Source organism: Melopsittacus undulatus, chromosome Z (genome assembly GCF_012275295.1).
Source record: "Melopsittacus undulatus isolate bMelUnd1 chromosome Z, bMelUnd1.mat.Z, whole genome shotgun sequence".
NCBI lineage: Eukaryota > Metazoa > Chordata > Aves > Psittaciformes > Psittaculidae > Melopsittacus > Melopsittacus undulatus.
Window position 1 is genome coordinate 17,893,125 of NC_047557.1, and position 144,179 is coordinate 18,037,303.

At 39.8% G+C, this 144,179-nt stretch overlaps 3 protein-coding genes across 5 annotated transcripts; 1 reads left to right on the forward strand and 2 right to left on the reverse strand.

Annotated features, from left to right (window-relative positions):
- The first annotated feature begins 369 nt into the window (after positions 1-369).
- On the forward strand, positions 370-71,700 carry ITGA2 (integrin subunit alpha 2). 2 transcript variants are annotated; one of them, XM_031051654.2, is made up of 30 exons: positions 370-477; positions 21,119-21,242; positions 29,426-29,535; positions 30,649-30,740; positions 34,383-34,497; positions 34,882-35,009; positions 36,172-36,320; positions 37,320-37,470; positions 37,873-38,038; positions 39,994-40,067; positions 41,441-41,579; positions 43,408-43,553; positions 44,252-44,395; positions 46,829-47,032; positions 47,816-47,952; positions 50,452-50,591; positions 51,572-51,720; positions 52,757-52,867; positions 53,424-53,506; positions 54,323-54,464; positions 56,164-56,256; positions 56,797-56,873; positions 56,973-57,056; positions 59,888-59,990; positions 60,822-60,932; positions 61,442-61,546; positions 61,846-61,959; positions 64,214-64,303; positions 67,780-67,896; positions 68,651-71,700. In XM_031051654.2, exons 1-30 carry the CDS (start codon positions 432-434, stop codon positions 68,738-68,740), a joined length of 3,534 nt encoding a protein of 1,177 aa, XP_030907514.1. In that variant the 5' UTR covers positions 370-431; the 3' UTR covers positions 68,741-71,700. The 2 variants fall into 2 exon arrangements, with proteins under 2 accessions (XP_030907514.1, XP_033929180.1); XM_034073289.1 differs by lacking the exon at positions 370-477 and having other exon boundaries at positions 21,043-21,242.
- MOCS2 (molybdenum cofactor synthesis 2) lies at positions 64,089-82,125 on the reverse strand. 2 transcript variants are annotated; one of them, XM_031051655.2, is made up of 5 exons: positions 81,987-82,125; positions 80,982-81,117; positions 79,962-80,115; positions 78,424-78,547; positions 64,089-65,320 (listed from the first exon to the last, which is right to left on the reverse strand). In XM_031051655.2, the coding sequence occupies exons 2-5, from the start codon at positions 81,100-81,102 to the stop codon at positions 65,237-65,239; spliced, it is 483 nt and encodes a 160-aa protein (XP_030907515.2). In that variant the 5' UTR covers positions 81,103-81,117; positions 81,987-82,125; the 3' UTR covers positions 64,089-65,236. The 2 variants fall into 2 exon arrangements, with proteins under 2 accessions (XP_030907515.2, XP_030907516.1); XM_031051656.1 differs by lacking the exon at positions 64,089-65,320 and adding an exon at positions 77,013-77,238.
- LOC101879772 (molybdopterin synthase sulfur carrier subunit) lies at positions 82,013-85,469 on the reverse strand. The gene is made up of 4 exons (XM_031051658.1): positions 85,377-85,469; positions 84,851-84,972; positions 82,237-82,383; positions 82,013-82,125 (listed from the first exon to the last, which is right to left on the reverse strand). Exons 1-3 carry the CDS (start codon positions 85,386-85,388, stop codon positions 82,257-82,259), a joined length of 261 nt encoding a protein of 86 aa, XP_030907518.1. The 5' UTR covers positions 85,389-85,469; the 3' UTR covers positions 82,013-82,125; positions 82,237-82,256.
- Positions 85,470-144,179: the final 58,710 nt, after the last annotated feature.

A 144,179-nucleotide genomic window follows, 5' to 3' on the forward strand; every position in this document is an offset into this window, starting at 1 on the left:
CAGAAGCATCCCCACCCCTCCAAAGCACTGCCTCAGGACACCCTGGCCCGGCTCCCTGGCCCCGGAGCCCTCCTTCCACCGCGGCGCAGAGCAGTGAGCGGGCAATCCTGCTCTGTGCAGCCCCAGCGGGAGGACCGCATGTGTCTCCTCTAGGGACTGAGACTGAGGAGAGCCGAGGGGCACAACCCGCAGCGGAACCCGCAGGGTAGCGCCGGGACCCCCCTCCCAGCGCCCGGGGGGGGGAAGGAGGGGTGCTGCCTCCGGCCGTAGGGGGCGTGGAGGGGAGGAGGAGGAAGAGGAGGAGGAGGAGGAGGAGGAGGAGGGGTATTTCGGGGCGGCGGGAGCAGGTGGCGCTCAGTGCCTCGCTGGGAAACGGCCGCTCGGAAACGCCAACAGCGTGACTTTAGCTCCGCTCCGCACCGCAGCGCGCCATGGGCTCCGCGGGTGCGGCGCTTCCGCAGATACTCCTTGCTCTGGGTAGGTCGGTCTCCTCGCCCCGGGAAGGTCGGTGCCCCCGCGAGCGCGGGGCGACAGCCGCGCGAGGAGAGAAGCGGGGGTCGTGTGGGACTGGCTCCGGCGGCGGCCGCCGCCTCTCACCGCGGTATCGGGGATGGAGGAAAGCCGGGTGGTGGGTGCCCGGCTGCCACCGTCTCTGGGGTTTCTGGGCCAGAGGCGTGTGTGGCTGTGGCTGAGTGTGGAGTGCAATGCATTGGCGGCGTTTTTAAAGCAGGTTAAACCCCGAAACTCCTGGAGGGGCGCGGAGTTCGCCTTCCCGTGAGATGGAGCATGTGTGTGCTGAGGTGGAGGGAATGGGTGCAGTCCGATGTGTGAATTTTCGGCTATATGGTGGTTATACCTTTTTAGAGAGGAAGATGATGTTCTCATCGTGAATGATGTTCCTAGTTTGCAGGAGTCCTCTAGTTCTGTTCCCACCCCATTGGGCAAATGTCACTCCTTGGAAGAGGACAGGGAAACTTCAATCATCTGCTCCGTCTCTTGGCTGACTAAATTACCATTACATATATTTTCCTGGGAATTATAAGCCATCATATTCACTTGCCATGAGCAAATTCCCAAGTACTTTCAGAGTTTTAATATTACTGTATACTCTCACAAACCCTTAATTACCAAGTCACTGAAGAAGCAGTATGAAAATGAGTTTCACTCATGATGAGCTGTTCTAACTTGTTCTTTCCGTAAGTATAGCGAGCGCTGCAGTGGAATGTGCAGCTGCAGGGTATGAAATCAAATACAAAAATATTAACCTGTGATGAGATATACAGTATACAAACACGCTAGTAATTTGGTTTAGAAGAAAAATTCTATCCAGTATCAATTCCAGTATCAATGGGAAAACATCCACTCAGCATTTGCTTTCTCAGTCTTTTATTCTCCTGGTTACAGTCACACTAAGACCATTAACGTGCCTTGTAATTCACGGGACTTTAGGATTTGCAAAGGTCTGTAGAGTGGTGCTGAAAGCAGAAGATAAGGACTGATAGCGAGAGGAGGATTTCCCTGGCAGTGAGACTGACAGATGTGGGATAGGTCTGCTTTGTTCAGGCATTAGGCATGATTTGTCTTCATTTTCACAGTTGAAAGCTGTCATGAATTTGATTTCAGATGTGTTGTGACATTTGATGTTAGTGGATGTAATTGCTTAGTTAATACCGGCCTTTTTGATCTCGAAGTAGCAGTAGGGAAAAGAAGGCTTCAGGACAGAGGAGTTTTCCCTGAATGACTAAGAGTCCTCCTGTGGTGGTGCTGTTATAGCTCTCCCATAATAATTTTCAGATTGATTGAATTCTAATGGATTGTTTTACTTTCAAAGACAATGTTCTTGAATTTAATTGGGCTAACTTGGCTGAATTAGTCAGGACTTCAAGAAACTATTCCAAGTTTATTTTAACCTTGATTTTATGTCAGTATATTTACTTTTGAATTATCACCTGTATTAAGTGGACTACATGGGGTATTCTTCTATTGTGTCTCCAAATTCAACTAAATGTAATGCAATGGTTAGTAAAGGTCTGGGTTACTCATTGTTGTTCTGTACTTTTGTATTTGGGAAGTCATTAAAACTTTGTAGATGCTACAAGAAGAAAGGAATAGAAATGTAATACAACTACCATTTTGATAATATGACTTTGCTACCAGCCTTGTTACTTGTTGACCAAAAAGTATATAGCATACAGAAGTAGTTTATATTAAGAGGAATAACAATAAGAGAAGGACTTAACAGGACAATCTATCCAACTAAGCCTGATGCTTCTTTTGTAATATGCTGTTTATAGCTGCTTATAAGTTTGCCATATGTAGTTCTTTAATTACATTTTAAGCATGCATTTTTTTTTCCTTAGACTGTTGTTAAAAATCAGAGCCAAAATAGCCCAGCTCTTTCTGAGAGTGAGGCCAGTGGAAAATACAGTAGCTTTCCTGGGCTCAATTCTAGTTAACATTTTCTTTGGAAAGCCCTCATGCTTCAGAAGAGATACTTGAAATTTGGCAGGAAGGTGCTATTTGCATTGTCTTGAATATCTACCAAAATTTGGCCAAGTAACAAATCTTTGGAAAACTGAATTTCTCTGGAAAGGAGCATGTTTTTATCAGCTTGATTCTAACATACATTCTGGCCATCCTTGGTGCGGAGCTTGGCCAGACTGTTGATGTTGTAGTGGGATGGAGCTGTTCCTGTGTAAGGCCTATGTCTACACCTGCAAGCATAAAAACTCTCTCTCTTGTGTTCTCATGTTATTTGGTGTTTTTACAGCAATCTCCAATGTTGTTTGAGACACTCTGCTTTCCAGTTTGCTTCTGGATCCTGGTCTTCTGATTGTCTGTTCTGTTTAGCTGATTCCTGGTCTCTGCATCAATCTGCTTGGTCTTCCATTTATGGGAATAATTCACTTCAGGTCAGCTCTCAAGTGGCAGTGTTGGAGGATCATGCCTAATGAAGGAAATTAAATTCAAGCCCTTCAAGCCACCACACACCTTCCTCCCATGACCCAGGAAATTAATAACTCTATGTTCTTAAAATCCCCACTCTGTGAAGTGTACATCCCTCATACTATTTAACTCTGAGGCAAAAAATCACAGCTAAATAAGGGTTGTGTATTTTAGGTCACAGGTACACCACCTGAGGACCATGAGTCCTCAAGCCTACCTGTGGGATGCTGGCACCCTGGAGGAGAAATCAACTCTATCTGAAATTGGGAGAGGAATTTCTCTGAAACTTTGGCTAGAATCTGGAATTTCCAAGTGTAACCCTTTTTCTGTTTGGTATGTATCTGACCCTTGCTGATGAAAAGCATCATGTTGTCTTCAGGACCATCTTTGCAATGGGCTGTAGAACTGCACAGAAGGTTAGGAGAGGACCCTACTAACAGTCTTTTTCTTAAGATCATTTTTGTTAAAACTGAGATGGAAGTTGCGATAAAAGAACAGAGTTTAATGTGCAAACAGTAGGAAGTGCCCGACATAAGTTAACAACCATTTGTTAGGATTTGTCCCTTCTGCACACCAGTGCATCATGCTATTGCTGCCTGTGGACAGGATAAGGTGGCATGATCAAAGAGTTTGAGACTCCTGCCTTGCTTAGTTTTGAAATTAGAAGGTGCTCTTTGAACAAGAAAGGTGTGATGAAGAGAGAGGAATATTTTGCCCCCCTTGCAAAATTGGATTCTTTCTCTCCATTTTTGTCACAAAAGCTGAGTACGATTTCAGGCGAGTCATTTAAATCAGATCTTTGACACGTGGTTGGACCTATTGTGCTCTTCTCTTTCTCTGTGCTCAGCCAGGGGTTCTCAAAACTGAAGCTGCGTTTTCACGATCTGGCTAAGCTGACCTGAATGTGGGGCTGACGCTGCAAGGACATTTAGTCCATTCCTGATAGCATGTTCCCACCAGCTTCCTGTGCTACCACTGTGGCTTGATCTGGGGAAGAGGTCAGGGACCCATTTGCCTGAATAATTTTTTCCCTTTTTTTGGGCCAGGTCAGTTTTGGAGATGAGCTAAACAGATCTTGAGCAATTTGTTTGTTAGCGCTGATAGGGGAGACAGTCAGAACTCATGGCCATAGGAGGGAGGGGACGCTGGAAAAGTCATTTTCACCGGATTGAGCTGATTGTGGAAGTGCATCTTATTATTCAAAGCTGTTGTGTATTCACAGCTGTGAATGAAGTAAATGGAAATTGCATTTTGAATGTGCTAAGTATTCTGTAAAAATAAGGTTTTAGCTGTGTGACTAGATAGCCAAAAGTGGTAAATACTTTTGACCTTTTTTTTAATGGAGTTAAAGATGATCTCTCGTTTCACTTAAATGCTGAGTTTCTCTAACATTTGCAAATACTTACGTGTTCATGGTCAAGATATGTAGAAGTTAATCCACAAGGAAGCTGCTAATTCAGTAGGTTGAAATAGCATATGTAAAAAAAGTACAAGGCCATGTACTGAGCACCAAGCACTAAACTTATCACTGAATAGCAAGTGAAAATTGCACATTTGGTGCAATAAATTAAACCAGAAGTCCAGGTGAACGCAGTGTATGATTTAACACAAATGCACACACATCAATTTAAAGTTGCATGACCCATCTTAATTTCTTCTTTTCCCCTTATTTGTGATCATGTTATGTTACCTGCTAGTTAATTATTGTGTTTGTGAGTAGTGTTAATATTAAAAAATAATTATAAAATCTGGAAATTGTTTGAAGGCAGGACTCTAAAACATGAACTTTTCTTAAACTAAAATTTTCTGTAGTTTTTCTTACACTAAGGGAGTTTGTCAGCTAGTGAGGGTGATATTATATGTTATTTTTGGAGATTTGCCTTACACAGCATTGCACTTTGAAGTAAAGCTTCATTCATACTGTATTACAGGGCTAGTATTTTACAAGTGATGTTTATTTTAGAAAGCATGCAGGGTATTACCATCACACTCCTAAAGACATTAACAGTTAATATCTTTTTATGCATAATTTAGGCAAAGTCAGTGTTAGACCTTACCAACAAGTTTTAACTCTGTGCTGTCTGGCTCTGGAACAGTTTTTGAATTGTTCTTTGTTTTTTTGATTCAGTGACAAAGAATTTTCATTTAAGAAGACGACACAGAAGTAAAAGGACTAATACTACTTGGTTTTATTGTGTTTCTTACCCACAATATATGTTATTCATTGTGGTCTTTCTTCACTATTGTTAATTTTGAATGAGTGAAAGTGGGGTTTTCATATGCTTCATGTAGTGTATTTTTATGAGGTCTTATAACTGAGATTGCCAATGGCTTAATATCAAAACAGCTAAATGTGAAAAAAATACTCTCTCTTAGGGTTAAGGCAGGTAAAAGGGAGTTTCTGCATCTTTATACAAGTAAAGCAAGTCATTTTCCCCAGCAGGAATCTTGGGCAGTCTCTATCCAGTGTTGTTATTTTCATTTGAAGGTTCCCTTTGTTAGGCTCTATGCAGGCCAGTTCCCATTTCCATGGTGACCATGCTGAAATGCAGACGGGACACAGGCTGGATTCTCATTGGCATAGCCGTGCACTTGCATACCAACACATGTTATCTGCTTGGCTAAGGACATTTCCATTAGCAGTTTTAATGTTTAGGACTTCTTTTTCACATAGTGATCTCTGGCCCTTTGATACTGTGCTGTGTTAGGATTTCAGGTCCTGCACAACAGCGAGGGAAAGCAAGCTGATCAGTTTAGTTTTGTGTAAATAAATTGGCTGTACTGTGCCCATTGAAATTAGACAATGACACCAGAGAACTGGCTCAGCCTTGGTTTCCATTTCTGTAGAAAAAGATAATGGAGAAGGATTTTTATTTATAAACTATTTGGTGAAAGACTGACACGTATCTGTGCTAAACAGTTATATGAACATACGCATTTCTCTAGGCACTGATAAAAGGATAATAAAAATAAATTAATGTGAATTACACAGGATAAATGATACCTTCTGCCTATATTAGCTGAGTGTAAGTGTATATCCCTATACAGCAATATGTGATAACGTTCTTCCTGCTCATGCTGCACTCATTTTCTGGAGGTGAAAAATACTAAAGACATCTAGTGGAGTCAGCATAAGCTGTGTGGGCCTTTCTACTGCTTCCAAATCAGTCTGGGAGTTCTGAATTACCAAATAACTCAATATTCTGAGTGCTAGTAATTGTTACTTTGAATTAGGTCCTGAACAGTATTATAGGACCTTCAGAGCACTAAGTTACCTTATTTTTTTCCTGAAGAGGCAGGGTTTTTTTGTGTGTGTGTGTTTTTTTTTTATTTAATATGACTCACACAGTATTCACGAGTTAGAAGAGAAATTATACAGGCAAAGAAGTAAGATCAACCCAGGCTCTTTGAATGCAGGACAAGCAAAGACATCTTGTGTATAACCAAATGACATCTGCATGGTTGAATGTCACACATGATGAATGTCACGGATTCTTTTGTCCCTTTCACATTACTGGTAGACAGGATGAAGGTCTTGGAAGTTATGCACAGTCCTGGTGGAACTCTCTTGCCTTATTCCTGATCTATTTTGCCCTTTGTGTCCTGCTTCCAAGTTCATCATTCTTTCTTTATTTCATCCAGGGTAGTTTTTATTAATCATGCAGATTTCCTTGGCTAATACTGTTGGTTATTTCTGAAGAACAGACAAAAAAGAAATCTTGAGGAAAATTACTGTTAACAGACACATTGGAAAGGAACATATTGCACAGTGGAAATGCCACAGGAAATAATGGTTTTTGAGGGTAGTGGTGGGGAAAGATTACATTATGTTTTTACCTTGTATCTATTTACCAGTCTAATTGTCTGCTTCTCTAGAGAACCATTCAAATATAAATATATAAGCAAATAACTATTAAAAATAAGATTAAAAATATAAGTAAATATAAAAGAAAAATAATAAATAAATAAAACTGTAATATAAAACAAGGAAGCTGGCAGCAGTTGGTGCTGTGTTAAGGCTGCAACACAAAGCTGTATGCAGTAATAAGACTGCAGATGCCCAGGCTGCCTTACCCATTGGATTATCCAGAAAATAACTACCTCAGCTGATGGCAAGATCAGGTTTTTATCTGAATGAGGAATAGCTGACTCATATTTGGCTCACATGAACTTACTACAGCGATGGCTGCCATTACTAGAAGTAGTGAACTTTTGGGGAGAAGAGTTTGTGTCATGCTTTATGCTGCAAGGAGTAAGGCAGCTGCCCACAGCTAGGACAGCTGGATTAGCTAACAGCCTGTCTACCTTTTTCACATACAAAGCAGTCTCTTCTCCTAACTTCTCAGTTCTTGTGATTGTTGAGTTTATGTCTCCCTTCAAGTGCAAAAGAACGCCAAGTAAGAAAAGAAATCTACTTCACTGCATAATTTGCTAAAACAACATATTGGGAAATTCCTGGATTTTAAGCCTAAATTTACTTTTGGCTGGCTCTGTTCTGAGAGTTAGATGAACATCTATGTAGGTGTCCAAATCAGGGCAACCTGTGTCAAGAGTTACTGGCCTCGTTTCTTAATAGCAACTTACTACAATAAGAAAAATAAACTACAGAAGAACCCTCTTTATATGCACCTCTCTGGACAGAAGCAAATGGGATATCTTGTCCCATGGCAACTAGTATGACCTAGATGGTTATGATTGCAATGGAGGGTGTGTGACTCAAAAGTTTCTGTGCTTTTATCCTTATTTGCATTTCCTATTTGAGGAGAACAGTAATTGCTAACTGAAGAAATACACAACATTTTCTTAAATAGTTTTTCATTGATTCTATTGTCTTAGCTGTAAAATATAAGACAATAAGAGTGATGAAGATCTAATAATGAACATGAGAGCAATTTAATCCAGTATGCCTACTGTGTAGCATAAAATTCAGTTATCTTTATACGCAGTACTTCAAATGCACATAGAACTGATTGGATTGATAGATGTTAAACTCAGATTTAGCTGCAATTTCTCAAATGAATATTTTCTAAGTGGAAGAATAGTTTAAGCATCTTGACACGATGTCCACAAAATAGAGTTCCCATTTAAATATGCCTGAAATACATATAGGTCAAATTTAGAACAGTATAAATTACTGAAAATAAAGTAACTCTTTTATTAAGATAGGCAAAACAATAAACAGAGAAAAGGACAAAGAGCACTGCTTGTATAGTAATCCTTTAGTAGCTCTGCTAATAATAGCTGTTCATTTGACTGTAGCAAAATATCCTTTCATTTCACTGTCACTACTCGCTCTTTTTTTTTTCTTTTCCAAACTGCCCAAGGCCAGTTCATCATATTGAAGCACAACAAACTTTATGAGTCTGTGGAGTTGTCTTTCTGAGAAGCTGACAGGTACAACAGGCTTTGCTTCTCTGAAGACAAAAAGCAACTGTTCTGCTTTTGTGGAAGCAAGCATTATCTCCAGAAAGCTCTTCTTAAATGTACCTGGGTCCTTTTCTCTGACCCCAAAATGTACAATGACTGCATTTTACACAAAAAGATAACTTCTTTCCATACCCTGACTAGAGGTAGCCGGTCACTCACCTGACCACAGGCATGCAGTGTCTAGTGAGCAGGCTGAGAACTGTGAGGGTTCTGCAGCCCCACTGCACCTGAAATCTCATTCCCCTGCCCCACAGTGCAGTTAGGTGCCTTGGATACAGCAGAGACATTCAGGTGCTTTTAAAGTGCATGAAAAACATTCGCTTGCAAAGCAGGAAGGCTCATGCAGTTAAACAGTTGGTCAGGGGGGGTGTTTGAACTCGATCCTATTCATGCACCTGCTTGGGGTGCCTCCTTCCCCTGAGGTCAAGGGTGGGGAAGAATTCTAGGGTAGCTGCCTTAGAAGTGATGGTAATAGTGACCTGGGAAACATGGGCTTAGTTCTTCTTCCTTAAGGCTCATGGCAGTGGACCCTCACCTCCCAGACTTTCCCAGAAACGTCTTTGCTACCAGGCAATAAAGTAGTCAAGAGAAGCACTCTCTAACATTGAAACCAGGTCTCGGCTCGTCCTGGGATGCACATTTATGTTTCCAGACAGACAAGCAAAACCAAATCTTGCCTGTGGCCTAATGTCTGAGGCACTTAGCTGGGAGGATAGGGGTTCTGAGTTGGCCCTTTTGGACTGCTAATGCAGTTTGCATTTGTTAAGTAGGCAGTGCATAGAAAGCAGTTATTTAGCTATTCAGTTAAATCACTTAGAGGAGAAATTATTTAATTGGGAAGCATTCATTACCTCTGGCCAGAGGAGGCAATGCTTCTATCAGGGTGAGTCTACAGCAGGGTAGCATACCTTGCTCTTAGAGAGGGGTGCTTCTACAACTGTATCATATTCTTAATTTTTATGCAGCTTTTCGCTATGCAGCCTATGTGTCAGATAACTTTAAATTCATTCTGGGTTAGGCATCTGCTGAAGCCTGGTTTCTTGGATTTTTTATTGAGCCTAAATAGTGCCTACATGCTACCTGGTGCCAAAATTGACAATTTCAATGTGTATTAAAAAAGAATTTCAGACCATCTGCCTACCATTCAGGCTGCCAGGCCAAGAGCTTCCATTACAGTCAGGGGGGAGGAATAGTCGTTGTTAAGTCTGCTATAGGAAAACAAAAGTTCTGATAATTATAGCTCTTCCAACTATTGTACTATATATCCTGTGGAGGTTTTCTTGTTGCAGGAAGCTGATGTAGCAAACTTTTTACAGCTGAGACTGTTCTTGTTTCTGGGGTTGTCTGGCTAGCCCTTGAGGAGCTCTGAGGGAGCAACAGGGTCCTAAACACCGCGTCCTAAATGGTGTGATGGTAGTGTCAATCTCGAGCTGCTACAGTCTTCATGCTGCAAGCTATGATACTGGAGCAGCAGAGGGGGCAATGGTGATGGCAGGTCCCTCTGCTTTTTTCTAGTTTAGCCTTTCCAGGTCGCATTTAACAGTGATATAATATAATACAATATGCTAATATGGTATCATACACTGAAATTTTCAAAAAGCCTAGAATGTGATATGGGTAGAGAAATACAGACACCTTTGGCTGCCTTCCTGTCTTCTTGAGACCAGTGTGAAGTATGCATTTTTGTCTGTGTACAAACATGGTTTCATAGAAGTTGAGATGAGCAAATGTGGCAAATAAAGTATAGAGATAGCAGTCACATTGGTTTCTGTGTGATGACATGCATTTCCCCCTACAGTTGTAACATGGTGCATGATTCCCTGTGACTATATTTGGAAATAATGGTGGTTTAAAAGAAGGGTCAACAACTGATAATATGGACACAAGGGAAGAGAATTTGCTGGAGTGAAATGCCAGTCGAAAAGTCAGCTTTTATCATGGGGAAGCATGCAGTTTTTTTAATCATCATTACATGTGAAGTCAGTGACATAACTGTGTATATAACATATGTGTGTACAGATTGTTAGCCTCATGTACTTCTGATCTCTTTGTGGTACGGTTGAGAACAAATTGTGGTACTCTAAGGACAAAGTTGAAATAATTCTGTTTTTTGTACCAAGATAAAAGAAAAGAAACACTGCAGGTCATGTTAAAAAGATGCTATTTATGTGAGTTTTCTGTAAAAGAAAGTTTTTTCCCACTGAAATTAATGATGGAAAATTGCCAGGACAATAAATTTGAGTAGGCTTGAATACTTGCTGTCTATATTAAAAACATACAGGAAGTTGTCAGTCCTGCAGGAACTGCTCTTAAGCATTTCTTTGGAGTCAGTCCTTGTATGTACAGTAGATTTTTGAGATTTCTTAACTCCAGATGAAGAGCAGTTTATTTGTCTGCCCTAAGGAGAGCAATGTGTGGGCTACAAATAGGGAGTTATCAGGAAAAAGACAAGTCTTTTGGAGTAACTAATGCAGTCATGGGTAAATTTAATTAGATCTCTTAACTGCAGCAGTGCCAGAACAGTAAAATAGACAGCACCTACTCATGTTATCCCAGTCTCTCCAACTTTTCATTCACAATTTCTGTGTCATATCATGTTTGGGTTGCTTTTATAGCAGGTTATTGGTTACACTTCAGTGCAGCTTCCTGGATCATAAACAGTTGTAATTGAAAGGCAGTGACTCAGGCTTTCACATGCTTGGAGGCTTTCAGCCTGGAAGCTGACCTACTTCCAGGAAGAAGAAGTTGGCCAACTAAGCCAAGAAAACTTGATGGAGGGCGGGGAGTGGAGGAAGAGGGGCAGAAGGGAGTGTTATTACTAAATGAGGCATTTTTTTCTTCTGGGTATGTGGACTGGGTTTAGTTTTGGGTTCTTTTTTGGTTTGGGGTTAGTGGCATATAATTTATTTCTACACTGAACATTATAATCTCTGTTAATTATTAAATAGCTTGAGATACTATTGCTGATGTGAAGAAAGTGTTGGTCTTAAGATAAAAGAAAGTAAAACAAATAGGTGAAGCAGTAAAATGGAGATTTGCCTTTTAATTTTTCTTCAAACATAATGAAATATCAACTAAGTAATTGAAGTGAGGATTGTAAGAAACTCAGAGTTTTAGTATGAAAAGTCCAGAGTCTTGCCAGTTGCATTCTCTGCTCCTTTTGATTCCTGTCAAGGTTCCTGTTGTCTTTATTTAGAAGGTTGTTCTCAGTAAGAAAGCTGTTTGATTTAAAATAAAAACAGATTAACTGTGATTGTAAAACTGCTATTTCAGTACATGAGCTGAAGATACCAACTAGCCATTGTGTGTGTATAATGAAGAAAAAAAATACCAAAAATAGGGAAGTAAATATACAGGAGAAAACCAATGAGAAAATGTTTTTTACTTGTATTAGCTGTATTGGGTAAAGGGTAATATACCTTTCAGTTAAGTGGGTTGGATTCCATATACCCCTGAGCAAGTATACTAAAGATGTATCAAAAAGGTCTTTCATATTTATGCTTATTTACAGAAAAGCCCCAAACAATGCAACCAACATAGAATTGCTTTACATGAAAAGAAGTTGATTTTATGTTGTTATCTGTGCATGCAAACAGTGCATGTACCATTACAGTAAAGCAATATCAGGCTCAAGACTTACATGTTGTAGGGGGGAGGGTGGCTTCCTTTTTTGGGTGGATTTGCTTCTTCCTTGAGCAAGGTCATTGCAGTGAAAGTTGCTCAGTGGCTTCTGAAAAAAAGCCACAATGAAGAATATCTGTACTGCAATTCAACGGAATCAAGCAACTGCATGCTGTTTGTTTTGTCTTCTAGGTATTTACAGGCTTGTTAGTAAAACCTTCAAAACACAATGGATTTATTAAAACAATCCATAATTTGAAAAGCTTATTCTGGAATAACAGTTGACAAATCACAGTTGGATTATTGGTGTGATAACATAGGTTCTGAATAATGAGAGTAACTTTACTCTTACACCAAAATGTTGTTGCTGTTAAAAAAAAAAGGAGAAAAATAACAGTAAATAAATTTAACATGAAGCAAATACTATTTGACTGCCTCTTTCATAATTTAATTACTTTCCCTTCCTGCCTTCATTCCACCTTCTGCCTAATATTTCAAGGACAGGAGGTGATTGTAGTGCAAATAGTATCTGTAAGTGCCTGTATTCCTCTACTGACTTTAGAAACTGTGAGCTGGTTTTTGCAAATTTTTGCAGAGGGATGAAAAAAATAAACAGTTGGGTACTGGAGAGAGGACAAAAGGTTTTTTTTGCAAGTTCCCAGACAACTTTGGAGATTCAGTGTGACCTTGTGTGGCGCAAACCACCAGAAAATCCGCCTCATAGGGAGCCCTTAGATATACTTCAGGTATGATAAAAGCTTGAGCCAGTGTACACAGTTTGTTGTGAGATGAAGCCACTGGAAAGCAAGAGTTATGACTTCTCTCAGCCCTCCTACCCCTGTCTTTTCTGTGTCTCCAGCAGGGTCTGATAGGCTTCAGGGCCGTGCTGATACATGTTATTTGGAGGAAGAAATCTTTGAGATCAAAGGGAAATTTTTAATTGTGGAACTTGTAGTGGCTCTCTAGGAGCATACTAACATAACGTGTAAAGTAATGATACCCTCTTCTGGAAAGAAGAGCTACTTTAAAAGCACTAGACTGAGCAATTAAGGCAATGTAGGCTGTACACATTTCACTGGCTGCTGGTCTATGAAACTGCTTCAGGAAGCAGATAATAATCCAGTCAGATTTTCTTGACACACTCTTCATACCCCCGCCTCTTCCAAACCATTCATGGACTAGAAAATCCTGTGCAAGGATGTGTATAAAACTATCTTGGTTTTACCCTAGTGCCAGGGAGTCATTAAGAACAGCCAACATGGTTTTACCAGGAAGTCATGTTTGACCAACCTTACAGCCTTCTATGAGGAAGTGACTAGGTGGAGGGATGATGGTAGAGCGGTCCATGTGGTTTTTCTTGATTTTAGTAAGGCGTTTGATACTGTCTCCCACAGCATTCTCATAGATAAGTTAAGGAAGTGTGGGCTTGATGATCAGGTAGTGAGGTGGATCAAGAACTGGTTGAAAGGCAGAGAGTTGCGGTCAATGGCACAGAATCTACCTGGACGTCTGTGACTAGTGGAGTCCCTCAGGGGTCGGTGCTGGGACCAGTGCTGTTTAATATTTTCATCAACGACCTGGATGAGGGAACTGAGTGTACCCTCAGCAAGTTCACTGATGACACTAAACTGGGAGGAGTGGCTGACACACCACAAGGCTGTGTTGCCATTCAGTGAGACCTGGACAGGCTGGAGAGTTGGGCAGGGAGAAACTTGATGAAATTCAACAAGGGCAAGTGTAGAGTCTTGCATCTGGGGAAGAACAACCCCATGTACCAGTACAGGTTGGGGGTTGACCTGCTGGAAAGGAGTGAAGGGGAAAGGGACCTGGGGGTCCTGGTGGACAGGAGGGTGACCATGAGCCATCAATGTGCCCTTGTGGCCAAGAAGGCAAATGGCATCCTAGGGTGCATTAGAAAGGGTGTGGTTAGTAGGGCAAGAGAGGTTCTCCTCCCCCTCTACTTGAGGGGCCTTGATGAGGCCGCATCTGGAATATTGCATCCAGTTCTGGGCCCCTCAGTTCAAGAAGGACAGGGAATTGCTTGAAAGAGTCCAGCACAGAGCCACAGAGATGATGAAGGGAGTGGAACACCTCCCTCATTAGGAGAGGCTGAGGGAGCTGGGTCTCTTTAGCTTGGAGGAGACTGAGGGGTGACCTCATCAGTGTTTACAAATATTTAAAGGGTGGGTGTCAGAATGATGGAGCTAGGCTTTTTTCAGTGATATCCAGTGATAGGACAAGGGGCAATGGGTGTATACTGGAGCACAGGAGGTTCCACATTAACATCAGGAAGAACTTTACTGTGAGAGTGACAGAGCACTGGAACAGGTTGCCCAGGGAGGTTGTGGAGTCTCCTACGTTGGAGATATTGAAGGCCCGCCTGGACAAGTTCCTGTGTGATGTACTCTAGGTTACCCTGCTCTTGCAGGGGGGTTGGACTAGATGATCTTTCGAGGTCCCTTCCAACCCTTGGGATTCTGTGATTCTGTAGTGACTACATGCTTTCCCCTGCCACCCTCAAGTCCCCTAGCATGCTGATGACTGGGTTTGTCAGGATCTACTGCCCTGTTAGAGATGGCACAAGGAGCAGTGGCTGTACCTGTGGCTGTGATACTGAGCTGAGGGGAGCTGACAACAGAGTCTCTTTCTTTTCCCTCTGCTGGCATCATTAGTGGTGTGAATGTTCACTCATGAAGACAAATGGTTGTTTTGCTGCATTATATAACAATTTTTTTCTGTACTATTGCTAATACTTGCTGAAGGAAGCAAACATCATACCTTTAGGGAAAAAAAGGTGATGACGTTTCCTTCATTGTAAAGTTTACTACTGTCAAAGTTAATACTAGATAAATTTAAAACTAACGTGTAATGTGAGGTGGATCCTTAGAGACTCAGTGGTCAAATTCCATCATGTCTTCTTTTTTCTTTATACTGTGATTGCCAGACCTGTTTGATGCCAGCTATAAACAGCAGCAGTGAATGCCTCTATTTGACCAGGTGTTTTCATGAGAGATGAGATCTGTCATAACTGGATCTGTATGATTACGGAATTCTGTCATATATTGCCATCTGAAATTGGAGCATCACCTTTGCAACTAGTATAAAGTGATTGAAAAGTTGATTTTACTATTGATACTGCAAATAAAATGATGTATTCATTATGAATGACACTTATACAAAATGCAAACTAATAAAATTCTATTAAACTTTTAGAAACTCATTTTGCAAACCAAGTAATTAAACATGCAAAATATGATTTCATTTTTTCTTATCCCATTAAATTAATTGGTATGACAAAAAACTTCTTTGAATAAGAGGTTACAATCAGATAGTTATTATAGTCGTGACATTAAATGATTGATTACCCAACAGACATTTTCTGCTTGCTCACTTTAAGCTGTGAACTTTGCTTACAAAATCAAACCAATTAGGAACTGTGTGTACCTAATACGAACTATTACTTCAATAAACTTGCTTCAGCTTGTACTTCAACGGCAGTGAACAGAAGGCATTAGAGCCGTCGTTAAACATGTCATTTATAGTTACAGAAGAATTCCCACATGTTCAGGCTTAAAGGTGCACAGTCAGAGCATGTATTGTTTTTTATCCTACTAGGAACAATAAAATGGTGGTGCAGAAGTATATAAGCAGCTATACTCGTACATTGTAGCTCTGCAGGTATACACTGCAATAATGCAGTTGCTGAAACACAGGAATTCCCAGAAAAAAAATACAATGCAAAGAGATAATGGAGTTTGTTGGAAAGGTTACAGATCCTTTTATCTATCCAATTCACGATTTTTTCCTAACTTTTCATGTCTGAAGGTTGTTGGGAGCTGTTCTGCTTGATGAAGTTGTCCTCTTTAATCCAAAGCACCCAAGCCCCCTACCCAGTCAGTGGAGAGAAGCTCCTGCTTTTGAAGTCCTCAGAGGGGCCTTCAAAAGTTTAGGCTTGTTTCTGGCTTCTCCTTTCTTCCACTCAGTCTGTTTATGTGACTGTAAATAAAGTGCCATTTACAGACAAAGGTTAGGAAGTGGATTTTTAATTGCCTGACTAATCTTATCATGTTAGGTCACGTGGCAGTCTGTCACCAAAAGCTATTAAAATCCAGATAGTGAATTAGTTTTCCTTATTTCAAGATTCTAAATTATCAAAGTTCATTGCCTGAAGGCAGTAACAGATACTGAATATTCCAGCCTAGAATATACAGTACTTTGAATCTAGATGTTTCAATGATTGGCACTCTTTTAAGGCATAAGAGACCCTCTTATTCTGGCTCAGGCTTAAAATAGGTTTCAAGGAAACTTAGCATTTTCTCTTTTTTTGGCTACAAATGCTTGAATTTCTTGTTCTGAATACTGTATTTAGATAAATGTACAAAATGGATAAAAGATTTCCTTATAGTGTAAGCTCTGTATAAGACAGAGGAAAATGGCAGGAAAATGCCTAGTGTGTTATAGCAAGTATATACGAGCTAGGCCCAAACTAAGTAAGATCTTTGTGAAGTAGATCTAAATATTTAAGACTTGCTAATGATTATAAAAATGTGGAATATGAAACAACTGTGATTGAAATATGCTGAAAGTACGGTTTATCTTATAATGTTCTTGGTGCGTCGGTGTATTTTCCAGCTTGTATACTTTGATTTTGCAAGGCAGTCATGAGCAAGAGACAAAGCTTATCCATAAGAATATTGTCAATGACCTCATGTCTTCAGACGTGTGTTTTCCTGGTTGCTCTTTAGCTCTTTCTTTTTTGCTGTCTTTGAGTAGCTGGCTGGCCAGCAAGTGAGGGTGATAGAGGAAGTTTTGAGAAGGGACCTGCCCAGCAGACACCTTTTCCATTATTCTAGGTGGAAATTCTTGCCCTCAAAGAGCAGCGCTCTGACATTGCGGTAGTGTAAACTGCTTAAAAGAATACAGTCAAGCCCCAGCGTAAATTAGAAAGATGGGTGGAATGGTTCAGTGATTAGATAGGGTGAGAAGCTGGGGAGAAAAAAAGAACATTGCTTCCCTAAGCCATAATGCAGTCCTGAGGAGCTGCAAGGAGCTGAAAAATCCCCAGTCTGGGCCAGGCATTATCTTCGCTCCTTGGAATCAGCCCCCATCTTGGAGAAAGCAGGACCAGAAGAGTGTCCCTGGAAGGGTTGCTGCAGTGCCTGCAGGAGGACAAGTGGGGAAGGGCGACAGGCAACCCGTAGGCCAGCATGTGTTATGTTGGCCCTGTCTGACCTGTGACAGCACCCTAAGGAATTGGAACCAGCAAGGGAGGTTTCCTTCAGGCTGTTGGTTGTGATATCTGTCTATAATTTTATCCAGTTCTGGAAATTTCTGCCCTGGCTGTAATGTTTAAAAACCCCTCACCTCTGACACAGTTCTAAAGATCTTCCATGCATTTGCACTGAGGTTGCCCCATGCCTTTAGACAGAAGACACTTAGCAAAGTTACCACTTGGCTAGCAGTGTGATTTGCTACTGACTGTGAGAGTCAAGAGATTCAAGAGTTTTTCCCTAAGTGCCATTGGATTTGAGGTCAGCCTAGAAATGTTTATCATTCTTGGATACTTCAGGCTTTTCATTCAAAAGCCATCATTTATTTCCATGTCCACCATATAACTTGGAGAGTTACTCTTTTTCTTTATTTGCATGTGGGATGCCATTGCAGTATATTCACCTGTAGACTCTGAGAATGGGGCATTGGTAAATTGTGCTTGATTTCTAACTGAAGATAATATAATTTGGAAAAATCAGACCCAGAAATAAACCTAGGATATCACACAAGCAAAATGGTTTGATAAAATGCAAGTGTATTAGATCACAAAACTCTTCCCTCCCCCCAAAATCCAGACACAAGCTATGAATCTATGTGGTTGTGTTTAATGTCCAAAGTATTGCAAAACACAGGATGATATGTCTGCACACATTCTCTTCCCCAGTCTTAAATAACATGACTCAGGAAATGTATTTATCTCTAAGGATGTTTCTCAAGGAACCATACTTTTAGCAAAGGGTGATTTCTTGCTTTCCAGAGGCTAGCTGCAGATAATGGTTGTTTGAAATAGCTAATATGATTTCCTGTTATGTGTTTGTGGTAAAAAAGTAGTAACTGAGTGAGTAATATTTAGTCTTCTGCTAGTAATGTTTGTGTTTTCTATTCTATGGGAAAAGGTACGGAATTCATGGAAATTTTTTTACATGTTGTGAACTTTCCCTCAAAATTGCAGTGATGATTTTAATATTCAGATTATTGTGAGATGTGATGTTATTATTGTTATTGCTATTACAGCTAAACTACCTAATTGGTTGATTTATGCTGATATAATCCCATTTAACTTCTCTTCCAAAGCTGATGTTGGGACCTGGAAGAGAGTTATGCCAACAGCGTCTTCTGTGCCCAGCAAAACTATAGAAACACTTCAAATTTAAGCTTACATTTTAGAGATGCTGAAGATCCTAGCATCATAGAATAGTTTGGTTTGGAAAGGACCTTAAGATCATCTAGTTCCAATCCCCCTGCCATGGGTAGAGACATCTCACACTAAACCATGCCACCCAAGACTCCATCTAACCTGGCCTTGAGCACTGCCAGAGATGCAGCACTTACCACTTCTTTGGGCAACCCATTCCAGTGCCTCACCACATGTACAGTAAAGAATTTCTTCCTTATATCTAACCTGAACTTCCCCAGTTTAAGTTTTAACCTGTTACCCCTTGTCCTATCACTACAGTCCCTAATGAAGAGTCCCTCCCCACATCCTTGTAGGCCCCCTTCAGATACTGGAAGTCTGCTATGAGGTCTTCACACAGGTTGGCACACGTCTCTTTAAAGGTTCTACATTATAGGAATTATCATAAAGGCTGCTACTTTACTACAGAATGACTTGGACTAAATAACTATGGTGAGGCATATTTTGTGTGTAAACTCATTGTGACTGAGCACACAGGAAGGGAGGGGAAATATGGGGGATGTTGTCTAACCAGTGAGCAACAGTGTGAGCCTGCCTCATCTGTGAACCTTGGACAGTAACTGCACAATGCAACCATGGGTCATGTTTTCTTCCACTGCTGACATTTTTGAGGGGGTTTCCGGAGCCCTGAGATGTTCCTCAGCTGGGCTGTGGCTTGTTCCTGGGATACCACTGCTGTCTCAATCCTGGCACCTCCAGGCTGGGGGAGGACTTACCTACTCCTGGCTTTTAGGGACTGACTTTTTTCCTGCAGTTTCTGTAGTGGACATTCTCCTCAATGTTCACCTACAGCTGTTGATCAGAAAGAAATCAGGTCCTGCAAACTCATGATATTTAGGAGCTAGCCCGCACTTTCAGTATCCCCCCCCCCAGAATGACGTGAAGTGGCATACCCTTATTCCCAGGAACGCAAGTGCCCAAGTAGAAAACAATTAATGCCATGACAACAGCAAAGCGGAGTTTTAGTGTTGAGTATTGTGATTTATTACTGCAGTTATATCTTGCATGTTTGTATTTCTAAGTTTTCCTGTTTAGACAACTGTTCAGACTGTTTGGACTGAAAACAAAGGCTTCTGGAGTGATAATAAAATGACTCAAAAGTGCAGGTTATCTGATACAGTAGAAAATCTGGTTTTTGTTCCAGTCTCTCAAACATTAAGTTGAATATAGACACTAGAATATAAAAATAATTAGCAGTTACATTTTCATTTTTCATTAGCAGTACATTTTCATTTTAATGAAAACTAGCTGGATGTCCAGGCCCAAATAGTTGCCGTGAATGGAGTTAAATCCAGTTGGCAGCCAGCCACAAGTGGTCTTCCCCAGGGCTCAGTACTGGGACCAGTTCTGTTTAGTGTCTTTATCAGTGACCTGGATGAGAGGATCAAGTGCACCCACAGCAAGTTTGCAGATGACACCAAGCTGGGTGGGAGTGTTGATCAGCTGGAGAATAGGAAAGCTCTGCAGAGGGATCTGGACAGGCTGGATTGATACACTGTGGCCAGTGGAATGAGGTTCAAGTGCTGGGTCCTGCATATGGGCAGCACAAAGCCCATGCAACGCTACAGGACTGGGGCAGAGTGGCTGGAAAGCTGCTCATGGGAAAGGACCTGAGGGTGCTGATTGATGGAGCTGAGCATGATCCAGGTTGTGCCCAGGCTGACAAGAGGCCAAGAGCATCCTGGCCTGTGTGGCCATCAGGGCCAGGGCAGTGATCATCCCCCTTTACTGGCACTGGTGAGGCTGCACCTCGAATCCTGTGTTCAGTTCTGAGCCCCTCACTGCAAGAAAGACATTGAGGTGCTGGAGCCGGTCCAGAGAAGAAGCAAGGAGCTGGTGAAGGGTCTGGAGCACAAGTGTGATGGGGAATGGCTGTGGGACCTGGGGGTGTTTAGTCTGGAGAGGAAAAGGCTCAGGGGGGACCTTATCACTCTCTATAACTACCTGAAAAGAAGATGAGGTGAGGTGGGTGTTGGATTCTTCTCCCAGGTAGCATGTGATAGGACAACATAAAGCAGCTTAAAGTTGTTCCAGGGGAGGTTTAGATTGGTTATTGGGAAAAATTTCTTCACTGAAAATGTCAAGCGTTGGAACAGGCTTCCCAGGGAAGTGGTTAAGTCACCATCCCTGGAGGTATTTAAAAGTCATATAGATATGGCACTTGCGGATGTGATTTAGTGGTTGACTTGTTAGTGCTAGGTTAATGTTGGACTCAGTGGTCTTAAAGGTCTTTTTTGAATTTGGGACTCTTTGTACCTCTACTGTACCTCAGCAGGCTGATGATGTGTTTGCTGTGCCATAAGTGTAACTTATGCCTTAAGATGAAAGAGGATAACAGGCCTCTGAATCATATTTCTTGCCTCCCTTCACCTAAAACATTCCCATTTGTAATGCTGCAACTTTTGTTAAGGCAAACAACGAATGAGTCATTGAACTCTACCCACAATATTATAATATGTGTAAAGAGTGCTAGACAAGCATTATGCATGGGCAGATGGGTACTGTATGAGAAAGGGCTGTGTTTTTTCTTGCATGTGTCAAAGGCTACGTTTTATTTTCTTGCACTGGGGGAGCTGGCACAGATGAAGAGCCTTTTTCACTGGGATCAAAATTCTTCTTTAATTGCTTCTGTGATAATCATAATGTTTCTGTTAACAGGCATTCTTCATAACTGCTGTGAAGCCTACAATGTTGGGATACTAGAAGCAAAAATATTTTCTGGTCCATCAAGAGAACAGTTTGGATACACAGTTCAACAGATCATAAATGAACAAGGCAAATGGTAAGATTGAACAGCGTGTTGTATGTCCAGTTAAAGGTTAAGGAAAAAACTGTTGCAACTTACTTTTATTATTCTGCATTTCATTTAAATGTGTTCTGGTTAACTCATTTTTGTATTAGAATAAATACTTACATTATTAAAACAAAGGTTAAAATATTTTAAAGACAGGTGCATTTGAAGGTTCTGGCTTTTTCCCTTTACACTGTGCAATCTGAAATCTTCTGTTAATCTCTTACTTTCAGGTCCAATACACCAGTTTCCTCAGACTCATGATTTCTGTGAAATCTTAACTCATTTCATTCCTTCCTGTTTTGTTACACATTACATATACATGGTATATTTTTCCATTTTAACATTGTTGAGGTAAAACAAATTATTAGGGCTGAGACATTCTAATTAATGTTAATATTAATATTAAAATAAGTGAGCATATATCATTTTGTGTCTGATACAGCATTAAATGTTCACTTCTCAATGGATGGCATGTTTGCTTGTATGTAATAAAAAAAAATCTTAGTAAAGGCCTTGTTTTCTGCTGCATCTCTTCAACCATAAAATTTGACATGAAATCCACTGTTGTCACAACATTGGGCTTGATGAGCAATTAGTAAAATATGTTTAATAATAATGTTGATTTCAAAAAGAACTTAAAAATACTAACCCAGAGTAAGCCCATTTAGTGGAAGACACATTATTTTGTCTTCTGCAGTCTCAGCAACCACAAAGCTTAATGTATCTTTCATGGCAAGGACTGCATTACTATAAATAGTTCTGTTGTACTTAACTACTTTGAGTGGTTATTTGTGTATGCATGGTATTAAGTCTATAGCAGAAAGTTGCACAAGTCATGTATATTATCATAAGCCAAGACAATATTTTGATGCATCATTGTCTGTGGTTTGAAACAGTGTCAGAACCAAAATAGCCACAAAATGGCATTTTTGCTCAAGTGGTGATGGGAGGATAGTAAGTAGCTGAACTTTTTTCAGTAAGAAGAAAGTAAGATGTCAAAATCTGAAATTCATGGAAATGCATTTGAAAATGTATTTTACAGTTAAAGTTTGCAAGAGAACATACAAAAATATCGAGCTGAGATATTTATGCATAGCCGTGCAAAGAGATGCTGTGCAGTTGTGATTGATTGCATATGCAAAGATGTAAAACTACCTAGATGTCACTGCATCTCCGACATTGGTGTTTAACACCAGTGACCAGGAGCAAAAGTAAGAGGAGAGCAGAGCTGTGCCCTCTGAACTGAGAACTCATTGAGTAGGCTCTCAGCCTACCCCCACTCCTTGACTGATGTAGCAGCTTCTCACTGTGTTTCTGCCTGCTTTAGTGGTGTGTTTAGTCACCCATAGATCAGAGCTCTCTTTCTTTGAAACTTCTTTGTAAAGCTATTGAAGGAGCTCAGGAATGTCTGCTGAAGTGAATTGAATGCTTTGGCTCATAGATGGAGAAATTACGTCCTGTGTTTTAGCCTTCTTGTATGTTTATCTACAAGCTTACAACAGGAGAAATAGGTTCCAGGATTGGTCTGAAACCTAGTTCTGTTTTGTATTTCCCTGTTTAATTTTTACTTCTCATAAAACCCCTCCACTACCACTTTCTCGGATCATGTGTGATAGAGTTCTTTCAATTAACTTTGCCTATTATACAGAATCATAGAATCATTTAGGTTGGAAAAGACCTTGAAGATCATTGAATCCAACCAATCTCTTCCCAAGCATGAAAATATTATGAATCTGGCAAACTTCTCTGTAGACAGGCACTTCATTATTTGTTCATTCACTGCACAGTGTCTGATCATAGCTCCAAAAATCAGGGGAAGTCCAGCAGCTCTTGTTTGAGTAACCGTGACTTGTTAGAGACTCTTCAGTGAAGAAAAGGTCTTTTCGGTCTCCCTCTCAAGAAATCACTGAACAACCTTAAAAAAAAGTCAGTCATGGTTTACTATCTTGTTCTCGTCATTTCTAAGCTATTTTCCTCTTTTTCTTTTTTTTTTTCCCCTTGGACAACAGAGCTTTTTCTTGTGTGCAGTATTTAAATTTAAAAAGCCCAACACCACTCAAGCTGTTCAGTGGAGCTGCTTTCTTCTAGAAGTGGTGCAGAGGCTGCAGTCTTTGTGCAAAGACCTTGTTGACATTGCTGAATTAGGAGTAAGATAAACAGTCTGAGCTTTGCATAAGAACGGCATGCTGCTTTCTGTTAGAGGGAAGTGTTTATCACTGGATACTTTCACCGAGACCATCGTTGTGCACCAAGAATGTGAGGCGCTTGAAAATGTCTTTCAGGCACAGTGGGGCTACATCAAATGTTGCTGGAGTAGCATCTTCCTCCAAGGGAGAGGTTATCCAGAATCTGAGATCTGCCAGAAATTTCATCACTTCCTAGACTTTGCTTCTGTTAACAGAATTACATGCTGCTATATCAAATACAGCTTTAAAAATCCTCCTATACTCTCTCAAAGATTACAAAGGAGAGATACAGAAAAAACCAACATTACAAAGGAGAGATACAGAAAAAACCAACAGATGCTAGTTACGTTATTCAGCTGTATTTCTGGGAGGTACATCTCCTGAGGCAATAAGAGCTATGGAAAATTATAGAGGAAAATCTTTGCAGAAGCTGGGATTCAGACAGTGGTATGTTACCACTTTTGCTTGAAGATGAGTTCAGAGAGAGATGGAAGACAGTCAAACCAGCAGCATAGGGCTATAAAGGGGACTTGTACATGTTGGAAAGCCACGACTAACCAGCAAGGGAGCCCTTTTTGTTTAGAGTCAGATGATCCAGGATAATTGGACACTGAACTGCTGTGCACTGATGAGCATTGATGGCATGTGAGGCTCATAAATAAGGGCAAGCTTGCAAGTCAAGTACAGCTCAAGCTTTTCACGGTGTCTGCTGGGATTTTCTAAACAGAAGCTCTTTAATGAACTCAAGGAAAATTGTGAACACCAAAGAAACATGTCAGTAAGAAAAGTTTAGGCAGCCCATCACACAAGTAATTACAGAAACATCATTCAGTTTACACTCTCTTTCTCCCTGTCATGCAGTCATCTGTATTTGAGCCTTAAATTGAGATGGAGTTCTGTCATTTTATAAACACAGTATTTTAGAAATGCGGATTGTACCCTGTCAAGTTTGTCTTGAACATGCATGCCCAGAACAGAAGCTGATACTACATTCTGCAAAGACAGCAGTACTTACTTCATGCTGATACTTAATTTTATAGCTGTCCCAGGTGAGGAAGACTGGATAACAGTATATAACTAAATGCATTGTTCTACACAAATGTGTCTTCAGTCTGTGGGTACATCTCACAACAGTGCTAAAATCTCAGACTGCTGCTGAGGAACTGGTTGGTATCAGGTTGCAGTCACCCTGCTCAGTTGTGTCTGTGTGCTTAGGATTTGGATTTTTTAAATTTTGTTTTGGAATTTTTCATGGGATTTTTCTGAAGGATCTTGTTTCATTCCATATCATGTCAGTAATGAAACTTTATGCTGCCCTTACTGATGTATCACATAATCACTCCACCACTAAAGAGTTTTAAAAGTCACGACATACTTCCCACTAGTCCTCACAGCCCAGCAGCCTTTTTCCTGAGGTGGTGTGCTGCCTCTTCAGACAAATGAGTTATTTTTGCTGAAAAGACACATTGTGTAGGAACTATTGTTGAAATCAATACATTTTAAAGCCTTATAATTTTAATGAAGAGGGTAAATTCTGCCAACTTTTTTTTTTTTCCTTTAAGAAAAGCTGCTATTGTTACAGTTCTGTCTTTTCAGTCCCAGGACCACTGCCGAGTTCTTCATCCAGTTTTTGCTTAGTCTGATTGCATGCCTTACAGTTTGCCTTTTCACTGCTCAGAGCAGCTCTGACTTCTGTCTTCAAGACCTTTCAAGTTTGTCAATTAAATTCTCTTGCCATAGCTCACTGTAGTTTTTGAAGCTTTGAGTATTTTGTTCAAAAGATTGGAAGTTTTAGATGGTGAGAAGTGGTTTAGGGTGTGCAGAGAATCATCTATAAGAGTGAAGAGTTTTCTGGTTTTCATATTTATTCATCACTTCCTGTAATTGTAGGGGAAAGGGCCAGATGATTTAAGAGGTCCTTTCTACTTCTGTTTTCCTATTTCCTATTAGCCATCTTTGTGTTTGGAAAACACATGAAAGAGCAAATGCATGAAAAGGAAAGAAAAAAAAAAGGAAACAAGAAAATATAAAACTTGCTCTGACAACAGCTGGGAATTCAGCCCTTCGCCATGAATTCTGATTTTGTTTTCTGCTACATCACACTTTGCCAGTTACTAGCTTTGTCATGGTGTAATTTCCCAGAAATAATTCCTGTTGCACTTTGATCTGCCACTCCTGCAGCCTGTGTGGTATGGCATTGCTGCTGAACTTTATTTGACTTCATGTAGTCCCATTGCATTGTGTACAGTGTTGGAGACTTATTAAGGAGCTGAATAGTAAAAACAGTGGCAGTGTTACACACTAATCACTATAGTATTGTTTTAAGGCAGTCTACATGGACACAGAAGAAAGTTTTATAAAAATAAAACTGAAAATGCTGAAAAGGCTGAAAATGACCCTTAATTAATACACCATACATTATACAGTTTATTTGGAAACAAGCATTTTCAAGTATTTTAGTGTTCATTTCTTACATTCTTTCCTGATCCCTTCTGTTTCATTCTGCTTTATGTGCATCCTGTTTAATCACAGTAAAAAATACTTTGTAGTTAGCAGGATGCTAGCCAGATACTCTTCTGCTTTCTTCACTTCTGATGTTTCAGAAAGATACTCATGCATTTTCCCTAAGCAGTATTGTGTAACTCTCTACTGTAATAGTTAATGTTAATTTTCAAAGGCAAGTAGAACTTGCTGATTTTTAATATAGATTAAGGATAGTATTAAGATAAACTAAGGCTCAGGATATGAAAGAAATAATAATTAAGTTATTTCCTAGGACCTTTAAGTTTGACAGTTAATTAATACCAAATATATAGGACTAGGCTTTGCAAAAATTGGTTAGTAACTTTTTCTCAGGAGCGTATTGATGGCAGGATAGGCTAATTAACTCAAATAAGGGAAAGGAGTTAATTGTTCATTTCTGAAAATCACAGTGCCAGTAATAATTCTAAGTGTTAAATTCTGTGTGCAGGGTGGCATTTTTTGTCTTACAGTATAGTTCTAGCATTGAGATTTCTTCATGCTACAAATCTACAAAGAAAGCTAATACAGCAAAAGGGAATACAGTATAATAAGTTGTGGTAAATTATGAGGAGTGCAAGCTAAATGAAAGACAAAATTTAAGTTTGCTTTGGACACAGTTGGCATAGATTTAGGTTTGGCTTTTAGATTAGAAGAGCTTGCCTTGTTTGGCTTACATTTTTCTGTCTGTACCACACAACAGCTAAAAGGGTAGTTCTAACAAAAGTAAAATTGTTGTGAATATTGAGTCCTAGAAGTGGATTTGGTATAAAGAGTGATAATTCCTTGTTTTAAATAGATGTTTAAGTTAGAATTAATGTTGAGGTTGAGGGAAACATGAGTTTCAGAGGTTCCATTACTGCTTAGCAGCTTAAGGCCGACAGAGTGAGTATACTTATGCATACTAAAAAGGGAGAGAATTGCTTTTTCTGAACTCTGTGGATGGCGTTTGTCTCCAGACGGAGTGGTGCATGGATATTTCCAAGATCTGTTAATGTCATTCTTTGAACAGTATCTGTCCTCAGGCAAGGACTCTGAAACACATTTGCCTTCCGGGAACTTAGAAAAAACATGCAAGTACTTGTAAATATACAGTGCAATGTTCAGCTTGACAGTTAATGAGGAAAAACTGTTCCAGTGTCAGATATTACACATGCAAGTGCTGCCATCCTTTTTGAAACTCTTGTGTTTCCATGAAAACTGTTAGCTCTTTCTCTCTCCAATCAGCCCAGTTAGTGTTTTGTAACAGTAATTACCTCTATAGTCCCTAACAAGGGGGAAGACTATATAGCATGTTTTCCTCCTGACAATCACTACTGACCAGATCCAGTCCTCTGTGTCACTGTAGGTGTTTGCTGGTTGCATCATCTCTTGGTACATGATTGATGGAATAGTTTCTCATGAATCCTGGTTAGTCCTCAGCTATGATGGTTCTAGTTTCCACTGTGCAGAAAAGACTGTATGCGTCAGAAAGTAGAAAGAATATAAGAAGCTACCTCACAGCTAGTGTAACATGCAATGGTTTTATGTAGAGAGTTATTTATATGAATATGAATGGCATGTTTAGAGATGCTAGAAGTATGCAAAATCCTGTTCCTGCTGCCTGTGTAATCACTGTTTTTAAACAAAGTAATTTAGAAGGCAGTAGGTATTTTTAAAATATTCTGATACACATGAAATTTCATCTGAATTTATTCCGAGCAAGGCTTTAAATGAAGAGGTGGACTTTGCACTCCTAGGGTAGCAGTTGGACATTGTAATCTTAAAGGTCTTTTCCAATCCAGCTGTTTCTATGAAGTAAACTAAAATAGGCAACTAGCAGTATTTTCTTAGGGAAAGCTAAGGATGCAAGCTCTTTCTTGTGCTTCTGAAACGATGTGTTTTTATCAAAGCTGTTTTATCCAAACTAATTACAAAGTTGCAGCAATAAAATCAGAGGACTTCTGAAAAGTTTGTATGATGTATAAGAATTGTTTTGAAATATAACAATGTGTTCTTTTAATAGTGCAAGGTTATTGCATTGAAATTATAGAATCACAGAATGGTTTAGGTTGGAATGGAGCTTAAGTTCATCCAGTTCCGACCCCCTGCCATGGGCAGGATCACCTTCCACTAGATCAGGTTGCTCAAAGTGCTGTCCAACCTGGCCTTGGACACTGCTAGGGATGGGGCAGCCACAGCTTCTCTGGGCAGCCTGGGCCAGGGACTCACCACCCTTACAGGAAAAAAATTCATCCTGATACCTAATCTAAATCTACCCTCTCCCAGTTTATAGCCATTCCTCCTTGTCCTGTTACCACCTGTACCTGTAAAAAGTCCCTCTCCAGCTTTTTTGGCTTGTTATCTTGCAGCTACTTACAAAATTCCAGAGAACAACAGTTTTGCTTTTAGCAACCTGTTGACCTGTCAGAAAAGATGTTTTCTTGTGATACTCCATATTCTGTGCTGGAATCCCATTGCTTGTCCTCTTACTGTCCCATAAATGAATTAAGTATAACCATAGACTAATCTGTATGAAAGGAAAGCCATATTGCTGCTGGAGCAAAAACCCAATCTCTGCTTTCTAATGAACTGTTTCACTTTTTTTTCCATATATCTTGAGATCATCTTGTTATAATAATGTTTTTCCTTACCCTTATTTCACTGGACATTAAAATGTATAATGAATTGTCTTTGCCAGCCCTTTGTTGGCCCTATACTATCTGTTGGTTTTACTCTCTCATAGACTTATGCTGAAAAATAGGTTTTCAGGCAGTATTCCCAGCTTTGTGAATGCTTTCAGTAAAATTGAAGTGGTCTTGAGGAACAGATATTGGAGGGAAAACCTCATAGCAGACACAGAAGGGAGTCTGAGAAAACAAATCACTTTGTATCGTGGGCACAGATTACCATAAGTCTTAATTGTCTTGTTCAGGATTAAACACTTCATGCAACAGACTGTTACCACCTGCAGTGTTTTCTTTCTGACTCAGTGTGGTCAAGGTGTGGTAGTGCTCAAGCTCAGACATAAGCGTTTGATTGTTGCTGCGCAGATCCTGCAGGAAATGCTTCTTGTCAGCTAAAATAATAACTCAAAAAGAATAAGTTAACCATTAACTGATGAGACAATAGTTTTTTTTTTGTGTCTCAATTGCCAGTGTATGTTTCAAAATTTGTACGCATCTGTGTGTGTTAGTATCTCTGCTGTATTTCTTCTGACACTGTGACAAACTGTCACAGAAAAAACAGTACATGCATTCGAGGCAGCCTGACCCCCAGAGGCTCCTCCACCAAAGTTGTCCCTGCTGAATCCACTGTATTTACATCAAGTAAAGCTTCTGAGCAGCTCTGGAGAATATTCTCGAGTGCTTTAGGTGCTACATCTGGTAAAAGCCTTTTTATCTGTAGCCTAAAGTGTACTATGCAGTAGTGCTACTGGACTTTTCCAGTGTTATTAAAGACCTAATGAAGTTCCTGTTACTTTAGGTTGTTGGTTGGTTCACCCTGGAGTGGCTATCCCTCTAACAGAACTGGGGATATCTATGCATGTCCTGTTGGTACATCCAAAACCACATGTAGAAAACTGAATTTACAAGGTAAGTTGTAACAGATAATGCCTTGCTACAGTTGTTCAGTGTTTCCTTGGTTTTATACCAGGCCTATATATGTTGTTAAAACTTTTCTTAACTATCTCTCTGTTTGTACATATGTGTGAATGCTTCAAGGACTCACTTCCAGCTGCAGGTGAGACCTGTGTGTATGCAAGCCAAAATTGATACAGGCTGCTGGAGTCAGGCTGGGCTATGCATGTCCTGACCTCTGGTCTCAGCAACAGGTACTACAGCAACTGGGGTCTTTAACCTCGAGCTATGGGCTGGGAGCAGCATGTGTCCCAAAACCAGCTGATGGCATGACCAGGGCTGTGTGTCATGGAGCGCCCCATGCTGGCAGCTGGAGCAGAACCAACAGCAGAATCCACAGGTCGCAGCCCAAGGGACTAGTGGGGGCCTAGGACAGAGACTGCATCTTCCCCAAACCTAGCATCTGTGTGCATGTGCACTAGCAAACTGCTCAGCTGAACCAGCCAATTGAGGGGAGCCTCAGGTCCAGGTATCATACAGATGTGAGGTCCATGCTGGGATGCCCAGGTAGACTTGCCAATGTGGAGTGCAAGAGGGATGAGTGTGTGAGTGCACAGGAAGCCTTTTCTGCAGACTGAGTATAAAATGGGATTCACTTTTGGATACAGTGAAAATATAGGGCAGCAGCATGTGCTGAGATGCCTGTTTTATGTTTATTTGTGGTGCGGATCATTTCTGTTGTCCACCACTCCTTCCACGTTTTTGTCTAAAGCCTGATACTGGATCAGAGGAGTCTGGTGTCCTGAGGAATGTAACAGTAGCTGCTCAGCTGCAGCAGCTCAGCTAGTAAAAAATACACAAAAATACCATTTCTTCCTCCCTGTTCTTAACTCCCTCAAGTGCAGGTCCTGTAAATGGACATATTGAATTCATGTCTATAGCTAACGGTTAGTAAATTCTTGATGAAGATTACCTTTTGTTCCTTTTGTCTCAGAATCATAGGCAGCCATTTGGAAAAGGAATCTTAGATCCTGAGAAATCAAGATTCTGAAAATGAAATCTAACTTACTAAATTGCTTCTATATCTTATTTACTATTCTGTCATTACTTAATCTTTTTTTCTTTCAGCTCTAATAAATATTCCAAATGTGACTGGGATAAAGGAAGTCATGAACCTTGGGTTAACTCTGATACAGAACTCAAAAACAGGAGGATTTTTGGTATGTATCAAGGACATATTCAATACACACAGAAATTCCTGAGGACAATGAAGAGACTAGAATTCTCCACATTTTTTATAAGTCCAAGCTGAATACATTTTATTATGCAGCATAGATCAGTACATATTTTGCATATCTTAAAATATTCCATCTACTGTCATTACCTGTTCAAAAGTCAGGAAAATTATGGAATCTTCCCATCATTTATATAAATATCCTGTGGAAGGACACATAATTAAAGACTCTGTAATGAATCAGACAACATAGACAAGAATATTTCCACCATGGGCATCTCTAAGACAATCTTGTATAGTTCTGGTTACACTTTCAAAAGACAGCATGGAGTCTGCCTCCCTCCATATGCACTTGCACAGAGGCTGTTACTGTGAGATGTTAGCATTTCTTGTTCCATGGATCTGCAATATGTTTTATTTGGTTGGTAAGCTGGAGGATATACACAGAATATGTGTATGTTTTGCAAACCACTCTCCTTGGGGCCTGTAAAACAGATTGCATAACTGAAAGAAGGTTGACGCTTCTTAATAGGCTTTTCTACAATCCTAACCATAAGCATGAAAACTGTTGTAGTATAAGTGTATTCCAGTTTGATGCATCATTGTAGGCATGTGCAGTAATTAAGTGAAACAACAAACTGCAGGCAGAAGAGCTTTGAGATTCACTTTAAGCTTCACATTTTTGTGTCGCATCTTCCTAATAACCGCAAAAAAATATTCAAATGTTTATTATATTCATTACCACGTAGCTCAGTTCACTGAAGTACTTAAGTCTAATTCCAACCTTTCCAGCAGCATTCTTGGAGTTAGTAAAGTTAATCAGGACTTCAAAATACAGCAAGTTTTCTTCTTGATGGTTATTTTGAGAAGACACAGAATAAAAAGGTCTTATTCTGTCTCTTGGATAATACCTTTGGTTGCTGTTAATGCAACCATCCCATGCATACCCACATTTAACCATTACCAGTAGTTGCAGTGATTTTAAATCGCATGTCATGCAGGAAACTTGTATTTTCTAATAATACTTGAACTTCTCTCTGTTAAAAAGAATTTCCTGATCCATACATTATTGATTAACCCTCCTTAAATTTCATAAAGTAACAAAAAATTATGTTGAATGGTAAGTCATGAACAGTTAGCCATGTCTTTGGCAACAGGAGCTGTTTTTGACATAAGGAAAACTGGGTACTAGACAGGTGCTTATTTGTGACTCAGCCTCAACAAATATCAAAAGATCCAGGACTTGTCTAATTCTTGCCACAGCTAAGAGGAGACCATCTGATTGTCGCTGCAGGCTGCTGTCAGCCACAACTTCTCTCTGAGATGCAGTCTCTGGCAGCTGGCCTCTATGATGGACTCTGGTTTAGCTCAGGGCTTCTTTTCCCCAGCTTACTCTGCTCCTTTCTCCTGTGGCTTCTTCTCAGCCTCCATCTCAGCTTGCACACATCTGTGCTGCATCCCTGCACTGCTTGGCTGGAGCATGACCCAGCCTGGCATGTCTGTGCTATAGCTCGTGAGTCCTGCTGGTTCAGCTAATTTGATGCCATATGATTGCTTCCCACAGGTATCCTAAGTGGCAGCAATTTCCACATGCTCATTACATTTTTCTGAGGCATGCTTAGTCCTGTTGGAAAGGTGCTTAAGAATTTCACTGATGGTTAACAACTTCTTTCCAGATTTCTGATCTGTGTTTCTGTCAGTTTGGTTTTGGGGAAGTACTTTGTGTTTAGTTGAAAAGAACAGCTCCTATCTCCTACATGTAAAATCTCCTTTCTGTATTTAACACCCCACAACTGCTTTTGTTTGTCCTTTGATTTGCTAAATAAACACATATTTTTGCTGTATTCCACATGAGTGTTTCTAGGGCACTATATAGTGTATTTTTAGTTTCCCTGTCTCAACTGCAGGCACTTCTTTCCATGTATCTTTAGCCCATATTTGATTTGTATGCTGGCTGCAAGCCTATGTCACCCTGCAGTCAGACAGTGCCTGATCAGCCTACTGTTCACTTTTCCACTCAATGAGCAACTAGTTTATGTCCACATTTCTTAACATTAGTCCTTCAGGACAAGTCTATGCCCCTTTCTACTATTCCAGTTTTCAGCTTCCTCGGTTCTTCATATGTGATCTCCCAGTTTATCCCTGCATTAATGTTGCGTCTTAAGCTTCTAACTGTTACAACACTAGAACATTTGAACATGTCATTATTTTTTTAAGAACAGCAAAGTTTATTAGAACATTTTAGAACATTTCTATTTTTTTCTTCGAGATTAACATCACAATTTTGAATTACCATTAATTAATACAGAAGGAAAGTAGAAAATAGGCAAATGGGATTAATCTAAAAAGAACTTTAAATTAAAAAACAATTTTAAAGACTAGTAGCACTCTTCCAGCTTCACAGTTACCAATATAGATGTTTTATGTTACCAATGTTACCATTATAGACATTTTATACCCCTCACCTCCCCAAATACCCATCTTTTCCAGTAAAACTAATCATGCCCCATGTAGCAGCTAAAAAGAGCACTTATCTCAAGATCAGATTATGTAGATGTATTTCCTTTCTCTTGTATAGAAAATCTGCCATCTTGTCAAATATGCTAAGGTAGTTTGAGGTGGCCCACCACTGGTAAACCAATGTGTGATTTTCGGTTTACTTCTGCCTTTAACTGTCTTTTTGCAATATTCTTGAGGAAAGGGTCATAGTGCTATTCACTCGCTCTTCCTAAATAGAGATGGTGCATTTTATGTTCCTAACATGTTTTTTATTCAAAAAGAAAATCCCTCCTGGTCCCCCAAATATCCTCATTTAAAAATACTGTCTCAGTGTCCATCTTTTTATCTAGGTACTTTTGCATCTATCCTTCTAATATCAGAGGTGTGGCTGTCATGCAACCAGCTGGTTGATTGAGCTGAAAACGTTTCTATTACAGAGATTATTTTCAGCAAAGAAGCAAGATTATTTTCCCTGAAAGGCAGTGAAGTATGAGGCTGAGGGCTAAATAGGACAGTGCATGGTGCGAGTCGTCACCCTCCCCTGAGAAGATGAAAACGTTTAGGTTATAACTATTTTCACAAAGTGAATTTCCTTTGGGAACAAGGCTTCTCAAACTAATATATGTGTGTGTGTTTACTGATCACTAAACCCTTCACTCTGCTCGCACTGTCGGAGGTAATCTGATTTACCGCAAGGAAAACTCTTGCATCTCCGCGGTGTCCTGCATGCTCGTGGCTCTGGTGCCACCTCCTGGTTAGTCGGAGAACTTCTCTGCAAATGTGCAAATACCAGCCCAAGGTTTAAACTAATAGTTTGTAGTGCTGGTGGCTTAAAGCAGCGCAGATTGCTTGCAGACCAAGTCACACTCTCTAGTTGTTATAGTCGTGCATAGTCTGGAGGGGTCATCTTGCGGAAGGAGGCACTAAGATTATCATGAATAGAAAATCCATTCAGTGAGAAAGCCTGTGAGAGGGGTTACACTGCGATTGCAAGGGATTTTGCTTGATTACCCAAGAGGGCTCCTCTGATTCTATATGCCTGTAGCTCTGCTTGTTGTGCTTTCGTGTATGGATAAAGTAAGACAAATATTTGTCATTTTTATAGTTTCTTTTTGTTGTTACTTTTAAGACTTGTGGTCCTTTGTGGGCACAGCAGTGTGGAAGCCAGTACTATGCAACAGGAATCTGTTCTGAAATCAATCCAAGTTTCCAGCTCCTACGAAGCTTTACTCCTGCTATTCAAAGTAAGACATCATGTGCAAAACAGATTCTATTAAGAAATTATATCAAATGAAATCAAGATTTGTTCTGTCAGGGACTACTAATTTGTAATTTTTATTTTTTTTTAAATTTTTTTTAATATATGTGCAAATAACAAAGTCCTGTGATTCACACGTAAGGAGTTACAAACCATAACCCAATGCCAGTATAAATATGGACTCATTCCTCTGAATTAAGAGGCACAGCACCAGTGTAGGCTTAAAATCTGCATATGCTTCTGTTGAATCCTCATTCTGGCAAAAGCTTCTTGATCTGAAGTGTTGAGACCTAAAAGTATACCTCTGAATTTAGCCAAAGAGTTGTATTGAGACTGAAAGAGTCTTTAATGTCCACTTTTTATTTTTTAGAGTGTTCCTTCCTTATAGACATCGTGGTGGTTTGTGATGAGTCAAACAGCATTTATCCCTGGGATGCAGTACGGGCATTTTTGAAAAAGTTTGTACAAGGCTTAGACATAGGCCTTAACAAAACCCAGGTAAGTCACAGACCTCTCAGAGAGAGACCAAAAAACAAAAAGACAATGGGTTTTGCTAGCAAATGTAAAGAAAACCAAGTGCACTACAGTAACACCTAAAACCACAGGTTATGCTGTTGTCCTGTACCTTTCAGTATTGTTTTTTATTTCACACCTAACCTGTTTCAAAAGGGATTAGTAACTTGATTCAAACATAAACCAACTTAAATAAAAGTCTAGGTTATAGCTAGGGGAGTCAGATCTCTTTCATGCCTTATGTGTAAAAGTAATTAAAATACAGCCTGTGGGCATGTGGTAAAAGTAGAATAGATTATTTACAGGTTTTTCATATGGGTCTTACTTTCAACTGCTGAATCTTTAAAATAGTTTTTCCTGCTTGGTTACTCTCTGATCTTTGTGTTCTTTTTTCCTTTTAGTTTGATAATGGTTAGGAAAATTTTACTGCTTGCTTTTTTTGCGGGGGGGGGGAGGGGGGGTTGTGGGGTTTTTTTTAAAAACATTTTCTGTCTTTGCAGTTGTCCATTTTCCATAAACAGTTCTGGGAACAAAGACTGGGGCACTGGAAATCTCTCTCCCAAAGGCTGCCTTCTTCCTTGGGCTAGTTTGGAAGTGAGGTGCTTAAAAGCTAGGCTTCTTGCTCACTGCTAGGCTTTCTGAACCTCACCTTTAGCATCATATCTTTTTTTTCCTTTCATATTAAATGTACTTAGCTTATGTCTTTAGCTTCACATCTATTAAAATAAATAGGGTTTGCAGTGCTGTTAAGTAACTAACCTTTAGGATTTTCTTAGAAGAGATCAGATAGGGGTTCTCTCAGCTTGTAGAATTTTTTGCTATTTTCTCATTTTTCCCAGAGCTCTTCATACTGTCACTATCCATCAGCTCTTCCAGAAGTAACCAAGCAAACATTTAATGCCTACTATTTCAGATTGTTTGCATTAACATAATGTAGTCCATAATAAATGACATAAGGTGCAAGAGCATTATAGCTTTCTTTGCTTTCCAAATCTGTTAATATTAATTGGATTTATATGTGTTGGAAGAAAATGATAACCTCATCCCATGTGCTCTGCAGAACTTTTACTCCAACATGATAAATAAGTGTCATGATTATATGTAAATGTAATGCGTGATGATCTAACATAATTTCTTTATTGCATAGGTGGGTTTAATTCAGTATGCTAATAATCCCCGTGTAGTGTTCAACTTGAGTACATATGAAACAAAGGATCAGGTTGTTAAAGCAATGGCAAGAACGTATCAGAAGGGAGGAGACCTCACTAATACTTTCAAAGCCATTGACTATGCAAGGTAAAATACACTGATGATTACTGTGCAACTGTTGTAACTTCTGTTACAAGAAAATGAGCACATCCTGAATTTCATTCCCACTGGGAGTGCATATGCTTGGAGCCTCTGAGGAGGTTCTCAGCACCAGGCAGAATCATTCAGGTACATTTAGAATGCCCTATGCAGAACAGTAGAAAGATAAGTAAACTAAATTTGCTCAAAACTATGGGGTTAAACCCTACACTAAAGTAATTCCGGTACTCAACAGAATTGTTTGAGCTGCCACAGATGTCTAAATATGACAGTTCATTGAAAACTGTGGACAAGCTTTTAGGAAAGATACAAAACCATTGAAAGAAATAAAAAGTGTATCCAGGGATTCAGTGGGACCAGTAACACTGGTGTTCTGTTGTCAGTTTGTCATTGCAGCACCAGCAGCATGCAGAATGTGCTGTGACAGAATACATATACAAACCAGGTCTGTTTCTCAGTAGGAAGATGCTATTTTGCAGGACAGAACTCTAGGCCAAAATACGTAATGAAACAAATGGCCCTGAAAAATTTGTTTAGGAACGTACTCAGTCTTCAGTGGAGTTAATATTTGCAGTAGTATTGAGGAACCTTTTATTAATACTCTTCTTATATTTGAACTTGGTGGACCCAATTCCTGGCTACTCTGGTGTTATAAAATATTATAGCTCTGACAAAAAAAAAAACCACCCTTTTTTTACATAGAAGCACTTGTACGGAAAAAATATCGTTTTCCCTGGCATGTACATTTCTATCAGAAATAATGCCCAGTCCCAGCTGGATTTTTTTCTACTTCCTTGATTACATTACTGATGACTCTTTAGGCTGTGCTTTGAGAAGAAGCTGTCAGGACCATAACTGAAAATTCTTGTTGCAGATTGTTAATTTACAAATTAAAAAGTCAGTGATGGACATTATTCATTACAGTATATATACTGAATTCTATCCATTATAAATTGACATGTGATAAATCTAATTATTTTATAACAGACAGCATGCCTTCTCACCTGAATCAGGAGGACGTCCAACAGCCACAAAAGTAATGGTTGTTGTGACCGATGGTGAATCACATGATGGCTCCAACTTGAAAACAGTGATAGGTAAATGCAATGAAGACAACATAACCAGATTTGGCATTGCTGTAAGTAATACTATAATTATATATATTATTGCAGTTTTTGAAATATAATTTTGTTGTATATGTATGAAAGTACACATGTATATAGAAGCTGTATATAATGCATGCATTATTGCAGTGGTGAGACTGAAACTAAGGTAGCATCAATCTCCATGAACTAGCAAAATATTGGTTGTCTTCAACTGATGAAAAAGTAAAAAAAAAGTAAAATAAAATTACTTGAGCAACTTTATTGGTTTTCTCCTTTGCCTTGGTTTATGTATTTTTCCTGTCTGAATGGTCCCCTGTGTAGGAATACAGTTTGATATCAATTCAGTAATATGAATGGAGATAATCAAATTGAATTGAAGGGAATTAACACCATGATTTCCTTTACTCTTCTTTCTGTTTCTTTTTTTACCCTAGGTTTTGGGATACTTAATCAGGCATGAGCTTGATACTAAAAACTTAATTAAAGAAATCAAAGGAATTGCTAGTTATCCAACAGACAAGTATTTCTTTAATGTGTCATCTGAGGCTGCACTACTGGAAGAAGCAGGAACACTTGGAGAGCGCATTTTTAGTATAGAAGGTAAATACTTCTCAATGTCTCTGAAAAATTAGATCAGATAAGCTAAATATTTTATTTAGCTTCACCCTAGTGTACTACTGTGAAAGCAAGGGACAGCTGGAACTGCAGGCTGATCTCTGCTCCCCAGGAGGGCTCTGGTTTGCGCAGGTGTTTCCCCAGCTATGCCACCGCTAAGTCTGAGCTTCAAGTTAGTTTCTGCAGTTTGTGGTAAATACTCCTCAGTTGCTGAAAACTTCAGTCAAGTCATGGGATCCAATGGGGGCTTGTCTGTATGGGTCCAAATGTATTCAGAGCTATTACCGCTGGAGGAGTAAAGGTAACTTTATGCCTGTAAGATTGACCTGTATGACTTAAAGCAAGTGTAAATCAGAAATACAAATCAGAAGACTAGGTGTACTGTTTGGAGGAAGGTGCTGTAAAAGCGACTCCGAAACACTTTGTCACCCCTAAACTCAACTTTTTTAATGTCAAATTTAGACCTTCCTTGAGAGACTTGTGACCTGCTCTCAGTCTTCCCTAAGGAGCTTTTCCTGGCTGTGACCTTCCTGTGCTCAGGATAAAATTCTCCCTTCCTTCACCTCTGTCCTTTACGAGGCTTATGATGCAAATCAAGTCAAAGGGATTAACCATGCCAAATGTAAGGTCCTACACCTGGGTTGGAGCAATTCCAGGCACAGCTACAGGTTGGGCAAAAAGGAAATTCAGGGCAGCCCTGCGGAGAAGGACTTGGGGGTGTTGGTCAAAGAGAAAATGAACATGAGCCAGCTTCAGTGTGAGCTTACAGCCTAGAAAGCCAACCGTATCCTGGGCTGCATCAAAAGGAGCGTGACCAGCAGGTCGAAGGAGGTGATCCTCCCCCTCTGCTCTGCTCTCATGAGACCTCACTTGGAGTATTGTGTGCAGTTCTGGTGTCCTCAACATAAAAAGGACATGGAATTGTTGGAACAAGTCCAGAGGAGGGCCATGAGGATGATCAGGGGACTGGAGGCCCTCCCCTATGAAGTCAGGCTGAGAAAGTTGGGGCTGTTCAGCCTGGAGGAGAGAAGGCTGCATGGAGGCCTCATAGCAGCCTTCCAGTATCTGAAGGGAGGCCTATAAGGATGCTGGTGAGGGACTATTCATTAGGGACTGTAGTGATAGGACAAGGGGTAATGGGTTGAAACTTAAACAGCAGAGATTTAGACTGGATATAAGGAAGACATTCTTTACTGTTAGGGTGGTGAGGTACTGGAATGGGTTGCCCAGAGAGGTTGTGAATGCTCCATCTCTGGCAGTGTTCAAGACCAGGTTGGATGAAGGCTTGGGTGATATGGTTTAGTGTGAGGTGTCCCTGTCCATGGCAGGGGGGTTGGAACTATATGATCTTGAGGTCCTTTCCAACCCTAACTATTCTATGATTTTATGATTGGTTGAGCTCTTCCTCTTGAGTTTTGCTGAGTATCCCCCATTAAATTCCCTTTACTTGAAGCTCATCTATCTGGTTTAGGAAATATTCCCAGATGTCACAGTATTTTTCAAGACAATTACAACAGGTTTTTATAATTTCTATATGACAATAATAGTTCATACTGTGTTTGAAAGTCATGAATATGTCAGTTATAAAAGCTGCTAATTTCAGTGTGTTATTAGTGCTTCCTAGGAAACAGAGAGGTTATCTACAGTGACAAGATTGTGCAAGCAGATTCAAGGCATCTTTATCATGGTCTTCTGCCTTTTTTGGAAGGGACTCATAGTATTGTGGTTCTATCTTACCAATTTGCCATTAAATCCTCCAAATATTCTAGTTTATCGGCTCACTTTTCTGTTGCTTATAAGCATTGGAAATATTTTATCAAAATTGGTGGATTTGGAAAAAAATAATGTACAGCACTGTGTAGCTATACTCAGAGGCAGCAAGATTGGTTCTCCTGTCTGGTTCTATAGGCTTAATGATACATGAATATCTGTTTTACCAGGTACAGATCAAGGTGATACATTCCAAATGGAAATGTCACAGGTGGGCTTCAGTGCGTATTACTCACAAAACCAGGTATGTGATTTTAATTATTTAATGATAAAATGTGATGTAATTATCTACACATGAATGTTTAGAAGTGCAACAAAATAAGACACTAAAAACCACACTGACCAGTTTTTTCACAAGCAGAGGAATGTCAAATCATCGTTTGTTGTTTTTTTTCTTCTACTTGAATACCACAAAAATTACTTCTAGTAGCTTGTATATCTCTAAAATAAAAATATGTTAACATGTCAACTTGAGTAAGTTTCTTTTATGTAATGATTTTGGGAGGTGTTAATACAATGATTTCAGTGATTTCTGAGTTCATGTAGCATGAAAAATTCAATTTCCCCAATTTAATATTTTGCAGTTGAGTAACTCATAGAAATTGAAACCATATTTTAAAGACAGTATATTTCTAGGCAGTCACCAAGATATAGATAAATCAAATCTGAAAAGAATTTGCCTAATATTTATAAAGTTAATAATAGTTTTAAAAGAATATTTTACTTAGAATAGTAAAGCAGATATATTTTTCATGCTAATAAATTTTAATATTATCTTGACCAAATAGGTCCTCTTTGTAAAATTCTAGTGTTGTTCAAGAAACTTTCAAGTGAAAATACATAGCGTTTTTTTCTTTCTTGTATCTTTGTATTTGCACCAATTGAAGTTTTAATTTATCAAGCGTGTGATGCTAGGAAATGGCAAAAATTAAGAGATTTGGGAGTTTCTTCAGAAAAATTACATCTCCTGTTTTCATTGCAGTTTGCTATAGCGACCTCTCGGTTCACTGAAGAATTTTAATAATGTGAATAATCTAAACTATATTTCTTTTCCATGTACAAGTCTAAGTGTTTCTGTATGAAGTATTCTGAATAAGAAGCCATAGTAATTTGGATTTTATCTTTAAGCATTCTCTCAAGAACATCTCCTTGCTTAAGGAATTAAATTTGGTATCTTTTTCCATCAGCTGTTGTGTCCTGTCATTGGCACCTTTGTTGGCAAAAAGAGGGGGTTTGCTTTTTCTTACAGTTTTGTTTTTGTGATCCTCAGTCTCCTGATGATCATGAGTGCATAAAAGCAAGATCAGCATCAAGGTGGACATGTTTAGTAAATTATTAGTGATTAAATAAACCCATTTCATCTTGAGTTGCAGTGCCATGGGAGCTAAAGCAGTTACCTACCTTCTTGCAGTAGAGGGATGATAATCACTCTTAGCAGGGCAGTAAAGTCATGCATGTAAGTTGTAACAATAAGCAGCTCCAGTAACCTGCTTACATTAGATGGTAAATCACTGCCTTAGACACAGCGATGTAGGAAATTATGCATAATAACTTCAGCTTTGCTAAAACTTTTTCTAAACTAGGTAGTTCTAAAATGTTGATTTTTATTTTTTAAAGGATGTTCTGCTGCTAGGTGCCGTTGGGGCCTATGACTGGAGTGGAACAATAGTACAGGAGTCTTCAGAGATAGTCACCACCTTTCCAAGCCATGTGTTTGAGAAGATCCTACAGGACAGAAATCATAGTTCTTACCTGGGTAAGGAGCTGAAATACAAATCTGGACATGTATCAAACCTTCATTAAGATTCTTAGAAGATTCTGCTCCAGCCAGATTCCTGTTAATAACTGATTTCAGAATTGACTGAACTGAATTGACTTGCTGTTGTTTCATCTGTTCTTACGCTTTCCTTGGCCTTATCCAGTTCATAGTTTCAGGAGTACTGCTGCAGATTAACAGAGGTCTCATTTATAAGGCCCATATATTTTCTGACATGTGTTTTTGTGACTCAGTAAAGCCAGTCAGTTTGTCTTCTCAGATCATTGAAATATTTTCTGCAAGCCTACAATGTGCCTGCTCTGGCGATTCATCCCTGAATAATGGTGCTACATTAAGCACATATGACTAACTTATCCTTCAAGTTATTTAATGGGATGCTATTCTTGCAAATAACATGGTGTTTTCCTTACAGCTTAGCATTACTTGCATCCAGCATAATGAATAAATCTAAATGTAACCTAATGAGCAGTTGCTCTTCTGCCTGTCTGATCTCTTCAGAATTTCTATTCCTCCCTTTTCTGGAATATTTTTTAAAAGATGAGGTAATTTTCTTTCATCACTTCTCCACAAGGAATTTTTAGAATACTGGCCTTAATCTTTTTGGAGCAAACAATGCTGTTGTCTTTTCTGTCTCTTCATTTTCCTTCCACCTTGTTCTATCCCACATCAAGAGCTCTCCATAACCAGGTCTCTCTCACAAGCTCGGGGAAGCCCATTCTAAATCATAGAATCATAGGACGATTTGAGTTGGGAGGGATCTTAAGAGATCATCCAGTTCCAACCCCTCTGCCATGGGCAGGGACACCTTCCATTAAGGGAGATAGCTAGATTAGCCCCTGTTCTGCACTGTACCTCTCACTTGAAATGGCTATGTGTTGTCTTACTTAGGAACATGTGGCCCTATCTTTCAGAATGAAATCTTGGCCTGTTATTACTTATTGAACTTCAAATCTCCAGTGGTATTATCTCCCTAAAAAAACAGTGTATGGACACACACCTGAGTTAGACTGGTATATGTAATGATGAAAACATAATCCTTTCAGACTGTGCTTCTCACATTGTCTGGTAGCTTACTAAAGACATGCGCATTCTGTCCAGTTACTGGGATTTTGTTATTCAGTTTAGCTATAGTCTTTATAAAGGATGACTTTGTTTTCTTCTGTTAAAATAAATTTACTGTAATTAAACCACAGAAATGTGAAATATGTACTAATGATAGGTTTATAGTGCTAATACATGTTTAAAATATTTTCAGATATTAGAAGTTTCCTGAAAGCAAATAATGTTAGAATAATGGGAACAAGGATTAAAATGTTCAAAGAACTTCAATCAAACTAAGCCCTTCAGCTGACAAGTACTAATATAGCCCGTTCTATTCAGCCAAAGCACTGGGCTGTGGTTTGGTGAGCTGTGGGAAAATGTGCTGCAAGCTTTGCAGAAGCTAGGTGTTCCTCTCTACTTTGAAGGCTGGCCCAAATGTTCATCTCATGTTTCTCCTTTTTAATTCATTCTTTGCACTCTTTTTCCTACCTCCCTCACAAGCATGACATTTTTGTGGTCTATGTAGGCTAAACTATTGACCATGCTATTCTGCAAACCTGTTTCAACTTGATCTGTGTGTCATTGTTCTCTCCAGAAGACTATTGCAAATTTTATGCATATGTGACAGCTTCACTTCTCTGGAAGCATCAGTTTCTTTCACTTAACATACCAGATTGACTCATCCTCTGCACCTTTATGGATAACCAACTGACAACTTGTAGTTAATGGTCTCCCACACATGTTAAATGTTGGCTTCTTTCCCTAGGTTATTCTGTTGCTGTTCTCTCAACTCAGAGCTCCGCCTATTTTGTTGCTGGTGCGCCAAGATCCAACTACACTGGCAGAATAGTGATTTATGATGTTGACAGTGATGGTAATATCACAATTGTGCAGTCCCAGAGAGGCGAGCAGGCAAGTGTATTTTGGTCATGAATGCAGATTTTGGCAAGCATCTGTTTTTATAGACACAGCAGTAAACGGCAGTTTGTTTTGAAAATTCCTTTCTTGCAATGCATTTAGAATCCACTTGAACTTTTGTCTGCCTCTAGACTATTTCAATGAAGTTAACTGTAACTCTTAAACAGTATTTTAGGAAGTCATCCAGTTAGTGGTAAAAGATAATGTACAAAGCTACTTAATGTCTTATTTGTCAACACTTCTGATTGGGAGAGGCTCAGTGAGCTCCACTTGGCCCAAGAAGTTGTGAAATAGATGACATCGAAAGAGAGATTTAGAAACTCATTCTCTTTTTCTCCGTCTGGAAAATAGCAGTGATTTTATATTATTTTAGTTTTGTATGTTTGTAAGACAACCAGAAATCAGGTAATTTCCTGTGCACAGTTTAATATAAAAAAAAAAACATGCTTCCCATAGCTTGTTCTCTCTTTGCATCCTTATTGCCGAGTAGTAAAGCCATAGCAGCCACTCCTGGGCAGAAACAGTGGACACATTGTAAGAATGTGGTTCTTCAAACACTGAAGTATGTTATATAGTAATTTCATTCCAATGGGCAGTTTCACTCTTTAGTATTGGACTATTTCTGAGTGTAAATTTTCTGAGTCAGGTGTTAAAGCATTATGCTTTTCAAAATCTCTTACTACTGATTTCAGATTGGCTCATACTTTGGCAGTGTAGTGTGTTCAGTGGACGTTAACAGGGATTCTGTGACAGATGTGCTGCTTGTGGGTGCACCAATGTTTATGAATGACCTGAAGAAAGAGGAAGGGAGAGTATACATGTTTTCCATCACAAAGGTAAGAATGGCACTGTAGCAAAGCTGGCATAAGCATCTTGCCTCTCCATCAACTATAAGTGCTGATATTTTCATTTGCAGCTGGAGGGTTTTACTGCTTTTCCCTAGACTACGGTTTTATCAAGGAAAAAGCAGTCCAAATTGCCACAGTACTTAGTGACAATATCTATTCCGTTAAATCAGAGCATGAGCGGAAGAGTGATCTACACCGCAGTTACATGTTGCAGAAGACTGGCTCAAGCTGGCATTGCTTCAGACTAGGTTCTTTCAAAGCGGACTGGCCACCTGCATGCTAAAAAGCCTCTTCAGGGCCTAAGTCGCTATTTAGTGTATGTTTTTCAAAGCATTAGAAATATTGTGAGTGGTATTTTTGTAATGAGAAAGGAGCATGTGATTTTCCCAGGTTGTGGCACAAAGGTAGGGGTAATTGTGCCAAGCCTGCCTGGTTATGGTTAGAGGACTGTGGAGGGAGTCCTTCCAGTGTGATCTTGCCTATTCTGCTTTCAGGAGCAGCTGCAGACTTTACCCAGAACTGTTTGTGCGTGTAATCTGGGAACAAACCAGCTGGCACATGCCAAAATGGAGGCAATAAGCAAGTTAGTAGCTAAGCACTACTAGTGACAGGGGGCTGCTGTTCTAGGTGGCTTCCTGGTCCTGATTTTAGGTGCTGTGGCAGGCACTGTACACAAATATGAGGTTGACCATTTCTCTGAAAAACTTAGCTCAAGCTTTTTTGCTAATTAATCGTTTTCCGTTTGACTTTGGCAACTCTGTTTAACACCTAACAGTATTCCCCAAACTGTTCTAATAAATGCTCTTTTGCCAGCTTCTGTATTGTTTGTAGACTTTCACACTGGATGGTTGCTATTACTCATGTTGTCTCCTTTGTTCAGTGTTATTTGTCTGATGCTGACTGACTGTATTTTTCATTCAGACCTGTAGTAAGTGTTTTCAGAATATCTGTACTAACAGTCCTCAAGCCTCTGGTACTTTTGAACAGTCTTTCAAGCAATCACTGGACATCTGGATATCAAAGTAAATTAATACCTGTCATCCATGAGCAAAAACAGAACACAGTCTTTTTAACTAGGTAGATCATAATCAAATTGCCGCGGCCAGGTGGAGGGGAGAAAACACCGACACGATGTAGGTTCACGAAATACTCCGTTTATTGATTACAAGGCTGCTCTTAATATACTGTCCCACACGCAATCACGCACTACTTGATTGGCTACTTCACTCTGCCCGCGAGAGGTACACGCTCCACTTTGCCTCTCCTGATTGGTTTCACACCTTCGCTTCAGCTTAGCGTTACATCATGCTTCTGGCATCTTGTTATTGCTCTCCTGTTTTGCTGACCTTGATGCTTCCTCTTCCAGCCTGGGGTCAGAGGCTCACTTTCTCACAGCTTGCTGCAAGCCTGTTAAAGCGCCCATGCTCGACCCCCAACATCAAATAAATAGAGAAGGATAATCCTTTTCAGCAGCATCTCACAGAGCCACAGGAAACTGTGTACGCTAAAACAACTTAGGGTAGATGGAGGTGCTGGAAGTGGCACTGCTGGCAGTTGATGTTGGTCTTTGACCGTGGAATTAGACACAAAATAGGGAAGAAAGATGAAAGGATTTTTTTTCCATGTTTTGAAACTGAATAAATGCGAAGACTATCCTTACAAGTTTTAGTCTTTGTCAAGCATAAGATTTAAGATTATTTAAAAGTATAATGAAAAAAATATTTTTTATTATTTTTAGGAAACCTGGTTTTGTGTGCAACTTGTCTGTGTTGCACAAATAATAGTTTTTTGGTCATTTTTCGTAAATAACTTGGCCTGTATTTCTAAGATTTTAAGCACAGTATGATAACTGAGGTTAAAGATGAGAACGATACTTGCCAGAGGGCTGAATTTAAGCTAGTGTAAATGTGATTATTTAACTATAAAGATCTCCAATCTTTCTTTCTTCATTTGTACTGCAGAGGTCAGGAGTTTAGCATTTGGACACATGTTTTTTGCATTAGTTTAGTTAGGAAATTCCATTTCTGTTTCAAAGAATTATGTCCAGTTACATAATTTCTATTCCCTCTGCATAAAAATTGGTAATCCAAAACTGGAAACTGTATTTTTCAATGTATTGTGAAACTTTCAGAACAGTCAGATGAGGACAGTGAGAGCATTTAGGCTTCATGCATATGGTTATATTTGCTGTTACTGCTTTGCATAGCATGCTTTGATTTTGCTGTGTAATGCTTGCCAAGATTCTGGGACATAATGCAAACTGAATGGACAGTACAATGGGGAAGGAATTCAGGGTTGAGCAGTCCAGGGGGAATGTACTGGAAAACAGAAACAAGAAACAATGCACATAGATACTACTTCTTTGTCTAATCTGGTGCAATGATAGTGATTTCGCTGTTTCTTCTTTTTCCTTTTTTAAAGGGAGTTTTGGATCAACAAGCACTCTTGGAAGGTCCACAGGGGTCAGAAAATGCTCGCTTTGGATCAGCAATCACAACACTTGCAGATATTGATTTGGATGGCTTTAACGATATTGTAATAGGCGCACCACTGGAAAACCAAAACTCTGGAGCAATTTACATTTACAATGGATTTCAAAAGACTATACGTACCAGATATTCTCAGGTAAATAACTTTGTTGCATAATGCTGTACTCAGTGCCTTTAGATCTGCTAGAGGCAAACAGAAGGATTTTCTGTTAGTTGGCTATTGTTTCATCCTCTTAAAAGACTAGTGTTATTTTCCCGATTCATTTCAAGTTTCGTGCCTCAGCCCATTCTGGTTGATGTTGTGGTACTTATAACTGAAATATAGAGGAAAAGGACATGCAAGATGCTCCACCTAAGCTTCTTACCATTTTTGGTGCCTGTGTATGAAGTAACCTAATTTCTGATGCAGTTTTGGACATCCATTATTCAGGTTTTTAGAGCTGATTTACAGCAATGAAGATTAAATAAATCCCAGCTCTGTAAATTATAAATATGTAGTATTAAGTGAAAATACTTTCAAGAGTCTTTGCATATCCTATATGCTAATATAATGGCAATTTTAATGTCACTTTTCCATGCAGACTTTCTAGTTGCAGAAAGCATTTGTTAGAAGTATTGTTAAGCTTCCTATTCCTTGAGTTGCTCAATGTAAAATGAAAAAGTTTCCAGTAAATACTAGCTGGCATACAGCAGTCAGTTAGTTGATTTACTCCCAAGACAGAAAAATCCAGTCCATTGTCTGCTCCAACAGGGGAGGAAAAAGTGATTAAAAGCATTGGAGAAAACAGCCACAAATGCACTTAGTTTAAACAATACATTGTATATGCAGGGAGTATGAGTGAAAATCTGTTGCTTAGGCTACTATCTACAGACTTAAGCATGCTTGTGGCAAACTCAGTAACCAAACTTTCTTCCTCAGAAAATTTTAGGATCGGATTCTGCTTTTGGACAACGGCTCCAATTCTTCGGAAGATCAGTAGATGGCCATAGAGACTTAGATGACAATGACATTACTGACTTATCAGTTGGTGCTGATGGAAAAGTGATTCTGCTATGGTTGGTAAACTTTTTTAGAAAGGAAGTGCTTAATGATTCAGATGCAAGTTGAGTATTTAGTTAATGAAACAGCAAAACAAACAAAAAGCTCTTTTATTCCATGTGTTCAGAGCTAACACACTTATTTCCTCACCAGTGCTGTCATAGCTAGCTGAAAACCACCATTAGACTAAACCTCTTTTAAGCATGTATCATCAAACCATTGAAAGCCAAGGCAGCATGTGGAGGCAGAGCTAGGGCATTCAGGGAAAGGCAGATGGCAGAAGCTGCCAGGAGTGTCCTGGGCCCAGATGAGGAGGGCCAGGAGACACCCCTACCTGCTGCTGCTGCTGTGCAGACACATGGTCAGTCCACAGGGAAGGAGCAGCAACAGGGAATGGAGCTTGCTTGAGAGTTATTTGTGGATCCATTTTGTAGGTAAGGAACTGGCTGTGTGGTCACACTCAGAGTTGTGGTCAATGTCTCAATGTCCAGCTGGAGACAAGAAATGAGTAGTGTCTCTCAGGGGTCAGTGCTGGGACTAATCCTGTTCAACATCTTTGTCAGTGACATGGACACTGGGATTGATGTGCCCTCGGCAAGTCTGTCAACAGCATTAAGTTGTGTGGTGTGGTTGACACACTGCAAGGGATGCCATCCAGAGGGACCTTGACAGGCTCAAGATATGGGCCACTGCCAACCTCATGAAGTTCAGTAAGGCCAAGTGCAAGGTCCTGCACAAATACAGGCTGGGCAGAGAATGGATTGAGAGCAGCCCTGAGAGAAGGACTTGGTGGTTTTTGATGAAAAGCTGAACATGAGCCGGCAGTTTACGCTCAGAGCCCAGAAAGCCAACCATATGCTGGGCTGTATCAAAAGGAATATGCGCAGCAGGTTGAAGGAGGTGATCTTGCCTCTAATCTGCTCTCATGAAATCCCAGCTGCAGCCCTGCATCCAGCTGTGGAGCCTCCAACACAAGGGGAACCTTGTGGACCAAGAACAACCCAGACCTGTTGGAGTGAGTCCAGAGGAGGGCCACAAAAGATGACCAGAGAAGGCTGTAGTACCTCTCCTAGTAAGACCAGCTGAGGGAGTTGGAGAAGGCTTCAGAGACCTTATAACAGACTTCCAGTACATAAAGGGCCTACAAGAAATCTGGAGACAGAGGTTTTTACAAGGACATGTGGTACCAGGGAAGGTAGATTTAGATTAAGTATTAGGAAGAAATTCTTCCTGTGAGGGTGGTGGGGTACTGGCAGAGGTTGTCCAGAGAAGCTGTGGCTGCCCCATCCCTGGCATTGTTCAAGGCCAGGTTGGATGGGGCTTGGAGCAACCTGGTCTAGTGGAAAGTGTCCCTGTCCATGGCAGGGGGTTGAAATCCTTTAAGTCTTTAAGGTCCATTCCAACCCAAACCATTCTGTAATTCCTTGTAACAGCAGGTTGTACTTCAGTAGCCATAGCAGTTTTGAGAGCTGAGCCTGAGACAGGTGTTACCACTTTCCAAACAACCTGCATGACCTTTACTGGCTGGCAGGCTGGTATGGGGGAGAGGCTTACCCTGTAGAGAAAGGACAGAAAGCAGTGAAAGAGTTGGCACTTATTTCTGTTGAGAAGCCTATCTTTTCTGGCATGTGGCCTTTGCCAGAGCAATCTGAGTACTTTCAGAAAATAAAGAAAGGCTTCACAGAACCTAAATCTTCTGCCTCCCTAAGTACTATGTGTTTTCCACTGCTTGCTTGAGAAGCTAAATTAAAATACAGCTTGTTTTCCTATCTGTCACCTGTCTTTTCACTTGAGACTCCCCATTGTAAGAAGAAAAACATCACTGCATTGCTACGCATTTCATAATGAAAGAAGATTATTAAAAATAAATAGTCAGTTTGGACCTTCGGTCCACAATAAAGTGCTGCTGGTGGGCATTTCATTAAATAAAATGGTGCTCCTTGAAGTACCAGAAGTTTTTTTTAGATTTGATTAATGAAGATGCTCATTTTTCTTTCACACTAGCATTTGGTCTGATTAATGCATTTCACTTTTGATTTAAGTGTTTGGTTTTTACATGCAGGGCTCATTTGAAACTGTTTTTCAAAATCTTGATTAATTACATGAAATTTGTTTTTCTGAAAAATTAGATTTTTAATTAAACTAAAGAATTACCTTATTACCCTTCTTCACCCTCCCAGAAGAGGTCAGTAACTTCCCTAAAGGAGAAGAATGTTGCTTGTTGGGAAAACAGGACAAGGGCTCTGTTCTCTGTTATCTTCAGGGAAGGATTAGAACATCAGGATAGACACACTGATTATCCATTAATTTGACATAATGAAGTATTTATTGTCATTACTGAAAAATACTTTATTAACAAAAATCACTTATGTGCAAAGAAAAATAATTCTACCAGTGTCATTAAAAATGTTTACATTGGGAACCAAAAAAATACTTACAGATAGTAATAGACAACAGCTTCTACATTACCCAGTGCTCTTGGAAATGACATGCAACCTTTTAAAAATATTTTTCAGGTCACAAAGCATTGCAAATGTGTCCATAATTGCATCATTTAAACCTGAGAAAATCAGTCTGCTGAACAAGAACACAGAAATAACTGTCAAAATATGTTTTCAGGCTACATTTAGACCTGCTAAGAGAAATAATCAAGTGGGTAAGAGTATTTCAATGACTTGTCTTATTTTTTTAAAAGTCCATTATTCAAATGAGGAGTGGAAATTCTAAACACATATTTGAAGGTCAAGAAAGGCAAAATCAGTATCAAATGCTAGAGAAAGTGTTTTTAAGGCCTACTTTCATCACTGGCTCCATAATCTTTGAAAACTGAGGAATTAGCAGTATAAAGCAGAGCTGCATCCTTGCTGTTCAGCAGACCCCAGAACAGGTCATTAGTGAGCAGCTGATGTTTTTTCATCCTGCAGACTTTTCCTCTCTCTTTGGTAAAAAGAAAAAAAAAAAAGGTAAAAAATCCATAGGTTCAGTGCAGATGTCAGTGGGGAGAAGCTCTTCTTTTCAGAGGACAGGAGAGCACCAAATATTTCTGAGACCAACACTGGTGTCTTACAAAGCTATTTAGTTAAACATCATGGATAACACCAGTTGGACTGCTTTGGTGCTATGTATAGTGCCTTTAGGAACTTACAATTTGAGCTATAAAATAACAGTGAACTTCCACAGCATATTAGTCATAATATAAGGAGAAGAAGACAGAAATTATTATGTGATTGAAGAGGAGATGCAGATTCTTTACAGTCTCCTCAGAGTTCAGGGATACTGTTGCAAGTCCCCTTTATCTAGCATAATGCTGGCCCTGCTGCCTGGCTTCTTGCCTCAGCTGCAGACTCAGACATCTGCACTGGAGACTGGATTGATTGTCATTTAATATGCTCTCTGTGGGTGAGAAGGATTTGAACCTGGTTGACTGCTTTGGAAAGCACAAGACATTTATTTATTTATTTATTATTTTGTAATTTTTTTTTTTCATTTTGAGACTGCTCTGTGTGTAGCAAGCTATGAAAAAAGCAAAATATTTAGTGTGGTTTGGAAAGCCTGGTCACTCTGTAGCATTAAGCGTAGTAATGAAATCATGGGCAGTCATACTCAGCAAAGAACATACTGTTGTTCTTCTTGTAGCTATAAAGTACAATGCAACACTGGATGCAGATCTCCAGTCCTCTAGAGTGTCTTCTAGAGGATTGTTCAAGGAAAATAATGAAAGATACATGCAGAGAGATCTTGTGGTACGTCATGAGACTTGTGTTCATGACATCTTCAATGTACAGGTAAGTGCAATTGTGACAAAAATGATCAGAGGAAGATGATACAGAATTTTCTGTCTGTAAGATGAATTTCATGTGTGGCGTACTCAATGATTTACATTTCTGAAATCCCCCACAACTGAAAAACACTTAGTAAAATTTTGATTTCAAAGAAATTAGTAACTGTCAAATTCAGCACAGCTTCTTAGGATAGAAGAGGCAGTTTTTAATTATGTAGCTCAGCTCTGACATAACACAGACCCTTCATCCATAGTTTCAATAGATTTTACTTTCCCTCTGTGGAGTGAATTCTTCTGTAAGAACTAAGACATACATGCAAATGTTTTCTCTCAATCTAACAAGTTTCCAGGCAGCCTTCTTGTGAATGCTAGCTTCAGGCATATATTTAGGGAAAAAATACAAATAAGTGTCTCCATCTTTCTCTAGAACCAAAGACTGAACACAGCCCTGAAAGCGGCTTTAAGTCATCTGCATAATGCTAGTTCCAGTAGAGGACTTTGATTCTTGCTTTTCTTTGCAATGCAAATATCTTCAACTTCATCACATTTAGTGCTGTTGTGGAGCCATAGGGCTAGGCAAGTATTCATTCAGTACTAAGAAACAGAGGAGACAAGGTATATTGTGTTTTGGTATTGCTCAGGCCCAGCTGCTCTCTGTGATAAGGCAGAATGGAATAGGAATTTGACTTCTGCAGCCAGGTGAGAATGGAATTCAGCTGGTGTTTGCTTTTCAGGACCAGCTTCTGCAGCATAGAATCTGCATGTTCTTTAGTTCCAAAAGTCACTGTGCTGAATAGAGCCTCCAGGGATGATGCTAGAAAAATGAATTCTATCATGGAAGTGGCACTAAAAGCAGTTTAGCAAGATGAGACCACACTTGGCAATCTCAGAAAATTATTTCAGTCAAGAAATGTAGCTTTGTATTGTTGCTTTTTGTTTAGAGCAAATATTTTACTGTGCATTCTCAATTTACAGTAAAATTACCAATTCTACTCTGTTTGCTGTGCTGACAGCTATCATTTGAACCATACATTTTACAGGAACCTTCCGATGCAGTGAATTCACTTAGTTTGCGCATTGACATTGGCCTTGCAAATCCTCTGTCCAGTCCTGTCCTTGATATATATTCTCCTGCATCTGTGGCTTACAGTGTAAGTATGCAATGTTAATATCAAAACATGCATGGCTGTACATACGTCAATAATGTGTGGTCTCCACAAACACCAAAGAGCTACATGTAAGTGAAAACTGGTGTTCTAGTTAACTCAGTGGTCTAACAACAGGCACCTGAGGGTGTTCGTGGTTCATTTTGTACCTTTGTCTGTATTGGTTGAGCTTGCTCACACATATGTCAGCCACAAGCATGTTGGTTGAGCCATGTCACTCTTGATGTGCACTTCCAGTTGATGGCAATGATGAACTACTTTAGGTTAGCTTATCCTACAGTAAAGGAATACATAAAAGAGGGATGAAACCCCTTTTATTACATCCTGTTTGTCATGGGTTAACTGTTTTTATGGATCAGTTGAGACGTAATAACATGTTAGTGTTAACTTGTTCTTGTGTCAGTATTTAATGCCCTTCAGAGGGATTTTCTTATCTGTAAACCAAGAATGTGCTTCACCTCAAAAGTGTTTGCACTCTACTATCAGCACATAATTTTGAGAGTTGAGCCCTGTGACTCAGGAAATGTTTTGTTTTTCATAGATTCCTTTTATTAAAGACTGTGGTGAAGATGAACTTTGTATCTGTGATCTTGTTCTGAATGTTCAGCGGAAGGCAGATGATGGGTAAGAGTTGAATCAGTGGAATTGTGTCAGGTGTTAAGTTTCCATCAGCTGGTTTTCCTGTAGGCTTTCAATGAATTTCTAGATGAGAATGTCTTTCCAGTTCAACATCTACTTAGAAATGGCAGGGATAATAAAGCATTTCTGTCTGAATATCTAATCAAGGAAAAAGAGGTATGGTAGGAGCACAGGTATAGGAGCAGGATTCTTGTCAGCTTAGATAAATCCAAATTTTGCTGCCTCAGGTATGAGGACACAGTGAGCATTCAGAAGATTCATGGCTGGCTTGGCTGCTGCTGGTACAGGGAGCACACTGGGAGAGCAGCAGTGATTGCTGCAGGTATCCTAGTCCCTTCTGTGGGGAGCAGAAAGGATCCTGCAGCAGGCTGTGCCACTGGGGAGCTGAGGTCAGCCATTCAGTTAGCACATTTTCCAAGTCCATATGCAGATTCATGTGTACATGTGCAGCACACAGAAAGACAGGGCTGGCTTTTCCTGGAACTGCCATCCTAGTCTGACACCCACTCTCTAGCCACTTTCTCATGGGGGCAGAGCCCTTGAAAATCCAGCAAAGTGATTTTGACCATACATAGTCAAGGTCCTGCACTTTGAGAAGATACAAATTCTATTTGGTTTTAAGAAACACCATCAGAGTCTCTTATGTCAATGAATTTAGAAAGCAGAGTGTTTAAGTGTGTAGAATGGAGGAAATGTCCTGTTGTTCTTGTTATTTGTTGTTGGCTACAGGCAACACATTTTTTATGATCCACAGCTGTTCTAGTATCTCTGTTTACAACAATGGACTTTATTTTCCAACAGCAAACAGCAGTTTGTTGTCAGCAGCAAAAACAGAAGGCTAACATTCAGTGTAAAATTGAGAAATAAAAAGGAGAATGCATATAACACCAGAATCCAGGCTACATTTTCAGACAACTTGTTTTTTGCTTCATCATCTTTACCGGTATGTGACACCCAACCTCACTGTTTCTGCTATTTACAGTAATTTTTGAGGTTCTCAGAGAATTATTTCTTTTTTCTTTCTAGTAGTGCCTATCCCAGGAAAGAATGTGTGTGCAAACCTCTCTTCCAATTTATTTTCTTGGATACAGAATTATTCCCTTCAGCATATCAGTTTATTTAGGTCAAGGAGAGACACTGCCAACTCAGCATGAAAGTTGGCAACTTGTTGAGTTTGACCTCACCTCAGTATTTCAGTCATCTTTTCCTCACTTCAGGCCTTGGCACCCACATCTTCTACTTGACTCCCAATAACATGCCTGAATGCAGTTGCCATGCCACAGGGAATTTGTATTTGATAAATCAAATATGCAGCATCGATGATGCGGCCTTAAAGGACAGACTTTGGATCTAGAAACAGTGTTACTGCCAAGGCCACGTGTTCCAGCCATACAGTGAATCATATTGAAATGATTGCTGTACCAGAAGCTCTTCTTCTAATGAATTTTGTCTTAAAAAAGGGAAGAGAAAGGCATTATACATACTATTTTGGGAAATGCAGTAAATCTATAATCTCAACCGTTGCTTCCAAACAGTTAATGAAGGATAAAGTCTGGACTTCTGTCCTCAGTTTAATCTATAATCTCAACTGTTGCTTCCAAACAATTAATGAAGGATGAAGTCTGGACTTCAGTCCTTGGTTTATGTGGTCAGGCCACTACTGGAGGAGTGCGTGATAATCCTAGGGGTGAAATCCAGAGCTATCCCTATAGTAAAGAAAGAGGAGGGATAGGAGCATTCATCACTGCCCCAGAGCAGCATTCTCCTGAACAATGAACTGGCAGAAGTACTCCATGCAGCACTGAGGGTGCCCCTCTATCTTCCCATCCTGTTATGCAGCAATATTGCTTGTTCCACTCATGCCAAAAGACCACACTGGAGCTAGGATTTTCTTTTGCTTTAAAATCACATTTTTTTTAGAAGTATTTCAGCCCGCAAGTGAGGACCAGAAAAGTGCCTGCTTCAAAGCATAAACTGAGAATGTATGGGTGGGGTTTGGGTTTGCTGGTTTTGGGGGTTGGTTTTTTGTTTGGTTGGTTTTCATTTTTTTCATTTTGCGTTTTTTTTTGTAGTGTAATTCATGAATGTTAAATGTCTGCTAGGGATGCTCCTAACAAAAGGCAGTGCATTTTAATGCTGATTTTTAAAGCGATGATAACTGGTCAGGTCTACAAGTTTGTCTTTGATGTAGGATGATGACACACTAAACATTCTGCAAAGTAGCAAATAAACTTTTATGTATTGTAGATTCCCCTGCAAAAGGTATGATAGGGTTCCCCTCTGCACACTAACTTCTACAGTGAGGGTACTTAACTAGCTCTCAGGTCATGTAAATATGTCTGGAAAAGTTCTGTAAAAATGCTGTAAAGAAACGTGGTAGGAGTTAATGCTAGAGTTGACTTGTACTCTCTAGCCAGTACTCCTTCTTCGAAGCCCAGCACGAAAGTCTAAGAGCTCAGAAGAAACCACATGGGACTGGCCCCACCTTTCTCAAGCCTCTCTCCTAGCACTGCCTATGCCCAGCCCCTCTGCTGCATCTCTTAGCATCATACATGCCCTGTTGGAAACACAGACTGGCAACTTCCTCTCTGCTTTATCAAAACCTGATACTAGGATGACTTTTCTGTCTGTTTCTTCTGCAGAATGATGGGACTGAAGTCTCGTGTCAGACAGGACCAGCACAAAGTACAGTTATTTGCCAAATAAGCTATCCTGTTTTCAGAACAGGACAACAGGTACATCCAGCATGTTTAAATAACCTTGAATGATAACAAAAGCTTTTTTGTTGTTTTCCCCTAAATCTGCATTTACTGCTGGTGAGGCTTTCTTAGATATGGCAACAGTTAACTTCCTTTTGGGTTTCAGAGGCATTAAAAGAAGCAAAGTAAGGGCTAAGCTTTTGTGACTCTTGCCAGACCAAAGGAAAAAGCACTCCTGAAGCACATCTGTCACTGTCAACAGCTTTCAAATGCTGCTGTAGCTTTGTAACTCTTGAAAGCTGAGGGTTGAGGGCAAAAACTGAGAGCATCAAGCATAGCTGCCTGATCATTCCCATCAAACCCATCCTGTTGCACAAACCTGGGGTAGCTCCTTCTGCTCTGTGAATCTCATCTCTTCAAGAAGCAGTATACTTTGACAGGAGATGGGTGGCTTACACAGCAGAGAATTCAGATACAGATGATAAAATTCTAGATTGTTGTGCATACAAATAATTATGTTACTTTGGATGTTATACCACCAACTCATTTACCATGTATTCCTTGCCTCTTCCATAGGTATCCTTTGATATTAGTTTTGATTTTAATCTGAAAAATCTTCAGAATGTGGCAGTTCTAAGTTTTCATGCATTGAGGTAAAGTATATAATAATATGAAAGCAAGTTAGGTATTAATATCTCTTTTGTATAAAATAATAATATAAAACCTGACTTTAAATGTGTTTTGATGAACAGTGAAAGTAAGGAAGAGCAAGAAGTGGACAACCAGATTAGCTTATCAATTCCTTTGCGATATGATGCAGAAATTCACTTCACAAGGTATGCTGAATAATGCAGAATCACTCGCATTTTTGCTAAGGCATTTGAATAAAGTAACAGTATTGAAAGGCCACTAAAAAGATAGTAAAACTTTGTTTTAATTTTTAAATTCATAAGCAATTCCCAAGTCATCAATAGTAGCAGAATTTTATGTTCTAATAAACTTACATGTAAAAAAAAATGGAATGTGTAGTAAGAAATCACAGAACCATGTTTATCTCTGCACAATTGTTATAATGTTTATGCAACTAGAAGTGATATAAAACCCAAACAGTACTTGTAGTTTTGCTAATACAATTAGTATAAACTACGTAATAAGGTTGGGCCTCTGGGCTCAAATGCAGTGACATCAGATCAAATCTAGAGTCAAAATGATCAAAAAAAAACCAAAGAACAGCTGCAAAAAGAAAAAAATGCCCAGGGGAGAAAAAAATAAAGTTAATGCCCTTGAAACCTCTTATCTTCAGCCCTGGAAACCCCTGGTGATTTGGGATGCACTGAAACAGTAATCAGCCTGTGACAGTTCCAAACAAGAATGATTTCAGTTAGTTACATCAGAACTGAAACAAAAAATACACCAGCTTGAGCCTGAGATCAAGGGAAAATATATTTTTTTTTTTCATCAAAGGAGAGATGTGTTTCTCTTTCCCAGTTACTGAATTTCTAGGATAAACTACAAATAGTTACATTTGATACACTTGGTCACCAATTTTTGGTGAAAAATTGTTTTACATTCCAAAACTTGTAACCATAAACTGATAGAAAATAAATGGTAATTATTCAAAGAATGATAAAATCGAAAAAGAGAAAGCTGCTCAAAAATGTACAGCAACAATAAACTCAGGAAATTAGTATTCAAAGATCACCATAACTACAAGAACTGTTGGCTGCATAGGATGACCTGAGCTGGAATAGGGACCATAGTACAGACTAGTTTAATAACCTGCTTTGCAGCAGCAGTTTCAGAATATTCAAGGCCTGGCATTCATCACAGCTAGGTACACCAATTCTGGAGTCATGCAGAATTTCTCAGATTATTTTACTTGCAGAGAAGCATTTGTGTCAGCAATGCAAATTTTTTCAGCTCCCTGAGAAAGTTGCACAGAACTTCAGGAGAAAGAGAGCATTTGCTACTGAAGTTTGCAGCAGCACAAAAGAATACACATCATCTGTATAGGGGAATAGCACAGCAACTTAAGCAGCCTCCTAGGAAACTGAGGTGGTGCAAACTTGAATCAGCAAATTTAATTAGCGGAGAAATATGGACATAAACTCAATGCTTCAGAAAAGGCCAGGCCAATTTATAAAAGAGTTACTCAAAGAAAAACAGGGGTTTGAATTTGGGTGCATCTCCTGAGTAGGAGAAAATGCAATTTCATATGCAAGTCAAGGCATGAAGGAATTTTTACTGCCAGAAAAGGATTATTATTCTTGGAAATGAAACAATTTAGAAGAATTAAAGGAAATACACATTAACTAAAGGTATAATTTTAAATGCTTCCCTTAGAGTTAGCTCATTTTTACACTCTCCCACTAGGAAATAACTATCTGTAGATAGTTCCTTAAGGCAGGTAATGTAGCCGAAGACCAATCTCTTAAAATACACGGGTTGAGTATCAGTGCTGTCTTGCTGAAGTGAAGCTCTTCTAGGGAAAATTTCCTAATCTGAGTTTCCAGTAGAAGGGGTAAGAAACAGTCTTACCAGTGACTCCTGCAAGGACGAGGAAGCTGATACTATGCAGTCCTGGAAGGACTGGAGATTTGAGCCATAAGGAGGCCTTGTGCAAGTCATTTCAAGGAAAAGACCCCTTGGAGGAAGTATGGAGGATTGAAAAGGATCCACAGTGCAGTATGAAGGAGCACATTAGATGGGGAAGTATGTCTGAGACTGCACACATGTTAATTTGGAATTGTACACACAGATGTTACCCAGGTTAAACAGGGAGAGCAGCACTGGTAAAGAGTATGGATGTGCACTTTGTGCTACAGGTAAGAGCCCATGTAGCAATCATGATAGCCCCTACTCCTTGTTAACTCACTTCTCAGCTTGCTTTTTGACTGATCAAATTAGCCTCCTAATGAAAGCTAATGATGAAGAGCTGGCACAGTTCTGGGATGGTCCAGTGGAAAAGCTGCTCACAGGTAGAAAGCACATGAGTCAGATGCGCTACAGAGGGATGCTTTCATTGTCATTGAAAATGATGCCAGCTGGCTGAGTCTCTCAATCATCCACCAGCCCTCACACACTTGCAATTTCATGCTGTGGTAGGCTGCAACCACCCTCACATTACTTTGGAAATTGTGTATTTTGAAACCCATAAATACTATAGAAAGTGGCCCAAAGAAGACCAAGGGCTATGGAATGTGTACCATGCACACAGCCAGGGTCCTGAATGTGTGTCCATACCCAGGCAGTGTGGAAATAAGCATTAGAGCCCAGGGTCTCCCTCAGAATCTGCAGGTATCTGCTGTTACAGATGTACCAAGAGGGACAGTCATGAAGCACTTTCTCAGGAGGGAGGCTACTGCAAGGGTGAAAGCCAGAGTGTGTGCCAGGGTTTGCTGTATGCACTGAAACACTACAGGATGCAGGAAGCAGACCCTACATCTCACACAAACCTCCTGTCTTACCTTCACATGCCTCCTCCAACTCCGGGCTTCAGTACACCACATAATTTCTCACCCAACTTTGTAAAATTCAAATGGCAGTACAAGTGACTGATTTTTCCTTTGACTGTACTTCTAGCCTGTTTCATGAAGGCACATCCAGTAACGTATGTTTTCAAAGCAGCTGCCAAACTGAAATGTATTGTTTCATGGTTGTTAACTAGGCTTGCCAACATCAACTTTTATGAAGTATACTCTGGTCATAACATTCCTTCCACTGTGAATAATTTTGAAGATATTGGCCCCACATTCAACTTCTCAGTTAAGGTTAGTAAACGTTTCTGGTTCAAGAAGCTGCCTTACCTCCTCCTGTAGCCTGCTCTGAACGTGTAATTGAATGTAATTGAAAAAACTTTCCCGATTTCATTGCCTGATTTTGATGGTTTTTAATCAGTTAAAGAAAAAAAAATGTAAATAGCTGGGGGATAAATACTTACAGTCTTTACGAGGTTAAGGATGAAATTTGCACTTACTGCACAAGCAGGATGGAGGAGGGATTGGTTCTGCACTGTTTACATACTTAGGAGATGGTTAATGCTTAACTTTAAGCCAACTTGGACTGTTTTTTTCACAGAGTGTATTTGTCTTCTGCCAACTTCATGAGGAAAAGCAAGTCTTCTCAGGCTTGGACTTTGAAACTTTGGAAGTTCAGCAAGGGTTAAGTCCTCAAACCAGATACAGGAACTAGCTAGATCACAGCTTTTATTGCATAAGTCAGAAAAACTTAGATCTGCCACGTGGAAAGAAACTTAAATTATGTTCCATTTACATTCCTGTAACTGCTAAAGGACTAAATAACAGGTCTGTTGGCTGTGGCAGAGCATTTGCTTTTCAAAACATATTTCATGCCATTAATATGAACTCTGTATACAGGAAATGATCAGGGACCTGAAGCTCTACAATATACTTTCTGCTTTACTGTTGGCATAATGTAATTACTACCCTAGTAAGTGTCATAGTACAGAAAACATTGATGTGCAAAAGAAGTCCAGTTCTTCCACACTTATCCATGATTTCTGATTTTCTTGCTGTATCAAGTAATTTTATGCATATGCAAGTATAGCTATCTGAACTAACAGTGAGTTATTTGCTTTGCAGTTAACAACAGGAAGTATCCCAGTAAAGATGGCATCTATAAATATCTATCTTCCAGAATTTACCAGCAAAGACAATCCACTGATGTACCTAACTGCAGTCACCACTGATGAAGTAAAGAAATTAATTACATAAACTGCTGTGTTTTGGGGTTTAATCAATACCATGAACATCAGTTACTTCCCTGATGATGTGGCTGAGCTCCAGAAAATCTATGCCCTTTCTCTGTTCCTTCCTCATAAAGGGAAGGGGGAGGACTACAGTGTCAGCAGTATACTAATCTATTACATGGATTGTCTTTACAGTCCACAGATGACTTTTCATTTTATTCTGGAATTCTTCATCTAAGTCCTTCTCCAAGTTCCTGGGAATATGATAGTAAAAATGGAATTTTTAGATTGAGACAAATCTTACAGGTCAGCCTATAGGGGGGAAAAATTACCGTAAGAGCCATTTAATTATGTTCAAACCCACATACAGTCTCTTAGTTTCCTTAAGTATTCAGTGTTATATAATTCATAATCTAGCCTTTCACAGCTACCATCTCATTCCACAAATGTATATGATGACTACAAATTCCTGAGTACAATGTCATCCAATTTAACTCCTGATGTCTTTCCTAGGGCAGAGGTGTTACTTGTCAAGCTCAGAAAAATCCACTGCAGATAGGGAAAAGACCTTATTCTGCATCCTTCACAAAAGAGAACTTCAGAACTTCCAAAGAACTGGTGAGTAAATCTAAGCACCGCAGCACCACTGGTCAGGAGCATAGAGCCAATCCTTAAGAGCCTGCTGCTGTACCTGTGGGTACAGCTGTTGTGGGGGGTGGCCTTCCTCATTCACACTGCAGGAGTGCAGCCTATGGGTGGTCTCACACATACTGTATCTGCCTTAGATAGAAGGTGCATGTTCTTCACATCCAAGCGCTTTGTATGCAGCACAGAACAGCAAAGTGCAAAAGATATTAAAAGAACATTTATTGAAGTGTATTTTTAATGCATGCTCTTCTTGCTATTTCCCCTGGAAGAACTGTAAGAATGTGAAGTGCAGTACCATCACATGCAAACTGGAAGATATTATGCTGAAGGGAGAGCACTTTGTGAATGTGTCCACCAGAATCTGGAACGGAACATTTGCTGCTGTAAGTATTACCTGCATCTTCATGACGGATCCAATACTCAAATATTTCTTAGTACCTGAAATTTCTCAAAGTGCAATAAAGAGACCTTCCTACCTAGAAAGACCCTCCTTTACTTTACTTGTTGTGTGTGTCTTTCCAGATTGAAGACTTGAATCTTAAAGTAAGTATTGAGGCTACATAATGGAGCTGTTAACCTTCAGTCCAGTATAAAACCTAAGATAGTACTGTGAGAATACAATCTCAACAGCTGAAAAAACATACTCTGCATCTGTTAAATTCATTCAAGGGCAACTGCAGTTTCCACAAAACACAGGACAGCAGAGTACAGTATCATAGCCTGGAAAATAATGTTGCTTTTAGCTTTTGAACATCACAGCCTACATAGTGATCATTTTAAATCATATCAAAATACCAAAAGCCTGTTAGTGTGGCCAGTTTTATCTGTAAGACAAGGTGTTGAAATTTTTTTAATTGATTTTTTGGTTTTATTAGAGTTGCTGTCAAGTAAACAGTCCTTGCTTAAAGACCTACAGGATGCTTAAAAATATCCATCAACAATATCCTGACTTTCCCATTTCAAATTACCGTGTGTCCTCCAGGGTTTAGCTCATGAATTACCAGATTTTTGAAATGAGACCATGTTTGCTTCTTAGCTAGGCAACCAACCAAACTGTCTTGGAGTTCTGGGTTTGCCTAGAGCATCAGGAACATGACAGAGTCTTCTTAGTTTGTCTGGCGAGTCTTATGGCAGGTATTGGCATTTAATAGCAGAGCTGTTGTCAGCTTTAGTGTTCAGCTCTTAAAAGGAAAAGGTCAGATTGATAATGTAATACACTTATGCAAGAGTGTGAAAGAAAGCATCTGTCTGTCTTTAAAATTCATAGTTTTCAAGTTAGCTGGGTCAAGACTACTTGTTAGTGTTGTCAGGTACACAGAATGTGGAGACCTGAACAAAAGGTTGCTAACCTCACATAAAGGTGAGTGGAAACTACCACTGTGAGGTTGGAAGAAAAAATCATGACACAGTTTTCCACTCATCTTACATGTTCTGGGTTTCAATTTGATTGTCAATATTCAGTGCAAATAATAATGCAAGCACTCTAAAATGCATGTAATCACCCTTCTTATTTAGTGTCAGTTGGTCACTGTCCAAGAAGAGGATAGAAGGCTTGCTGGTACCAGCTAAGCAAAGCAGAGAAAGAAGTGTTGAGGAATTAATGAGGTGCTTTAAATAGTGTTTGGGCAGATTTCTAAACATTTAGGAGTGCAGAAGAGACCACTTGGGCAGATGGCCATAGTGCAGGATGATCTATTCAGTCAGCGTGCACTGGCTCCTGCAGACCCACTGTTGTGCACATCCTTTGTGTCAAGTGTACCTAGTCCTGCCACAGAAAAAATGGCTGAGGAGGCAAAATGACTGAGCAGGTGAGCAGGCACTGCATTTGGTATGGCTGGTGAATGCTGCTGGACTCCCACAAATCTGAGGCTATTCCTGTTGGTGGTCTAGGAAATGGGGCTCTCCACGCCTCCTGCATGGGGAGAAGAGCATGACTGAGCTGGCAGTGTGCACAGCTGTGCTTCTCTCCTCTTGACACATGCACAGAGGGCAGTGGCATCTGGCACAAGGTCCCTTTTCAAATGGGAATAAGATGGTTTAAGATTTTTGTCATCATCTTTGTTTAAGCTGAGGGAGTGATGTCAGAATTTGGGCAGTGGAGAGGAACAGATAATGACAGGAAAAAATAAAAGGGGAAAACCAGAAGCATTGGATGGGGGAGTGGGGGGAGAGGAGGAAGGGAAAGATTATTCAGTTTCCATTTCAAAGGCCAGAGGTATATCCCCATCTGTCTTTTGCTGTTGAGCTCTTTTTCCCTTTTTCCCTGTTACTTCACCCCCTATCTCTTCTGAGCTATCAGCAGTGACAGCTTTGAAATAACTAAAAAAATGGATATAGAATCAAGTCCTCCTGTTTTGCATGAACTGTATGATAAAGAAGAAAAGCAATTCCCTAGTTTCATTGCAAGTAAGAACAGCAAAATTAAACCTGGATTACCGACACACTATTACTTTCATTGACATGGTAGCTTGAGACCAATAAAAAGACCATTTTAGTTTTCTTAATACTGGGATTTATTTTATTTTTTTTTTATTCTGAAGTCTTCACTTAAAGCTAGAGAATTATTTTAGGATGTCTGCATTCTAATTGATTTACCCTGTAATACAGCTTTACATTTTTTATAATTTTCTCTTTCAGTTAACTTTCCAGACATTACAGCTCTCTGCAGAGGCAACAGTCAATACACATAACCCTGACTTATTTGTAATTGGAGAGAATACTGTAACCGTAAGTGATAGATAAATATATTTTTTCAAGTTCTTTATATTTTACTGGTTTAAAGTGATATTTAATTTACAGTGTCCTTTAGGAGTACATGGCAAATTACAGACTCTGACGACATTTGATTACATTGAAGTAATGTATCCTTTTGGCTATAAACAAGCTCCCTTAAGTTACTAAAATATTTTATATATAGCCAACTACTATATAAACCAGATTTAGAATTTTTAGATTTCAGATAGCTCGTATCAGCAAAATTCAGAAACTTCTGAAATTCTCTTAGCTTCCTATTCATGGAAAGATCAAAATTTGGACTTCTTTCTGAAACAGAATTAATTGTTGTACATAAGTGAGTTCTGGGAAACATTTTCATAAATCTGATTTGTAGTCTTACTTCTGTAAGTGTGTTTAGTTTGATATTTGTAGACAGATGTTTGGCACAGGTCTCCAGCAAATATCCTTAACCTCATCTGTAAAAGAATGGGGAGTATTTTTTTGCATTTGGAATGGCTGTCATATGGACAGAGCTAATCTCAAAAATGTCTCCAAATAACTGCTTTATTAGTGTAGAATTCTTCTTCCAAGGTTTCCATCTACCATATGCAAACATAAACAGTACGTGAAGAATACATTAGTGCTATGGTGCTGTTGAAATATAAAGATACATTGTTCTCTTGGCCTATCTAGAAGGAGTGTTCTAGAGGAACACTATTCCATTTGCAATATGGAGTTTAGATTTATTTTTACAGGATTTACCAGCCTGCTTTATCCATACAGATAACCAAGGCCACTGAAGACCAAAATGCAAGTTAGTGACTCAAATCTGTGAGAATGTGGAGCAATTCATAGGCAATGGAAAAATCAGTTAAATATGTACACAGGCAGTTATTGATTGATCTAGCTTAATGCAGAAATAAGAAATGGTTCAGTACTATTTTTTTACATTGTTTCCTCATGGATCACACAATTTCTTGTGAAGAACCTCTCAACAGACCTATTTGTATTCAGGGAAACATCCAATGCCTGAAAAAGAAAAAAGAATATGTGTGTAGCTCTTGAAATAATGCCATGGTGTTTTGCAGAAAAATTATATGCCTGCATTTGAAGTGTCCTGAGTGTCTCAGATTTGTGGCATGGTATTGTTTCTGCCAAAGGATGAAACTCATTAATACACAATGCACAATACACAATTAATATTCCAATTAATTGCACAGGATGTTTGGGTCATAAACTGTGTATTACTAGGTATTTTTACACACTTGATGCTGCCAAATTTACATTACCAGCAACTCTGTTAGTGATTTCAGGAAAACCAGAATTTAATTATTCAAATGACCGTTGATTAATTCACTTGACAAATAAAAGGCAATTCCTCAGCCAGCCATTGAAACATCTGCAGCTGGGACTTTTAGAGCTCTGAGCTGAACAGCTCCTGAAAGTTATCCACAGGGCTCTTAAGAAACATAGTGGCTACTGGTGAGTTTTACAGCCTCATTCTTACTCAAATGCTTCTTTCCATTGAGAAGTCTTGGAAAATGTGCCAGCTGGTGGAGTTATGCTCTTCCTAGGGCAGAGAGTTCGCTTTGACACTGCAGTAATGGAGTCAGTACCCAGAACTGCATATAATTCTTGTGACAACAGTGACACCCAAACTTTGCCCTTCACACTTTCTTGGGAATAGGACAGTGCAGAAGCATCTGAGTTTATTTCCCTCCTTACACTGTTATTTCAGACCAGGGTGGTAGGATTTATTGAAGTTAGAATCTTCATTAGTCATCCACATCAGAGTTAGCCCTTCCATAAACCCTAATCTGTAGAAAGAATAGTTATTTCTGAGATGCAGTTCCACTTTATCCTAAAGACAATTTTGAAAAGAGTAATAGGGTGAATTAGGCCCTAAAAAACATATCCTTCTCCATTGGAAGCTAAGGATCCATACTATGTACATATATATATCTATATATAAAAAACAGTAGATAAGGTAAATTGCACCCTTGACGCCTTACTGACCACAGTTTAATTTCACGGAGGATACTTGTTCTTGGGCATTGGCTTACCTCTCCAATAGTGCCACTTCATTATTAATCTAACGGAGAAAGCATTACTAGGCAAACTGCACATACATATGATATTGGCTGTCTAGTTTGGATGAGTTGGGTTGCTGTGAAGCCAAATGAATTAATATTGCCTTGTTATGCTATGTGGGGAAACTGTTCAGGTATCTTTGCGTAAAAGCTTTCAGATTTTTTCCAAGTTGGAAAGGGCTGCCAGCTGGAGGACAGAATGTTAACCTGCTATAATCATCATTATGGCCACTTGGTTAGAAAATACACACAGCCATCCTGCCTCAGTGAAATGAATACACATAGCCACACCTAGCACAACACTGGAGCTTTCCAGCAGAAATGACTTAAATCACTGAGATGTCAGTCCAGTGCAAGTTTCCCAGAAAGCTTAAGATTAAATTACACCAGACAAATGTACTGAGCAAGCAACCCTGAGAAAGCAAACCAGAGTGACTTCTTTTATCATGTTTCAGGAAGGAAAAAACCTTCATGCTAAATGCATGTCATTCCAAGATTAAATCCAAAGATTTGACAGTTCATAAATATTACAGCAATGTGTCCCCGAGCAACTATGTTATATGTAACTATCTAGTTGGTCGTACCCAATACAACTAGATGGGCTATCACCTGAAAGCTAACTTCCAGACACCATATGCTGTCTTGGGAGCTCTCTTGTATTGCTTGTTCAGGAAGCATATGTGTGCTAGAAACACTCTTGAGTTGTTTGACCCATACATCTTAACAGAAAATTCATGCAGTTGTCTCAGGAGAACATAGATTATCATGAAAAGACCTAACAAGTTGTTAGTGGCTACCCAGAAGGTAGGAACAGCAGGCAAAGGAGACACTTGCCTAGCAGGAGGTGAGAAATTTCAGTAGTTGCAGTGAGTGTATGTTGGTGTCTGGCCTTCATGATTAGTGTTGCCTTCTACAGCTGCCCACCACAGATAATAGGCTCTGACAATGCTCCACTGGAAGTAGTTCTTCTCCATCTGATGCAGCAGAAGTCTGTTTTGAGCAAAAGGGGTTTTACACCAGTCTATTCCCTGCCTGCATGTAAGCATATCTGGCTTATCTAGTGATGGTGTGTCTGGGCAGTATAGAAACATCTCTGAAAGAACTCCCATTACTGGAGAGGCAGAAAGCCTGTAGGAAGACATTGCTTCTTTGCCTGTTGTTTATGGCTAAGAGTGATGAGGGTCCCTAATCCTTAACTGGCACTGCCATCTGCCATGGTGGTGCAACCAGGTACCTGCAGACACCAGCAAAAGGGCTGTAACTGCCTGTTGTGTTCCAGTTGTTGATCCTGGAATGTGTGCAGTCCAGCTATTCTTGATTAGTGAAGTATTTGGTTTACAAATCCTACTTCATATGCAGTTAACATTAACCCATAATGCACAATCCCTCTGTTTTCAGATCCCAGTTACAATAATGAAGCCAGATGAGAAAGCTGAGATACCAGTTGGTGTTATTATTGGCAGTATATTGGCTGGACTCCTTCTGCTGTTAGCATTGGTTGCTGTTTTGTGGAAAGTAAGTAGGTGCTTATATTATTAAAAAGAAAAGCAGAGAGGGACAAACACATTTGGGGTATTTTGTTTGGAAACCTCTGGTGCTGAAACAAAACTGCAAATCCAGTTTGGTGGTATGAATAATACTGCATTGGCATCACACTCTTGATGGGAGCATTTAGAAGGGCTTTAAACACCAAAATTCTGAAATGGGTCCCCATAGAAATTGGCAATGTGAAGGTGATAAATGATTTTTCAATAGTTCAAAACAGGGGCTGTGGCATTCTTTTTTGACACTGCCTGCCTCCTTCCATAAGTCCCCAGCTGGGGTCTGAACTCCCATGATATTCCCAGTGGGCAAGGCTGGGGAACAGAAGCAAGGAAGGAGAAGATATACACTGAGCAGAGAAATAAGAGAACAAAGAAGGGTGAGGACAAAAGGTCATTTACAAAGTATACCAAGATTAGGAGGAGAAAGAAGTTCTATGTGCCAGAGCATTGGCATTTGAAGGGCTCCTTGGTGCTCCAAAGAGATGCTGGCATCTTGGCAGGGAGTCAACTGGCTAATCAGCACTGCTGTTTTGACATTTAGTTTCACCAGGCAGGAGTTTAAGGCGAGCTCCTTTTATTTTAGTTAGTAATTGTCTACAAATCAAACACTGTATGTGTGTGCATGTACACATATGCATTTCTACCACCACACTGTTTAGCGTAGCTGCGTAAAGTAACTATCAATTACTTACTGTGATGTGGTGTTATTTTAATACTTCTCACAGCTTGGCTTCTTCAAGAGACAGTATGAGAAAATGACACAGGATATAGAAGATGTTGATGAAATTACAGAACTAACAAAGGACAAAGACTGAAGAAGATGAGTAACATGGATAAAGAGATCTGAGCCACCAACATTAATTGTGATCCAGTTGGTTCTTCTGCTGGAGTGCCTTAAAGCTTAATAACATTTAAACATTTTTAATGAAAAGTGTCTTTTTATAGATGAAAATATTTTACAAATTCTACTCTATTATAAGAGTAACTGCAGGACAGTTTGTTGGGGTTTTTTTGTTTGTTTGTTTGTTTTTTCCTCTTTGTTCCCCCAGAATGATTTATAGTGCCTTTTCTTGGAAATTTTTGCCTTTTAAACAAACTTAGCCTTTAAAACTGGCAGGTCCGGAGTTTACAGTAACATATTGTGCCAGCAATCCTTCTCCTGATCCACTGCAGAGTGAAACAGAGCAATTTATTTCAGATTATTGTGGAATGGCATCAGTTCGTAATTCAGTTGACAAGTACCATATGTGTAAAGGACATTTTCTATTAAGTTGGTGATGAATGTGTGGTGAATACTGCTTCCAGACTGGGAGAAGAAAAGTCATTTTTTTCATTGACTAGCTCCATCCTTATTGTCTTAGAGAAATAATTTGCACCAGCAACCCTTTGTTTTAACTAATCTATAAAATGGGAGCTGCATATGAAGATGCCTGTCTGGGTGCTACAGGACAACTCGATGGGCAAACTCTTCCAAAAGTTCATCATATTCCTTGCACTAAGGTCACAACTAAATTACTGAAGTATATTGTTTTGGGGAAATACTGCCAAATAGTATGTATAGCTGCCTTCTGCATACTTTCTCTCTGAGAAAAAAAAATACGAATTTCATAATCACAGCATGTTTTCTGAATGTTGTGATTGGTTTTCAGACTTAAGCTTGAGAAGCACTACCACTACTGTTACACTGGGCTCTAAGCTCACAGCCCCTCTGATGTGAGTTTGGTTAGGTATACATAAATAGGGAAGAGAGTCAAGATCTTGTATTTCAATTCTGTAATGAAAGATTCTGCAGGACTTGACTTAAAGCATGGAGTGAATTAAAGGGGATGATCACTGAGGAAGTGTGTGCATTAGGACAGGGGATATTGAAGACCTAAGCTCTGTAAATTGTTTACTGCACTTGTTTCTTTAGCATCTCAGTGCCCTCCAGGAGACCAAAGTTGAGTATACTCTTCTTATCTGTCACATTTTATTTGGTCCCTCATGTTCATGCCATGATTAAGTTAACTTATGTTTTGTACATTAAAGTACTGTAGTGCTCTGGAAGGAGCTCTGAACACAATACTTGGGTGACTGTGTTGGTTACACACCTCAAGTTTATCAGGTGACATTAATGCTGCCTGGTTTAAATGAAAGCTCAGTCTTAAAAAGGCTCATGCTGTAAGACTGGTAACAGTCAGGGGAATTGGCATGTTGGCTGCCTGTCTCTCATGGCTGGCAGTTATGCTTATAATTGACTGGGAGAGATGTGTGTTTTGCCTTTATGTACACTGCCATGCAAGTGAGATTGTTTCTAAATTACTTGAAGGGTAAAACATTTAAATGTGCCTGAATCAGAATCCAAAGTCATGTTTTCTTTCCCCCAAAGCTAGATTGTAATTATGCTTAGGCACCTTTCAGATTATTTTCTGAGGGACTCTTCAAAAACTAGTCTTGAAATTGTTTCAAAGTTTTACTCAGTTTCTTTTGATCAGTAACCAGTCGGGAGCCAACCATCTCTTTGGCAAAAAATAGCTTCATTTGCAGTGACAGCTGGATTGTGATCATTTTACTTTTATATGAGCTTAGGATTTGTGTTGTAGCTATGAAATGTTATGTTTTGGGGTATTTTGTTGTTTGGTTTGTTTTTTTTTTTAACATTTTGGAAAACAATCCAGATTCTGATCTTGACTATCAAGTGAGATTGTTGCCATCAGCTGAGTTTATGCCCAAAACAATTATTTTAAATGTAAAAAAAAAAAAATAGCAATTTCGCACAGCTAAAAACATAAGCTCCTGACTTTATAATTATAAACCCTGAGGGCAGATGCTCTGAAAGAAAAGATAAAAAATTGTCTGCCTCAGTTCTTGTATAAACTTGTGTGGAAGAAAACACCCTACACCCGTATGTGTGGGAAGCTCCTTCATAACCAGGGTCATGCACTGCAGGCCCAGAGGGGGAATTTCACAATGCAGCAGATGGCAGCACCCTTCATTTCTGGTGCTGTCTGCAAGGGAAATTGAGGGAAATCCAGCCAGATTTATTTCTTCCACCTTCAGTGGGAGGTACAGGTTAATATCTGACATCCAGCTTTTTTGGGGATTTTACAGTTTTTTAGGTAGCAATGATGCAATTCACCAGTCTTCACTGGGTTTTGCTTTGTCCCAGACATGACTTTCCCCCAGCCTGAACACAGTACTTTTTCCCAAAATAAAGGGAAGGCATAGAAATAGGTAAGGTTTTTGTATCCTAACCACTTCAAATTACTAGTTTATTTTTCTTTTTACAATTAATACTTAAATGGCTAGTTCAGTTTATGTAATGGGTGAGTTTATTGCACTTTTAACTTGGCACAGCCACAAATAACGCTGGAAATATTATGTATATTTTGTATTATGTGCAAGGGGTTGGTTGTTGGGTTGTTTTTTTTTTTAGGTCTACTTTTCTAAATCAGCATTTTACAGGTGAAAAAAGTATTCTAAAATGCTGAGCTTTGGCATGTCCTTCCATTTGTGCTTGCAGCAAGAAAAGTCAGGAATACCTTCAGCAAACTCAAGTTGGATCTGATTCTGGTCTTGAAATCTAGTTGCTGACTTCTTGAAGTACTAATCAAGTCCAAATCAGACTTAGTTCCATATGAGCACATGTACGGATTTGGGATGTACAAGAGAGTTTGTAGTCAACTGACTTCTGAAAGCTAGCATGTAAGCTCTATGGGAGCAGGGACTGTATCACTACGGTGCCCACCTGAAGGCCCAACAGTGTTACTACAATAAAAACAAGAATACTGCTTAACACAGACTCATTTGTTTTTCAAACAGCAGCCTAAAGAGAAGCACTACATAAAATGAGGCCAAATATGTCTTTGTTCCAGTAGCACATAATGAAAACCCTAAGGGGATGACTGCTAGATACACGAAGAAGCTGCACTTCATGACTATAACTGATTGTTATAGTCATATCACTACTGGTCAGCTATACTGTAGTCTAAGTCAGTTCACAGTAGTGCAAACTGTCTATATTTTAATAGGTCTGCTTGAATAGTTGGTGTTAAAACCGTACCATGGTCAGGTTTCCTATATACATAGGGTGATCATCACTGGCATCTAAAATGACACTCTATTTTGCCATTCTTATGCCCTGCACTTTATACTATGTACAGAATTGGGCAGCAGTAGCACATCCTGACACCAGCTCTAGCTACTTCCCATGATACGATGGAAAAGAGGAATGCAACATTTCAACAGGAGCATGGTGGGAAAGGAAGAAGACAATAGTAAAAGAATCATGGCAGTAACTATGACCTGAAAACTAGCCATTTTCATAGAGCTTTCTTTTTTCTTCCCCCACAGCTCCTCCATGCTTTTAACTGTGGTACATAAACACTGAGGCTATCAACACTTCTATAATACAGAACCAGACTACCCTAATCTTAAGGCACAAAACTCCATCTTTCACCAGCTCTCACTGTTCCAAAGAACTGAAATTCAGATTGTATGTGCTGGTTTTGTCTGGGGTAGAGCTAATCTTCTTCACAGTAGCTGGTGTGGGGCTGTTTTGGATTTGTCCTGGAAACAGTGTTGGTAACACAGGGATGTTTTAATTAGTGCTGAGCAGTACTTACAGAGTCGAGGCCTTTTCTGCTCCTCACACCAACCCACCAGTGAGCAGGCTGGGGGTGCACAAGTTGTTGGGAGGGGACACAGCTAGGACAGCTGACCCCTACTGACTCAAGGGATATCCCACACCATATGACATAACACTCAGTATATAAAACTAAGGGAAGAGGAAGGAAGCTGAGACATTTGGAGTGATGGTATTTGTCTTCCCAAATAACTGTTATGCATGACAGAGCCCTGCTTTCTGGAGATAGCTGAACATCTGTCCGACCATGGGAAGCAGTGAATGAACACACTGGTTTGCTTTGTGTGTGTGGCTTTTGCTTTATCCATTAAACTGTCTTTATCTCAGCCCAGGGCTTCTTGCTTTTATTAGACCAGTTCTCTTCCCCCTTCCACCAGGGGGGACTGAGTGAGCAGCTGTGTGTGGCTTCATTGCTGGCTGGAGTTAAACCACGACAATGTAGTACCCTTTATATCCAAAACTGAGGTATAATAAAAACTCTAAAATCAAAGACTAAAGAAAATGAAGTATGAAAATAAATCTCAAAATCTGTAGCTAATTGCCACAACTGTTTATTGCCTTTAGAGGTAATAAAATGTACACAGTTTTAACAGCCTCAGAATAGCCAAATTCTATCCTGTAAGTCAACATTTCTGCCCTCACTTATGATCAATTATTTATATGCAATCACAGGCTTTGCTGTGCCAAGTCTTTAAAATGTATTTGTCTCTTAAAGGAGTCAGAATACAAATCTTAAAACAGACCTCCATTAGGATGCAAACTTTCATACCACTTGGTGAGATGAAATTGTATGGTTGGTTTGACTAGTTTGTTTTTAAAGGCAGGCCTTAGGTACTCAAAGAAACTTCTGATTTATTGTCATCAACCTATTCTTAACTCTTCCTCCTTAAGTACCTCCACAGGACACTTGGTGGAAGAGCTCCAGTGAGTTTCCAGAGGTTTTTAAGAGGCAAGGGGTTGCACTTTCTGCTTTCACAGACAGTTTCACTTTGTTAATAATTAGTTCTAGCAGTTTTTTCCTTTAATGTTTTTGATGGAGCAAATGAATGCATTAGTTCATAAAAGTACAGATTCCTTGAACGGCTGTGGGAAAACCGAGGTGAGGGAAGAGACGAAAATCTCATTTGAACCTGAGCAATATAAGGGCTTCATTCCTGAGTGCAACAGTGGCACTTCGATGACTGACAGCCGAAGCCAACGCCTTTATTTCCCAGCTGAGCCAGCACCTGGGCAGGCTGGGAGCGGCTCCTCCAGCACAGCCGTCTCTCGGCTGCCATCTCCTGGGTAGGCTCCTCATAACACAATCCCGTTCCCCTCCCCGTTTATTTCCTGACAATCCATCAGTAACTGTTTTCATAGTACGCATCAGGCTGAGCTTCTCTTGAGAACAGAGCAGAATAAAAGATCAAAATCAGGAAAGGCAATTCTTAAAATTAAGCGATGCTGGTATATTGACATTCTGCCAGACAAAGGGATGGATCAGTGCATTCATATTTTGCCAGCAAAGACCAAGACATCTCTTCATAAGGAAAAATTCTCATTCTGAAGACATGCTCTTCCTTTACACAAATACCCCTCATCTGGGAGATCTCTACAGGAATCACAGGATGATCCACTGGTCTTCAGCATCTGGTCTCGGGAACATGTGTCTGCACCTGGAGCAACCACTACCTCTGCAGCACACTGTGACACACCTGGGAGAGCCCCAGGAGTTGGGGTTACCCCTCCCCCCCATAGCCAAGGCAGAGAAACAGCGCTCATCCCAGAAAGCCAGGACTGCATTCATTATATATGGATTTGCAGCTGCCCATCATCCCACTTGTGGACCTCACCAGAACACAAAGGTAGCACTCATCCGCAGCCTAGTCCTGCATGTATGGAAACCAGGACATGTGCAGCTGCATCTTTCCCTGACACGCAGTCAGACACAGCTGGGATTCATCCCCTGGCCTGGAAATTTGGAAGCACTTCTGGGTCACTCCAGACACAGCCTTAGGCAGCTATCTTAAGAGTAATTTGCTGTCTTACAATAACACCCTAGCAGAGAGGGTAGCCCTACAGAGGGAGCCAGAACACTGAGCTCCAGGCATGGACTTCAAATTTCAGTGAGATACATTTTACCTCTGATTATGCACATCATCCCTCCTAAGGGTATTTCCATTTTGCTTTTAGATGCCAGCTGAAGAACCCAAAGTTACACAAGACTGATACATCATTGTTCCAGAACAAAGCAGTACTTGCCTCATGCACAGCTAGGGACACAAAATGACATTTCATTGTTTTGACCATGGCAGTGTACACACATTGTAACACTCAGCTGTGACTCAGTACAACATGTCTTCCATTCATTGTTGCTGGGCACTGCGGGGAAGTACACAATTATTCTTTCCCTTCTTTTCTGCACCCTCCTTCCCAGCTGCATTGCTGATGGAGAAGGTGCACTTAAGGTCACCCTGGAGAAATACTCCAGGAGGCTGCAGCAGTAGAGAGACACTAGTACAACTCAAGAACTGCCCTTGGTCACAGGGGCCTGAGTACAATTTAACTGTTTTAATACCACTGCTTTTCTGTATAAGAGCACAGCACCAGTATGCAAGCACTGCATAGGTTTTACTTCATTCATAAACTGTCCACTACAAGTCAAGCTAGCCATTTATTTTTGAGAAGTTTGTATGCTAATTAGTTGCATGGTAACAAACACAAGCATGGGAAAATGAATACCAAAAATGGAAAAGTTTGTGTTCTTTCTTTTCTAAACCCAGAAAGAATTACTTGATAGTCATATCCTGAAACTAGGACATACAAGAACTGATATGTATTCAGGATTCTGTACAAATGTCATTCACATAGCAGAGGGCTTCTCTCCAGCCTCCAAAGCAAAGGAAAATTCAACTTTGAATTTGCTCAGCTATGCTTAGATAATAGGGCCCACACTGTCTGGAGGCTGCACATGTGTAAGCACGCAAGGAGCAGCTGCTGTCTTGAAGAGGAAAGACTCTTCCACTTCACTGAGGAAAGTGCATCAATAAGTTAAGAAGAACTTTTAACCATGCTTCTGCCTGAAGTTGTATGTTTCATTGGGTTTTACTTATTTAATTCAGATACAGTAACCATCGATAAATATTAAGACTGAAATCACTGGGGAGAAGAAAAATCATTGCCTATTTTTCTCATTTTATTTTGTATAGCTAGCAGCTATTTGTAGATTTTTACTGCAGACAAAATGAAATGGGTTACACAGCTGAGATTTAAGTGTTGCGTGATGTAACCATATATAAACTTGAGCAGATAATTTTACTTTTCTTTACCTCATTTCCCTTGCTTTCTATCTATATTGCCTACACTGATAATCATGACTAGATAAAACTGTCTCTCAACATCAGTAAAAATTACATACACAATGGGACTTTGAACTCTCAGCACTGAAACACTATCATGGCACATTAAAATATTGTACAATCCTGAGTAATGTCTCTAGGTGACCCTGCTTGAGCAGGGAGGCTGGACTAGATGGCCTCCAGAGGTCCCTTCCAACTACAACCATTCTGTCATTCTGTGAATAATGTAAATAAAATTCTCTTACTCAGATGAGCAGCCATCTGTATGTGGACACACAGGCATATTATGTCAGCTTCTTTATCTTTTAACTAGGTTTCAAAACAGTAACAAGAGGAAAACTGTGCTAACATCCTAAATGTGAATATAAATGCATATATAAACTGCAAGAAGTTCAGTAGACTTCCTTTCCTTTGAAAAACTAATCCACTTGATGACTTGGAATCCTAACATGTCTAAAGTTGAGCTACTACAACTAATTAAACTTACAGTTGTCTATTTATCGTAATAGCTGGGGGATTTTTATTTCTGCAGCACCATACAATTACACAGCCAAAAAAGCTCCTTCAAAATTAATCATGTCTAGACATCATTAAGTAGGTTTGCACGTTATTGCTAATGCAAGTTTGCTGCTGGTAGAATATTTGATCTAACTTTGAATCAAGGTCTAACCATATTTTTTTAATGCAAGGGACTTATAGCATCAGCTGCACAGTAAAAACGCTGCTGTTAGACAGAGCTACTGGAATGCAACCACTACTAAAAAGTTAGTAACTCTAGAGAGTAGTTTGTATTTGCTCTTCTGTACCAAAATGTTTCATCTACTTCAAGTAGCTTTCAGGTTACAAGAATGTCAAAACAGCATAGAGCTTGCAAAATGACTCTACAGTCATATAAAATTAAACTACTAGTGAATTTAAGAAAAAAAAAAAAACCAACCCACAATTGTCCTGTTTTGACCTCCCGTACAGTCAGTGAACAAAGACTACCAATGTAAATTCATTCAAGTAGTATGTATCACAGAAGATGAAACAATTCACAAACAAGAATTTTAGGTAAATTCTATTAAAAAATTACTCCATGTCAGAAATGCACAGAGATTATTTCAAAGGAGAGTTAAGAACACCTAATTATTACCCATTTATTTCACTTCGTTCTAATCAAATTACTGATTGAAATGCCTAGTACACCCATTTAAAAATATATAGATTCTTTGTAAAAACAACTCAAAGCTAAACCATTATGCTCATTAGAAACAGTAACACTTTATTTTTAAGAGTCAAGCTATTTTCCTGAATTTGCCCAAAAGCATTCCTTGTTCTCTTTCCAAGAATATTCGTCCTCATAAATCTCCTGCAAATACAAACAAAGAATGGGAAATATTGTGGAGTCTGCTACATACAGCCACAAGCCAGGCCAAACAACTCAACAGCCATCCTGCTATTATTTACTGATCACAACAGGACTATACAGCACTTTGATAGCAAACAGAAAAGAGGGCAGCACCCTTAGAACATACTGACTTACATGTGAGCAGATCATGACCCTCAGGCTGAGCCCTATTAAATTTAGAAGGGCCCATCCTTCAGGGCAAATCTGAAGTCAATTTGAGAAAGAGATCTAGAAGAAATTATATAAAAGCTGTAGAGTCTACAGCACTCATATCTGAAACTGCCCTTTTTGCATGTTGCTATGTTACTGTACCATCATTTATAGGGATCATTTAAGTCTATATAAGATGTCAGTATTAAAAAAACAAAAATTACAATACACAAAATACAGTGAGTGTTTAACCTTCAGGACTACCCAGCAGCAGTCCAGTCCTACCCAGCAAATTCAGCAGGGCTCTGAGCCCCTGCTTATTCTTTCTGGGACCACAGAACACCCAGTCTCCTGAAAGAAGTGTCAGAAAAATGGTGTAATGAGGAGAACACCACACCACATGGCAAATTCTGCCTGGGAGAGAAGGCAGAGGTAAGACTCACTATTTGCGTGCAATACTGTGGTTATACAATAAGGCTCTTCTAGACCCAGGCTGGTCTCTTCACACATTGTTGTGTGCCCATACCAGCTTTGGGACCTCTGCTCATCCCTTTATTATGTGCTGTTGCTTAATGCTTTGTGCTTTCTCTAAGTGACAGGGGCGAGGAGAAAACAGAAATACAAAAAAGCCACTTTTACTTCCAAACTACAATGCTGTCTAAAGCAAATCTGACTCAAAGCTCTTCCGTAAGCCTGTGCCGAATTGCGTTCTGCCACTCAGAAAAGCTTAGGGCTCCTTCTCTTTGATCCCAGGATGGCGTTAAAGGAAGATGAGCTCGATGGTACAAGCAAGGGAGGGCCTTCTACATGCCCTACCTGCCACAGGTGCACCTGGCTGCATTAGAGGAAATCCACTAGTGCTAGACATTTAGCATCCATCAGGAGCAACTGCTGCCTGCAATGCTTCAGCAGATTCCCTTAAGAGCAGCAGCAGCCTTCAGCCCAACTGTCCAAGACTCTTGCACAGACCTAAAATAAGTCTTTTCCCAAACATACCTTTTTCCATATTGGGACGGATGCTTTTAAGGTATTGATGCAGTACATTACAGCTTCAAGGGATTCTGCTCTATGTGGAGAGGAGACTGCAATAATTACACTTGCTTCAGTTATTGGAACCACACTAGGGAGAGAAGAGGAACAACAGCAGCTTTAGTTAATGCTTAACATCAAGAGCACCCAAAAGTTGTGGCCATGTCACGTCAGTATTCTGGCCACACACTCTCCTGACTCATTCATACTGAGCAAGTGTCAAGCCATGTTCAAGATTATACACTTTTTAAAAGAAAGAAAACCACAACCAAAATCAGTACCAGATGTGAGAATTCCACAATTCAGAATAAATAAACCCACCAGACATAGGCTTTTTTTCTCCCATTCTTTGCTTTTTTTTTTTATAATAAAACTTATGGAGTTAAAAGGGGAAAATCACTAACTTGCAACAGGACATAGGAAACTCACTGGATACTGGCTCAATAATGAAACATAACAAGTTAGGAACAGCCAGTTCTTATCTGAAAACCTAAGAAATCATCTCAGTTTGCACAAGAATTTGTGAAAGAAGAAGTTAAGTGCTTCAAACTATGCAGATTTTGCAATGAAAATTTTTTGACAAATTTGAGTTTAAAATTACGAAGCTTTTCCTGTTTGGTGTGTTATTTACAGAAGTAGCACAAAGTTTTGTTTTGTGCCTCACAAGAGTAATATCCCCAAGAGTTGCCTATCAACCATCCCTTTATAGTAATACTCCTTTGGCAAAGAGGTCATATGAAAATTTAAGTTTAAATGCTTTCAGCCCTCAAGAGAATCACTCCCTCTGTTGCTTATAGAGGAAATATAAGGAAACTACCCCTCAGAGCTAATATTACCCTTTATTATCACCTCTGTAAGTTTCTGCTGAGAGAAAAGAAAACAAGTGCTTACAACATACTCTGCATACCCTGCTAGTTTCAGTGAGAAGTCTGATGAACAGTGAAGGTTCAAGACTATGTCAGACACTAGCATTACATGTTTTGAACCCAAGAGAATATGCTTATCCAGGACTCAAGAAACAACAGGAGGTTCTCCAGCAAACATGGCTGGCAATTACCATGCTTCTCCTCTTCCCACAGTCAAGCTTTCCCTATGGTATAATTTAACTTAAATGTGACAATAAGAACATTCTGTGGTACCTCAATGGAAAAGAGGAAAAATAAAGTGCTGCCAACTTCACATCTTTAAAAAATAAACAAATAAACCAACAGCCTCCCCTTTCCTAGAATGAAATCTCAGTCCCTTCTCCCCACTTGCAAACTATCACACCAGCATCAAGGATCCTGCTGGCTAAATATGGACTCCAGCAAATGCTACCTATATACACATCTTTGAAAGACAATTTCTGAAACTTAGCTCCACAGTGCAAGCTTCATTCTACAGCCAGCTTTTCTACATCAGTTTATAGAAGACTCCTGCACATCCTGCAACTATGTAAGCACAGCCATGCACCAGACAAGGATTAATATTCCACATGCAAAAGGATAGGGTCTGGCCATACATACCCAAGTCTGTGGTGCACTGCAATATGTTTGACTGATGGCCATTTCTGTCTAACACCTCTGCAGATTTTCTTTATTTCAGTCTCTGCCATTGACATATATGCTTCATATTCTAAGTGAATCACTTTTTTCCCTTCAAAATTATTTCTTGTAGTACCTAAAATGATTTACCAACCAAAAGCACTAATAAATATATATGTTTATAATACATTACATTACACATTTATTACATAATAATATATTTGTTTATTACATAAGAATATATTACATATAAATACCAAATAAAACCCTGGATCTTCTGTTAGAGTCAAGGTCAGCACTGTGCAAGTACAAAAAACCTCCCCTAATCATGGCTGTGTAAACGGGTTCTTTGAACAAGAGAAATCTTTAATAGACAAGAAAGAATTTAGTTTATACATTATGCAAGTCTGCAGTCTGTAATGCCCAAGGCTGGGACATCTCCTGTGGTAACAGCTAAGGTGTTATTACTGCATTTGCCCATGTAACATTTCAGTGCTCAGTAGTCAGAAGATCAGTAGCAGTACGATTTAAACACAAAAGGGTTTCTAGACGAGCTCCATGTACATTAAGCAACAGGACAGAGCTATCACCAAAGCTTAACCTTCACCCTCCCATGGGTAAAACTGTACTTCACATTCAACCAAGACCTGAGTTGCAGGAGCTTTCATACAGGTGTGGACCTGCGATTTGCTTAGCCACAACATCCCACTTCACACCTTGAACAAGTTATGGCCAAGGGGGAAAACAGCTCCCAGACAATCCTGTAGTTCAGAGCTGTTGTTCTGTTCAACCTTAGGACAGCCGAAACAGCAAGGAAGCTTCTCACCACTTTGTTTCAGTGCAACTGTTCAAGAACTGCTATGGTCTTGTTCTAAATAATTCAGAACGCGAACATCCTGGGTTTGGTCCAGAACTTTATTTATTTGAGAAGCATGAGTTTGGGGTGTGCACAATTAGACTGTTTACACATCCAAAGATCCAGCTCAGAAATATTAAACTCACCAATGAACAGAGACACTGCCCCACAGCATGGTGAGATGACCAGCTCTGACACTTCATCTACAGAGAGCTTTTCAGACTTGAGCTTGATAAAATCTTTTGGCCCATCTTCGCTTTCATCCATAGCTCACTAGAAAAGCTGAAACCAGACAAACTGTTGTTGGTTTTGGCAATACTAGCACTGGCCAACTGCTTTATATTCAGTGCTGATGCCTTAAGTTATACAGAAAACATGCACCATCTACTTCCTTGCCTCAAGAGAGCAGTCTCCATGGCAAATTCACTTCTCAGCAGCCTTGCCTCAGCTGCAAATATCAAGCAATGACCTGGTTTTTAAGGCAAACAGGTTTCTATCCTGGTAAGAAAGCCTGTTCCAGTAGAACAAAACTAGACCTAATCTGAGGCCTCAGTTTAACAGTACAATCAACCAGCATGGACCACTGTGCTAGTAAATCTGTGGCAAACTATCAGTCCCTCCCCCATATCTTATCCAGAAATCAAACAAAACTTAAAATAGAGATTTCTGATAAACACAAATTCAACTTATAATCCTCTCCTGGACATTTATGGCCTCATATTATCAGTCTGTTCCAGTGACACAGGAGACACTTCTAATTTCTCTGAGCAGAAATCACTCATCAGTTCATGTAAGAATGAGAAGGGCAAAAAGTATTTTGAGCAGCAGAAAAGGAACAAGCTGCAGTAAATCACAGATTGTTAGGATTAGAAGGGACTTCAAAAATACATGGACTGCCACTTTAACTCATGCAAAGAAATTAAGCTATTCTAAGGACACCTGTTCCTTTGACAGCAAATTCTAAAAAAATAAAGAAAATAAATAAAAAATGCAGCAGTCCCTTCTTTTTCTGTATCATCTCTTCTGTTAAAAAAAGTGGCATGAGGTTTTTCATTATTATCTTGCTTGGCAAGCTGCATATCCACTGGCAGACAGAAACCACTGCGAAAGAATAACAAGACCTAAAACCCAAATTCAAAACAATGACTGACCTCTCTGGCAATTTTCTTTCATTTACCGTTTATGCGTTAATTATTTACTGGTGCACTAGCTTGTAGTTTCTGGTCAATGTTTTCTGCAGCAGAAAGAGTATCAATATGGAGGGAGAGAATTGCAATTACAGGTCCGGACCTAAGCAAAAAATAAAAAATAAATAAATTACTGGAACATTACACAGAATCCATGAAATATTTTAGCACAGGATGACACTCCATAGGAAACTAAGCAAGAAGTGATACTTACCTAACAGAACTTGGGTAGATTCATCCTCCACTAATTGGTGGGATGATGGCAACCTCGTCTCCAGGCTGCAGGACCAGGAACTGATCACCAAGAAGCACGTACTCCTGCCGAACAGCAAAAACTACTTGATCCCGGATGACAGCAAGCCTGAAGGGAATTGGCAGGAGCACAAATAGATTTCTAAATAGAGTGTTTGCATTTACACATGAGATTTCATTAAACAGTAGAGTGCTGCACTATACAGCACAGCTGAGGTAAACAGCATTGAGACTTATGCAACCCTGCTTGCAATACACTTTCAAAAATACAACAAACACCCACCTCCTACTCAGGTTCTCTTGTGGTGGCTGTGCAGAAACCAACTCAGTGTAACTTTCAGAAGTCAAGAATTGCATCTGTCATAGGCCTGCATCAGAATAAACCAATGCATACCAAACCCACTAGCACTTCAGCAGCTTCTAACAAAGCAGGTAACTCAATAGGTAGCAATCATCCAATCTGGGATTAGAAGGAAATGTTCCCTTGATTCAGCGTGGCTGGACTACAGCAATTTTCTTACATGGCAAGAGGCATTATGGGATGCTGTTTGTGAGATCTCATGAAGATTCACTAGTCAGACAGTTGCTCTTGTATAACCTCACAGTTTATGAGGCTTTAGGTCTTTTGTACTTACAGGTCTGAAATTTACTATTAATAAGGAGTGGCTACAGAACTAAGAAGGCAGATATGGTGTGTTTTCTGGCAGATCTTCTACATAATTTTGGATTTCACACCTGTGAGACCTTGCTGTGAGTCCACAGCTCTGGATACCATGAGACAGGGACTCACTTTCATGATTAAGTGCAATCAAATGGTGAATATGAGGGCAACACCAGTAAGACATCAGAAAAAGAATGCAAACATTTTTCTTTAGAAGGTGCAGGTGTGGTAACTGCTACTGTCTGAGACTCCAAAATCTGGCACTGACAGCAGAGAGCTGTATCACCTAGAAACAAGCAGGCATGCCAAAAGGGTACAAGCAAAAATTATCTTATTTCCTACCAGCCAGATAGACAAAAGCAGGCAAAGCACAGGCTGCGCAAAACACAGTAGCACTGTCTCAGAGGGAAGGGCGAAGGGTAGGACTGTATGGAAGTAAAGCAAACCACTAAGGAACTGAGCACAGCTATGAAACTGAAGTGCCCATTAGAAGGATGAGCTCTAATTAATGTCATTTGTGAGTTAATTCACTGGGGAAAATGGGTGGAACAGAGGAGTATTGTCAAGTATGCTCAAGCTGCCGTCTGAATATCCATTAGCAATGTGAATAGAAGTCTGTGGTCAATGCCCTACAGTTAAGTTGAGGTTTTCCAGAAAAGCTAGAAGCAGAAGCATTTTCCAAGGCCACTGTGAAGTATATGCACATGCAAAATGTACTGCCCCAAGCCATCATTCACAAAAGGACAAAGTTGACAAACTATGGCAAACTGACAAACGGTGCTGCTGCGGCTTCTGACATGAAGTAAAATACACGGGAGGCAAAGTAAAATACATACATTCCCCTACTGCCTCCTCCTCAAAAACACACTTAAGACTCAGTTCTTTATAAGAAAAAGGTCCCTGGTCCAACATTTGGTTAGAGTATGACACTTGAAAACAGATGGCATTTATAAATGGTTAATTTTATTCATTGCCTTTGAGAGCAGACCAAACAAAAAATGGTGGTGCCTAAAGGAAGACTCTGGCACCTAAGTACAAAGTTTTGGAAATTCCAAAGCATTAAGCACTAAATCCTGAGGACCTCAACCTCTGTTATACCATACCTTTATTGCTTTTTTTTTCTACTCCACCTTCCAGAACAGCGTTTCACCTTTGTCCCTTTGTCTATCAGACTCATTCTTGACAGGATTGAGCACCTTCTCTCAGCCTTGAGGGGGAATTTCTGCTGACACCTCCAGAGAGCAGCAGTGCTACATAGGTCCTTACAGTGCACACCTGCACACTCTCAGGACCAGATTCCCTATGGAATGCCATCAGCAGTGGGTGTTTGTGGGTTTTTTTCAAAGCAGAGGAGACAGAAAGTAGCCAAGCCTATTTACTGTGTAAGTGGCTGAGTGGCTGGAAACCTGTGGCCGGAGCTTCAGCTCCTTCCCTGACCTGCCTTCTAGAGCATGCCGTAAGGTCAGACCAATGGCTAACAGTACCATTAAATGTAAGTGATCAAAAACACCTGCTTGTTATTATTAATTTCTTATTTATTGCCCTGGTTATGTTTGACTCCTCCTTGAGCCATCTCACCGTCTCCACAGGTTAATAACACAGCTCCGTTCTCACATGCAGCATGTTTACCACACTGTGGCCTTCCTAGACAACAGGTCACATGTCTCAAGGTACCCCTCAGGCTTAACTTTGGTGTACATTTATGGGACCTGGCCTTTCTCTGTTTATAAAGCTACAGCACTTCCAACTAGCCAAAAAACTTGCTGCAGGTTACGAGAACAAGGTAATGCTGGGTTTATGGAACCGAAGTAGTGATATGTATTCCAGCTCAACGCCAAATGCTGAACCTGTGTTTACCAAAGAAGCCCCGGTGCCACTGAACTTTGTGTGCCTTGGCAGCAGCTCTGCCGAGTACCTGGGGTGCACCTTGACGATCTCCTCCCAGAGCTGGATCGCGGTGATCTGCCGCGGCACCGAGAGCGTCTCACGCCGCAGCCCTGCCAGCTCCGCACTCCGGGCGAAATACAGCACCGAGACCTGCCTGGGAACAAACGGCGTCAGGAGCGGGGCCTACCTAAGGAAAACAACGCTGCTGCACGTTAACTTCTACGATAATGCCAAAACAAACAACCGAAACCAAACAGGAGTGAGGAAAAGCTTTCCTTCGGTTTGGTTTCGTCGGTTTGGGTTGTTTTTCTTTTAATGCTGATAAAGCTCTGTGGCGTTCCCTCTGCTGCCAGGAGAGCAGGGAGAGGGGCAGAGGCGGGGTGTCTGTCAGCGCGGATCCATGTACTGCTCCCGCCAGCCAGGCCTCGCCCCCCGGGAGCCTCTGCTCGCTGAAGAGCGGCGCTGAGGACGGCCCCTGCTGTCCTCCTCCCGTGACACCCGCCTCGCCTGCAGCCGCGGCCCGCTCGCCAGAGGCACCGGCCGACTGCACGTACCTGGCAGCGCATGGAGCCCCGTCCCCGGGCGAGTAGCCCTCCGCCGCGGGCTCACGGTGGCGCCTGCGCCCGGCCGAAAGGCGTCGTGCCCGGACCGCCCCTTGCGGCCTAGACTGGGAGCGCGGCGCCTCCTCGGGCTGGTAGGGTAGGGCCGGGGATGCACGGGCTCCGCGGTGTTGTGCAGCCCGAGGTCGAGCCCCTTCCCTTGCACCGACGGTAATGGAGGTGTGAGACGGCGGTCGGAGATGGTGGGAGAACAGAAGGTGAGAGGCTGTGTGTTTATCGCCCAAACGCAGCCTCTAGTTTTTGCTTAAAGACGGGTTATCACATGGGCTCAGTCTGCAGAGTTCATAGGGACTGCAAGTGGTTTCAGACTTGTCCACTGCCCTGCACATTACACATCCACTGTACACGCACTTAGTAGGTATACATGACATGTAAAAGCTGAAGACCCTTCAAAATGCTGATACAGGATTCTGGGTTAGGCTCTGTGGAGGCTGTTGTGGTGCCTGTCTCTCCGTGGCCAAACTATAGACCATCAGGAGCTCCCTGCAGGGAAAGGTGCGGTGGAGGAACGATGGCCAACCTCCTGCCGTTGTGCACCGGGCAGGAGGAGAACACACCATGGGATGTGTGGCAGATGCTGCGGCCAGGCCCACAGCAGTGATACCCAAAAACTGCATTTTTGTGGGTGGCCAGGGTTATTTCTGTGATTGCGTGGTAACACTTGTAACCTTACAACAGTAAAAAAAAAAGCTGCTCCTGCCAGGTCAGCTGGGGAAACTCTGTGGTTTTTATCAGTGACATGGAGTTTGTCATTGGTAACTGTGATTCAGACAGGTGGAAAACATCTGTCCTAGATGGATGCAGTAATGTCAAAAAAAAAAAGGGAGGCAAATAAAGCACCTTCAAATACAGGATTACTATCCAGTCATTTCAAAAATTGGCCAAGAAAAGAAACAGACTTTTCTATGTAATAACTCTTGCCTCTGAAGTACAAAGGCAGCGAAAGTTACAGTGATAAATTTTTCCAGAAAAATATGCAATAGAAATACTGTTATTTCCATGGAGTTTGTACACCATGTGCTAATCCTCTGCTGTGTGGAACAAATAAGTGATTTAAACTGTATTCTTTTTTTTGCAGATGATTTACTACCATTACAAATTGAACTCTCCCCAAGACAGCATGTGTCAAGTGAGTAAAATGATTGCTTTCTTTCTTCTCTGGGCTGTTTAATTTTGGATCTATACATCTTAAATTAAATAAATTACTTTGAAAAGGTATATATGACCCAGCTAGCAAAGTGGCTGGCATGTTTTTCCTGTGCAAAAGATGTGCCACAGTTGTCTGTCCTTAAAGTGAGGTGACTGAGTGCTGGGCTCACCTGGAGCAAATTAGCCTCTAAGCCTAGAAAACAGTGAGTTTTGAAAGATTTATCCCTATATTCAGGGTTGAATTTTGAGTTAGGTCCACTATGAAATAAGGAGAGAGGAGCTACTGGCAGTGAATTTCTGTGTTTTTTTTTATTTGAGCTCCAATTAGTGACTCGCCTAAGCTAGTTCTTGAGTATTTTTCAGAGGATAGCTCAATCTTCAGCCCTTAGTTAAAGGCAGAATTTGTGCCTAGAAGGGACAGCAGGAGAGTAGGATAATCTGTTAGCTATGTTCTATAACATATACAAAGAAATTAAATGTTCTTAAACAACAGCATGAATTAAGCTAAGGTGTAAAATGAATGTATAAACCAAAACTCTCCTAGATACCTCTTCATTCTGGAAGCCTCTTCTTCCAGGAATACCAACCTCAGTGAGAGGTGTAACTACTACAGTGCTCAGTTTGCAAGAGTGAATTTTGGTTCATATTGCTTTCCTTTATTTGTGTGGGTTTTTTTGAGGAGTAGAGCCACCTGTGTAAGACAAAATGTAAGCTGTTTCTATAGTTCTGGAGGAGATACGTTAGCTCTTCAGAGGCTGGGATTTCAAAACCATCTCTTCTCTATGATTTCTATAGGATAGCTCCACATGATTTTCCCTTAGAATATTTTCTGGTTTGGACCCTTCTTTCAGACTCCGTTTTCTTCCTGCATTTTTTGGTGTAATTGTGAGTAGCTACGATGTATATCATCTAGTTTTAAGTGTTATTTATTGAGTCTTGTGTTTTGAATTAAATCTTGTCCTGAGCCATGGGGCCTTTGCTTTATCTAACAGGTGTGTATGCATTCTCCCACACCACTATATGTGCTAGCCTCTCAGAATACTGAAGCTGTGATGAAGCCCTCCAAAGCAGACATTTCCTATTCTGCTGTTCAACCTTCCTTTATTTTAATAACGTTTAATACTGAAAAAGTGCAAATCTGACTGCATGGAATTCTCTTACGCCACCCAAGTATGACTTAAAGAAATTCAATCCTAATAATACTAAAGAGAGTCAAATGGTTAGGATTCCTGTTAACTTATTTTTTACTTACCAGCAGCAAACTTTGAACTCCACTATCTAGCTGGAGTATACCCAACACTGAGCTTAACGGTTACACTGTTTCTGCAGTGTGCTTTTGAATGGATAGAACCACAGCAAAGCACAAAACTTAAGTTAGGTGTGCTAGCCTGCAAGTCCTAAGCTGTTTTTAAAATAACTTATTGCAAAAATTGGTATAAAACATGACTCTATGTAATGGGAAAAGAAAAAAAAAAGAGGAATGGAGACATACTGTTAATCTTTTTTTCCTTTTTACCAATGATTTACTTAATGTCACTGCAGCAAAAGTGACTCTCTGGGACTGCAAAAGATTGTGATTGTCTAACCTCTAGTAGATTTTCTGTTTCTTTTTGTTTTCATTTTAGACTTTCTCAGGACTGTTTGGTATAAATCATGAGTTACTGCTCTAATGTTCAGATTTATGCTTAGGAAGTCTTAAGAGAACTTCTTTTACTCCAGTTTTACTGTTGAGAAGAATTTAAGTTATGTTGGTGCTAGACATTCATCTTTGTTATACACCCGAGGTGTAGATATTGGTGCATAACAGTATTTAGAAGACAGACACCATTTCTTTACTTTCAGCTTCCTGAAATAACCAGGAAAAATAAAATAAAAATTACCATGATCTGGAATAACCCTTTATTACCTGTTGCACCCTTTATTTATCTTGGGCAACCAGCCAGATCTGAAGTCAGTTTAGCATTATTCTTCTGCTAGTGAGTTCATTAAGAAGAAAAAAAAAAAAAAGAAAGAAAGAAAGGAAAAGCAAAGCTGTTCGGAGTAATCTACAAAGATCCAAAAGTGTGGCATGTATAAGAGATATGTCAACATGGATTCCAGTCATTCCACTGAATTCAGGTCTGAATTTGGCCTCATCTTATGTCAACGCTGGTAATAATCTGGAAAACATCTCCTTCCTATTTTGGGAGGAAGGAGAGCTGTTTCTTTAGTTTCCATGGTGGAACAACGGAGAGAAAAATGTGAAAATATGAATCTGTCTAAGGCACTATGACCTTTAGGATTCCTGTGTGCGAGGTATATGTGGCCATTTGACCAATGATTTTAGCATTCCCCTTGGCACTCTTTGAAATTGTCTATTACAAAACAGATGGTGCAGTAGTTACTTTTTGAAGGGCTAGAAGAGCATGACCACATCTGGAATTAATCGTTAGCTCCCTAAGCCAATAGATCACCCAGTTTAAGAGGGCCTTCCAGTACAAATTCATTGCACAAGTACAGAGAAAGAATACAGAGTATAAGCAGTCTGAAACTATAATTCATAGGCACACAACTCTTTCTGTTCAACTGTCTCATTTATGGGCAAGTCTTTCCTACAAGAATTTCTTTTTATTTTCGTTGCGCAACAGCAGTAAGTGAAATATGTAACTTCTTAATTAAGATTTTTAAAAATCCATAAATAATCAGGTTTTGCATAAAGTATTTTCCTTTTCCATTGACAACTACATTATTACTAAAAAAGTGACCTCTTTTCATTTCCATACTGTCCTTTACCCCAAAGGATAGCTAAAGGTTATATTAAACCAACATGCACAACAGCATCATTCAAATAAAGCTACCTATGGGGGTTTGGAGGATCATTAAGCATGCTCTGAAGAATGCAGGGAAATGGCATTAGGGCATTAAAAAATGAATGGTAAAAACTATTTCTGCAACATTCAATGACAAAGGAAAACACAAGTTTTAACCCATAGAATCTCATATTTTAAAGTGCCTTTTACTCATTGACTCAGCTGTCATTAGATCTAAATATTTAAAATATCAAATGTGTTATCTGTCATTATAAAGAAAAAGCTTGTAATTCCAAAAGTTCATTATCAACTACAAAAGCCACAAACTAATGTAACAAAGTAGTTGCAAAGGCAAAGAATTTTGAATGTTACCCTATCTACAAGTCATGTCTCTGATACTACATTTAAAAAGATGAAATTTCTTGTCTGGAGTATTTCATTTGGCTTCTATGCTCTTCTGTGCTCCTTTTACAAAGCACCTAACACAGGGAGACATGAAATGCCTGCAGATAAGAAGTACAGTTTTAGTTTATGTTCCCAGATTAAATTGTTGGCCTTTTAATTATCATGATGTGTAAGGATTTGAAACATTGCACAAGGTAAGAAACATTTCATAATATGAATTTGCTGAAGCTGGTGAAGTTCCACAGGAGTTACCTGATTGGTGGGTGACTGATGAAAATGAAATCAACCAGTTCAGAATTTGGGTTTTATCATACCAGATTACAGATTGTGGGTACCCTCATTATTTTTTTATAACCATTGTAGTTTCTTTGTGCAGCTTGAAAATTGAAGTTTTGTTGAAGGTTTAGCAGTATTTCATATACTGGAAGCACAAACAGCATAACTGTGATAGGATATTCTGCAAATGGTAGTTTACCTTAGATTTAGGTTCTGGTTGTATTACCTGCTGAATTCTTTTGATACATGTTAAAGTGTTCTCTAGGTGGTTTGTCTTCAGTCTTTTCATGATTCTGTAGAATGCTGGGCTTGTATTTAAACATGCTGATTAATTCGACACTTAAACTTTAGCATTTTTGATAATAGAGTGAAAAATGCATACACTTTTGTAAGCCCTCCAAAGAGACAGTGGCACAAGGGATACTAGGAGAAGATCTGCACTGACCTTACCTCAGGGATTTGCTGCAGTTTGCCTCATGCTGTGTTCCCATGCTTCCCTTACTTCTCATACCTACTTTCTATGTAGTATTCTTGCTGACAGTCTGCAGATGTTAATTATCATATAGTCAATGTGTTGAGCTGACTGAATTAGTCATTACAAACTGAATTAGTATTCCTATTGGACAAGTTTTATGCTCTTCACTCACCTGTTCCACACATTTCCAGAAAAACATGGCTGCATCCTGACTTAAAATGTCTTCCACTAAGGTTGATCAAACAGGAATTATTTCCATCAGCCTGTGTGGCCTGTGCTTATTCAGTTCTTCTCTGTGTTCCTTTATAAATGGAATGCTTTCTTTGTAAGTGAGAAAGACTTTCTTTTTTTTTAAGAAAGATTTTAGTCGAATTTTTTCGAGACCCTGGGAAAAAAAAATTGTGTGATTAGTTCTGAAAGCTAGTCACCTGATAACTTGTACTTTCTAATATGAATCAATAGTTCTTGTAGGGGAGATAATTTGTGACTGCACAGTTAAGAATTACTTCAGTTTTGCACTTCATATTTACGTTAAAAGCCATGCTACAATCTGCCATCCAACTAGGAAATTCTGCTTACAAAGAAGAAATACGGGATAGACCGCATTGCTAGCAAATAGAGAAAGCATATCTAATCAAGCCATCCATATTCTGTGTGCAAAACTGAGATCCTAAAGTTTTTATGGCATTGTTTTGACTAAAAGTTTTATTTTCTATTATTTATAGCAGCACACGTATCCACATGAGGGCACCAGCTGACATCTTATTTTCAGACCAATGTGTAATCTGTTTCTCAAATGAACATGTCAATAAATGGTCACTCTGTCATTATACTTACAGAGCTAGAGTAAAGAGTGAACTGTTCTCAAATTATGTCTTATACTTTTTCTATATTTAGGGCAAAAATATTTTTACTTTCCTAAACTCTGCATTCAACAGAAATATTGAAATGAATTCTAATCACCTAGAGATCTGGGGATGTTAAGATTTCAAAAGAAAAAAATGTTCTTAACCTGTCTGCATAATGGAATGTAAGTGAACTGTCATTAAAGTTGGTGAAGTTTATTATTATTTCTTAGCTTTGAAAGAACAAAAATCCCAAGGTTTTATCCTCATTTTTATTAAATATACAAAAATATACAGTCAACACCCATTCCATTTGTAGAAGTTATACAATATTTTTTAAAAAGCAAAGAGTGCTCTACTGTGGGTTAGGCTGAGGTTTCAGGACCAAGATTGTCCACTTCCTTTCCCTGCTGAGCTCCAAGAACATTGACCAACATAAATACAGTACAGGAACAATAATCAACTGAAAAGCCTAATGCCTTGGAAACACTGGAAGATATCTTAAGGGTTCTGGCTAAGCGATTTTAACATAGGGCAGAGCTCAATTTGGCTCAGTGGAGCTGATAACGTAGGAGAAAAGAAAATTTCCATGTCCTGAGAGATGACAAAGCTAATGATGCATAACAGGGAACCTGACACTCCAGCATGCACCCTGAGACAACAGAAATAATGCAGGAAATGTAGCTTTGATGCTGAATAAAATCCAGAGAGGTACTCTGAGCACTATAGGTGTGTGAATACCTGAGTGGAATTGTGAAGCTGTTGACAGTCTATGTGCCAGGATCCATTTGGTGCATTTGAGTTACAGCCTCTTTAAGTCTAAGTGGTACTGACAACTCAGAGGAGATTTCAAAGGCATCACAAGAACTACAAGAACTAAGATAAAGATGAAAAATAAAAGACTAAACTGGAACTTTAGTGGAGAGGAGTGGCAAAGCTGATACAGTAGCAGCTGTTTCTATGAGAAGGTTCTGAGCTGAGGTCTGTCAGAAAGGATGGAAGTACTTTGACCTAATTTTAGCTGTCCAGCCATTATTTAATGAGTCCTAATTTGTTGGCTAGGCATCTAGTATAGCTAATGAAGAGGTAGAGACATCTTTAGAAAGCAGATTAGGTCTTACACCAGCCTAATTTTGATACTTATCCTAAGATATCTTCTGTCTAGAGGCAGCTGTAGAGCTTCATTGACTACAGGAGGATCGGGGCTAGATTAGATACCTAAATCTTATCAAAACTTAATGGAAATTGTCCCATCAATTTATAGGTGTATTGTGCATTTGCTGCTCATGTCTGAATAATGATCACTTCTGCATATTTTAAAACTCTAAATAAGAAAGTTTTAATAGTTGAACTCTTTCTTATATTGAGTACATGGAGACCCAGGTACTAAAACCAACACTGAAATAGTGACACCAGTGTGCCACAGGAGAAAGCAGTGATGTAGATAATCAGACATATGGTCATGCATGTGTGAACAGAATGCAGGCTTTGAATACACAAGAGTCCTTGTACTGGGAAGTGGCAACTAGAAAAAATTTAGAACTGCAGAGGTCATGTGTGGTATTTTCCTCTTCAACTTCTCTTGCTAATAGGTATTCAGTGAGAGCATGGATTTTAAAAGGCTTTCTTTTCCTTAACCCTTCAGTGCATATAGAGTAAATTGGTTCAAATGGATGATTTCACAAACTGAATCTGAATGGGTTAATAACATGAAAGTTGTGTGATATAGGCCTTAAAGTCTCCTAAAAGGCTTCTGCTTTTTCACTACTGTATTTGGAATAAGGCTATTCAATAATGAAAATGAACAGAACAATATAATCCTTCTATGAGCAGAAGCACTAACATGTTTCCATGAATTAACTCAGTTGACTTACCAGCTTATTGCTACCATGGAGATTGAGTAGTGGTATGCTTGGTAAAGATACTAGGGAAAACTGCAGTTGTGGCAAGTTTTTTCCAGCTAGCAGCTAAAGACAAACATTTGCTAGTATAAATTCTATTTGAGTAGAATTTATTTTTTTTTGTTAAGTTCAGGGCATATCCCAGTTGTTTTACCCCAGCACATTTCAGCCTCAAGACTGCCCTCTGCCCTCCTCCTCTTCCTTAGTCATGCCTTTTCCTATCCTCAAATTTTTTATTTTGAATAAGTATTTTTTATTTTTGAAATTTTATTTAATAAATATACATACCCACAGCCAGGGATCTGCAACTTCATTTTCCAGGCAGCAGTAGCATCTCCACGTACTTGCTCCTGGTTGATATTTGCACTGAAGGACAGACATCGGCAGCCCTTCTTTTCCTCACCCTTGCAATGAGTCTAGATGCACTGTAGAATGCCTCCAGAGTGTGATAAATGTGCTGCCCATAGTAGCTTGAGAGAAGCATATTCTGTACTGATGTACAACAACTTTGCAGGGCTCTGAGAATTGCAAAACTTGGTCTTTTTTAGAGAACTGATGTCTCTTACTCATATTATGCAGGATTCATACAAATGGAAATTGAATGTTAATTAAAGGTATGTCTCTTTGCCTTTCTGTTTTAGATGGAGGGGTAAAACTGCTACTGAAATTCAGGTTTTCCTGGCTGGCCGGAATATATAGCTAATCCTAAAAATAATCTTGTCAGTTCCTCTTAAACCTAAATATCTAAAGAGTGAGAAGTAGTAATAGCTGGAAAGTTTGAAGCATACCATGTCTTCTTAATACATGCAGTGTGGTATCTGCAGGCTTGAGTTTCATGCAGCTTTATGTGCTTTCTGCAGTGAAGACATGTACAGTCCCTTTTGAAGAATTTACACTTACAGGTCTCACAAAAATTCGTAATACCCTTAAAATACTGCAGATAATGAGTTATCAATTACCTCTTTTTATTCATAATGAAACAATAAATAAACTTCAATAAACCTGATCCTAATGATTACTAGGCTTGTATTAAAAGGCTAACAAAAGCATTTGTTGTCACAGTATGTACATGTGTGACATTTTTAATTCTGCAAGTGCTTTCAGCTAGTGTAGCCAGCCTTGCCATCAAATGTGGTAACTGTTGAAAGCTGTCTAGCAACAGCCAAAAAAAACTTTACAAAGAAAGTGTATCAGTTCACCATACAGCTGCACCAACATTGATGCCAGCTCAGGAGAGAAGGTGCGGGTGGGAGCAAGCAGTGGGAAAGTGGGATCATTTATTTCAGAAGCAGTGTGGGGTTTATGCCAGAATAAACTGCTCATGGGTCTACTAAGTAGGGGTTGACAATATAACAATTATATGTAAGTAGAAACTCAGATTGATCAAGCCTTTTGTTAGTCATTCATAAATTTAAGGACAAGTGAACCCAGATTTCCGAAGAACTTCAGGTGTCCAATTTCAGAGTGTAATTGTTCTCTCAATATAAGAACAAAAAAGAAAGTTTTAAAAGTTGTGCATAAAGATGGGCATGCTTTTGTCGAAGAAATTAAGGTACAAGTTAATGAAGTTGTACATCTCATGTGCTGTCCATGTACATCATCAGCTGACCTATATAGCTGGGGTCAGGGTGCTAGTACCCCCATACACAGACCATGATTGTGGGCAGACCTAAAGGTGATTCCTAGGAAGTAAAATTGTCCTGTACTTTGAGAATAAGTCTAGACCCTGTGATTAGTTTATCAAATTAAAAACTCACAAGTGATTAGTTAAACTAAAGAAGTGGTATTTGAAGTTATGAGAAGAAATCTCTTGAATACCCAGTAACCTCCTACCATGAAGTGAGGGCCTATGGATTACTCAACTAATCTGGAATAAAACTTCTCTGTAAAAGTAAACTCTCCAAAGTAGAAATTGATATGGAATTTCCTTTGGGCTCAGTACTTAGGTCTCAGACCTGGGAAATTAATGTGATCTATAACAAACCTAATAGGGGCTCAAATGCTACACAGCCTCCTCCAGTGACCCCAAGGTAATCATTCTTTTCTTCAGTGCTTCTGTAGCTACTTTTCCTTTGGTAAAAGCATCTTGGGAATGCTTCTCAAGACTGAGGGAAATGCCTGTTTTCAGACCTCTCTTCCTGAACTCCCATCCCAGTTTCACACAGCTCCCACATCTGTCCATTCAAAACTGGTTATGTCCAGTTTTAGCCTCTTTATTACAAGGATTGAATGATGCACATACTCATCTGCACAGAAATAAATGGGGTTAGTGGGAGTCTGTAGCTTACAAGCCTGTAGTAGATCTCAGCTTTTGCTTTGGATCTTTTCCTTGCATTTGAACAAAGAGAAAATGGAGCAATCTGTAGTAACTTTTTCCAAAAGTTGTTATTTAATCTAGGAATGCTTTTTCTATGCAGCAAGATCCATAGTTGTTATTTAAGAGTTATTTTTACAATCCAGCATATATATGGCAAGGAGTATAGTGTACAGGAGGAACTGGTTTGGGAATCACTTCTACTGTCTTGTTCATTTTGTACTCTCTTGATATGTGATAATCCTGGTTTGCATACCCTCTTGAGGTCTCAGAGATCATAAAACTGAAGGTAACAGGGCCAGAATTAACTTCAAGTAATTACTGACCAGTCTCAACCTAATTTTTACCTCATTTGTACCTGTTTTAGATTTTCACAATTATCTTTGACCCAGCAGAGATAAAGAAAATGTAGTGCTTGATGCAAATTACAGCACCACTTTAGCTATACATGCAAGCTGTGAAGACTTCTCATCTTTGGCACTGCCTTTGTATGTGGCTGAGCAGAGATTTGTCATTTTGCCTCTTGCAACTAAGGATTATTATTCTTTTTTTGTCTCTTCAGGAGGCCACCGCAAATTGTAGCACACTGCTTTTAGCAGCCCTGAAAGAAAATTCATGTACTCACATTCAAAGACTGGTATTTGAAAGGACTGTATATAGATCTGCCACTCATAACCAACACATGAATGAGTTACAGCAATACTTTCAAAAAGCAGGACCTGGTATGGAAAAGCAGAATATCCCTCAAAGACTTTGCATTAACATTGGTTCTATCTACTCCTCTTGGAGTATCTTCCATTCTGTCTTGACCACTGTCAAAATGTTTTATTGTTGAAGTCAGATTACTGGGGTTTCAGAGACCTTTCTACAATTTAGTAAATGTGGGGGAGGGTATCTCAACTTTACCTATTAGAATATAAAGGGGAAAAGTTATGTAAATTATCAAGAACAGATTGTATTTCTATTGTGTAGGAACTGAGGTACTTCAAATAGAGTAACAATATTTTAAACTAAGTATTTCCTAGTGTATGAGAGCTTTCAGAGTACTCTGAAACCCAAATAAGAAACTTTAAATATGGTTATAATACATAAAATTACTCTAGGAAGTACCCTTTTTAAGACCAGTTTATGTAATTTCATCCCCATGCAGACTAAAGTGTACTAGATCACCATAACCTTAAAGCTTGAAAACACATCAAGGTGGAAAGAGGGCATGGCAGGGCAAAAGCCCCAGGCAACAAAGCCACTCAGCATTCATGAAGGGTGTGGTTCTGGGAGGTGTCCTAAAGAAATAGAAATCACTCAGCTGCCTTTGGCCACCCTATTAAGTAAAGCATCTATATTTTTGCAGAAGAAACATAATACCACTCTGTCTGTAGGTGAGAAGTCTGGATGGACTGGAGTGTACCTGTCACTGACATCTGCTGCAAAACTCTTCCAGAGTTTGCCCACCTTGGTCATTGATGTGCTGGGAATTCACTATGTGTCTCTTGACTTTTCATGTTTTAATTCCAGTACACAATGCTGAATGTAAAGCATGAAACTGTAGGTTACTCTGCAACAGATTTGTCCAAAACCCCCAAAATTATTAGTAGTTCCATTATCTGCCCCTTTAATTTTAATTTTGCTCTGATATCTGTAGAGTTTCCAGCTACACCAGTTTTCAGAGAGAATGCTCTTCCATGAACAACTTTCACAAGGGATAAAAAGAAGATGGCTAATTCTGTAGCATTTTTTAAAAAAGTTTCTTAAAAAAAAGTTACTTTTTTCATCTCTTCCAAAGAAAGGCTGAGGCAAGACTTGATTTTCTTTTAATTCTCTTTTTTTTTTTTTAATCTGGGGAGCAAACACTCTACCTCTGAATCAGCTCAAGATAACTGGACACCTGCTGTGAGTGCTATAAAAAATATTTTCAGAATGGGGTCAGGCAAGTACTGGAACAGGTTGCCCAGAAAGGATATGGAATCTCCATTCAAAACTTACCAGGGCACTGAGCAGCCTTACCTGACATTGGAAGCAATGCTTCTCTGAGCAAGTGCTCAGACTTTGTGATGTCTTGAGCTCCCTTCCAGTGTCAGTTCCTCTATAAGTCTATTATTTTGAGGATTTCCGCAGGAAGCATAATTCTTCAACACTTCAGTTCTCAACATATCCCTGTGCCCAAGACTGCACATTTATTGCCTACCTGAACTTGTCAGCCAATAAATGATCCCTCATTAATCAGTAGAATAAAATAACTGACTGCAGAAGAGAAAATGACAGAGCCAGATGATTTTTACATATTAAATGGGTATTTAAAAATGGGACACTTTAATAGGAAATTAAGTAAGACCTGAATAATCTTGGTCACCAATAATGGAAGATTAATTTCTTTTCAGAAAAACTACCCTTACAGCAGCCTAACACCATTTTCTTCAATGGGGTTAACACTAGTCTACATATTAGTGAGATCAGAACCAGGTCATTTTTTCTTAATGGTCTGGATGCCAAAACACTCCACTGTTCTGAGTGCAGTGGTATTGTTTTCAATCAGCCCTGAAAAAAAAACATCAAGTTCATGTTTTTTCACCATACGAGGCATGATCTGTTTTTTTTCCTTTCTCTTCAGGTACTAGGTTTGGAACACAGAATGGTGATCCACAGCTGGAACTAGCCCAGTGTTCAGGGCTCTTCCTACCTGGATTTTTTTTCAACCCACTAGATTGCAGATTGTTCAGATACAGAAAATTTCTGTATTTGGGTATGTTCCTTGAAAAGCAGGAGACCTGGTTCCACTATTTAACCCGTTCGAGTGGGTTTCTTTCAGACATCTCAACATTTGTTTCTTGCTGGCTGAGTCTCTGGGGATGTAAGAAACAAAGACCGGCACGTTTCTTGCCTGTAGCACTGAGCTGAGCTGTGGCTTCTCTGGTTACCATATGTCCCAACAATCAAATGCATGGTGCCAGCTCATGCAACAGCATGCTCTATGTTACTGGCTGAATAAAAGCATCACATAGGATTCAGCTGCATCACTTTCTTGTCTGTAGGTCTATACTTTAACCTTTCATTCTTCCTCAGTTTTATGGATGTAGACTTAAGGTCTGTGTGGCATAAGCTGAATGTGAAGGTCTGATTTACACAGTTTATCTGAGGGACTTAAATTTGGAGCGTATTTGCCATAGGCTACCTTAATGGTCTATTAAGAAAGAGAGACATTTTTGAATGGGGTAGAGGGATGAGGGTTGCTAGAGCTCAGGGTGAGCTGAGTAACACTCTGGAAAGACTTTCCCTTCTTTTTTCAAGAGGGAGTTAAAAATTAATACATTCCTAATTAAGGTACCTGGCCAGCTCCCTGGTTTTAGGTGGGGTGAAACCAGCCACAATGCAAATGCTAACAAGGCTAATCCCAGGCAGGCCAAGCAATAATTTTAGTTTCCTATCAGCCCCTCAGACCTGGTTTGTTTAGCCTTTCTTCTGTCCTTCAATTATCACATGCCAAAGCAATATGTGGGCTACTACCCCACAATAAGTCTTTCATCTTTTATAGGGAGGTTGGCAACACCAAGCTACCTGGCATGTCCCAGGGTCCAAGCCTGCCTGAAAACAGGTGTCACAGACCATAGAGGATGGAGCAGGTGCAGAGGCATGGAGCAGATTAGGGAGGCAGAACAGTAGTGGAAAGATCGGAGAGAAAATGAGGTGCTGAGCTGAGGATGTGAAAAACAGGAAAACGAAGAGAGGAAGATGAAGGAATGGTAGAAAGTCTTGGGTAAGGACAATATGCATCTTTAGTGGAGAATGTAGAACCCCTAAATCCTGGCAGGAGCCTGAGCTGTGGGAGGTCTCCCTCGGTGGAATCAAGTGCTCTGCACATCAGCCTGTGTTCCAGTCCTTCCAACCTCTCACAAAACTGGGTCCAGCAGTAGCTCAAAAATGATACATGAAATTCAGATCTTGATCTGGATTTGATCCTACCACCCCCAAACACTGAGCAATAAACTAGAAGTACAAAAAAGGTGAAATATGAGAAACTGAAAAAGGGAAAAATGCAAGGTTGACTAAAGAGGAAAGGTGAATTACAGCTGATGTACCCTGGGTTCTGTATGAATTTCTTTTTCCTCTCTTGGTTAAGTATTTCCAGATCGTGTACCTAGCTGTCGTTTCACCAGCATTTAGTAATTGTCCACTAGTCTTTACCAAGTGCATCTTGCTAACCTCCCACACTCTGGGGGTCAAAGACAGCTCTCTTTAGCTCCTGTCAGCTTTAACAGGTGTTGCCCAATTTTTTGCTAGGAAAAGACTTCAATCACCTGCAAAACAAGTCCTGCAGTGATTTGGGACTCTTTCTGTCCCACTGAAGCTTGTGTGCATGAATAGGTGCATAGCATCTGGTGCACTTACAACTGCTGAGCCCACATTCAGGGGCATCTTTTATCTCATTAGAGACAGAATCTTTTAGCATTTGAAATTTCAGTGTTTTCTAGAAGACTTTATGCTTCATCCATAAAATGTAATGAAATTAATATCCTGGCTTTATGTGCCAGACTGGCTTATAGAAGAGGGAACAGGGTCTAGCAATACTGTTCCAGCAGTTAGAGGGTTCCTATTTTTCCTGTGATTATTCCGCTATTAACCTTGTTATGATACCAGATTAATTTTATAAATATGCAGCTAGAGGTGACCCTTCCAGCCTGAACATTTGTGTGTACGTTTGTGTGTTTATCTTTGCCTCTGTGTATGAGGCATTTCCAAGGAATCCAAACCTGGATCCAAATCCAAAGTCCTCAGATGATTCCTGTCGCTGCAGAAGGCTAAAACAAAACAGCTGAGCGCAACTTTGAAGACATTTAGATTATAAATCCTGGTCCAAATGATTTGAATTCCTCTCCTTCTCCCATCCCTTTAATCTAGGTTAAAGATAAGATCTTGGAAGCATGGGAAAAAGAAAAGAGAACATCAACAGTTGATATTAATTGCCCTCTATCAATCCCTGAAGAGTTCGCAAAATATTTAGACAATCTGATGTAACAACATTAATAAACAAAACGTGAGAAAGAAAAAAAAGCTGTAATTACAGCACAGTTTGTACATAACATCTAGACCTCTAAATATAACAGATAAAAAGGTAAACCAGAAAGCACAGTAAAGAAAAAAAAAATCAAAACATTGTCCGCAATGCAATAGAGGTCACATGAATTAAATAACTCTAATGTCTTTCCAGAAAGAAAACATCATTAAAAGCCTGGAACTGAGTTCTGAATTAATTCTGTATCAACGTTCAAAGCACTTCCCCCTCTCTTCCATCCAGCATTTTTCCTAAGGCCTCCTGCTTGACCCATAATAACCATGTAATTGTCATCAACAAAAAATAAACTTCTGACCACTAATGGAAGATTAAAATTTTGTAAGAAGTAGCGTGGACTAACCAAGCCTTAAACTAAGAGTACATTCAAGGTTTGAAAGAAGCTCTATAAATATATGGAATTTATTTATTTATTACCATTATACACTGTGTTTGCTAGTCAGTTATATTTATTGTCAGTAACAGATTTATTTGCTTTAAAGGTAAGATAATTGTTAATTCTTTATTACAGTTCTGCAAAGTAGTGAAACCCAAATTATTACCAACAAGAACACAGTGCCATTTGCAAAAGCTTAACCCAGCTTTTCAGAAAATCAAGTTCACCATATGTGATTAGTCTCTTACTGGTCTTGAACAGACAGGTGTCTTAAAACCACGTTTATTCTGTCCATACAGGGCACTGGGGCCACACAAGGCATTGGAGCAAGCATCTGTTCAACATCCTCTGCCCAGCACTCCTCCCTCCTGCTGGAACTTCCTCACCTTCTTTCTTATTGTATTACATCTGTTGATCTTCTTCTCTTTCATCAGTCATTTCTAACAAAATGAATGAGTGGAGTTTAATATACTTCACTCTAGGGTAGCGAGTATGTTTTTTCTGGTTTTGCTTGGATTTACTTATAAGAAGCTGTATTTCAGTGCAGCCCTACAGTATTTTCATTAAGATGAAACACTGGGGGCATTTCCATTGAGATGGGGATATGTCACAAAGACTGTTTCTCATGTGGTTCTTCAGTGACATATATTTTTTTCCTGTAAAAAAATAAAGACTAAAAAGAAAAACAAAAACCCAAACCACAACTCAACAAAGAGAATTGGCCTGGGGAAAATGCCACTGAGATACTGTTAAGAAGGCTGACTTAAAGCCAAGCAGCATAGGCAGAGCGAATGCCTCAGTCCACCCATTGTGCTTACAGCCACAGGGGGCTGAGAAGAATGCCCAATAAGATTTTAGCAAAAGTGTGGTAAAAATATTCTGGTACAGATGCCTTTGTTTCTGAAATCAGAAACCTTAGTTTTTAATTCAACCTATACTATCCTTCTGTAACATAGATTTTTTATTTCTATGTTAACACTGCATTATTATGCATTTAAAGAAGAGCTGCCCCATAGTGTACAGCAACTATAGCTTTAACCCAGGTACTACTCTTATTCCAATAACTGTGATGAGCTGCTGATAAGGAGTTCACAGCTGCAGAGGTTATGGCCCTGGTGCTTTTCCCCAGAAAGCAGTCTAGGAAAAGTTATTTCAGTCTAGTCTAATTTCGAGCAATTTTTTTTTATTTTTGTAAAGTGATAAATTCTGCTTTTCAGGCAGACTTACCACAGGACTGCCAAGACCACCACTAAACCATGTCACTAAGGCCCTCATCTACACAGTTTTTGAACACTTCCAGGGACAGTGATTCCACCACTTCCCTGGGAAGCCTGTTCCAATGCCTGACCACTCATTCAGTGAAGAAATTCTTCCTAATATCCAACCTAATTCTCTCCTGGGGCGGGTTGAGGTAATTTCCTCTTGTCCCATCACTTGTTCCTTGGGAGAAGAGAGCGACCACCTTCTAGCTCCATCCTCCTTTCATGTAGTTGTTGAGAGCCATAACATCCTTCCTGAGCCTTCTCTTCTCCAGACTGAACACCCCCAGGTCCTCAGCCATTCCTCATCACACTTGTGCTCCAGACCCTTCACCATCTCTGTTGCCCTTCTCTGGACCTGCTCCAGCACCTCAATGTCTCTCTTGTAGTGAGGAGCCAAGAACTGAACATAAGATTTGAGGTGCAGCCTCACCAGTGCCCAGTACATGGGGATGATCACTGCCCTGACCCTGCTGGCCACACTATTGCTGACACAGGCCTGGATGCTGTTGGCGTTCTTGGCTGCCTGAGCACAAGCTAGATCATGTTCAGCACCCTCAGGTCCTTTTCCATGAGCAGCTTTCCAGCCACCCTACCCCAAGCCTGTACTGTTGCATGGGGTTGGTGTAGCCAGTATGCAGGACCTGTCACTCTGTCTTGTTAAACCTCATTCCACTGGCCACAGCCTATCAATCCAGCCTGTCCACATCCCTCTGTAAAAAGCCTTACTGCCCTCAAGCAGATCAACAGTTGTGCCCAAAGAAACAGCTTTGTCAAGTTTTAACTCCCCTGTGCCCAGAACAGCGTGATTTACAAAACAACCTGATCCAAATCTGACAGGTTTGCTTTTCCTTTCAGTTAAAATAAGAAAAGTAATTTAGGTCCAGCTGATAGCTTGGAAGTGTAAAAAGTGCAAAGAGAAGAGGAGAGAGCATGCTATGCTGGCCTGTCTTCCATAAAACACACCCTTTAAGGGGCAGAGAGCCGGTGTAATCACTGCCTCCTCACATCATTGAGGTGGCCAGAGCAGAAAGTGGTCCCCAGAATTGCAAGGATATCCCTGGTCTTTGCTTTTTCTTAGGGCGTGGAACAAATCTGTAGTTCAGCCTTAAGGAAAGTTTGTTAGATGGACTATTAGCTACAACCTTCAAAACAAAACTTGTTATTATATTGTCACAGAATGCCTGTAGATTTATGAGGCTTTACAAATACAATAAGTTAATCACAGTAGTGCTTGTTTGTGTAAGGATTTGTAAAACCAGTAATAAAGCGTTGATGTGAGTTGTTTTTTTTTTTTTTAACTTAAAAATCCATTAGATTTGGTTATGGGTCTAGCTTCCTTCTTTAAAATGACCTGTTGTGGAATACATTCAAGAAGCTAGCTAAATGTGATTAAGACTTTAGGAGTCACAGTCACAAGTGTTATCAAAATCATTCAGATACTAAGTTTGACCTTCACTGTATTTGTTCTTTAGCTGCAATGGTCTTCCATAATTTTTACAAAAACTACATGATAAAATTTATAGCATTACAGAGAGCTAGCTAGGGAAAAAAAAAAAAGAGGATTATTAAAGGAAAAAGGCACTGACTTTCCAGTAAAATAAATGAAAATAACAAATGGTTTTATTTTATCTCTTAAAGTAATGAAAAATTGAATAGAAGCTTTCCATTTAGGAAGACTCAGATGTTTTCTATTAGAGCTGCTAAAAAGCTTAAACAACTGTTTCAGAACTTGCCAAATGACATCCATCTGCATAAACTAATGAAATATAAGTGATCATTTCCAGTAGTTGTAAAGAGGTATTAATTCAAAAGTTGATATATTAAGCATTCTTCATAATCAGTTCTTATCCTTCATCCTTCACAATTCAGTTGATATCCTTCATCTCACTGCACATTATAATACACATTGTTTCACACCTAATGCACGCTGAAACCACAGATGTCCCTACATGCTCTGGCAATACCAGCCTGAACTCCTGGGGAGTTCCGTGCTACCTGCATGCTACATTGCCTCTTGAAGAAGTCTGTTTTCTCAATTGATGAAATTGCACAGTTTTTTTTTTCTGGCAAGGCTTTTTCAGTGGAGTGACATGATGTGAAATAGAATAACCTGATGAAATACAGTAAGTTAATAATAGTGTTGTACACAGAGCACCTTTCATCATGACAGATCCCAAAGAGTTTTACAGACTGTACATATAAAAATCATTCTTCACCCATCACTGAAGTGCAGTTACTGCTGGAGAAGAATAGGGTAGCCATACCATTGCAGAAGTAACAGCTTTTTTGAGTAAGGGAAGTTGAGAAAAATGTCTTCATCTGAAACAATAATGGGAATATTTAGGAAGGCCAAATATAATTACTAGCATTTGCATTTGGGCAACATGTTTAAAGGATTTCTTGTAAATACATAAATCAATAATAGGGGTATGGGTGTCCATAATTATTTCATTTGCCACAAGGTCTTATGGCCTCATTTTGCCTTTTCTCAGAAACAGCACCTTACCCAGTAAAAAGGAAAAGACAATAAAAATATTTAGGGATTATTTCAAAATTTACTCAAAGGAGAGAATGCCATTTAATCACTAAAACCTGTCTTCAAAATACTTATTTTTTGCTCCAGAATACTGAACAATTCTAGCTTTTCCATTAGTGTAATTCAAACCAAAACATAATTTGAGTAAGTCCAGGTAGAATTATGTCACATCAGAATCTGAATCAGAGTTTCACTCAGTGCAGTACAACTCAGAGGCAAGACTGGTGTTTTATTTGCTCTCAGAGGTTCATGATAAATATGCATATGTCATACATATCAGAGTATCAGAGACAATGGAACTGTGAGTTATAAGCATTTACAGTATATATCTATCACTCTCAACCTCAAAAATACAATTAAATTGCCATAAGTCATCCAAGCCATGGCAATTGACTGTGTGTGTTCTCTAAGCCTTTACTAGTTGCAAAATCACTGAAAAGAACTTTTTCCTTTGTAGGTTAAAGTGTATTTACTGTGGGCTAATAACACCATCAATGAGTTCATTTGATGTGATGTGCACTTTGGAGCCTGAACATGTTCTCTTGCATCATCACATGTCATTATTGTGCAAAGAATAACTGAAAAATAGAAACAGTCCTATCAGGATAGTTAAGGAGAGATAGAATAGCATCCTCTGTTTATTGGTACTGACTGCAGCATATAAATCAGCATCAGTGATTTGTTTGATACCATTTATGGAGTAAATCTAGCCATTTATGAGAGAGGAATTTGTTAATTTCTTCTTGAAAACTTGGAAAATTGTAAACTTACTGGGAAGTAAATAAGCACATGATTGGTACATTCATTACCTGAAGGGTTATAAATGAAGAGTAACAGGTAATGGCAGTAGGTTAAACTGGCAGTGAATTATCCATACATGGGGATTATCCCACTGCTTGTCAATATTGATTCAAGGGAAAAGGAAAGTAAACCTACAGTAATTAGGTTTGTGAAATGAGTGTGAAGAAGGCCACACATAGCAATAAGAAAGTCCACACTGAATGGTAAGGAATATGGGTTGGAAGTACTAAACTGATTCAGCCTGAAAAAAATGCAACCTAATACGACTGGAGAATCTAGAATTTCTGGAAATTAGCAAATCTGAAAGGCAGCAACTATGGGCAGTGGTTTAGATACATGTAATGTGATCTAGTACCTAAATAAAAGGTATGTTTCAGGCCTAGAGAGTTGTAGAACAGAAAGCAATAAGGGGCAGTAGGGGCTGAGTTACAAATCAAGCTGAAAAACTGAACTGATCTGCAGCTCATACAGGAGAGCTGCCTGTGCTGGGTGATAGCCACATAGTGCTCTTAAGTTTGATACAATCTGAAAAGTGAAGAGCATCACTCCTGTGGATTTTTTTTCCCACTGCTATAAGGAAATTCTCCCATCCCCTCCCCTCTTGAGGCCTCACTTCAATTCTTATCTTACTAATATCATGGAAGTTATCTTCATGCTATGGTTGTAAACCTATTCCATTTGTACCGAATTTCACTCTCCAGCACCTTCCAGTCTTCCAATCTGCAAAAAAGCCCTATAGACTGTGAAAAAGGAAATATTTTTTTTTTTCATAGAATTTTTGCCAACTCTACAGAATTTCCCAGCTTTAAAAAGCTCACAGCAAAGACAGTACTTGGGGGGAACCATGCAGTAATTAAGGCTTTAGTCTGTGATCATGAAAGCTTCAATTCGTACCCTACTCAAGCTCAGATCACCTGCTTTATCCCAGCATTGTTCTGGCTCTCATTCCTCATCCTTAAGATGGATTTAATAGTCCCTCTTTACATCACAGAGGTCTTGTGAGAATAAATATGCTACAGATGGTAAAGTACTCAGACATTAGAGTCCTGAGGGCCAGAGGAAATCAAAAGTTATATCCATATGTCTGTCTTTGGAATAATTTGAAATTGAATGGACAAAGCTTTCAGAGAACACGCTAGAGACAATTGCCTAACTGCACATATTTTAGTCAATTAATTTTAATTCCCATTATGCTTATGAATTGTTCTTGAGTGGTTTAGGAGCACAAGAATTCCCACCCTTTAGGAATGTTTAGTAGAAGGCAGCCATTGTGGCACTGCAGCAGAGCGAGCAGTGCAGTGCACAACCTCCCCCAGTGCCAACCTTCCAGCTCTTCCCTGTCCATGCAAGGCTGCCTTCCACAGTTAGTGGGTTTTGTGTGTATACATTGTTCAGTTGATCGTATATGAAGCTTAATCTGAAATGTAATTTTCTGGACTGTTTTCCCTTTTTTAGATGTCTCCAGGTATGCACTGGGACTTACTAGAGGGTTGAAGATCTCAGTGGGAAGGATGGGATGTTTTTCTCAAAATAGGAACAAAAATGAGCCTATTACCATAAAGCTGTTGCTAACATGGATGGAATTAATGAGTATGTCATCCCACAAGAAGTATCTCACCATCAGCCTGCCTATCAAATCTATTTTAACAGTGATGCTCTGTGTGTGGTAGTGTTTATCCATATGTTAGCTAGTACATTTGTACATTTAACCTATTTTCTAAGACTAGACAGTATCTTTGAGTGGATTTGGGATTTGGTGCAACTATTTACAAATATTTATAAACAGGGGCTTGCTTTCTTCCAGAATACTATGTCTGCATTTCTAATCTGGAGCTTCTTTTTTCAGTAATAGAATTTCTATTTTTCAACACTCTGGTTTGACCAAAAGGCATTTTTTTCTTGATTAAATCTGTTTTCTTTAAACCAGCTTTTCATCAGGAAAAGACTCATTCATGCTCAATATCACTTTCTTGTTACAAAACTGCTAGTTGACCTTATCAACACGCTTATTGTTGTTAATTCTTACAACAGCTTTAAGATCATTATCCTCTTACTGAGCAGCTAGGATGTGGAAGCAAAGGCAGACAGAATATATGATACTTAAAGAAACCCACTAGCAGAAGGCAGATTAAAATCCAGATTCCTTGTCACATATTTAGAGTATGCCTTTTCCTTGCTAATTTACCCTGTTGTTTAGTGTGCTAATGCAGTACAGTGCTTCTTACAGCATTTGAGTTTTGGTCCAGCATTTCAGAGGAACCTAACTACAATAATTATGACTGAACCTTCTTGAGTTTTGTGCATAGGCCAGGAGAAGAACTGAAAAGATGGATAAAGCACAGCCCTGTGAGCAGTGCATGCGTTTGATCCTCAGTAAGGTGAAGGTGCCCAAACAGATCACCAGGCAGTAGCTAACTAAGCTTAAACCTGTCTTATTTTACAGAAATAATCTGAAATTATCCCCCTTTAATTTGAATGCTGCTTTTTTTTTCTAGGAGAAATGGGGATGACTTCTGCAGAGAGTTATCTGCAAAACTCTACAATGTGGTATAGAATCCCTTTTTTATTATTATTATTCTTTATGGGGAAAAAAAAGAAAGAACAACTTTAGTCTTGGCTACTTTTTTCTATTAAATATGTCTTGGCACTTGCCTAGATTATGGAGTAATCACTTGTACAACATCATCCTTTAAACAGGTCAGCCAAAACTCTATATCCAAATACACTCTAAGCATTACTCAGATCTCAGAGTTTTACAGTTGGGTTCTGTCTCTCTAATGGTCTGAATCAAAACTCTGGATACATCCAAATACCCTGAAGCAAGGGTATTGCAAATGCAGATCTAGTCTATCTGGCACAAGTGTTTCATTTTCAGCTAAGGCTTCTTTCTTCTTCTTGTTTTTTCCCCCTTCAATTAAAGCAAAAACACATTGTTATTTCATGAATTCTAGAAGAGTTTATTTTCCAGGATACTCATGTGTGGGTGATACTCATATGCAAAAAAAGACAAAGTGATTAACTTGCAATGCACCTTGAGTGAAACCAACAGAGAAGAGCAAAACGTGGAAATTCGGCATTTGTGTTTTGTAAAGAAAACCCACTGTTCTCTCTGAGTGGTTTTATTTCCCCAGGTTTTTAGGTAATGTTTCGCTGGCCCATAAATCAATGCAGACAAGGTCCTAGTGCTCAAGCCTATTTTATGAGCTACAGTTACGGAAGGTTTTTATGTATAGAAAGATGAGTACCAAGGGTTTGAAAGAGACCTCTCGGGAAGTACAGTAGTTGTGACTATTTAGGTTATCATATTATGTACAATGCTTATTGTTTTGTTGTGACTGATATTTGGCTTTCTGTCTTGAAAACAGAGTCAGAACTCTAATTAATCCTGAACCATCACAGTGATAAATTTTCCAGAGAATATGCGAACTGAGAATAATTTTTCCATGGTTTTTTTAAAGTCTTCCCTTTACTTAATTTCTTTTTTAACTCTGTGTTGTTGCCACAGACAAGTGTAGGATAAGATCTCAGTATTTGTTATGTCTTGCCCTCCAGGATATAATTTTTCATAACTATCTTTAATTGAATGAAATTAACTTTCCTTTATAAGTCTACAAAATATGAGGTGTGCTCGGGTGCCTAAGTATGTACATGAACATTTGCGTTACCCCAGGTCTAGTTTTGTGACTGAGCTGTCTGGAACAGCATACCAGAGCTTGGTTTTGGCATACTGGGATCTGTCTTCTGGCCGCAGGTATTTAAATTCTGGCATTTCCTTTCATGAAAAAATTAACTTCATATTTACAAATTATTCTGTGCGTAGTGACAAAAAGGATTTATAGATACTTTCTTCTTCTATTGTTACCATTTTAATTGCCTGTTGAGCACTTAAATTTGCCCTTTTTGCATTGCTGTCTCCCTCTATCATTCCTGCAGTGGTAGCTTGGGTGTCCCATTCACCTCACAAAAAATGTTTCACGTTGCCACAGATCTCAGCTTCACCTTTTTCTCCACTGTGCCCTGATCCATCCTCATCACTGTGTTCGCCAGGCTGAAAACATAGGCTGGAGTGACAGCTTTACTTCTGTGAAGTGTGGTGCCAGGAAATAAAATATATGTTATCCCAGGCTGATCATGTCTTCTCTAACAACCAGCAATCTCAGTGTTTCATCTTGCTCTCTGTCTTCTCTTTTCACCACTTCTGCTTTCCCTTTTTTTCTCATCCCGTTCAAACTCACAGAGCAAGGGGTTCATGCCAGAAGTGGCTTTCTCTGCTTTAGTTCTAGAGCACCCGTGGTTGTTGATAAATAAATCCCGTTCAGGCAGATAGGAAAGCATGGTGCTGCCCAGAGGACTGCACTGGCTGAGGGTTTTAACTGTTTTGCTGTTTGTGGCATGCTGGCACAGTGCTGCTTTTCCCCATGGCTGAGCACTGACTCCCATATCTGGGGCTGAAGACTCTAAAGCAAAGCTTGACCTTTCCATCTCATTTCATTGGTGTCAGAGCCAGTGGTAACACTTTTGTACCGGTGTAATGCCTGCAGTTCCCTCTGAGCTACTGTGCACTAAGTACTCTACCTAAATTTAGATGGCAGATTTAGATTAGGTATCAGGAAGAAGTTCTTTCCTGTGAGGGTCAAACAGCAACAGGTTGCCCAGAGAAGTTGCACCTGGCAGTGTTCAAGGCTAGGGTGGATGGGACTTGGAGCAACCTGGTCTAGTGGCAGGCGTCCCTGCTCATGGCAGGGGGTTTGGAAATGGGAGATCTTTAAGGTCCATTCCAACCCCAACCAGTCTGTGATTTTTTGATTCTATGAAGCACTGTACAAAAGTAACTCTCACCCAATAAGTCAATCTTTCTTACTACGTGTTTTTTAATTTAGCCCAGGTATCAAAAGAATTTGTACATACTATGCATGAAACCATGAGAAAGGAGATACACTTCTTACATTCCCATGCTGGAAAAGCCAAAATATGACCATAAGTTTTGCTGCTTTTTTTTAAGTCCTAGTTGTTATTGGCATGATTCATTTTTTGTTTTGTAATAGTACCCAGATGTCCCAATCAGGGTCCTGCTGTGCTTAACACCATACAAGCATATAAGAAGAAACAGGCTTTGCTCTGCAGAACTTAAAATTTAATTTAGGAAGCAAATGTAGGATCTTAAATAAGGTGAGATGGGCATCAGGATGACTAGTTACTGTAGACTGGCACTGTTTGCCAAAGAACAGAGATAAATAATGCAGTGGACTTCTATAATACAGGAGAGCATTGGTCAGTGCCCACTGAGGCTCTGTCATCAGCCATCAGGTTCATGTACTAGGAGTAAGTCAGGAACCAGAACCTGCACTTGGTGAGATTAACTCAGTAGACAAAGCCGTGCAGACTGAATTGGAGGCATATAACTTGATTAGGGTTTTTTTGTCTATGGTCATAATGAAGGGACAAAGTAATGTTGATAGACATGAGGAACAAAAGCTGTAGAAAAGTATTAAAAGGAAAAAAAAAGGCTCCCTGGTGCAGCAATCAAGGGGTAGATCCTCATTCAGATAGGAGATGTTCATCTTTCAGTGAGGACATAGTAATAAAGACTAGAACTTAATTCTAGAAAGAATGAAAGAGAGGAATGGGGATTCAAAAGGTTAGGCATTTTTATTTAATCCAATAATAATTCCCCTTTGGATCTGAAACACCTAATTTCCTATTTTCTATTCATGAAACACTAAGTACTGTATCAAGTTTATTATTTTATAATAAAAATATGTTTTTTCTGACAGACCACATAAGTGATTTCTGGGAACACATCGTTTTGACTGGTGTATGGGGGAAAGTGGTGCTTTTCATTTAATTGACCATTTGGTGGCAGTACACGTTAGCAGCACTCCCTCATTTTTTGGGATGATACCGTGTTACTCATTACCGTTTTATCTCAACTTTGTTCCTCTCAAATGTATCAAAATGCAGGAGCCAAATCTTGGTATACAAACTTTTCTTCTAAGGGATCAATGTCTATTCTTAAAGCCCACTAAGAGAAACAGGTAAATAGGACATTCATGTGAAGAAAATGCATGCTGAGATGTTCATTAACATTTCATAGTACAGCTTTCAGCTGCAATGAAAACAGTTCTGTTTTGCTTCCTACCATTGTTTCTTCTAAGGCACTGTGACATATTTTCATAGGAGCTGTGCTTATCATGAAGAACCGACAGTATGCCTGAGTTGCTTTTTAATTAAAAAAAAAAAAAAAAAGAAAAAAAAAAGAAAGAAAAAAGAGGGCAAATTAAATAAAATTAAGGCATGCACACAAAGAATAAAGTCCACCTATATAGAAAAAGCCATGGCCAGGATTTCTTCAGGGGCTCCCTGCTGTCCTTGGTGAGAGTGTGTGTTACCACACTTCTGCAACACAAAGTACACTACACCCTAAGTGAACAATTTTATCTGGTACAGTTTAGAGAGACGCACAATATCCTGTTTTTAATGCAGCACAGGTGTTGGCAGATCGAGTTACCAAGTCTCATTAAATCATATGTATATAGTCATGAAATCAATTTTCAATTTCTTATACTTGCATACTAGATCAAATTGTTAAAATTAGGAGAAGGGAGGTGAAAAGGGGCCAGCTATGGTGCTTGCAGGAGTTGATACTTGCTAATCTCTGTTTTGATCCAAGCAATATTTCATTTGACTGTTTATTTTCACTAAAATGCTTTTTGAACTTATTTATTGAGCTATGGTACTTCTTGGGAAGTGTTTCTGGCTGTGGACAAATACCATCTGCACTAAAGTAAACTTGTATATAAAAAAGCTCATTAGTACAAACTGAAACCAGGAAAGGATCCTAGAAAGGGCCTGAGGAGGGAACCTGTAAGAGTAATGGCGGGATGGAAGGGCAGAAGGACACTGAGCTTCAGGATTTTTACAACAGTCCAGCTTCAAACTAAACAAGATGAAGTCAGCTTTTATTAACATTACTGTGTGCTCTGAACCAAGCTGCAGCCACCTGCATATTGTTTCTGGAAGCAAGAGAATTTCTGTAACACAGACATGGAGGGGCAGAATGCACAAATTGTGTATTGCATACATATGACATATGTAAATACATAAGCACAGTAATACCTATATGTGTATAAATATATATATAATATATAAGTGTATATATATATGTAGGGAGAATATAAGCTTTGCATTTTCAAGTCTCTATGAATTTTAAAAATTTAATTCAATATGTGAACACTCAAGTTAACAGTCTTGGGTTTGGAAGTCCCTCACTTTTCACCAAGAGCTACAGGTGCACACTGGTTTGCAGTAGCTGTTGGCGTAGCTAAGTGCTTGAAAAAAGAACTGGTTGTTTAATTTGATCGTCTCTGGTTTGACAGTCTGGCTTCCTGTATTTTGTAGTGTTTACATTTTCTTAGTACAGAGCATTTATAAAACCTCACACCACCACTCTGCAGTAGACAAGTGTTACCACTCCTGGGTTTTGGGTTCTAGAAGTGAAAGAACTAAGCTGTTAAAAATACTGCAATGCCATACAATGGTCAGAGATCTCAAAACAGCCACAGTTGTAGGGTGGGACACTACAGTAATTTCTGAGTCACATTGTCAATATCCTTGCTTTTACATCCAGTTAGTATATTATACTGAGAGCACCATCTGATTTAGTTCAAATTCTAGTTATTAAATTTAAAGCATAGGGTTTTTTTCAGTAACAACACAATTCAAACTACTGGATATCCTTGAAAGTTGATCAGTATTTTCTGAAGAAGTTTGGACACGCTTAGCTTTATTAGCAGTAGTTGTGGCATTTGAGTACTACCTGCAAATACATGTTACTACCATTGGGAATATCCAAGTTACTGTAAGTCAGAGAAGGCTTGGGAGTTTTCACTGAAGATTTCAGCTACAGAACAAGTGGAGCTGCTACCTTCTCCTCAGCCTCAGCAGCTATAAAAGAGCTCTCCTTTGTCTCCTAAAAATGAAAAGATTTCACTAGCTAAGGAAAGGTTATTAAAGATTACAGTTTCAACAGTTAAAAGTAAGATAAGCTATCTAGCAAGCACTAATTTAATTTGAGCTGTTGTTTGTAACAGATGGTGCCTGATTTCTTAATATGCATGTACTTCAGTCAAGAGACTGATCTGTGATGTAAACAGGGAGGTCACCCTGGAAGACAGATAGATCCATTGCACATATACGCAGTTCTGTCTTCATAAGGAAGGTGAGTTCCCTGAGCTGGCCTATGCCAGGACTTTGTCACATGAACTCGTTACAACAGAGCCCTGTGTTAGCTTGGCTGCTCTGTACTTGTTCCTTGCACACCATACTCTCCAATAAGTGCGAACTTCTGCTCCCTTAAGGAGTGAATTTCCTGAAGAGCAGGCACTAGGATAATCATGAGCAGCCCTATATCCACACCATGCTTGCAGTGGCTTGATCATGTGCCAAGAATGAGAATAAACTTAAAATCCTGCTGAAGACAACCCAACTTCTGTTTCTAGCATGAGATGGCTTACCCATAGCCTTAGATTTTCCTGCTGTCTGCACAACCTATCAAAATGTATGAAAACTATAAGCTGCTTTATCTTCACTAAGATTTTGTATCGTGGTAGTCATAATGGTTAAGAACAAATCAATTTTCCTAGTAAAGCAGCACTTTATATCTGTTTTTCACCTTTAAAATTATATAAACCAAAGAGTTTCGTATGTATTTTGTCGTTTTCACACTGCTGAAATACTGTATCTAATCATAGGGTTTGTTTTGGCTTTCCCAACCTTATCCCCCAGTTTTTCAAATTAGTGAGTCTGTTTATGAGAATTTGTAAATTTAACATGTATCTACTATTTGCTGAGTTGGGGCACAGGTATCTTTAAGTAACATGATTCTTGGTCAAGGGATAGAGAAACCACAAACTTTTACCTTGGAGGAGGCCTGGTGAGCAAAATTATTTTATATTTTAAAGAAATCCTTGTCTTCTCACCTGTAGTAGCCTCATAGGCTTGTGCTTTGCTCTTGCTCATGGTTATAAGATTGTTGGGATCAACGCTGTAAAGATCAATTCCTACCACTGTCTCAGCAGTGAAAATATGTGTTGGCTACTGCTGTTTCTGCTTTAAACTATCCACATCACATTGCTTTGATACGTGGCTACGTTGCTGTCATGAAATACATGTTCCTTTTGACTGTGGAGGTCTCCTAAAGGCCATGTTAAGGACTGCAGTTAGTGATCAATGACGGAATTAAGTCAGTAGCACTGTCCTATGAGCTGTTATGCTGGTCTGAGCTTTTTCTGATGAATCAGAAAACAGTCTGAAATAATGACTCGGCTGGACAAGAAGAGCATGCATGCAAAGGCATGGGCTTAAGCTCTTATATTCTCTCTTGTGGAGAGACACATTGTCCTTATATACAGCAGGTGGGATAGTGACCACCATGCACCCAACTTTTAGCCTGAGGAAGCACTTATATCCAGTCACCAATGGGAGTATTGCACTGGGGAGTATACCACCCCATTTATGTCTTATGTGGGAAAAGAACTGCAAGCACTGGAGTCTTCGCTTCTGCTGTTTTGTTTAACCTTGAAGTAGGATGTTGGGCCTCAGTTCAGGGATGATACCAATGAGCAGAGCTAGAAAGTGCTGTGAGTGACCCCATTTTATAACCAGTAATTAGATAGTTTTGACACTCTTGTTGGACCTTTGTTTGGCTAATACTGGCTTGACACGAAACAGAAAAAGAGGTTGTAATCCAATCTCTCTGCATGTATGTTTTAATCCTTTTCATTACTGTAAAGGGCATCCCATACATCTGTCTCTCTGCCCCTTCACTACTCAGCCAGGTGGAAGTGAAGGGCTTTTCTGGTGACTCTGGGGACTCAGAACCCATCCAGAAATGTTGCTGCTGTCTGTACACTTACAAGATTTGTGTGAGTCTTTAAGGTATCAAAAGCTCTGGCTCTGCAGCAGCCAATGCAAGTGCCCAGTGATGTGGGGACATGTCTTCTGTGTGGCATCATTTGTGAAAGCATTGTGTTTTAACCAACAGGAAGGGTAAACACAAATGGGGAGAGAGGAAAGTGGAGTTGCCTCTGCCGACATGATCTCTGCTGCTTTCACTGAGTGGGAGGAGAGAGGTGAATACAAAAATGAAGGAAAAAGTACTGGAACAGAGATCAAGGGACTTGTCCTGAAGGCCACTCATGCCTACATTCTCAGGCATGACAGGAACAGGAAAGGTTGCAGAGTCCAGGAAAGGGGAGAAATTCCAGTACTTATATACTGTAGGCTTAATCCATTTTAGGTAATAGGTGTTCAAAACCTTTCAGATGTCTAGTACCTCAGTGACATCTGGCATCCTAGCATTAAAACCAGAACCCCGAATTAGTTGTCTATTAATTGTCCATGCAAATTTAGGCATCTTAGAGTGACAGCAAAAACCTGAGAGTAAGCTAAGCCAAGGAGCTACCTTGTGTCAGTCAGTATACAGCTGCTAGGAGTCAGCCAAAAATGAAACCCCAAGGATATAATGTATCTTAGATCTTGCCCTTTACTCAGGGCTGCAAAAAAATTGCTTTTGTGTACTTGATATGTACAGCCAGGACCCTCTCTGAAAGGTATATGTCTCTAAAGAACAGGACAGGGCTTATTTGCTCCTTCTAAAACGTAGCCAGAGCTTGTTCTGTGCCCTTCAAAAGTAGTGAGAGAGCTCAGGGGAAACAGTCTCAATTCTTTCCTCATTTTAAAATACTTCCATTCCTCTTTTCCCACTTTACGAAAAATAGAGATCACCAGGAGTTTACCTAATCCTGATAGGTTTATGTGAGAGGTAGAAACAGACTCATCTCACCTCATTGGGAAAATGGGGGTTTTGTGCAGAAAATATGAAAGACTAACTCTATAGTCTAGTGGTTAGGCTTAGAGCTAGGGAGCATAGGGAGGGTGCCTGTTTCCATTATTGTTCCTGTATTTTATCTATTTCATCTACACAGACACTGTCTGGGGAGAAAGAAACAGAACTCCAAACATTTCCTAATGAGCTGAGCCACTTAACCACTTAATTACTGAATCATGTTTGGCCCCACAGACCTTGAGTTCTGGTTCAGTGCAGTGACATAGTGGTGGACTGCCCAGTATCTGCCCATTCCAGTTTATAGTCTGGTGTCAGGACACTTCCCTCTAAAGGATGACTTATAGCCCTCAATCATCTCATAAAGAAGAGGGAAATAAACTTGATTGTCCATGTCAAGATGGGTCAATGCAGATAGACAAACAGAGCAATTTTGGAGAAAAAATTTAGATTGAAAAAAGTCAACTGCCTTTTAAGCTCAAGCTCCTGGTTAACCTACGTCTCCAGGGGTAGGCAGGTATTTTCAGTGTCATGTTTTAAGCTCCTAGATCCCAAATAAAGCGTGTAAGTCCTCTTTTGGATCTGGCCCAAAGTTATGGTTAGATCTGAACATAGCATTTACAGTAAAAGTCACTGCTTTCTCACCTTAGTTTTGGGTGCAAAGTTCACCAAGTTCATGAACATAAGTCAATGATCATGGAAGTTTAGCACACACAAGCTAAGGTGTTTCAGAGAGCTGTGCATCTGGCAGACCTACAATACTCAGTTTCTACAGTTCACACATCCTCAAAGCAGGAGAGGTTATATTTTCCTCCCCGAAACATCAGCCTGAGCACAGCTCCATGCAGAGAGCTGAGAGGAAAATGAAAGATGGAGCTCACTGGTAACTGAGCCTGTAAATGCTCACCATAAGATTGAAGATCCGCCTGCTAGCACTACCTAAACCTCGGTGCACATGGAGCTGCACTTCAACCAACCTGTGAGATATTTGTGAGCACAGCATGTAATACCCTGGCACTGCAGGTGATGGCTTACAGGTGGTAGAGGAGACCCTAACATACACGTCAAAAGCACCTTTGCACAATATTAGCCACTGTGGCACACAGTGCAGACAGGTGACAGAAATGCACCTGCAGTTCTTACTTACATGTCTGTGTGCATTTACAAGGGTGAATGATAGAAACAGCAGCTGGAAGGGTTCTCTAGAGATCATCAAGTCACACCTCCCACTTGAGGCTTGAAACTGTGGAGTTCTCTCCCGTGCCTCACCCTCACTGCTCCTTGCACATTGACAGACTCAGACAAGCAGAGTACCATTTGGGCTGTGCAGTGCAAAAGCCAAATAAATGCCTAAATGAAAAAAAGAATAGAGAAGTCAGGAAAGAGCCTCTAGTTTTAAAATGCATGCCAAGGTTCTCAGGTAGTCTTGCTGTGACTGGAGTATGTGGAGCTTTTTTGCTATTAACCTCAAGATGAATGGCTTGTTTTAAAGACAGTAAAAATGCCACATTGCGCAGGTGCCTGTATGTGTGGCTAGATTTCTCAGGAGGATGTCAAGGGCTGTAGCCACAGCGCTGACGCTCCCCGGTGCTCTCTGTTGTCTGCAGCGTGTGAGGGGGAAGCAGCTGCAGTCCTGTTCAGCCCTTTCCACAGGTCCTGCTCCCCATTGCTGCCCTGTTCGCCTCCAGACCTCTGTACCTGAAACTGCAGACTGGAGGTTTATAAACAAAATGCCAACTGAATAGAGCAGAAACTAGTAAAAGAGCAATAAAGGAATCTGAACACCAGAGGGCAATTAGAAAAGAAGCTGAAATGGGAATAATTAGATAATATAATTCTACAGGAATAGTTGATCTTAGTTAATGCTATTGACTGTTTATGATAAACAGAACAAATGGCTTGTCAAAGTACTGCTTGTTTTTCTACGGTTTGATAGATCAAGGTTAGTTACTGTTAGAACCACAACATTATGCTTTGTTTCCAACTGATGAAGGAATAAGATTGATTCGAAACATATGGTGAAAAATACTGCAGTTCTTTGTTTGCATCTGTTATACTTTTACTTGTTAGTAATTGGTTCACAAGTTGCTTTTCTATTTTTTGCTGTATTTTTTTAAATATATTAAGTGAAAACAGAGACTTTTTAGCAGATGCACAAATGAGAGGATAAACATCTCAGAAAGCTTTGAAGCCGTGTTATGCTTTTTTCTCCAGTTTGTTTTTATCTCTTGGACTACACAGGATTTTCTGCGGGTGAACATGGGCGTAAAGCCTTTTTATTGGGTCACCTGGACCTGGTGAGGTCTGACATCCTGCAATAGCATTTTTCAGAGAAATAAGCTTTTCAGAGACCCATAAGTAGTAGCAACTTTTCTGTGGCATGTCTGTATTTTCAGAAGGGTTTGTAGAAAGTCCCGGAGTGTTTGTTTAGTTAAAGCCAAGGCACTGTCACATGATTAGTTCTCTTAAAGTGCCTTCAAACTGTGAGCAGCCCAACACTTGAAGGCAATTCTTCAGGATGCAGCACAGTGTATTCACAACATTTTCATGTCTTTATTCTCTTGTTAGGCCATTAAGAACAGCTAATCACAACCCCATGATCTATGAGTGTATACCACAGCAGGCCTAAAAGGCAGTGGAAATTACAATGTGTGTGCTTCAGTACAATCAATTTTGTTTGTTATTTTAGAGGCATGATTCCTGTTTACGGCAATCAAGCCATCATGTTGCACAGAGTAAATCAATAGGGTGATAATGTAGATGTTTACTGTACTTAGAGACTTGCCTGTTACCATGTCTAGGACACACCATATCCTACAGTGCTATGCTCTTCATTTTTATTTCCCTTTGGATCAAGGTTGACATAACTCACAGGTACTAGCAAATCCCACCATGCTACAAAATGCAACATTCTTAAGAGATACATCTGGTACATATTTATGGTGAGCAGAATAAGGACTTGTTTCAATTACGCATGTGGATTAGCTCTTTGAAGAAAAAAAAAAAAAAGTAGGTGTTACCTCATGCCCATATAAATCCAGTGGTAAAATGTGCCTAAACCAAAACCCCCTTTATGTGCTGTTACTTGTACACGAACATTAACATGTTTCAAGCACAGTTCTGATCAAGACACATAGACATATGTTGCTATGAATCTTGGAGAATGCACCATGCTTACATTTTTTTAAGCTATACAACAATTCCTGTGACAGATTTATGTTGTGCCAGAAAGAGACAATACATGGATATCCTGTGGACACAGAACAATGTATTTTCATCAAACACAGAAAAGTAGATGAGCAAGTTACTTTTGGCTAACTTAGAATCACAGAATAAAATCACAGAATCATAAAATAGAATCAATGAGGCTGAAAAGAGGTTTAAGATCATCAAGTCCAACTTCTACCCCAGGACTGAGAAGACCACCACTAAACTATGTCACTGAGGGCTTCAACTATGCAGGTTTTGAACACTTCCAGGGATGGAGATTCCACCACTTCCCTGGGCAGCCTGTTCCAATGCTTGAGTACCCTCTCAGTGAAGAATTTTTTTCTAATATTCAATTTATATCTCACCTGGGGCAGCTTGAGTCTGTTTCCCCTTGTCCTATTGCTTATTCCTTTGGAGAAGAGAGGAGCCACCTCCTGTCTCTATCCTCCTTGCAGTAGTTGCAGAGAGCAATAAGGTCTCCCTGAGCCTTCTCTTCTCCAGACTGAACACCCCCAGGTTCCTCAGCCATTCCCTATCACACTTGTGCTCCAGACTCTTCACCAGCTCTGTTGCCCTTCTCTGGATCCGCTCCAGCACCTCAATGTCTCTCTTGTAGTGAAGCATCCAGAACTGAACATAGGATTTGAGGTGCAGCCTCACCAGTGCCCAGTACATGGGGATGATCACTGCCCTGACCCCACTGGCCATACTACTGCTGACACAGGCCAGGATTCTGTTGGCGTTCTTGGCTGCCTGGGCACAAGCTGGATCATGTTCAGCTCCATCAACCAGCACCCCCAGGTCCTTTTCCATGGTCATATTTCCAGCCACTCTTCAACAGGCCTGTAGTGTTGCATGGGGTTGTGTGGCCCATAAGCAGGACTCAGCACATATCCTTGTTGAACCTCATTCTATTGGCCACAGCGCATCAATCCAGCCTGTCCAATCCCTCTGCAGAGCCTTCCTATCCTTCAGCAGATCAACTTCAGCAGATCAACTTCAAGCAGATCAACTTGAAGCAGATCAGCTTCAGCAGACCACTCCCACCCAGCTTGGTGTCATCTGCAAATTTACCGGGGCTGCACTCAATCTCATCCAGATCATCGCTGAAGATATTAAACAACACTGGCCCTAACACCGAGCTCTGAGGGACACTATTAGTTATTGTGCCAACTAGATGTGACACCATTCACCACCACACTTTGGGCTCGCCCATCCAGCCAGTTTCCAACCCAGTAAAGAATACACCTATTCAGGGCATGAGCAGCCAGTTTGACTAGGAGAACACTATGAGAGACAGTGTGAAATGCTTTACTAAAGTCCAAATACACAATGCCCACACCCTTTCCCTCATCAACCAGGTTGGTCACCTTGTCATAGAAGATTAGGTTGGTCAGGCAGGACCTGTCCTCCATGAACCTGTGCTGACAGGGCCTGATCCCTCCATTTTCCTACATGTGCTTTATGATCTCACTTAGGATCATCTGCTCCATGACCTTCCCTGTCACCAAGGTCAGGTTGACAGTTGCTGGGGTTCCTTCCTGCCTTTTTTTTGCCGAAAGGGGTCACATTGGACAAGCTCCAATCCTCTGGGACCTGCCCACTAGACCAGGGCTGCTGACAGATGATGGGGAGTGGCTTGATAAGCTTCTTTGCCAGCTCCTTCAGCACGCAGGTGCAGCCCATCTGGCCCCATAGACTTGTGTACATCTAACTGGAGCAGAAGGCCTCTAACCTTTACTTCCTGAATTATAGGGTCTTCAATCAGCTCCTGTCTCTATCATCCAGCTCAGGGAACTGAGTACCCTGGGAGTGGCTGGTGTGACTATTGAAGACTGAGGCAAAGGCAGCATTAAGTACCTCAGCCTTCTCCTCGTCCTCAGTCACTAGGTTTCCTCTAGTACCCAGCAGAGGATGGAGGTTCTCCTTGGCCCTCTTTTTATTGCTTACATACTTACGTACTTTTTATTATCTTCTATGGCAGTGGCCAGATCTAGTTCTGTCTGTGCCTTCACCTTTCTAACTTTCCCTCTACTACAATTCTTGTAGCGAAAGGCCCAGAACTGAACACAGGATTTGAGGTGCAGCCTCACAGTGCCTTGTACAGGGGAATGATCACTGCCATAGTCCTGTGTTGGACTGTAGTTCTGATACAGTCTAGGAAGTAAAGTTGCAGTGTTTTAGATGTTTACAGCAGCATCCCATGCACACACTATTACTATTTACTTACTGCATCTTGCAGTGTACCCAGGGCATCCTGTCAGTCTTTCACTGAGACATAAACAACATCATCTCTTGTAGCAGAGGCTACAGAATCACTAGCCATTGTAACAGAGTAAATGCTGTGCTACATATTTACTCGGCAGCAGCCAGCTCATTAGAGAAAAATTAGCAACAGTAAAATTGGGTCATCTAACTGCTACTAAATGTTTGTGGATATCCATTCTATTGAATGGAAATTGCGGACTGTGGACCCATATCCTGGTTCTGGGAGATACAGTGCAATCAGGGAGAAAGAGGAACAGAAGGTCATCTTGCAGAATAACTTCAATGCAGAATGTAATTTCCTAGTTCACAAAATTCAGCAGATAATGGCATTGCTACAGACTCAGACTCATTTTTTGGGGGAGAGTTATCTGCAGCCACTTTCTAATCCACGTTGTGTCTGAAAGAAGGAAAAAAAAAGGACAGTAAAAACCAGCTTTACTTTTCCACAACATGGGGGGGAAATGGAGATTAATGATGACAGAATATCTGCTTCCTTTGTCTGTAGCTAAGTTACATTTTCTAGGGAAATGGAGGAGGAGGGGAAATCTTGAAGAATCCTCTGTGTTATTTGCGGCATGAGCTTTTTTGGAAGTTAGTGACACTGATTCTCTCTTCCTGAATCTCTCTTATTTCAATTATTTCTAGAGTGCAGAACTGCTGCCTCCACAGTGTGCCCATGGAAAGAATCTGAAGCGTGTCATGGTCTGAAAACTTTACATTCCCCAGAGTATGCTAGGTTCAGGCCTTCTCTCTCTGTCTTCCACAGACTTCCAAATCTACCCTTGAGGGAAGCATTCTTTGTCAATTCCCCAAGTAAACCTTGCTTTGTTTCTTGGGGTTTCTGCCTCCCTTCCCCAGGTTTTGCTCTATGTGAATGAATTACAGTTTTGAGACTCTTGGCAGATGATGGCCCATTCCTACAGATTCCTGCAAGGTCTCTTTCAGGGTCTAGATCATAGCAGGTAGCAATATTTTCTTTTAGTTTTGTGATAGCTTTTCCATAATAACTCTGCATAATAAGTATTTGTAAAATCAGATTTATGTGTTTAATAAAATGAATACAATTTTTTTTCAGAAGATTTGACATTTTATGGAATTCCATCTATTTGTGTTTCAATTAGCTTTGTTAACAATGGCAAAGTTAGTAATGATGTTTGGCAATCAAAACACGTTATGAAGTATTTGAACAATACAAGGTTAGTTAAGTTAAAGGAGATGTTGTGCAGAGCATTTCAAATTGAATTTGGATAGTGGCAAGCATCTGTGTGTTTGGAAATCTCTAAGTTTCTGCCTGAAGGGTAAATTGAAGCTTATATAAACAAGAACTTGTGATCTAATGTTTGGGCTTTTACTGACACAGACACAAAGATACACACAGATGCACACACATAAACCTCTATGGGAGGTTACAAAAGATATGAAAAAAAAGAACGAAGAGAGAAGAGGTAGAGGAAGAGATGAGACATGTTAGCTGTCTATTTAATGTTTTTCACTCATGTAATACAGTCTGGCAAGCCTTTTTCCACAGTTCCACCAAGCCAGACCTGTAAAAGCAATTATCTGTCATCATAACGTGAATCAAGCTTGCAATTGCTGTGGTTCTGAAAAGCGTGACAAAGTTAATTGAAATTTAGGCAGCGAATAGTTTTCACTTCCTGAGATAAGGTGTGTTTTCAGGGGAAGTTTGTTGCTATGTTGGCTTTAGTTAACTATTCTTAAATCTCTTGTTAAAGGATTTGTGTTATTTCTGTGGGTGGATCATAGTCTCATCCAATTATGACTTCAGTAGAGCCAAACTTTGTGTCATATGCTTTACTAGCCCATACTGGTTTGCACGTTCCTCTCGCTTCACAAGAAGATTAGAAAAAAAAAAAGAGGCAAAAAATTTCTCTCTCAAGTGATTGCAAACAGTACTTTGGAAGTATCAAATTTTACTGAAAGTTCGTTTCACTCCAAAAATATCATTTTGGTGGCTTAGTGGTGTATTGTTTTAGTAGCTACAATAAAATTGTTTGAAATCTGGCAGAAAATATTAATTCTCAGCCCAGAAGCCAAATGTGAAATATTCCTAGGTTTCCTTGGCTAGTTATCTTCTAATCTTGATTATAAAGCAGCATGCATTTGCTTTCACCTGGTTTTACACCCTTTTTTAAGTGATCTCACTATTAACATAGGTTACTGTTAACAGTTGAAATTCTGAAGGAATTCATGGCCTTGGTACTAGTGCAAGTAATGTAAGACTATGCAGAGGAAACTGGAACTTTCTTAGTCTCCAGGGTATATTACATGCCTGATTCTCTTTTTTAGCCCAGTTTTGCTCTAATATCATTCCATTGACTTGCAGTGGAGTTGTTCCAGAGCATCTTGTAAGATCCTCAGCATCTTTAACCCTGACTAAAAGACTGCACACAAAAAATAATTCTTTCCATTTTGGATGGGGGTGTGGGGTACGGGTAGTGAAGAGGAGGCATTTGGAACTTCTCGGTGCCAAATCAGGGGAAATATCAAAAATAAAATTTTATTTTGGGGGGAAGTTTTTTTAGAACTGATTGTTTAGATACATTTGAAAATTTTGTTCCAATGTTGGTTCCTGCTCTAGAGGTCCATTTATTTCTCATAATATGGAAGAATTGTTCAGTCAATTTAAAGGAAATAAAAAAAAAGTTTGAAAACCTGATTCAATGTTCCCAAGAAATCTGTTTTGTAAAAGTAAAATTATTATTTCAGTGAATGTTTCCAGGCAAGGCATACGAGTAATACAGATAGGAGCTGTGGCTCTGAAGACATTTGCACAGTTAAGCCCTAAATAAGAGGAGAAGGAAGCCTTAGTCTTCCTGTCAAACTCTATATAACATAAAAGGCCAAGATGGCATTAAATAACAGTTCTAGGAATATTTTCTCTCTGGAAGACTAAGCCTCTTTATGGCAGGCTGCTGCAGCTCCCATTTTTACCTTAGTTTGGCCTCCAGCATTCCCCAAATATCTCTGAGGCAAGACAGAAACCAAGAGTGAGGATGCAAGAGAGGGTCACATCAGACTCTAACTGAGAAATCTGGAGCAGTTATGACACTCCCAAGAATAGTGCAAGACCTGGCATCCCTACAGGAGGCTTAAATTTAATCTCACTGAAGTCATTAGCTTCCAAAATGATGCCATGGAAGTCAATCTAGCTTTTCAGGACAGCAGAAAGGTTTAGACTGTGCAGAACAAGCCTCTATGACCTAATAATTTATCCAGAGCATGTTCCTGGATTTTCATTCTCTTTGTTTTTTTTTTTTATTTCAGATGAGTCTGTAGAAGACCTGCATGGCTCAGATCTACTTGAACTTCTTGGGAATCTGGGACTAATGCTCTGAACTGAACATCCCAAAATTAATTCCAAGCCTGAGAAACCATTGGAATTACAGCTGAAGAAAAGTAAAGTTTTTTACTTTACAAAAAAAATTTGAGCAGGTACGTTGAATACGATGAGCAGAAGACAGGAATGCAGTTAACCCTGCAAGAATAGCATTCTCCTCTCTCACTGCTCTGCCAAATGCACATATTTGATTATAACAATTCTAATTAGGCTAATCATAATGCAATGGAAATTTCCCAGGACAGTCTTCTTTGGTAGAAATAGGCTAAATGAACCTTATTGGAAGTGTTCTGTCCCTGTAACATAGTTAGATTGTCCTCTCTTTTGCTTCTGGTACAAGCTTTAATTTTGGACATGCAAACAGGTTTCCAGTTTTCTTCCATCCTCTTTGCCTTCTCCAAACTGTTGCATTTTTGAAGACTGAAGCACACACGTCATTTAAATATTACATTTCTCCTATCTGGCCTGCAGCCATACCCCCTTAGGTGATGAGCTCACTGGATCTCATAAGCCGCAGCAGGGTTAGACTAGGTCAGCAAGTACTGGAGGGGATCTCCAAGGAGAAGCCGGGTGCTATGGGAATCACAGGTGGTGGTTCAGTAGGTGGCACCCTTTCTTTTGAAGTTCACCTGAAACACCACTGCCGGCTGCCAGATGGATCCACATGTGGGATGCTGTCCTCTTTCTTTCCTGGGGTCAACTTTGTGGCTGCTGAGTTCCATGGGTGCACCACATCGAGATGCCATCCCTCTGTAGGAGGTATAGCATGTAGGCTTAGGGATGGCCAGGTGCATATGCTCTGCTGACTGACACCCATCTGCCAAACAAAATCTCTTGAGGAGCAAGGAAGAAGAAATGCAGGGAAGCTCTCCCTCAAGGATATTAGGATCTCACAGGAGATGGGAGGCATGGAACCAAGATTAAATACGGCCTAAGTAATGAGATCTGACTGCCCAAAGTCTCCCCTAAGTGTCAGGCAGATAGAGCTTGAATGGCTTCCAACCCCCTTTGCAACTCTTCAGTCATGTTGCTCTGCATCATCTGTTTTGTCTTCCCTTGCAAGGGCTTTAAACTTTCTGACTGCCTTAGACACTGGCACTGAGAACGTAAACCAGTATTCAAAACCCAACTGTTAGCATTTTTTTCCCACAAAAAAAATTAAAGGGCTCCACAGCCCAATGGCTTCCCAGTTTTTTTTGCACAAGAAAAACATTGGCTTCTGAAGCATTTGATTCCCTTCCCCAAGATCGGTTGGGTATGGTGTAGCTCCCAAAATGTTTAATTCCCCGGGCCACCTGGGATTGCCCCACAGACTACTGGTGCAGTCTGAGTGCTGCTGTGTTAGGCTACTGGTTAAAGAAAAGGAAATTAAACACAGAAAGCTGTTAAAATGACATTGCATGTGAGTCATGGCTCCACAATAAGTAATGCTCTTACAGAGCACTTGTCTTGTCCCCCAGGATGAAAGCTTCCCACCTTCTGTCTCCAGTCTCTACCTCTTAGTAATAAATACCATGTTTTATTATTACAGAAGTGAAAGAAATGCTAATGCTTTGTCTGAGAAACAATGAAATGTTAGAAATAGAAATATAATGAAAGGTGTACAACTGAATATGGTGTACAACTGAATACCATATTCGTATTTCTGATACCGACATGCAATGAATTCTTTAAATTTCCACTGAAGCTCATTTAAACGAAAGTTGTCAAAGAATACTTCTTTTTCACATTGTCTCTTTCCAAAGCACACCCTAGTGCAACCAGACTCTGTCTCTTTGTTCATTTAATATTGGGCTGTAACAAGCTTGCTTCAGCCCTGTCTGCTAACTGGTGGGGTCATGCAGAGAAAGGGTCTAGCAGCCACAGGTTTGTGCAGTTCCCTGTCTGATTTTTAAGCCATTTTAATGAGCTAATTTTTATGATTGCAGATTCACTTAGGCTTAAAAAAATGGATTCAGACCTGGGGAAGGGCTGCCATGCAACAGTGGTCTATTACAATTGCAGTCTTATCATTATTGTTATTCATCTTTCATCATCAGGTTACAAATGTTGTCCCCTCAGACCCCAGCTCTGAAAGTGCACAACACAGAATACAACCCTATGGATGACAGCAGAATGTAGCTTTTTTCCTTGTCATCCTCCCACTTTCAGGTTTTGGACACAGCAGATACATCTAATTTGCAGGGCTCTTTGTGACATGGGCACACCCGTATTTGGACTTTGTGGTTCAACTGCTGCCTGATGATGCGCATAGGGCATGCAGAGCTCTGCATTTAGCTGATTCCTCCAGAGAAGCAATGGAGCCAAGGTCTGGATCTGTCATGCTTGGGACTTGCTCCTCATGCTGGGTGGTGTGATCATGTGCAATTCATGGCAAAGGAGAAGGGTCAGGACAATAACTGTCTGCCAGCAGGGATATAAAAAAAAATGAAGTGGCAGAAATATGGGTAGTGATGCACACAGGATTACTGTAAGCCCTTTGAAGTGGTAAAGCCCAAACCTTGTATTTTCAGATCAGCACCTTATCCCTAAGGCTGTAGGTTACCCTCTGTCAATATTGCACTGGAGGTGAGGATAGATAGCACAGGGATGCCAAATCCCTCATTTGCACGAGGCACACAGAGCTTGGCAGGCTGGCAGGCAGCCTGGCAAGCAGCTGGCTATGCTATCGCAGCAGTGGAATGATGATCCCTGCCCTTCCCACATTGGGGCTGGGATCTTAGCAGCTGCCTGCTACAGAAAGGCAAGTTTTCTGATTTCTGTGCTTCCACGTATCTTCACACAAGCTGCTGCTTTTGTGTTATATTGTGAGAGCGTCACTTGGTTCACTTCTGTGGTCTAGAAAAGAAGACTTGTTTTTAAAGCATCCCCTAACAAATTGACTATAATGGCAACATTTCAGCAAGACCTGGCAACAGACATCTGGACAGAAAGGGAGGAATGATGTAGGCAGGACTTTGCAGGAAAGCTCTGGGTAGAAGTGACTGACACCTGAATGGTCCATCTGATATTTGTTGTCCATCTCTCCAGCAAAGGTTACTCAGCATCTAGTTGACCTCATGTTGGAGACCACCAAGACAAATCCTCTGTGGTGTGTGTACAAAAGGCCGAAACTGGAGAATTTGAGAGAATTTCCAGAAATGTGCTGGCCACTTCTGAATTCTGGTATTGGATGGTAGGCCCATAATATCAGCTGTCAACAATAACATATTTCATTAACAGTAATAATAACAGGAATATTTGGTGAAAATAATACTAAGGAATAGTTTGGGTTTTTTATCAGAATTCTCAGAATCACTTTTCAATATACAGACACTGAAAATTTCACTATGCCTCCAGCAAAGTGAATAGGATATATTCTAACCCCTCAGTATTAATGCTAGAATATTTTTGGTAGTACCAAATACACATTTTCTTTGGTTACTTTCAGCAGATTTTTTTATTGGTGTAATGCAAGTGAAATGTCAAACTGATGTTCGCCACCAGTCTACTATTTACACTTGAAGAAAAGATTCAGAAAGTAATTAATCCTGCATTTCTAATTATTACTTTGATTAGGCATTTGAGGTATCTTAGTAATGCTGAGGTAGTAAACAGAAAATTAATAAAGAAAACATTGGAAAAACACTTCCAAAGCTTCTGGCATAAGGAGTGGGACTTGTTTCCCTGTCAGGTAGGACAAAGTACAGTATTTTCACAGAAAGCTGGCTTCTGGATATGGTTGGCTTCCACACGGGACATCAGCATTTGATAGAGCAGGTGAAGTACCTGATGGAGGTCATCTGTAAAAAGACACAGGTCTGTCCAGAGCTGCATAGAATACACAGAACATCCTTTCAGCACAACTGCTGCCCAGATTGAAACCAAAGGTGAGGCTTAAAGGACAGGGATGAAGATCCAGAACCTTTGCACATCCCTGCGATCCAGCAACATGTGCAGAGCAAGAGCAGGAGATGTTACTGGTTGGAATTTTACGTCTGGTAACTTTTATGTCCATAAGGACATTCAAGAATGTCAGAACTTGAGTAACAGCCAGACCCTTGGGGAAGCAAATAGCTTAACACAATGGGGGTCAAGCTCCAGAACAAAAATTTTATGCTAGTTGGAGACATTGTACTGTAAGCAGAAACACTATTAAATAATTATGGAGTTTGAGAATGGGTTACAAACTGCATATGGATATAGCCCGCAGCAAAACTATTTGATGGACATTTAGCACTTTCTAAGTTAGTTCCATCGTCTTCCCTATCTTAGTACATGAAACTCTTTGGGGTTAGATGGTCTGGATTATTGTGTGAGTTAAATGAACCTTTAACCATAATAAATATGAAATGGCGCAGTATTCCCTTGTTTATTTCATGGGAAACAAGGCATGATAGCACTTACGACTTTCTTGCTTTTTTATATGGCTGTGTTCACTCTATGCACCTGGCGCCTTTTGATGATTCATTTTAATGTGTTCAACACATGCTCGTACACAGACTGAGATCATGATAGAGAAGCACTGCAGTGTATCCAGGAATCTATGCCCAATCAGTTGTTGACAGTGACAGAGTGACAAATGCTGTCAATATTGTATGATGTGAAAAAACCTCCCGGAAAATTCAGTCCTGGAAAATTCTGAAGAACAGTTTTTCCAAAGGGTTGGTGATATAAGCAAGAAGTCCCCCAATCACATATTTCCCTTGAAGGATGTAGATGGTTTCAGTACTTGAAGTCAAGCACACGCATATGTTCTATGGTGATCCAAAGCTGTTACTGCTGAATGTGTATGACTTTATCTCAATTCCCCTTCTACTATGATAATTTATGTCAGTTTTATGATTTACTGTAGATTTATGACATATACCAGACTGTCATTCTTCATAATTAGATAACTGAAGTAACCTCCAAAATATTTAGCAGCATACCTAGAATGTGCATTGATGGTACTCAGTAAGTTCTGCTCAAATTTATGTAATTCCTTCTAAGAGGATCCAGTACCCAACACTGAGGAGGTATCCAGGGATAGAAAACAATATTTCCCATTATTCCAAATTACTAAAAGCTGGGTTTGGAGTGCATTTTCATTCTTATTTCTTTTCTTTTAAGAGCACAGATTACTTTTATTAGATAGGCAGACAGACAGACAGACAGACAGATAGATAGTTATGGCTAAAAGTACCACAACAGAAAAACAATGTTTTTCATTTAAATTGTTTTGCTTTTCAGTCAGCTTGTCTTACTCAAAAGCAACAGAAGACCCTTGACTTCATTTATATTTCAAAGCATAGTCACTCTTAGACATCTGTTTTGATGGAAGTTTAAACTACTTTGCTGACTTTGTTACTTTATATAAATGTTTAAAGACAATTCAATAAAGTGCAATTTCTTTGAGACAGGTACTATCATGTCAGTTTGAGGTAATCATGGCCATGCCTGCTTACATGTTTCTAATGCCATTTGATAGGTGTCACTGACTTTTATGAAAATCTTTGAGGCACTTCCTTATAGACTGTGTTTGGAATTACTGTACATATCTCTTTCCTGGCCTCTGGCTTAATCTTACAATGTAAATAGGTTCATATGGCTGGCACAGAGAGGGATAAGGTGTGTATTACTAGAGCCAATACTTCAAAGGGGTATGCATGGCTTCAACCAAAATTAAGAACAGGAGAGCCCTGTGTAGACACTTTCTTTTTTTTTGTTTCTCTTTTTTCCTCATTCCCTCTTTAAATGAAGAATGTCTGGGGTGAAGCTTTAAAAAACCATTTTAAATAATTTAAATAAAGTTATATGTTATCCTACTTGGGCTTTTATTATTTTTATGCTTGAAATTGTTGGTATTGAAACATAACAGCTTAGCAAACAAAATGGGGATGTTGAAACTTATCGATGTATCTATTATAGCATTATTAGCACGTGAGCCAAGAAAAGATAAATGCCAGTACTTGTTATTAACAAGGATATAAAATGCTTTAAAAATAGGACTACCACTGAAAAATATCAACTATACAAATGCTTTTAAAACACTGAGAAGCCCTATATAGTAAAAAGCCAAACTTGTCACATGTAACCATGCTACTGAAGCAACCTGTATTCATTAGTATCTTATTCCTATTTAGAGGTAAGAACTGCAACTAAGTTCATGACATGGCGCTCGTGTAACATATAATATGAATTTATACACTCTTAATGTCATTAGAAGAGTGAAAACAAGTATTCTGTTGTTTCATTTCAGGCTGGGAATGAAAACTGCAACAGCAAATACTTCTTAAAATGCTTTCACTGCAGCTAAGGAGACACAACTGTTTGAAATGAATTGCTCTTGATCTCAGTAACACTGAATTTGACTTTTGAGCACCAGAATAATGGATGTGCCCAAATGCTATTAAAGTTATTTTATGTTGCAGTCATAAGTAGGATCTTTTGCTTAGGCTAGGCAAGAAAAAATTATCTCAAGTTAGGAGTGGGTAGATCTCAGGCTAGAGGAGACTACCATGCTGTCATGTAGAAATGACAAGAACTGCAAAATATTTAAAAACTTTTTTCCACAGTTCACACTAATTTATTTGATGCCAAATGTGTATGCATCAGGGTTTTGGCTAAAGCTGTCCATTTAATAGTTTTTTCCTTCCCTTTCCTTCCTCCAGCATGTAATCTGGGTACTAGTTCTGGGGTTATTGTTGCGACACCAACTTACAATTTAAAGGAAAAAAGGATTTTAGTTCTGTAGCCCTAGTGGTTAAGGGGAAAAAGCCCAGATATAACCACTTTAAGAGTGTCTGTTTAGATGGAGAACAGCAACCCTACAACATCTTTTGTTCCATAATGCAGACAGTATGTGGGCAATCCTAATCTCCTGAGTGAACGCATACATTTTAGAACCAAGTTTTTCTGGGACCACTCAATTTCAGCTAAAACACCACAGCAGATGAAGAATATGCACTACCATCCAGACAGTAACACCTCTTGTCTAAAAGCAATTTGTTGGACACAAATATTGCAACACTTTTTTTATCTCACAGATAATACATCATATTATTCCTACTACATGTAAACAAAACAAAAAAGCATCAAACTGGTTTTCCTTAATAGAATTATGTATAAGATGTGAAACCAAGTGAATAATAATTATGAAGTGACAAAAAAAATAATTATGTTATGCTTATATTTATAGAAGGTGAAAGTCCTAAAATACCATCTGCACATTGTGCTTCATGCAGCAGCTGATAGCTTTGTGTTTTTCTCTGAATATTAAGAAAATATGGTTACACCAGCTGAAAGCAAATGTTGACTTAATGTTCTGTATGGTGTTGAAGAGAAATCATCTTTGGTTGCAGCCTGTAGATATGATCTATAGCCTATTGAAGTCTATAGAAATCATTATATCCTTTCAGTGAAGAGCTGCATGAGGCCCAAAAGCAGGTATTTCAGGAGAGCAGTAAAGATGAGGTTTGATGGCATGTTTAAGTCAGAAGTCATGAGAACCTGACTTAAAGCATAGTAAAGAAAAGTAAGTCTTCCTAATGGTAGGAATAAATAATATAAGGAACGTCTGTCAAGACGAATTGGAAAGATGCTATTATACGCACATTGGGCAACATAATATACCTAAATAAATTGTGTAGAGGACCACTCACACTAAAATCAGATGCTGAACAGAAGTTTGAGTATTTTTGAATCATTAAAAATTGTTTTTAAAAGAAACTTAAAAATTAGATCACTTTAAAAAGTAAAATGGAAAAAAATAATTGGGGAAAATAAATCTATAATACTGTAAATCACTGTTTGCCATTTAATAAAGCACTAGTGGCCCTCACAATCTGCTACATTAGATTCTGTACTGGAAAGTTATATGAAAATTTTACTTCCAATACAGACAACTCGGAAATTAGGAAGGCCCAGAACAATTAACAAAATTGTGTTTTCTATCTGTTAGGGTGCTAATTGCGCCATGGGTTTGTTTAACTGAATTTTGACCTTCTAACTGTGTGCATCAGTGTTCCCATTAGCTCTCAATACTCCTATGTTCTTTTGTCAATCAGTAACAAAGCAGTTTACTGTTATTTTGAGTTAAAACTTGAATTGTATTTTGTGTTCCCCAAGTTGACATTTTCCTTGATAAACATCCACAAAAATTTCTCCTCCACTATAAGCCCTGTTTCTAATTCATTTTGTGTTGGGAGAGTAATGACTTTCTTCTTTCCAGCAGCCTAATGAATTCTTCATGTAATTTATGTCCAGCTACCTGCTAAGAGACAGGACTGCATCCAGGGTAGCTTAAATCTGAGGGTCCTGCATAGCTGGAATACTTCCTTGTTGGGCTGGGAGTGCTAGACTTTGCGCTTTCATAGTCCAGAACTGAATTTTTTTTGAGTCATTGCCTGCCCTTTGAAGAGGTCTCTTTCCAAATGACTATGCATCCTGCTCAATTTAACGCACCAGTACAAGATCAGTAAGACTTCCCTGATGTTTAATTGTTTCTACTGCTTAATTTAGTTACTTTAATTTACTTTAGTCTTAATTAAGAACATCACTAACTGCTTGCACTCAAACCACTGCAAAATCTTGACATGAATGAGCTATCCTTATGCAAAGCCAGCCTCCTCTTATGGGTATACAGGAGCAAGCGGAAAATGCACCAGTCCGAGGCACCCTCCCTTTGCATGGGTCTTGATGGTGCCAGACACTGCCCTGAGCTCTGTGGCTCTGTGAAGCAGTCCCAGCTGCAAGTCGAATTTTGTTGTTTTTCCTGTGGACCTTCCCCCATTACCAAAAACACTGCAACCCCCACTGAAGCCTTTCTGAAGTCCCCTGTCAGTTGTATGCATTGCCTCTGATCTCAGTGTGAATGCTGCAACTTATAAGACAAATCCTGTCAGGAATCGCTGTGGAGGAATTACTCAGTGTTTATCATCATCTTTATTCTTACAAGAGCACCGGACCATTTTAGCCAGACATATTGAAGAGAGAGAGAAAAAATAAATTTGTTTTTCTTTTTTGATAACAATTTAGAAGTGGAAGAGACTGAATATTGACCCAAGAGAAGATTCCCACCTTGTTTAGTGTGCTTCAGTACAACAAACAGAGCATGCAAAAACATAATTCAATAGGCAGATATTCAACATTCACTTCTGATTGTTGGCTTTCAGGACCATATAACTGATTTTTCTGTCACACGTTTGTTTTCCAGCACTTAGCATCCCAGAAAAATTACTTGTTAAGTGACTATGTAGCTAAAATACCATTTTCACATTTATTAATACACATGGTAGTGAGGTCCTTTGGCCAGCTGTCTTTTATAAGTTTTCTAAAAATGTGCAGCACAATACTCTATTAGATTGGATTAGTTTCTTTTCTCGTCATACTTGAAGAAGTGTGTAATAAGAACTATATATAGGAATACTTTACTGTATGTAACTCAATAAAAGTAGCAGAATTCCCACCCTAGTCAGAGCAAGCCAATGATTGCAGCATTAGCTTTGGCACTAGGGAGAAGACATGCAAGAGCTTTTCTAAGAAATTATTCTTGGACAAGCATTTCTCATGGTAACATTAAGAGTTGTTTCCATCATGCTTCTGTGTAATAGATAAAATGTCCCTGGACTTTGTTCCTAGACCCAGACCTTTTAACCTCTGTATTCTGGAATGCAGAGATTTTTCTTGTATTTCAAGTGACTGGGTATCTTATGTCACAATTACAGAGGTGCAGGTTGACATATGCATTTCAGTTTACTTCCCAAAGGGTGCTGTTGATGTCATGAGGAAAAGGCAGGTGTTTTGCACTCTTTTACTGAAACTGCTCTTCGTAGATTGGTCCAATTACAAATGTTCTTTAATGCCTCTTTTGTTAATACTGAGGATTTACTACTGAGTGTAATTTGAAGGTTTGTGTTTACTGCACGTATGAGAAAAATCCCAGGCAACATAATTTGGTATTTAAGTTTTCTCTGATAAGTTTCCTGGCTTCTTCACAGCAATAAATTAGCAAACATCAGTTTGCCTTCCAGTTCTTCTTGCACTCTGTTTTGAACATTAGAGTTCATTTCTCTAATTGCCACCTTAGGATACAACTTGCTTTCTTATTCTGGGGGCCAGAGAAATGTGTGTACATAATAATTCCCACCCCCAGCCTATGTGAACTGTAGTAATATAAAAGAAACCTGTATCACACATATCTGTTCATCTTTGATTTGAGAAGTTGTGTCTGTGATTCAGTGCTGAATTGGTGTCTTACAGCACTCACACAGTTGCATGCTGGAGGCACCATATCTCATCTGGACAAGATGCAACACAGAGGTCTGATCTACTTTGAAGTCAATGAAGATCAGTCTTTGAAAGAAAATCAAATGTTGGGCATTAAGCCTAATGTCTCAGTTAACTCCTAACTGTGGTACTTCCAGATGCACACACACATGTATACACATACACACTTTTAGTGTCCACATTTAAATGCTTCTTTAAAAACAAAGCAGGACACCCTAATTCCTAAATCGGATGATTGCTGTGATTAATTTAAAAAGCTGTCATTCTTCCAGATAAAAAGTTTATAGAGAAATGTAAAATTTTCCACTTTTTTTTTCATAGGACTTGTGGCCAAAGGGGACCATTAGATCATCTAGGTTCATTCTTTTTGTGTCACAGGTTGTTAAATTTCCCCAAATTACCCTTGTATTAAGCCCACTAATTTCTATCTGAGTAAATCACAACTCATATATGGCTCCATCTAGGCACTTCCATCTGGCTGGTGTGTCAAATCCCTTCCTGAGTCCCCCATGAGCCCATGGGGGCTTCCTACAGAAATCTTTTTGCTGCCTGTAAGTTTGTCTCCACAGTTATTATTCTGTAGAAGAGAAATGTTGGCTCGTAGACTAAACCCAGACCTCACACTAGTTGCCCGCCCCAATATTTTTATTTGAGTTTGACTCTTACACAGTCTGGTCCTATGTCCAGGTGTTTAACCTCTACTCATGACAATGTGTATTTGTCATAGTCTTTGAACCGAAGTATACTTCAAGGTAACTTTACAGTGACCTCCTTTTCCCTGACCTCTTTTCTAGCCTTTTCATTGAATATTTGTCTTTGTGGCTTTGAGATATGTAGGGCAGCATAGGCAGCAGACACCCGTTTGCTTCATGTCTGTGAAAACAAACCCTTGGTAATTAGTGGTTTAGTATTGAGCTGGTAATCCAGTGAAATCCATATTGCAGCATTTGTTAGGACTCTGCTGACCGTATTTGGGTTACTGAACCAATGGACTCACTGCTCACTGTAAGGTGTGGAGAGGATCATTGAATGGATAAGGAGCTGCTGAGAAAAATTCACAGGAAAAAAGAGGCTTATAAAAGGTGGAAACAAGGACAGGTGGCCTGGGATGAATACAGGGATGTTGTCAGGGCAGTTAGGGACCAAGTTAGGAAAGCTAAGGCCCAATTGGAGCTAAACTTGGCAAGGGATGTTAAAGATAACAGGAAGGGATTTTATAGGTATGTAGCAGCTAAAAAACAGACTAAGGACAATGTAGACCCCTTCGGAAACTTTCGAGAGAACTGGCTACACAGGACTTGGAGAAGGCTGAGGTTCTGAACGGCTTCTTTGCCTCGGTCTTCACTGGCAAAAGCTCTGACAGCAGCACCCGAGTCTTGGAGGGCGGACGCAGGGACTGTGAAAACCTAGACCTTGGGCCCACTGTAGGAGAGGATCTGGTTCGAGACCATCTCAAGAACCTGAACGTACACAAGTCCATCCGCGGGTCCTGAAGGAGCTGGCAAATGAAGTTGCAAAACCACTGGCCATCATATTTGAAAAATCATGGCAGACAGGTGAAGTTCCTGATGACTGGGAAAAGGGAAATATAACCCCCATTTCCAAGAAGGGGAAAATTGATGACCCGGGGAATTACAGACCAGTCAGTCTCGCCTCTGTGCCTGGCAAAATCTGGGAGCAGATTCTCTTGGAAGGCATGCTAAGGCACATGAAAAACAACAAGGTGCTTGGTGACAGCCAGCATGGCTTTACTAGGGGAAAATCCTGCCTGACCAATTTGGTGGCCTTCTATGATGGGGCTACAAAAGTAATGGACAGGGGTACAGCAGTTGACGTCACCTACCTGGACTTGTGCAAAGCATTCGACACTGTCCCACATGACATCCTTGTCTCTAAATTGGAGTGTCATCAATTTGATAGGTGGACCACTCGGTGGATAAAGAACTGGCTGGATGGTCGCACTCAAAGAGTTGTGGTCAACAGTTCAGTGTCCGGCTGGAGACCAGTAATGAGTGGTGTCCCTCAGGGTTCGGTGTTGGGACCGGTCTTGTTTAATATCTTTGTCGCTGACATGGACAATGGAATTGAGTGTGCCCTCAGCAAGTTTGCCGATGACACCAAGCTGTGTGGTTCTGTTGATAGGCTGGAGGGAAGGAATGCCATCCAGAGGGACCTTGACACACTTGTTAGGTGGCTGATGCCAACCTCATGAAGTTTAACCATGCCAAGTGCAAGGTCCTACACCTGGGTGGGAGCAATCCCAGGCACAGCTACAGGTTGGGCAAAAAGGAAATTCATGGTAGTCTTGCGGAGAAGGACTTGGGGGTGTTGGTCAATGAGAAAATGAACATGAGCCAGCAGTGTGCACTCACAGCCCAGAAGGCCAACCGTATCCTGGGCTGCATCAAAAGGAACATGACCAGCAGGTCACAGGAGGTGATCCTGCCTCTCTACTCTGCTCTCGTGAGACCTCACTTGGAGTATTATGTGCAGTTCTGGTGTCCTCAATATAAAAAGGACATGGAACTGTTGGAACAAGTCCAGAGGAGGGCCACGAGGGTGATCAGGGGACTGGAGCACCTCCCGTATGAAGACAGACTGAGAAAGTTGGGGCTGTTCAGCCTGGAGAAGAGAAGGCTGCGTGGAGACCTCATAGCAGCCTTCCAGTATCTGAAGGGGGCCTACAGGGATGCTGGGGAGGGACTATTCATTAGGAACTGTAGTGATAGGACAAGGGCTAACGGGTTGAAACTTAAGCAGCAGAGGTTTAGACTGGATATAAGGAAGAAATTCTTTACTGTTAGGGTGGTGAGGTACTGGAATGGGTTGCCCAGCGAGGTTGTGAATGCTCCATCCCTGGCGGTGTTCAAGACCAGGTTGGATGAAGCCTTGGGTGATATGGTTTAGTGTGAGGTGTCCCTGCCCATGGCAGGGGGTTTGGAACTATATGATCTTGAGGTCCTTTCCAACCCTAACTATGATTCTAAGATTCTATGAGTGACTCCTGTGCTGCATCTTGCTCACTTCTGCTTTCCACTTCCTATTTTATGAGTTCCTTCTTGCAATGTCTGCCCATTACTTTATTATCATAGAAGGGGCAGCATAATTAAAAGCTTCCTGTCCTGGAATCATAAAAAGATATCCCTCACAGACAAGGCAAAGATTGATGACGTGGCTGGATCAGCTGTCATTGATGGTTGCAGCACCTTGTGTACATATCTGTCAAAGAGCCATCTCAAAAACAGTGAGTATTTCCCTTGCTATCATTAGTTGATAATTACATCTACATGTGTAAAACACCCTGAAGCAACACTCCAAAATCAATATAAAGCAAACACAATTTAGAAAGCTAAATGAGATATTCAGGGTCTGCTTTTAGCATTTAAGGGAATGATAGGTCAAATTCAGTTATCTGCTTTCCAGATTATAATTTCCATTTTACTAAATACACCTCTGTTAAGGCTGGCTAAAGCTTCTCTGTTAGTGGGTAAGGGATGGAAGAGAGAAAAGCAAAAGTAGCTGGGAGGTATGACCTTTCTCACCTTTTCTGACAGGAGCAAGCAGCACTGCTAGATTGGAGACAGGATCCTGCAGGCCACTGGACACTCTTTCCTGAGATGAGATGTAGCTTTTTTCATTCAGAACAACTCTCACTTTTAATGATTTTTTTCTTCACCTTGATAAAGCTCTCAGCTCTCATAGTTACATCAGAGGTGGAGAAACTTCATGTCCACTGTTGTACAAAGAGTATAAGGTCACCTGCTTCCACTAAATAAGAACCTATGCTGAAGAGCAGCTGTAAACAAAACTGTGAAGAGGAGCTTCATATGACTGGTGCTACATCTGCATGTAAGGCAGGGGAGCAATCACACCAACACAGCGTAGCCTAGCAAAGTCAGGTTTTTGCCTGCACAAAGTGATAGACCATGCTACCTTGTATGATCACCATGAAGACTTGGTCTTATCTTAGGTTAAATTATTCCTGCTCCTATTTGTGTGCTTCACTAGCATATTGCCAGCTCATACAGTGCTCACAAAATAACTGCATCAGATGTAGGTTTTAAATAATTAATATGTAAATGTTTCTTACACAAAGACAAAATCTCTGTGAAAAGATGGGGATCTCCATGATATTTGGTATCCACAAAGTAGCTGCCAGTGTTGCCTCATACCCTTTTCCTCTTTTAAAGACAGAGGGGTAATTTTCAGTTGTCACCACTCATCAAGTTTTCATGGCAACAAGAAGATAAATGGATCCAATATTAGGAGCAAATTGTCAAAATGTTAGCTTGTTGCCTATGGTAAAATGGTCACCTATGAAATCACAGCCCTCAAATATCTTAATTTGCTGCAGACTTCACCAGACACATGTGCTCAGCAGTTATTTCATAAGATTTTTCTCTTACTAGAGGGAGGCATTTGTTTTAAACAAACCCACAAATGATACTTCATAAAGCTGTGACAATTTAAAGAACACTATAATTGCGTTATGGAATTATTGGAAGCATATTTATACCACCTGTTTCAATGCAGACAGACACAATTTTTTATTCCTAACAGCACTATAAGTTCCTCTCATCATATTACCTGTGCAAAATACTCAGGTATCATTGATGATTAAAGCAATAAATAGGATTGATCGGCCAAATTTTAAGGGCAATTTGTTGTGTTGCCTTTCTCTAATTACTGCCAAGAATCTTTTACATTAAAAAAAGAAAAATAAAAGAACAAAAAGCAAAAATTTTCTCTGTTCTTTTTGGCACTTCTACCTCTGAGTGCCAGCCAGCATCAGTCTCTGGCAGAGTGCTCTTAAACCATTCTCCAAAATAAATATAGCAGATGTCAGTCAGGTGTTTTTCTACCCATGTCCAACCACTTGCCAAGAGATACATTTTTATTTTAGGCCCATATCCTAATAATCTAATTAATTTGCTAAAAAAAAAAAAAGTGTCCTATCTAAATACGGGTATCATGAAATACTTGCCTTCAGCATCTGATTTGGTAAATCTGACTCTGTATCAGCTCCCTGTATTCTCAGTCCTTACCTTCTCCTATTGAAACGATGAACTCTCTAAACTTCATTTAGTGATTAAGTTGCAATATCAGACCCACCATTCTCCAACACTTGTGAAGCCCAGTCTGCATGGCAGCACCACCTTACCCTTGCAGAACTCAGGGGGGTTTTATGGTGTCAGCCATGGGATGCATCTACCCCATCCACCTGCAGGTGACCAGCCTCCTCCCTGGTGATTACAGTGCACAGCCTCCAGTGAAGGTGAGCGGTGTTCTCACACAAATCTTTGGCTGCAGTTCAAAACAATGTGTTAATCTGCTTGTGTTGCTGCTTTCCTAGAGTGATCAAAACATTAATTCATACATATTAAGGCACCAGAGATGGAAATAAGAGATCCTAATGAATTATATACTTATCGATTGCCCTACATGGTTCATATATACATCAAATAGAGGGTTTTCCTGCTGTGATGGAGCTATTGTTGCATGCTTTTTGCAACAAGTAGGCTCAATCACTGCAGTTAAACTTACTGCTATCACAAGTTTCTCACTGTGCAAATGTAGCTGATTCAGCACTACAAGCCAGACCTCTGCCATTTTTAACAGATGTATGATGATCTGCTTTTCCCAGCCACTGCATACTTTGCATACTTTCTTATCTTTTCATGTTGCACTGTGTACCAACAAACTATTATATGCTAATTTTCCACATCCTTTACACAAAGATATACATTGTTCAAGCAGGTTACACAACATTTCAACATTATATTCTTCAATTTCTTAATGCATACTTTTTACTACATCTTTTGCACTAAGGGGGATACTGTTTTCATGGTAAGTTTCACTTTATTTATTAGCCAGCATTGCTGAAATGCTGGTTGTTTGACCCTGAGACACAGAGTCCTGAGAAACGTTTGGATCAGTGCTGCCTTATTGTACCCTCTGCAAATCACTTCTTGATCCACAGGAATTCCATCTACAGTCATTTCTAGGAGCCTCCCAGGCACCAAAGCCAGCTGGCACCAAGTGGATGAAGACTATGCTTTTCCCTTCAAAACAGGTTGGGTGCAGGAAGACTGCCTCTTGGAAACAGTCCATGGGTCACTGAACTCCCAAACTGTGCCTAGGAATTGCTCAGAAGAGCATGAGGTAGATAGGCCAGGTTCATGACCGGGACTGCTGCGTCCATGTCCTGCTGTCTGGGAATGTTTTGAAGCTTGCACATATTTACCAGCTTAGGCATAACCACAGGGTCTGGCTTCAACAGTGCTCCTGAAGCAACTTGCTCTTGCCATTTAGGTCATTTGTATTTTGATCTGATGCGTGTAAAAGTCAATGGTTAGATATTCATTGACCCTAATGGACTTTGGCCCAAACATGCCGTTCTCTGGGATTTCAGATGTCTCTGATTTGCAGGTTCATGTAGGGTGGCAAATATCAAAAGGTGACATTTGCTCCTGACAGAAACCATTAAAAAAGAAAACCGGTACAATGTATGCTATTTACTCATCTACATATTTGATATGCCAGCCCAGCATTCAAAGGAAACATATTTGTGGCATAACTTATTTTAGTACAATTCTGCTTTTACTTCTGTGACTTAGTTCTGTAATTTACAGGTACAAGTCAAAAGGATGAGTTTTCAAAATGTAGCCCAAGAGTTTTATATTTTGTTTTCACTATATTTTAAATGCCAAATCAAAATTATCATGTTTAATTTACTTTATTCTCAGTGGTTTTGCTTAGATTTATGAATTACCTTGGATTAATTGCTATATAACATTCTGGTTTTATAGTGTAATTGGGTGTGTCTAAGTGCATTCCATTTTATGACTTGCTTTAGGGTATATTTTGGATGAACTGTATAATATAAAATACATTTGGTGTTATGTTTTATATAATGCCAGAGAAAGCACAAAAAGTGCATTTAAGTTCCTGGGTTTATGGGTTCCATGTCTGGAAAACTTTGGAGGACAAATCTGCTCATTTTCAGTTTTTCTCAAATTGTTCTGAGTCTTTTCCATTTCAGTTTTTCACAATAACCTTTGACTTATTGAACCTTTGTGTCAATAATTATTTTCAGTCAGGACAAAATAAACAGTCTACCCTGAATGATAATATAAAGAATGGTAATCATACTTTCTAACACTCCCATAGAAAAAGTCAAATCAGAGCAAGAGCTAACTAAAGCAAAACAAATATCCTCCACTTTTTTGCACAAACCACAGGTGACTAACACCTGTGTTAGAACTTTCTGCTTTCTGGTCTTTGGAGGAATCAGAGTGAAATGCTTTGCATTAGCTGGCACAAAGTAATTGTTAACATCTGGAACTTCTGATTAGTAAAGTCCAAATTGTAAATCAGAGGCTTCTGTATGGACTGCTATGAAGAGCTATTGACTGCGTTTAGTACTTCTGATATGTTTACCCCAAAACTACACATCCTTGTAAATTTTATGGTATGTTCCCTGAATCCTTTTGAGCCATTTAAGTCCATGAGGTTCTCTCTTTTGTTGCATTTGTGCTCTTATGTCTCTCCCTTCCTCTACTCTGCCCAGACAGAAAGAGAAGCAGCTTTGTGCTGTTGGAGTGAAGAAGACTAAACCAAAAGGCCTCTCAAGTTTTGAAACTAGCACCTTGTTTTTATCATCTTTGTGACTCCCTGACCTGCCTTTGTTGCCATTACAGCTTCTATGTTTTAATAAATTTGTGAATGTGTAGTCAAAGTGCTACTCCAATGAGCCCCTTTGAAGGCATATAAACAAAAAGTGGCTTCCCCAGTGTTGCTGAGCCCCCTCATCTGCCCCATTTTCAAACAGTTTAGTAAATAGTGGGTTTCCTTCCAACATAATGTTGAACATTCATGTTGGAATAGAGCAACCATTGCTGCAAAGACAGAAAGCAATTTAGAGAAACCAAATTATGAGGTGAGAACACCATTCATGAATCCCTGACAAACTTAAAACTGAAAAGACAAATCAGTCAATAATGTTGTGTTAAATGAAAACTGGAATGTAGTGAACTTTTGAGCTACTGTACCAACAAAGAACAGAAGTTTTCCCTACAAATGTCACAAGATTGGCTTCAGAATCAGAAGTCTGACTAATGAATCACTAATGTGATGTAATAGTGGTTGGTACCTGGTCTTGTAACAAAGTGCTAGAGAAGTATTTCTTACTCAGAATTGATTCAAAGCATTAAATGTGAATCACAAAGAGTAAAGATCCAAAATTTGATTAAAGGACATGTGAAACAACTCAAGGTATATTTTATAGGCCAAAGACAGACCTAACTGATGAGTTTCCTCATTTGTTTCGGAAATTGAAATCATTATAATATCATTCTACAACTTGATGCAGATACTATAGTTTCTTAGTAATGCACTTTAGGAGAGGTGCCCTGCTTGACCTTGTGCTCACCAACAGGGAAGGGTTCATTGGAAATGTGACTTTCCAGGGAAGTCTTGGATGCAGTGATCACGAGATGGTGGAATTCGAGGTCCTCAAGACAGTGAGAAGAGCGTGCAGTAAGCTCACTGCCCTGGACTTCAAGAGAGCAGACTTTGGGCTTGTCAGGAACCTGCTTAGCAAGGTTCCATGGGATA

What these genes read in the sequence shown, in the direction of transcription:
- ITGA2 (XM_034073289.1), top strand. Translation starts at nt 21,043, where the DNA reads ATGAAGAGCCTTTTTCACTGGGATCAAAATTCTTCTTTAATTGCTTCT. An exon ending in TCAGAACTTCCAAAGAACTG is followed by an intron (nt 61,547 to 61,845) that starts GTGAGTAAATCT and finishes TTCCCCTGGAAG; the next exon opens with AACTGTAAGAATGTGAAGTG. An exon ending in TTGGAGAGAATACTGTAACC is followed by an intron (nt 64,304 to 67,779) that starts GTAAGTGATAGA and finishes CTCTGTTTTCAG; the next exon opens with ATCCCAGTTACAATAATGAA.
- MOCS2 (XM_031051655.2), bottom strand. Translation starts at nt 81,102, where the DNA reads ATGGATGAAAGCGAAGATGGGCCAAAAGATTTTATCAAGCTCAAGTCT. An exon ending in GGCAGTGTCTCTGTTCATTG is followed by an intron (nt 80,116 to 80,981) that starts GTGAGTTTAATA and finishes AAATCATTTTAG; the next exon opens with GTACTACAAGAAATAATTTT. An exon ending in CCGTCCCAATATGGAAAAAG is followed by an intron (nt 65,321 to 78,423) that starts GTATGTTTGGGA and finishes TTTCTTTTTCAG; the next exon opens with GCATTGGATGTTTCCCTGAA.
- LOC101879772 (XM_031051658.1), bottom strand. An exon ending in ATCGTCAAGGTGCACCCCAG is followed by an intron (nt 82,384 to 84,850) that starts GTACTCGGCAGA and finishes AATTCCCTTCAG; the next exon opens with GCTTGCTGTCATCCGGGATC.